This window comes from Dendrobates tinctorius, unplaced genomic scaffold (genome assembly GCF_039654945.1).
Source record: "Dendrobates tinctorius isolate UK_male_01 unplaced genomic scaffold, ASM3965494v1 ptg000065l, whole genome shotgun sequence".
Classification (NCBI taxonomy): domain Eukaryota; kingdom Metazoa; phylum Chordata; class Amphibia; order Anura; family Dendrobatidae; genus Dendrobates; species Dendrobates tinctorius.
Genome location: NW_027361733.1, coordinates 3,588,090 through 3,731,484, shown reverse-complemented (window position 1 = coordinate 3,731,484; position 143,395 = coordinate 3,588,090). Strand labels below are relative to the sequence as shown.

Below are 143,395 nucleotides of genomic sequence, written 5' to 3'. Positions count from 1 at the left end.
GCTAGGGGGCCCACACTCCGTCCGAGTGTCGCCTAGCTAGGGGGCCCGCACTCCGTCCGAGTGTCGACTAGCTAGGGTGCCCGCACTCCGTCCGAGTGTCGCCTAGCAAGGGGGCCCACACTCCGTCCGAGTGTCGCCTAGCTAGGGGGCCCACACTCTGTAAAAGTGTCGCCTAGCTAGGGGGCCCACATTCCGTCCAAGTGTCCCCTAGCCACACTCTGTCTGAGTGTCACCTAGCTAGGGGGCCCACACTCCGTCCGAGTGTCGCCTAGCTAGAGAGCCGACACTCCGTCCGAGTGTCGCCTAGCTAGGGGGCCCACACTCCGTCCGAGTGTCGCCTAGCTAGGGGGCCCACACTCCGTCCGAGTGTCGCCTAGCTAGGGGGCCCACACTACGTCCGAGTGTCGCCTAGCTAGGGGGCCCACACTCCGTCCGAGTGTCGCCTAGCTAGGGGGCCCACACTACGTCCGAGTGTCGCCTAGCTAGGGGGCCCACACTCCGTCCGAGTGTCGCCTAGCTAGGGGGCCCACACTCCGTCCGAGTGTCGCCTAGCTAGGGGGCCCACACTCCGTCCGAGTGTCGCCTAGCTAGGGGGCCCACACTCCGTCCGATCCGAGTGTCGCCTAGCCAGGAGGCCCACACTCCGTCCGACAGTCGCCTAGCTAGGGGGCCCACACTCAGTCCGAGTGTCGCCTAGCTAGGGGGCCCACACTCCGTCCGATCCGAGTGTCGCCTAACCAGGAGGCCCACACTCCGTCCGAGAGTCGCCTAGCTAGGGGGCCCACACTCCGTCCCAGAGTCGCCTAGCTAGGGGGCCCACACTCTGTCCGAGTGTCGCCTAGCTAGGGGGCCCACACTCCGTCCGAGTGTCGCCTAGCTAGGGGGCCCACACTACGTCCGAGTGTCGCCTAGCTAGGGGGCCCACACTCCGTCCGAGTGCCGCCTAGCTAGGGGGACCACACTCCGTCCGAGTGTCGCCTAGCTAGGGGGCCCACACTCCGTCCGAGTGTCGCCTAGCTAGGGGGCCCACACTCCGTCCGATCCGAGTGTCGCCTAGCCAGGAGGCCCACACTCCGTCCGAGAGTCGCCTAGCTAGGGGGCCCACACTCCGTCCGAGTGTCGCCTAGCTAGGGGGCCCACACTCCGTCCGATCCGAGTGTCGCCTAGTCAGGGGCCCCACACTCCGTCCGAGAGTCGCCTAGCTAGGTGGCCCACACTCCGTCCGAGTGTCGCCTAGCTAGAGTGCCCACACTCCGTCCGAGTGTCGCCTAGCTAGGGGGCCCACACTCCGTCCGAGTGTCGCCTAGCTAGGGGGCCTACACTCCGTCCGATCCGAGTGTCGCCTAGCCAGGGGGCCCACACTCCGTCCGAGAGACGCCTAGATAGGGGGCCCACACTCCGTCCGAGTGTCGCCTAGCTAGGGGGCCCACACTCTGTCCGAGTGTCGCCTAGCTAGGGGGCCCACACTCTGTCCTAGTGTCGTATAGCTAGGGGGCCCACACTCCGTCCGAGTGTCGCCTAGCTAGTGGGCCCACACTCCGTCCGTGTGTCGCCTAGCAAGGGGGCCCACACTCCGTCCGAGTGTCGCCTAGCAAGGGGTCCACACTCCGTCAGAGAGTCGCCTAGCTAGGGGGCCCACACTCTGTCCGAGTGTCGCCTAGCTAGGGGGCCCACACTATGTCCGAGTGTACCCTAGATAGGGGGCCCACACTCCAATTGTCGCCTAGCTAGGGGGCCCACACTCCGTCCGAGTGTTGCCTAGCTAGGGGGCCCACACTCCGAGTGTCGCCTAGCTAGGGGGCCCACACTGCGTCCTAGTGTCTCCTAGCTAGTGGGCCCACACTCTGTCCGAGTGTCGCCTAGCTAGGGTGCCCACACTTCGTCCGAGTGTCGCCTAGCTAGGGAGCCCACACTCCGCCCGAGTGTCTCCTAGCTAGGTGGCCCACACTCCGTCCGAGTGTCGCCTAGCTAGAGTTCCCACACTCCGTCCGAGTGTCGCCTAGCTAGGGGGCCCACACTACGTCCGAGTGTCGCCTAGCTAGGGGGCCCACACTCCGTCCGAGTGTCGCCTAGCTAGGGGGCCCACGCTCCGTCCGAGTGTCGCCTAGCTAGGGGGCCCACATTCCGTCTGAGTGTCACCTAGCTAGGTGGCCCACACTCCGTCCGAGTGTCGCCTAGCTAGAAGGCGCACACTTTGTCCGAGTGTCGCCTAGCTAGGGGGCCCACACTCCGTCAGTGTCGCCTAGCTAGGGGGCCCACACTCCGTCCGAGTGTCGCCTAGCTAGGGGGCCCACACTCCGTCCGAGTGTCGCCTAGATAGGGGGCCCACACTCCAAGTGTCGCCGAGCTAGGGGTCCCGCACTCCGTTCGAGTGTCGCGTAGCTAGGGGGCCCACACTCCTTCCGAGTGTCGACTAGCTAGGGTGCCCACACTCTGTCCGAGTGTCGCCTAGCTAGGGGGCCCACACTACGTCCGAGTGTCGCGTAGATAGGGGGCCCACACTCCAAGTGTCGCCTAGCTAGGGGGCCCACACTGCGTCCGAGTGTCGCCTAGCTAGGGGGCCCACACTGCGTCCGAGTGTCGCCTAGCTAGGGGGCCCACACTCCGTTCGAGTGTCGCCTAGCTAGGGGGCCCACACTCCGTCCGAGTGTCGCCTAACTAGGGGGCCCATACTCTGCCCGAATGTCGCCTAGCTAGGTGGCACACACTCCGTCCGAGTGTCGCCTAGCTAGAGTGCACACACTCCCTCCGAGTGTCGCCTAGCTAGGGGGCCCACAATCCGTCCGAGTGTCACCTAGCTAGGTGGCCCACACTCCGTCCGAGTGTCGCCTAGCTAGGTGGCACACACTCCGTCTGAGTGTCGCCTAGCTAGAGTGCACACACTCCCTCCGAGTGTCGCCTAGCTAGGGGGCCCACACTCCGTCCGAGTGTCACCTAGCTAGGTGGCCCACACTCCGTCCGAGTGTCGCCTAGCTAGAGGGCCTACACTTCGTCCGAGTGTCGCCTAGCTAGGGGGCCCACAATCCGTCCGAGTGTCGCCTTAGCTAGGGGGCCCACACTCCGTCCGAGTGTCGCCTAGCTAGGGGGCCCACACTCCGTCCGAGTGTCGCCTAGCTATTGGGCCCGCACTCCGTCCGAGTGTCGACTAGCTAGGGTGCCCGCACTCCGTCCGAGTGTCGCCTAGCAAGGGGGCCCACACTCCGTCCGAGTGTCGCCTAGCAAGTGGTCCACACTCCGTCAGAGAGTCGCCTAGCTAGGGGGCCCACACTCAGTAAAAGTGTCGCCTAGCTAGGGGGCCCACATTCCGTCCAAGTGTCCCCTAGCCACACTCTGTCCGAGTGTCACCTAGCTAGGGGGCCCACACTCCGTCCGAGTGTCGCCTAGCTAGAGAGCCGACACTCCGTCCGAGTGTCGCCTAGCTAGGGGGCCCACACTACGTCCGAGTGTCGCATAGATAGGGGGCCCACCCTCCAAGTGTCGCCTAGCTAGGGGGCCCACACTCCGTCCGAGTGTTGCCTAGCTAGGGGGCCCACACTCCGAGTGTCGCCTAGCTAGGGGGCCCACACTGCGTCCGAGTGTCGCCTAGCTAAAGGGCCCACACTCCGTCCGAGTGTCGCCTAGCTAGGGGGCCCACACTCCGTCCGATCCGAGTGTCGCCTAGTCAGGGGCCCCACACTCCGTCCGAGAGTCGCCTAGCTAGGGGGCCCACACTCCGTCCGAGTGTCGCCTAGCTAGGTGGCCCACACTCCGTCCGAGTGTCGCCTAGCTAGGTGGCCCACACTCCGTCCGAGTGTCGCCTAGCTAGGGGGCCCACACTCCGTCCGATTGTCGCCTTGCTAGGTGGCCCACACTCCGTCCGAGTGTCGACTAGCTAGAGTGCCCACACTCCGTCCGAGTGTCGCCTAGCTAGGGGGCCCACACTCCGTCCGAGTGTCGCCTAGCTAGGCGGCCCACACTCCGTCCGATCCGAGTGTCGCCTAGCCAGGGGGCCCACACTCATTCCGAGAGTCGCCTAGCTAGGGGGCCCACACTCCGTCCGAGTGTCGCCTAGCTAGGGGGCCCACACTCCGTCCGAGTATCGCCTAGCTAGGGGGCCCACACTCTGTCCGAGTGTCGCCTAGCTAGGGGGCCCACACTCCGTCCGAATGTCGTATAGCTAGGGGGCCCAAACTCCGTCCGAGTGTCGCCTAACTAGGTGGGCCTCACACCGTCTGAGTGTCGCCTAGCTAGTGGGCCCACACTCCGTCCGTGTGTCGCCTAGCAAGGGGGACCACACTCCGTCCGTGTGTCGCCTAGCAAGGGGTCCACACTCCGTCAGAGATTCGCCTAGCTAGGGGGCCCACACTCTCTCCGAGTGTCGCCTAGCTAGGGGGCCCACACTACGTCTGAGTGTCGCCTAGATAGGGGGCCCACACTCCAAGTGTCGCCTAGCTAGGGGGCCCACACTCCATCCGAGTGTTGCCTAGCTAGGGGGCCCACACACCGAGTGTCGCCTAGCTAGGGGTCCCACACTCCGTCCGAGTGTCGCCTAGCTAGGTGGCCCACACTCCGTCCGAGTGTCGCCTAGCTAGAGTGCCCACACTCCGTCCGAGTGTCGCCTAGCTAGGGGGCCCACACTCCGTCCGAGGGTCGCCTAGCTAGTGGGCCCACACTCCGTCCGAGTGTCGCCAAGCTAGGGCTCCCACACTCCGTCCGATCCAAGTTTCGCCTAGCTAGGGGGCCCACACTCCGTCCGAGTGTCGCCTAGCTAGGGGGCCCACACTACGTCCGAGTGTCGCCTAGATAGGGGGCCCACCCTCCAAGTGTCGCCTAGCTAGGGGGCCCACACTCCGTCCAAGTGTTGCCTAGCTAGGGGGCCCACACTCCGAGTGTCGCCTAGCTAGGGGGCCCACACTGCGTCCGAGTGTCGCCTAGCTAAAGAGCCCACACTCCGTCCGAGTGTCGCCTAGCTAGGGGGCCCACACTCCGTCCGATCCGAGTGTCGCCTAGTCAGGGGCCCCACACTCCGTCCGAGTGTCGCCTAGCTAGGGGGTCCACACTCTGTCCGAGTGTCACCTAGCTAGGGGGCCCACACTCTGTCCGAGTGTCACCTAGCTAGGGGGCCCACACTCTGTCCTAGTGTCGTATAGCTAGGGGGCCCACACTCCGTCCGAGTGTCGCCTAGCTAGTGGGCCCACACTCCGTCCGTGTGTCGCCTAGCAAGGGGGCCCACACTCCGTCCGAGTGTCGCCTAGCAAGGGGTCCACACTCTGTCCGAGTGTCGCCTAGCTAGGGGGCCCACACTATGTCCGAGTGTCCCCTAGATAGGGGGCCCACACTCCAATTGTCGCCTAGCTAGGGGGCCCACACTCCGTCCGAGTGTTGCCTAGCTAGGGGGCCCACACTCCGAGTGTCGCCTAGCTAGGGGGCCCACACTGCGTCCTAGTGTCGCCTAGCTAGTGGGCCCACACTCTGTCCGAGTGTCGCCTAGCTAGGGTGCCCACACTTCGTCCGAGTGTCGCCTAACTAGGTGGGCCTCACTCCGTCTGAGTGTCGCCTAGCTAGTGGGCCCACACTCCGTCCGTGTGTCGCCTAGCAAGGGGGACCACACTCCGTCCGAGTGTCGCCTAGTAAGGGGTCCACACTCCGTCAGAGAGTCGCCTAGCTAGGGGGCCCACACTCTCTCCGAGTGTCGCCTAGCTAGGGGGCCCACACTACGTCTGAGTGTCGCCTAGATAGGGGGCCCACACTCCAAGTGTCGCCTAGCTAGGGGGCCCACACTCCATCCGAGTGTTGCCTAACTAGGGGGCCCACACACCGAGTGTCGCCTAGCTAGGGGTCCCACACTCCGTCCGAGTGTCGCCTAGCTAGGTGGCCCACACTCCGTCCGAGTGTCGCCTAGCTAGAGTGCCCACACTCCGTCCGAGTGTCGCCTAGCTAGGGGGCCCACACTCCGTCCGAGGGTCGCCTAGCTAGGGGGCCCACACTCCGTCCGAGTGTCGCCAAGCTAGGGCTCCCACACTCCGTCCGATCCAAGTTTCGCCTAGCTAGGGGGCCCACACTCCGTCCGAGTGTCGCCTAGCTAGGGGGCCCACACTACGTCCGAGTGTCGCCTAGATAGGGGGCCCACCCTCCAAGTGTCGCCTAGCTAGGGGGCCCACACTCCGTCCAAGTGTTGCCTAGCTAGGGGGCCCACACTCCGAGTGTCGCCTAGCTAGGGGGCCCACACTGCGTCCGAGTGTCGCCTAGCTAAAGGGCCCACACTCCGTCCGAGTGTCGCCTAGCTAGGGGGCCCACACTCCGTCCGATCCGAGTGTCGCCTAGTCAGGGGCCCCACACTCCGTCCGAGAGTCGCCTAGCTAGGGGGCCCACACTCCGTCCGAGTGTCGCCTAGCAAGGTGGCCCACACTCCGTCCTAGTGTAGCCTAGCTAGGGGGCCCACACTGCGTCCGATTGTCGCCTTGCTAGGTGGCCCACACTCCGTCCGAGTGTCGCCTAGCTAGAGTGCCCACACTCCGTCCGAGTGTCGCCTAGCTAGGGGGCCCACACTCCGTCCGAGTCTCGCCTAGCTAGGGGGCCCACACTCCGTCCGATCCGAGTGTCGCCTAGCCAGGGGGCCCACACTCCGTCCGAGAGTCGCCTAGCTAGGGGGCCCACACTCCGTCCGAGTGTCGCCTAGCTAGGGGGCCCACACTCCGTCCGAGTATCGCCTAGCTAGGGGGCCCACACTCTGTCCGAGTGTCGCCTAGCTAGGGGGCCCACACTCCGTCCGAGTGTCGTATAGCTAGGGGGCCCACACTCCGTCCCAGTGTCGCCTAGCTAGGTGGGCCTCACTCCGTCTGAGTGTCGCCTAGCTAGTGGGCCGACACTCCGTCCGTGTGTCGCCTAGCAAGGGGGACCACACTCCGTCCGAGTGTCGCCTAGCAAGGGGTCCACACTCCGTCAGAGAGTCGCCTAGCTAGGGGACCCACACTCTCTCCGAGTGTCGCCTAGCTAGGGGGCCCACACTACGTCTGAGTGTCACCTAGATAGGGGGCCCACACTCCAAGTGTCGCCTAGCTAGGGGGCCCACACTCCGTCCGAGTGTTGCCTAGCTAGGGGGCCCACACTCCGATTGTCGCCTAGCTAGGGGTCCCACACTCCGTCCGAGTGTCGCCTAGCTAGGTGGCCCACACTCGTCCGAGTGTCGCCTAGCTAGGTGGCCCACACTCCGTCCGAGTGTCGCCTAGCTAGGGGGCCCACACTCCGTCCGAGGGTCGCCTAGCTAGGGGGCCCACACTCCGTCCGAGTGTCGCCAAGGTAGGGCGCCAACACTCCGTCCGATCCAAGTTTCGCCTAGCCAGGGGGCCCACACTCCGTCCAAGAGTCGCCTAGCTAGGGGGCCCACACTCCGTCCGAGTGTCGCCTAGATAGGTGGCCCACACTCCGTCCGAGTGTCGCCTAGCTAGGGGGCCCACACTACATCCGATCCGAGTGTCGCCTAGCCAGGAGGCCCACACTCCGTCCGATAGTCGCCTAGCTAGGGGGCCCACACTCCGTCCGAGTGTCGCCTAGCTTGGGGGCCCACATTCCGTCCGAGTGTCGCCTAGCCAGGGGGCCCCACACTCCGTCCGATCCGAGTGTCGCCTAGTCAGGGGCCCCACACACCGTCCGAGAGTCGCCTAGCTAGGGGGCCCACACTCCGTCCGAGAGTCGCCTAGCTAGGGGGCCCATACTCCGTCCGAGTGTCGGCTAGCTAGGGGGCCCACACTCCGTCCGATTGTCGCGTTGCTAGGTGGCCCACACTCCGTCCGAGTGTCGCCTAGCTAGAGTGCCCACACTCCGTCCGAGTGTCGCCTAGCTAGGGGGCCCACACTTCGTCCGAGTGTCGCCTAGCTAGGGGGCCCACACTCCTTCCGATCCGAGTGTCGCCTAGCCAGGGGGCCCACACTCCGTCCGAGAGTCGCCTAGCTAGGGGGCCCACACTCCGTCCGAGCGTCGCCTAGCTAGGGGGCCCACACTCCGTCCGAGTATCGCCTAGCTAGGGGGCCCACACTCTGTCCGAGTGTCGCCTAGCTAGGGGGCCCACACTCCGTCCGAGTGTCGTATAGCTAGGGGGCCCACACTCCGTCCGAGTGTCGCCTAGCTAGGTGGGCCTCACTCCGTCTGAGTGTCGCCTAGCTAGTGGGCCCACACTCCGTCCGTGTGTCGCCTAGCAAGGGGGACCACACTCCGTCCGAGAGTCGCCTAGCAAGGGATCCACACTCCGTCAGAGATTCGCCTAGCTAGGGGGCCCACACTCTCTCCGAGTGTCGCCTAGCTAGGGGGCCCACACTACGTCTGAGTGTAGCCTAGATAGGGGGCCCACACTCCAAGTGTCGCCTAGCTAGGGGGCCCACACTCCGTCCGAGTGTTGCCTAGCTAGGGCGCCCACACTCCGAGTGTCGCCTAGCTAGGGGTCCCACACTCCGTCCGATTGTCGCCTTGCTAGGTGGCCCACACTCCGTCCGAGTGTCGCCTAGCTAGAGTGCCCACACTCCGTCCGAGTGTCGCCTAGCTAGGGAGCCCACACTCCGTCCGAGTGTCGCCTAGCTAGGGGGCCCACACTCCGTCCGATCCGAGTGTCGCCTAGCCAGGGGGCCCACACTCCGTCCGAGAGTCGCCTAGCTAGGGGGCCCACACTCCGTCCGAGTGTCGCCTAGCTAGGGGGCCCACACTCCGTCCGAGTATCGCCTAGCTGGGGGGCCCACACTCTGTCCGAGTGTCGCCTAGCTAGAGTGCCCACACTCCGTCCGAGTGTCGCCTAGCTAGGGGGCCCACACTCCGTCCGAGTGTCGCCTAGCTAGGGGGCCCACACTCCGTCCGAGGGTCGCCTAGCTAGGGGGCCCACACTCCGTCCGAGTGTCGCCAAGCTAGGGCGCCCACACTCCGTCCGATCCAACTTTCGCCTAGCCAGGGGGCCCACACTCCGTCCAAGAGTCGCCTAGCTAAGGGGCCCACACTCCGTCCGATTGTCGCCTAGCTAGGGGGCCCACACTCCGTCCAAGTGTCGCCTAGCTAGGGGGCCCACACTCCGTCCGAGTGTCGCCTAGCTAGGGGGCCCACACTCCGTCCGATCCGAGTGTCGCCTAGTCAGGGGCCCCACACTCCGTCCGAGAGTCGTCTAGCTAGGGGGCCCACACTCCGTCCGAGTGTCGCCTAGCTAGGTGGCCCACACTCCGTCCGAGTGTCGCCTAGCTAGGGGGCCCACACTCCGTCCGAGTTTCGCTTAGCTAGGTGGCCCACACTCCGTCCGAGTGTCGCCTAGCTAGAGTGCCCACACTCCGTCCGAGTGTCGCCTAGCTAGGGGGCCCACACTCCGTCCGAGTGTCACCTAGCTAGGGGGCCCACACTCCGTCCGATCCGAGTGTCGCCTAGCCAGGGGCCCCACACTCCGTCCGAGAGACGCCTAGATTGGGGGCCCACACTCCGTCCGAGTGTCGCCTAGCTAGGGGGCCCACAATCCGTCCGAGTATCGCCTAGCTAGGGGGTCCACACTCTGTCCGAGTGTCGCCTAGCTAGGGGGCCCACACTCTGTCCTAGTGTCGTATAGCTAGGGGGCCCACACTCCGTCCGAGTGTCGCCTAGCTAGTGGGCCCACACGCCGTCCGTGTGTCGCCTAGCAAGGGGGCCCACACTCCGTCCGAGTGTCGCCTAGCAAAGGGGTCCACACTCCGTCAGAGAGTCGCCTAGCTAGGGGGCCCACACTCTGTCCGAGTGTCGCCTAGCTAGGGGGCCCACACTATGTCCGAGTGTCCCCTAGATAGGGGGCCCACTCTCCAAGTGTCGCCTAGCTAGGGGGCCCACACTGCGTCCTAGTGTCGCCTAGCTAGTGGGCCCACACTCTGTCCGAGTGTCGCCTAGCTAGGGTGCCCACACTCCGTCCGAGTGTCGCCTAGCTAGGGAGCCCACACTCCGCCCGAGTGTCGCCTAGCTAGGTGGCCCACACTCCGTCCGAGTGTCGCCTAGCTAGAGTTCCCACACTCCGTCCGAGTGTCACCTAGCTAGGGGGCCCACACTCCGTCCGAGTGTCGCCTAGCTAGGGGGCCCACACTCCGTCCGAGTGTCGCCTAGCTAGGGGGCCCACACTCCGTCCGAGTGTCGCCTAGCTAGGGGGCCCACACTCCGTCTGAGTGTCACCTAGCTAGGTGGCCCACACTCCGTCCGAGTGTCGCCTAGCTAGAGGGCCCACACTTTGTCCGAGTGTCGCCTAGCTAGGGGGCCCACACTCCGTCAGTGTCGCCTAGCTAGGGGGCCCACACTCCGTCCGAGTGTCGCCTAGCTAGGGGGCCCACACTCCGTCCGAGTGTCGCCTAGATAGGGGGCCCACACTCCAAGTGTCGCCTAGCTAGGGGTCCCGCACTCGGTTCGAGTGTCGCCTAGCTAGGGGGCCCACACTCCTTTCGAGTGTCGACTAGCTAGGGTGCCCACACTCTGTCCGAGTGTCGCCTAGCTAGGGGGCCCACACTACGTCCGAGTGTCGCCTAGATAGGGGGCCCACACTGCGTCCGAGTGTCGCCTAGCTAGGGTGCCCACACTCCGTTCGAGTGTCGCCTAGCTAGGGGGCCCACACTCCGTCCGAGTGTCGCCTAGCTAGGGGGCCCACACTCCGCCCGAGTGTCGCCTAGCTAGGTGGCACACACTCCGTCCGAGTGTCGCCTAGCTAGAGTGCACACACTTCCTCCGAGTGTCGCCTAGCTAGGGGGCCCACACTCCGTCCGAGTGTCACCTAGCTAGGTGGCCCACACTCCGTCCGAGTGTCGCCTAGCTAGGTGGCACACACTCCGTCCGAGTGTCGCCTAGCTAGAGTGCACACACTCCCTCCGAGTGTCGCCTAGCTAGGGGGCCAACACTCCGTCCGTGTGTCGCCTAGCTAGGGGGCCCACACTACGTCAGTGTCGCCTAGCTAGGGGGCCCACACTCCGTCCGAGTGTCGCCTTAGCTAGGGGGCCCACACTCCGTCCGAGTGTCGCCTAGCTAGGGGGCCCACACTCCGTCCGAGTGTCGCCTAGCTAGGGGGCCCGCACTCCGTCCGAGTGTCGACTAGCTAGGGTGCCCGCACTCCGTCCCGAGTGTCGCCTAGCAAGGGGGCCCACACTCCGTCCGAGTGTCGCCTAGCAAGGGGTCCACACTCCGTCAGAGAGTCGCCTAGCTAGGGGGCCCACACTCTGTAAAAGTGTCGCCTAGCTAGGGGGCCCACATTCCGTCCAAGTGTCCCCTAGCCACACTCTGTCCGAGTGTCACCTAGCTAGGGGGCCCACACTCCGTCCGAGTGTCGCCTAGCTAGAGAGCCGACACTCCGTCCGAGTGTCGTCTAGCTAGGGGCCCACACTCCGTCCGAGTGTCGCCTAGCTAGGGGGCCCACACTCCGTCCGAGTGTCGCCTAGCTAGGGGGCCCACACTACGTCCGAGTGTCGCCTAGATAGGGGGCCCACACTCCGTCCGAGTGTCACCTAACTAGGGGGCCCACACTCCGTCCGATCCGAGTGTCGCCTAGCCAGGGGGCCCACACTCCGTCCGAGAGACGCCTAGATTGGGGGCCCACACTCCGTCCGAGTGTCGCCTAGCTAGGGGGCCCACAATCCGTCCGAGTATCGCCTAGCTAGGGGGTCCACACTCTGTCCGAGTGTCGCCTAGCTAGGGGGCCCACACTCTGTCCTAGTGTCGTATAGCTAGGGGGCCCACACTCCGTCCGAGTGTCGCCTAGCTAGTGGGCCCACACTCCGTCCGTGTGTCGCCTAGCAAGGGGGCCCACACTCCGTCCGAGTGTCGCCTAGCAAAGGGGTCCACACTCCGTCAGAGAGTCGCCTAGCTAGGGGGCCCACACTCTGTCCGAGTGTCGCCTAGCTAGGGGGCCCACACTATGTCCGAGTGTCCCCTAGATAGGGGGCCCACACTCCAAGTGTCGCCTAGCTAGGGGGCCCACACTGCGTCCTAGTGTCGCCTAGCTAGTGGGCCCACACTCTGTCCGAGCGTCGCCTAGCTAGGGTGCCCACACTCCGTCCGAGTGTCGCCTAGCTAGGGAGCCCACACTCCGCCCGAGTGTCGCCTAGCTAGGTGGCCCACACTCCGTCCGAGTGTCGCCTAGCTAGAGTTCCCACACTCCGTCCGAGTGTCACCTAGCTAGGGGGCCCACACTCCGTCCGAGTGTCGTCTAGCTAGGGGGCCCACACTCCGTCCGAGTGTCGCCTATCTAGGGGGCCCACACTCCGTCCGAGTGTCGCCTAGCTAGGGGGCCCACACTCCGTCTGAGTGTCACCTAGCTAGTTGGCCCACACTCCGTCCGAGTGTCGCCTAGCTAGAGGGCCCACACTTTGTCCGAGTGTCGCCTAGCTAGGGGGCCCACACTCCGTCAGTGTCGCCTAGCTAGGGGGCCCACACTCCGTCCGAGTGTCGCCTAGCTAGGGGGCCCACACTCCGTCCGAGTGTCGCCTAGCTAGGGGCCCACACTCCGTCCGAGTGTCGCCTAGATAGGGGGCCCACACTCCAAGTGTCGCCTAGCTAGGGGTCCCGCACTCGGTTGGAGTGTCGCCTAGCTAGGGGGCCCACACTCCTTCCGAGTGTCGACTAGCTAGGGTGCCCACACTCTGTCCGAGTGTCGCCTAGCTAGGGGGCCCACACTACGTCCGAGTGTCGCCTAGATAGGGGGCCCACACTGCGTCCGAGTGTCGCCTAGCTAGGGTGCCCACACTCCGTTCGAGTGTCGCCTAGCTAGGTGGCCCACACTCCGTCCGAGTGTCGCCTAGCTAGAGGGCCCACACTTTGTCCGAGTGTCGCCTAGCTAGGGGGCCCACACTCCGTCAGTGTCGCCTAGCTAGGGGGCCCACACTCCGTCCGAGTGTCGCCTAGCTAGGGGGCCCACACTCCGTCCGAGTGTCGCCTAGATAGGGGGCCCACACTCCAAGTGTCGCCTAGCTAGGGGTCCCGCACTCGGTTCGAGTGTCGCCTAGCTAGGGGGCCCACACTCCTTTCGAGTGTCGACTAGCTAGGGTGCCCACACTCTCTCCGAGTGTCGCCTAGCTAGGGGGCCCACACTACGTCCGAGTGTCGCCTAGATAGGGGGCCCACACTGCGTCCGAGTGTCGCCTAGCTAGGGTGCCCACACTCCGTTCGAGTGTCGCCTAGCTAGGGGGCCCACACTCCGTCCGAGTGTCGCCTAGCTAGGGGGCCCACACTCCGCCCGAGTGTCGCCTAGCTAGGTGGCACACACTCCGTCCGAGTGTCGCCTAGCTAGAGTGCACACACTTCCTCCGAGTGTCGCCTAGCTAGGGAGCCCACACTCCGTCCGAGTGTCACCTAGCTAGGTGGCCCACACTCCGTCCGAGTGTCGCCTAGCTAGGTGGCACACACTCCGTCCGAGTGTCGCCTAGCTAGAGTGCACACACTCCCTCCGAGTGTCGCCTAGCTAGGGGGCCAACACTCCGTCCGTGTGTCGCCTAGCTAGGGGGCCCACACTACGTCAGTGTCGCCTAGCTAGGGGGCCCACACTCCGTCCGAGTGTCGCCTTAGCTAGGGGGCCCACACTCCGTCCGAGTGTCGCCTAGCTAGGGGGCCCACACTCCGTCCGAGTGTCGCCTAGCTAGGGGGCCCGCACTCCGTCCGAGTGTCGACTAGCTAGGGTGCCCGCACTCCGTCCCGAGTGTCGCCTAGCAAGGGGGCCCACACTCCTTCCGAGTGTCGCCTAGCAAGGGGTCCACACTCCGTCAGAGAGTCGCCTAGCTAGGGGGCCCACACTCTGTAAAAGTGTCGCCTAGCTAGGGGGCCCACATTCCGTCCAAGTGTCCCCTAGCCACACTCTGTCCGAGTGTCACCTAGCTAGGGGGCCCACACTCCGTCCGAGTGTCGCCTAGCTAGAGAGCCGACACTCCGTCCGAGTGTCGTCTAGCTAGGGGCCCACACTCCGTCCGAGTGTCGCCTAGCTAGGGGGTCCACACTCCGTCCGAGTGTCGCCTAGCTAGGGGGCCCACACTACGTCCGAGTGTCGCCTAGATAGGGGGCCCACACTCCGTCCGAGTGTCACCTAACTAGGGGGCCCACACTCCGTCCGATCCGAGTGTCGCCTAGCCAGGGGGCCCACACTCCGTCCGAGCGACGCCTAGATTGGGGGCCCACACTCCGTCCGAGTGTCGCCTAGCTAGGGGGCCCACAATCCGTCCGAGTATCGCCTAGCTAGGGGGTCCACACTCTGTCCGAGTGTCGCCTAGCTAGGGGGCCCACACTCTGTCCTAGTGTCGTATAGCTAGGGGGCCCACACTCCGTCCGAGTGTCGCCTAGCTAGTGGGCCCACACTCCGTCCGTGTGTCGCCTAGCAAGGGGGCCCACACTCCGTCCGAGTGTCGCCTAGCAAAGGGGTCCACACTCCGTCAGAGAGTCGCCTAGCTAGGGGGCCCACACTCTGTCCGAGTGTCGCCTAGCTAGGGGGCCCACACTATGTCCGAGTGTCCCCTAGATAGGGGGCCCACACTCCAAGTGTCGCCTAGCTAGGGGGCCCACACTGCGTCCTAGTGTCGCCTAGCTAGTGGGCCCACACTCTGTCCGAGCGTCGCCTAGCTAGGGTGCCCACACTCCGTCCGAGTGTCGCCTAGCTAGGGAGCCCACACTCCGCCCGAGTGTCGCCTAGCTAGGTGGCCCACACTCCGTCCGAGTGTCGCCTAGCTAGAGTTCCCACACTCCGTCCGAGTGTCACCTAGCTAGGGGGCCCACACTCCGTCCGAGTGTCGCCTAGCTAGGGGGCCCACACTCCGTCCGAGTGTCGCCTATCTAGGGGGCCCACACTCCGTCCGAGTGTCGCCTAGCTAGGGGGCCCACACTCCGTCTGAGTGTCACCTAGCTAGTTGGCCCACACTCCGTCCGAGTGTCGCCTAGCTAGAGGGCCCACACTTTGTCCGAGTGTCGCCTAGCTAGGGGGCCCACACTCCGTCAGTGTCGCCTAGCTAGGGGGCCCACACTCCGTCCGAGTGTCGCCTAGCTAGGGGGCCCACACTCCGTCCGAGTGTCGCCTAGCTAGGGGCCCACACTCCGTCCGAGTGTCGCCTAGATAGGGGGCCCACACTCCAAGTGTCGCCTAGCTAGGGGTCCCGCACTCGGTTGGAGTGTCGCCTAGCTAGGGGGCCCACACTCCTTCCGAGTGTCGACTAGCTAGGGTGCCCACACTCTGTCCGAGTGTCGCCTAGCTAGGGGGCCCACACTACGTCCGAGTGTCGCCTAGATAGGGGGCCCACACTGCGTCCGAGTGTCGCCTAGCTAGGGTGCCCACACTCCGTTCGAGTGTCGCCTAGCTAGGGGGCCCACACTCCGTCCGAGTGTCGCCTAGCTAGGGGGCCCACACTCCGCCCGAGTGTCGCCTAGCTAGGGGGCACACACTCCGTCCGAGTGTCGCCTAGCTAGAGTGCACACACTACCTCCGAGTGTCGCCTAGCTAGGGGGCCCACACTCCGTCCGAGTGTCACCTAGCTAGGTGGCCCACACCCCGTCCGAGTGTCGCCTAGCTAGGTGGCACACACTCCGTCCGAGTGTCGCCTAGCTAGAGTGCACACACTCCCTCCGAGTGTCGCCTAGCTAGGGGGCCCACACTCCGTCCGAGTGTCGCCTAGCTAGGGGGCCCACACTCCGTCAGTGTCGCCTAGCTAGGGGGCCCACACTCCGTCCGAGTGTCGCCTTAGCTAGGGGGCCCACACTCCGTCCGAGTGTCGCCTAGCTAGGGGGCCCAAACTCCGTCCGAGTGTCGCCTAGCTACGGGGCCCAAACTCCGTCCGAGTGTCGACTAGCTAGGGTGCCCGCACTCCGTCCCGAGTGTCGCCTAGCAAGGGGGCCCACACTCCGTCCGAGTGTCGCCTAGCAAGGGGTCCACACTCCGTCAGAGAGTCGCCTAGCTAGGGGGCCCACACTCTGTAAAAGTGTCGCCTAGCTAGGGGGCCCACATTCCGTCCAAGTGTCCCCTAGCCACACTCTGTCCGAGTGTCACCTAGCTAGGGGGCCCACACTCCGTCCGAGTGTCGCCTAGCTAGGGGCCCACACTCCGTCCGAGTGTCGCCTAGCTAGGGGGCCCACACTCCGTCCGAGTGTCGCCTAGCTAGGGGGCCCACACTACGTCCGAGTGTCGCCTAGATAGGGGGCCCACCCTCCAAGTGTCGCCTAGCTAGGGGGCCCACACTCCGTCCGAGTGTTGCCTAGCTAGAGGGCCCACACTCCGAGTGTCGCCTAGCTAGGGGGCCCACACTGCGTCCGAGTGTCGCCTAGCTAGGGGGCCCACACTCCGTCCGAGTGTCGCCTAGCAAGGGGTCCACACTCCGTCAGAGACTCGCCTAGCTAGGGGGCCCACACTCTGTAAAAGTGTTGCCTAGCTAGGGGGCCCACACTCCATCCAAGTGTCCTCTAGCCACACTCTGTCCGAGTGTCGCCTAGCTAGGGGGCCCACACTCCGTCCGAGTGTCGCCTAGCTAGAGAGCCGACACTCCGTCCGATTGTCGCCTAGCTAGGGGGCCCACACTCCGTCCGAGTGTTGCCTAGCTAGGGGGCCCACACTACGTTCGAGTGTCGCCTAGATAGGGGGCCCACCCTCCAAGTGTCGCCTAGCTAGGGGGCCCAAACTCCATCCGAGCTTCGCCTAGGTAGAGAGCCGACACTCAGTCCGAGTGTCGCCTAGCTAGGGGGCCCACACTCCTTCCGAGTTTCGCCTAGTTAGGGGGCCCACACTCCATCCCTCTGTCACCTAGCTAGGGGGCTCACACTCCGTCCGAGTGTCGCCTAGCTGGCGGGCCCACACCCCGTCCGAGTGTCGCTAGGGTGCTCACGCTCCATCCGAGTTTCGATAGGGGGCCCACACTCCATCCGAATGTCGCCTAGCCAAGGAGCCTACACTCCGTCTGAGTGTCGCCTAGCTAGAGGGCCCACACTCCGTCCGATTGTCGCCTAGCTAGGGGGCCCACACTTTGTCCGATTGTCACCTAGCCAGGTGGCCCTCACTCCGTCCGCGTGTCACCTAGCTAGGGGGCCCACACTCCCAGTGTCGCCTAGCTAGGGGGCCCACACTCCGTCCGAGTGTCGCCTAGCTAGGGGGCCCACACTCCATCTGAGTGTCGCCTAGCTGGGGGGCACACACTCCGTCCGAGTGTGACCTGGCTAGGGGGCTCACACTCCTTCTGAGTGTCGCTAGGGAGCCTACACTCCGTCCAAGTATCACCTAGCTTGGGGTCCCACACTTCGTCCGAGTGTCGCTAGTTGGCCCACACTCCGTCCAAGTATCACCTAGCTAGGGGTCCCACATTCCGTCCGAGTGTCGCCTAGCTAGGGCGGCCTCACTCCGTCTGAGTGTCGCCTAGCTAGTGGGCCCACACTCCGTCCGTGTGTCGCCTAGCAAAGGGGTCCACACTCTCCGTCCGAGTGTCGCCTAGCTAGAGAGCCGACACTCCGTCCAATTGTCGCCTATCTAGGGGGCCAACACTCCGTCCGAGTGTCGCCTAGCTAGGGGGCCCACACTCCGTCCGAGTGTCGCCTAGCTAGAGGGCCCACACTACGTCCGAGTGTCGCCTACATAGGGGGCCCACCCTCCAAGTGTCGCCTAGCTAGGGGGCCCAAACTCCGTCCGAGCGTCGCCTAGCTAGAGAGCCGAGACTCAGTCCGAGTGTCGCCTAGCTAGGGGGGCCTCACTCCGTCTGAGTGTCGCCTAGCTAGTGGGCCCACACTCCGTCCGTGTGTCGCCTAGCAAGGGGGCCCATACTCCGTCCGAGTGTCGCCTAGCAAGGGGTCCACACTCCTTCAGAGAGTCGCCTAGCTAGGGGGCCCACACTCTGTAAAAGTGTCGCCTAGCTAGGGGGCCCACACTCTGTCCGAGTGTCGCCTAGCTAGGGGGCCCACACTCCGTCCGAGTGTCGCCTAGCTAGAGAGCCGACACTCCGTCCGAGTGTCGCCTAGCTAGGGGGCCCACACTCCGTCCGAGTGGCGCCTAGCTAGGGGGCCCACACTCCGTCCGAGTGTCGCCTAGCTAGGGGGCCCACACTACGTCCGAGTGTCGCCTAGATAGGGGGCCCACCCTCCAAGTGTCGCCTAGCTAGGGGGCCCACACTCCGTCCGAGTGTTGCCTAGCTAGGGGGCCCACACTCCGTCCGAGTGTCACCTAGCTAGGTGGCCCACACTCCGTCCGAGTGTCGCCTAGCTAGAGGGCCTACACTTCGTCCGAGTGTCGCCTAGCTAGGGGGCCCACACTCCGTCAGTGTCGCCTATCTAGGGGGCCCACACTCCGTCCGAGTGTCGCCTTAGCTAGGGGGCCCACACTCCGTCCGAGTGTTGCCTAGCTAGGGGGCCCACACTCCGTCCGAGTGTCGCCTAGCTAGGGGGCCCGCACTCCGTCCGTATGTCGACTAGCTAGGGTACCCGCACTCCGTCCGAGTGTCGCCTAGCAAGGGGGCCCACACTCCGTCCGAGTGTCGCCTAGCAAGGGGTCCACACTCCGTCAGAGAGTCGCCTAGCTAGGGGGCCCACACTCTGTAAAAGTGTCGCCTAGCTAGGGGGCCCACATTCCGTCCAAGTGTCCCCTAGCCACACTCTGTCCGAGTGTCGCCTAGCTAGGGGGCCCACACTCCGTCTGAGTGTCGCCTAGCTAGAGAGCCGACACTCCGTCCGAGTGTCGCCTAGCTAGGGGGCCCACACTCCGTCCGAGTGTCGCCTAGCTAGAGGGCCCACACTCCGTCCGAGTGTCGCCTAGCTAGGGGGCCCACACTACGTCCGAGTGTCGCCTAGATAGGGGGCCCACCCTCCAAGTGTCGCCTAGCTAGGGGGCCCACACTCCGTCCGAGTGTTGCCTAGCTAGGGGGCCCACACTCCGAGTGTCGCCTAGCTAGGGGGCCCACACTGCGTCTGAGTGTCGCCTAGCTAGGGGGCCCACACTCCGTCCGAGTGTCGCCTAGCAAGGGGTCCACACTCCGTCAGAGAGTCGCCTAGCTAGGGGGCCCACACTCTGTAAAAGTGTCGCCTAGCTAGGGGGCCCACACTCCGTCCAAGTGTCCCCTAGCCACACTCTGTCCGAGTGTCGCCTAGCTAGGGGGCCCACACTCCGTCCGAGTGTCGCCTAGCTAGAGAGCCGACACTCCGTCCGATTGTCGCCTAGCTAGGGGGCCCACACTCCGTCCGAGTGTCGCCTAGCTAGGGGGCCCACACTACGTCCGAGTGTCGCCTAGATTGGGGGCCCACCCTCCAAGTGTCGCCTAGCTAGGGGGCCCAAACTCCATCCGAGCGTCGCCTAGCTAGAGAGCCGACACTCAGTCCGAGTGTCGCCTAGCTAGGGGGCCCACACTCCTTCCGAGTTTCGCCTAGTTAGGGGGCCCACACTCCATCCCTCTGTCACCTAGCTAGGGGGCTCACACTCCGTCCGAGTGTCGCCTAGATGGCGGGCCCACACCCCGTCCGAGTGTCGCTAGTGTGCTCACACTCCATCCGAGTGTCGCTAGGGGGCCCACACTCCATCCGAATGTCGCCTAGCCAAGGAGCCTACACTCCGTCTGAGTGTCGCCTAGCTAGAGGGCCCACACTCCGTCCGAGTGTCGCCTAGCTAGGGGGCCCACACTTTGTCCGAATGTCACCTAGCCAGGTGGCCCTCACTCCGTCCACGTGTCACCTAGCTAGGGGGCCCACACTCCCAGTGTCGCCTAGCTAGGGGGCCCACACTCCGTCCGAGTGTCGCCTAGCTAGGGGGCCCACACTCCATCTGAGTGTCACCTAGCTGGGGGCACACACTCCGTCCGAGTGTGACCTGGCTAGGGGGCTCACACTCCTTCTGAGTGTCGCTAGGGGGCCTACACTCCGTCCAAGTATCACCTAGCTAGGGGGCCCACACTTCGTCCGAGTGTCGCTAGGTGGCCCACACTCCGTCCAAGTATCACCTAGCTAGGGGTCCCACATTCCGTCCGAGTGTCGCCTAGCTAGGGCGGCCTCACTCCGTCTGAGTGTCGCCTAGCTAGTGGGCCCACACTCCGTCCGTGTGTCGCCTAGCAAGGGGGCCCACACTCCGTCCGAGTGTCGCCTAGCTAGAGAGCCGACACTCCGTCCGATTGTCGCCTAGCTAGGGGGCCAACACACCGTCCGAGTGTCGCCTAGCTAGGGGGCCTACACTCCGTCCGAGTGTCGCCTAGCTAGGGGGCCCACACTATGTCCGAGTGTCGCCTAGATAGGGGGCCCACCCTCCAAGTGTCGCCTAGGTAGGGGGCCCAAACTCCTTCCGAGCGTCGCCTAGCTAGAGAGCCGAGACTCAGTCCGAGTGTCGCCTAGCTAGGGGGCCCACACTCCTTCCGAGTTTCGCCTAGTTAGGGGGCCCACACTCCATCCCACTGTCACCTAGCTAGGGGGCTCACACTCCTTCCGAGTGTCGCCTAGCTGGCGGGCCCACACCCCGTCCGAGTGTCGCTAGGGTGCTCACACTCCATCTGACTGTCGCTAGGGGGCCCACACTCCATCCTAATGTCGCCTAGCCAAGGAGCCTACACTCCGTCTGAGTGTCGCCTAGCTAGAGGGCCCACACTCCGCCCGAGTGTCGCCTAGCTAGGGGGCCCACACTTTGTCCGAGTGTCACCTAGCCAGGTGGCCCTCACTCCGTCCGCGTGTCACCTAGCTAGGGGGCCCACACTCCCAGTGTCGCCTAGCTAGGGGGCCCACACTCCGTCCGAGTGTCGCCTAGCTAGGGGGCCCACTCTCCATCTGAGTGTCGCCTAGCTAGGGGACACACACTCCGTCCGAGTGTGACCTGGCTAGGGGGCTCACACTCCTTCTGAGTGTCGCTAGGGGGCCTACACTCCGTCCAAGTATCACCTAGCTAGGGGGCCCACACTTCGTCCAAGTATCACCTAGCTAGGGGTCCCACATTCCGTCCGAGTGTCGCCTAGCTAGGGGGGCCTCACTCCGTCTTAGTGTCGCCTAGCTAGTGGGCCCACACTCCGTCCGTGTGTCGCCTAGCAAGGGGGCCCACACTCCGTCCGAGTGTCGCCTAGCAAGGGGTCCACACTCCATCAGAGAGTCGCCTAGCTAGGGGGCCCACACTCTGTAAAAGTGTCGCCTAGCTAGGGGGCCCACACTCCGTCCAAGTGTCCCCTAGCCACACTCTGTCCGAGTGTCGCCTAGCTAGGGGGCCCACACTCCGTCCGAGTGTCGCCTAGCTAGAGAGCCGACACTCCGTCCGAGTGTCGCCTAGCTAGGGGGCCCACACTCCGTCCGAGTGTCGCCTAGCTAGGGGGCCCACACTCCGTCCAAGTGTCGCCTAGCAAGGGGGCCCACACTACGTCCGAGTGTCGCCTAGATAGGGGGCCCACCCTCCAAGTGTCGCCTAGCTAGGGGGCCCACACTCCGTCCGAGTGTTGCCTAGCTAGGGGGCCCACACTCCGAGTGTCGCCTAGCTAGGGGGCCCACACTGCGTCCGAGTGTCGCCTAGCTAGGGGGCCCACACTCCGTCCGAGTGTCGCCTAGCAAGGGGTCCACACGCCGTCAGAGAGTCGCCTAGCTAGGGGGCCCACACTCTGTAAAAGTGTCGCCTAGCTAGGGGGCCCACACTCCGTCCAAGTGTCCCCTAGCCACACTCTGTCCGAGTGTCGCCTAGCTAGGGGGCCCACACTCCGTCCGAGTGTCGCCTAGCTAGAGAGCCGACACTCCGTCCGATTGTCGCCTAGCTAGGGGGCCCACACTCCGTCCGAGTGTCGCCTAGCTAGGGGGCCCACACTCCGTCCGAGTGTCGCCTAGCTAGGGGGCCCACACTACGTCCGAGTGTCGCCTAGATCGGGGGCCCACCCTCCAAGTGTCGCCTAGCTAGGGGTCCCAAACTCCGTCTGAGCGTCGCCTAGCTAGAGAGCCGCCACTCAGTCCGAGTGTCGCCTAGATAAGGGGGCCCATACTCCATCTGAGTGTCGCCTAGCTAGGGGGCACACACTCCGTCCGAGTGTCGCCTAGCTAGGGGGCCCACACTCCATCTGAGTGTCGCCTAGCTAGGGGGCACACACTCCGTCCGAGTGTGACCTGGCTAGGGGGCTCACACTCCTTCTGAGTGTCGCTAGGGGGCCTACACTCCGTCCAAGTATCATCCAGCTAGGGGGCCCACACTTCGTCCGAGTGTCGCTAGGTGGCCCACACTCCGTCCAAGTATCACCTAGCTAGGGGTCCCACATTCCGTCCGAGTGTCGCTAGGTGGCCCACACTCCATCCGAATGTCGCCTAAGTAGGTGGCCCACACTCCTTTCGAGTGTCACTAGGTGGCCCACACTCCGTCCGAGTTTCGCCTAGCTAGGGGGCCCACACTCCGTACGAGTGTCGTTAGGGGGCCCACACTCCATCTGAGTGTCGCCTAGCTAGGGGGCACACACTCCGTCCGAGTGTCGCCAGGCTAGGGGGCTTACACTCCTGAGTGTCGCTAGGGGTCCTACACTCCGTTCGAGTATCGCCTAGCTAGGGGGCCCACACTCCGTCCGAGTGTCGCTAGGTGGCCCACACTCCGTCCGAATGTCGCCTAAGTAGGTGGCCCACACTCCTTTCGAGTGTCGCTAGGTGGCCCACACTCCGTCCGAGTTTCGCCTAGCTAGGGGGCCCACACTCCGTCCGAGCGTCGCCTAGCTAGAGAGCCGACACTCCGTCCGATTGTCGCCTAGCTAGGGGGCCAACACTCCGTCCGAGTGTCGCCTAGCTAGGGGGCCTACACTCCGTCCGAGTGTCGCCTAGCTAGGGGGCCCACACTACGTCCGAGTGTCGCCTAGATAGGGGGCCCACCCTCCAAGTGTCGCCCAGCTAGGGGGCCCAAACTCCGTCCGAGCGTCGCCTAGCTAGAGAGCCGAGACTCAGTCCGAGTGTCGCCTAGCTAGGGGGCCCACACTCCTTCCGAGTTTCGCCTAGTTAGGGGGCCCACACTCCATCCCACTGTCACCTAGCTAGGGGGCTCACACTCCGTCCGAGTGTCGCCTAGCTGGCGGGCCCACACCCCGTCCGAGTGTCGCTAGGGTGCTCACACTCCATCTGAGTGTCGCTAGGGGGCCCACACTCCATCCGAATGTCGCCTAGCCAAGGAGCCTACACTCCGTCTGAGTGTCTCCTAGCTAGAGGGCCCACACTCCGCCCGAGTGTCGCCTAGCTAGGGGGCCCACAATTTGTCCGAGTGTCACCTAGCCAGGTGGCCCTCACTCCGTCCGCGTGTCACCTAGCTAGGGGGCCCACACTCCCAGTGTCGCCTAGCTAGGGGGCCCACACTCCGTCCGAGTTTCGCCTAGCTAGGGGGCCCACACTCCATCTGAGTGTCGCCTAGCTAGGGGGCACACACTCCGTCCGAGTGTGACCTGGCTAGGGGGCCTACACTCCGTCCAAGTATCACCTAGCTAGGGGGCCCACACTTCGTCCGAGTGTCGCTAGGTGGCCCACACTCCGTCCAAGTATCACCTAGCTAGGGGTCCCACATTCCGTCCGAGTGTCGCCTAGCTAGGGGGGCCTCACTCCGTCTGAGTGTCGCCTAGCTAGTGGGCCCACACTCCGTCCGTGTGTCGCCTAGCAAGGGGGCCCACACTCCGTCCGAGTGTCGCCTAGCAAGGGGTCCACACTCCGTCAGAGAGTCGCCTAGCTAGGGGGCCAACACTCTGTAAAAGTGTCGCCTAGCTAGGGGGCCCACACTCCGTCCAAGTGTCCCCTAGCCACACTCTGTCCGAGTGTCGCCTAGCTAGGGGGCCCACACTCCGTCCGAGTGTCGCCTAGATAGGGGGCCCACCCTCCAAGTGTTGCCTAGCTAGGGGGCCCACACTCCGTCTGAGTGTTGCCTAGCTAGGGGGCCCACACTCCGAGTGTCGCCTAGCTAGGGGGCCCACACTCCGTCCGAGTGTCGCCTAGCTAGGGGGCCCACACTCCGTCCGAGTGTCGCCTAGCAAGGGGGCCCACACTACGTCCGAGTGTCGCCTAGATAGGGGGCCCACCCTCCAAGTGTCGCATAGCTAGGGGGCCCACACTCCGTCCGAGTGTTGCCTAGCTAGGGGGCCCACACTCCGAGTGTCGCCTAGCTAGGGGGCCCACACTGCGTCCGAGTGTCGCCTAGCTAGGGGGCCCATACTCCGTCCGAGTGTCGCCTAGCAAGGGGTCCACACTCCGTCAGAGAGTCGCCTAGCTAGGGGGCTCACACTCTGTAAAAGTGTCGCCTAGCTAGGGGGCCCACACTCCGTCCAAGTGTCCCCTAGCCACACTCTGTCCGAGTGTCGCCTAGATAGGGGGCCCACACTCCGTCCGAGTGTCGCCTAGCTAGAGAGCCGACACTCTGTCCGATTGTCGCCTAGCTAGGGGGCCCACACTCCGTCCGAGTGTCGCCTAGCTAGGGGGCCCACACTACGTCCGAGTGTCGCCTAGATAGGGGGCCCACCCTCCAAGTGTCGCCTAGCTAGGGGGCCCAAACTCCGTCCGAGCGTCGCCTAGCTAGAGAGCCGCCACTCAGTCCGAGTGTCGCCTAGCTAGGGGGCCCACACTCCATCTGAGTGTCGCCTAGCTAGGGGGCACATACTCCGTCCGAGTGTCGCCTAGCTAGGGGGCCCACACTCCATCTGAGTGTCGCCTAGCTAGGGGGCACACACTCCGTCCGAGTGTGACCTGGCTAGGGGGCTCACACTCCTTCTGAGTGTCGCTAGGGGGCCTACACTCCGTCCAAGTATCACCTAGCTAGGGGGCCCACACTTCGTCCGAGTGTCGCTAGGTGGCCCACACTCCGTCCAAGTATCACCTAGCTAGGGGTCCCACATTCCGTCCGAGTGTCGCTAGGTGGCCCACACTCCATCCGAATGTCGCCTAAGTAGGTGGCCCACAATCCTTTCGAGTGTCACTAGGTGGCCCACACTCCGTCCGAGTTTCGCCTAGCTAGGGGGCCCACACTCCGTACGAGTGTCGTTAGGGGGCCCACACTCCATCTGAGTGTCGCCTAGCTAGGGGGCACACACTCCGTCCGAGTGTCGCCAGGCTAGGGGGCTTACACTCCTGAGTGTCGCTAGGGGTCCTACACTCCGTTCGAGTATCGCCTAGCTAGGGGGCCCACACTCCGTCCGAGTGTCGCTAGGTGGCCCACACTCCATCTGAATGTCGCCTAAGTAGGTGGCCCACACTCCTTTCGAGTGTCGCTAGGTGGCCCACACTCCGTCCGAGTTTCGCCTAGCTAGGGGGCCCACACTCCGTACGAGTGTCGTTAGGGGGCCCACACTCCATCTGAGTGTCGCCTAGCTAGGGGGCACACACTCCGTCCGAGTGTCGCCAGGCTAGGGGGCTTACACTCCTGAGTGTCGCTAGGGGTCCTACACTCCGTTCGAGTATCGCCTAGCTAGGGGGCCCACATTCCGTCCGAGTGTCGCTAGGTGGCCCACACTTCGTCCGAGTGTCACCTAGCTAGGGGGCCCACACTCCGTTCAAGTGTTGCTAGGGGGCACACACTCCGTCCGAATGTCGCCTAGCTAGGGGTCCACACTCCGTCCAAATTTCGCCTAGCTAGGGTGCCGACAATCCGTCCGAGTGTCACCTAGCTGGGGGGCCCACACTCCGTCCGACTGTTGCTAGGTGGCCCACACTCTGTCCGAGTGTCGCCTAGCTAGGGGGCCTACACTCCGTCCGCGTGTCGCCTAGCTTGGGGGCCCTCCCTCTGTCCGAGTGTAGCTATGGGCGGGGCCAGAGCTAGTCACAAAGCTCCTGGACTTTGGCATGTCTGTCTCGGTTATGGTGCCAAATTCCCTGCCTTGATTTCTGCTTTGTCTTGTTCCTTCGCCCTGCCCCGAAGGCGTTATATCCGGGCCTGAATCCCTGAATCCCTGATCCTATACCTGTCCTGTACCTGACCCTGTCTAAATTCTCCCTGGCCTAGAGGCGGTGTATCCAGGCTTGAATCTTTGATCCTGTACCTATCCCGTACCTGACCATGTCTGAACTGTCTGCTATGTTGTGTTCCTGGAATACCTCTGTGTTTGGAGCCCTGCACCCAGTGACTCTGAGACTCTTGTAACCGGTGTTCCTGCTGAGCATCTACTATGCTGTGCTCTGACTACCATGCGGTGCTAGCTCCATGCAGGCCCAGCAATCCTGCGGTGTTAGCACCATCACGCTTGAGTTCCTTCCTAGGTCCGATGCCCGGAGCCTGACGACCGCAGTCTGGAACCTGATGACCGCTGCCTGGAGCCTGGAGCTGGATGACTGCAGTGGTGCCTGTAGGTCGTGTTGGATGTCCGGAACCAAATGACTCCCGTCTGATGTCTGCCGGTGACGCTGATGTCCTGCCTGCGTCTGGATGACCTTGTGTATCCTGATGACCTTGTGTGTCCTGATGACCTCGTGTGTCCTGGTTTTGTCTATGTACTGTGACTTTATTTTAAGTAAACTTTACTTTATTTATACCTGTAGTTGTGCGGTGTCATCAAGTCCTACGTCCTCTTTGTCCACATGCTCAGCTGCCACAGTATCCCGGTCGCTGCCCTTCCCTAGTTCGGGTAGGCCCGGGTCCCCCTCTGTGGTATAGAGGGTCCATATTGGAGGCGCCTGCCAGGCCGCGGCTGTGGCTGCAGTCGTGACATACCCCCTCCTGTATACCTGTGTATTATAATGTATATACTATTTAAATATATATATACTTGAAATAGGCCCGATGCTATTGTGGATGGTCTCCAGGACTATGCTTGTGCCTACCTGGACGCTCTCCCGGGGGCCTAGGTCTTCGCCCAAGTGTACCTGGTCCCATGTTTTAGACTGAGTCCTTTCCCCTAAGACATCCGGCAAGGGAAGTCCGGCTAAATCCTCTGCTTCAGGTGCACAGATGGCCACTACCTCTTTAGGGCGCTCCCGGTAGGGCTTCAGCATATTCACATGGAACATGCGGATAACCCTGGGGTCGTTACAATCGGCGACATTATAGGTTGTGTCGGCTATTTTCCCCACTACCTGGTAGGGCCCCTGCCATGCAGCTTGAAACTTATTCTGCTTAGTAGGCTCTAACACCAGGACCTTCTGTCCTATTTCCAAGGTGCGCTTTCTGGCCCTCCGATCGTACCTGGTCGAAGGGCAGAGCTCCCCCTGCTCGCTGGCTCTCCTCTCTCCGCTCTGCCATCTCCATCTTGGCCAGCTCCACTTTGGTCCGCTCTGCCATCTCCATCTTGGCTAGCTCTATCCTGGTCCGCTCGGCCATCTTTTCCTTCAGATCAGTGCGCACATCTGCCATCACCTCTCGTATGATCTCTACTGCAGAGTTTAGGCCATAGAACACCAGTCTGCTCTTTATCTCCCTCTGGAATTCGGTCTCCTCCACATTCACATTGGGGGGCGCTGCACTGTCCTGTTCCATGATGGCTGCTATCAAATCCGCTTTTGTTTTGTTGCTGGCGATCAACCCTCGGGCTTCCACCAGATCTTTTAATGTAGTCCTGTAGTGCTGAGTGGTTCTGTAACACCATATACCCATCATACATATCCTCCATCCCATAGTCCCGTGCCCATATACCCATCATATATATCTTCCATCCCATAGTCCCGTGCCCATATACCCATCACACATCCTCCATCCCATAGTCCCGTGCCCATATACCCATCATAGATATCCGCCATCCCATAGTCTCGTGCCCATATGCCCGTCATACATATCCTCCATCCCATAGTCCAGTGCCCATATACTTATCACACATCCTCCATCCCATAGTCAACCATTATGACATCATAATGAGCGGCGGGGCTTGCAACCTATGATGACATCAGCGTCACCATGGCAACCATTATGACATCATAATGAGGGGCGGGGCTTGATACACACATTTTTTCCCCATTATGTAGATAGGGGCTAAATTGTTTGGTGAATTAGAATGCGCGGGGTTAAAATTTCACCTCACAACATAGCTTAGGACACTCTCGGGGTCCAGACGTGTGACTGTGCCAAATTTTGTGGCTGTAGCTGCGAAGGTGCGGATGCCAATCCCGGACATACACACACACACACACACACACACACACACACACACACACACACACACATACATACACACATACATACACACTTGAGCTTTATATATTAGATATCACCTACTCTATACCCTATGTAATACTCCTATAATGTGTATATATATATATATATATATATATATATACTGTATATACACCCCTGCTGTATACTCTGTGTGAACTATATACATCCTGCAGTATAACCCTATAATATGTGCATATATGTGCATCCCTGCTCCCTTCAGTGAACGATGGGTGTCAGCGACCCAGTAAGAGCCGTTTGCAGTCTCATGGGGACTAAAATGGCAGTTGTCGGCGGCTGATGAAAACGAGCGCCAGAAATCCACACTGCCCATCACTAGCTGTCCTATAATTCACAAGTCCCTGTCATGAAAACCATCTGCCCCAGAGAAGCTCTTGAGGACTTACCTTGCTTTCTCTCTTGCCTCTGTTACCTTAGCTGCTGTCCTGGTCACTTGATCTCAGTGTTCTGACTTCCTGTGATGTCACGTCACCTTATCTCTGAGTTCCGGTCTCTGGAGTCTATTGTGACATCACAATCACGTGACATCATACCGTGTGGTGTGCGGGGCCCCATCCAACAGCTGATGTGCAGTATGTACACCCCCTGCTCTATACCTGTGTAATATTTATGTACAACCCTGCTCTATACCTGAGTAATATATACACACCCTGCTGTGTACCCCTATAATGTATATATACTGTACACCTCGCTATATACCTGGGTAACATATATACATTATAGGGGGTTGTAAGGTTTGCACTCACCTGCGTAGGAGGATACAGGAGGCACATTCTCTTCAACGTTCATGTGGGTTTATTTGCTTCATAAACCATGAAACCCACAACAGAAAGGTAAACAGTCCTAAACCCCTTTCTGACATCAGACGTACTATTCCGTCCACGGTACCCGGGCCCGTATGACCGGGGACGGCATAGTACGTCTAAGCGATCAGCGGCCCTCCCGAGGGGGGGACGCCGCTGATCGCTGGCGGGGTGTCAGCTGACACCCGGCACTATGTGTCAGGGGATGTCACGGACCGCCCCCGACACGTTAACCCCTGGCACACTGCGATCAAACATGATTGCAGTGTACCAGGGGATTAGGGAAGCATCGGCAGGGAGGGGCCTCCCTGCGTGCTTCCCTGGACCCTCGAAACAGCGCGATGTGATCGCGCTGTTCCGAGGGCCTTCCTCCCTGCAGGCCCTCGGATCCAATATGGCTGAGGGAGCCACGGGAGCCTGCAGGTAGGCGTCTCAGCAGGCATTGAGCAAGCCTGTGCAGCGCCTGTCAGATCGCTGATCTGACAGAGTGCTGTCCAAACTGTCAGATCAGCGATCTGACACATTACAGTAATGTCCCCCCCCCCGGGACAAAATAATTTATAAAAAATCACTAAATAAATTAAAAAAATATATATTCCCTAATAAATTCAATTTTTGTAAATAAAAAAAACAAACAATTAAAGTACACATATTTAGTATCGCCGCGTCCGTAATGACCCGCCCGAAAAAAACTGTCCCACTAGTTAACCCTTTTAGTGATCCCCTTCAAAAATAAAAAACAAAGCAAAAAACAATGCTTTATCATCATACCGCCAAACATAAAGTGCAATAACATGCAATCAAAAAGACGGATATAAATAACCATGGTATCGCTGAAAACGTCATCTTTTCCCGCAAAAAATGAGCCACCATACAGCATCATCAGCGAAAAAATAAATTATAGCTCTCAGAATAAAGCAATGCAAAAATAATTATTTTTTATATGTAATTGCTTTCATTGCATAAAAGCGCCAAAACATAAAGAAAGACATAAATGAAGTATTGCTGTAATCGTACTAACCCGAAGAATAAAACCGCCTTATCAATTTTACCACACATGGAACCCTGTAAACGCACCCCCCAAAAGAAATTCATGACATGCTGGTTTTTGTTCATTCTGCATCCCAAAAATCGGAATAAAAAGCGATCAAAAAAGTCACATGCCTGAAAATGGTACCAATAAAAACGTCAACTCGTCCCGCAAAAAATAAGACCACACATGACTATACTAGCATTGCCCAAGATGGAACAAATAACCGAGACAAACAAGTCTCATTACCATAAGAAAGTGCTACAAAAAAACACTGGTTATGCAAAAGGTGCCCATATAAGGAATCTGTATTTATACCTGTTAGCAGCAATGACCCCAACGCGCGTTTCGCACTTGGCTTTGTCTTTGTACATCTCCCCTGGACAAAGCCAAGTGCGAAACGCGCATTGGGGTCATTGCTGCTAACAGGTATAGATACAGATTCCTTATATACTTTCTTATGGTAATGAGACTTGTTTGTCTCGGTTATTTGTTCCATCTTGGGCAATGCTAGTATAGCAATTTAATTATATACTTTAAGGACCATGGACTTGTCCCTTTTGTAGATTTGTTTATCTGGAATTGGTTCTTCTGTTTGCACAGTCACTTTATTCACTTTATTATTGTTATGCTTGCATTGCTCTATCAAAAGAGACTTCTCTCTAATACTTGGTACTAGCCTTTGTATATACATACATATTTTATAAGGATTTGGTCATGTAGGCTAGTCTTTTGGACAGTTTTTGGTAAGATAACATTTTTTGTACTCTTTATTAAGCACAACTTTTTCTGGGCATACATTTTTGCAGGGAATGCATCATCCATCTATACCATAGGATATTTGTGCAGCAATTTTGTTGTATTGGTGTTACCCGCTTTTAATCGGCATTGTTGCATTTATTAAATAAAATTTGTCTTTTATTATGAAAATATGTAAAATTTGCATTGTTGCATATACTAAATAAAAATCCATTTTTTATGGTATTTGAGCTTCCATTGTTCTTTCGGTTTTCCTATTATACATACATATAACTGCACAACATATTCTGGGTGCTGAGTGGTTCTGTAACACGGCTCCCCTTTTCAGCAACGCGATCGGCATACACAGTCTGATCCTCAACGGATCGGTTTGGGGATGACCGAAGTTTATGGGGTTGGTACAAGTTCCGTTTGTCGACTTAGTCCATCGGCGTTACCGTTTTGTTTGCCGGGTCTGTGGTGGATGGTGAAGTCCAGAGGTTGTAGGGCTAAACTCCACCGCAGCAATCTGGCGTTGTCTCCGGAGACCCGATTAAGCCAGACTAGGGGATTATGGTCCGTTAGGAGGGAAAACTGTCGTCCATACAAATATGGTTGCAACTTTTTGAGTGCCCATACTACCGCCAGGCACTCCTTCTCGATGGCTGCATAGCTTACTTCACGGGGCAGTAGTTTCCGGCTCAGATAAGCTACCGGGTGTTCTTGGCCGTCCGGCCCGACTTGGCTCAGTACTGCCCCCCAATCCAAACATAGAAGCGTCTGTGTGAACCAGGAAACGTTTAGTTGGATCGGGTGCAGCCAATACAGGGGTATTGGTGAGGGCGTCCTTTAGTTGGCGGAAGGCTTCCTCACACTCTGAGGTCCAGGTTACCTGGCGGGGTTGGTTCTTACGGGTCAAATCAGTAAGGGGCTTGGCTACGCTGCTGTAATTGGGAACGAATTTCCTGTAATACCCCGCTGTCCCTAGAAACGCCATGACCTGGGTTTTAGTGCGTGGGATGGGCCATTTGGCTATGGCCTCAATCTTGGCTGGTTCTGGTCGCTGTTTCCCACGTCCCGCCCAATGCCCTAAATACTGAACCTCTGCTTTGCCCACGTGACAATTGTTTGGGTTCAGGGTGATTCCGGCCTGGTGGATCCTGTCCAATACTGTCTCTAGGTGATGTAGATGCTCTTCCCATGTCGCACTGTAGATGGCCTTCCCATGTCGCACTGTAGATGGCGATGTCTTCCAGGTAGGCACAAGCATAGTCCTGGAGACCATCCAGAAGCCAGTCAGCCAGCCTTTGGAAGGTCGACAGGGCATTCTTCATCCCGAATGGCATAACTCGAAACTGGAATAAGCCGAACGGGGTGACAAATGCCGACTTGGGAATAGCGTCAGGACTAAGGGGAATCTGCCAGTAGCCTTTGCATAGATCGATGGTGGTCAAATACTTTGCCCACGCCAGCCGGTCTAACAACTCATCCATACGCGGCATGGGGTATGCATCCGTCACTGTTTTCTCATTGAGCCTACGATAGTCTACACAAAACCGTGTAGTCCCATCCTTCTTGGGCACTAACACTACGGGGGATGCCCAGGGACTTCCTGACTCTTCAATGACCCATAAGCGCAACATCTCTTGTATCTCTTGTCGCATCCCCTCTCGTACAGACTCAGGGACGCGGAAGGGGTTTTGTCGCAGGGGGGTCTGATCCTGGGTCTCAACCTTGTGTTGTGCCAGGCGACTGTACCCCGGTCTCTCTGAAAACATCCTCTGTCGCAGCCTCAACAACGCCTCTGCCTGCTGTCTCTCCCGGGGGCCTAGGTCTTCACCCAAGTGTACCCGGTCCCATGTTTTAGACTGAGTCCTTTCCCCTAAGACATCCGGCAAGGGAAGTCCGGCTAAATCCTCTGCCTCAGGTGCACAGATGGCCACTACCTCTTCAGGGAGCTCCCGGTAGGGCTTCAGCATACTCACGTGGAACATGCGGATAACCCTGGGGGTCGTCACAATCGGCGACATTATAGGTTGTGTCGGCTATTTTCCCCACTACCTGGTAGGGCCCCTGCCATGCAGCTTGGAACTTGTTCTGCTTAGTGGGCTCTAACACCAGGACCTTCTGTCCTATTTCCAAGGTGCGCTCTCTGGCCCTCCGATCGTACCATACGCGCTGGCACCGCTGGGTCGCCTGCAGGTTCTCACGTACAACCTGGGTCAGTTCCTGTAGGCGGTCCCGGAATTCCAGCACATAGGGTACAATAGGTACCCCTTCTATGAGGCCCTCCCCTTCCCAGTGTTCCAGCACTAAGTCTAGGGGTCCCCTTACCCGTCTCCCGTATACCAGCTCGAAGGGGGAGAACCCCGTGGATTCTTGGGGCACCTCCCGATAGGCAAACAGGAGGTGTGGCAAGAATTTCTCCCAATCCCTGTAGGTCCTGGTAAAAGTCCCAATGAGCTGTTTTAATGTCCCGTTAAAGCGTTCACACAACCCATTGGTTTGCGGGTGGTATGGGGCGCTTCTAATGGACTTTACGCCGCACAGCTTCCACAGTTGGTTGGTCACCTCTGCTGTAAACTGGGTACCCTGGTCCGAGATAATCTCCCGGGGAAATCTATCCCGTGAGAAAACCTGGAGCAGGGCGGCCGCCACCGTCTCTGCCAGTATGTTAGGTAACGCATCCGCCTCTGGATACCGTGTGGCATAATCTACCACTGTCAAAATATACTTTTTCCCTGACGGACTGGGTTTGGCTAACGGCCCTATCAGATCGACCGCTACTCGGCTAAATGGTTCTTCCACAATGGGGAGGGGGCGTAATTTGGCCTTGCATCGATCCCCCCTCTTGCCAATGCGCTGACAACTGTCACAGGTCTGGCAGTACTGACGAACATCATAGGTTACCCCCGGCCAAAAGAAGTTTTGTGTCAGACGATGCCTGATGCGACTGACGCCGAAGTGCCGGGCCAAGGTTATATCATGAGAGATTCGCAGTAACTCCTGCCTATACTTCTTGGGAACTACCAGCTGTCGTTTTATAGTGGGGCTCGTCCCTGTGTGGTGCTGCTCTGTGATCCGGTAGAGGAGTCCCTGCTTCCATACAAACTGTTCCCCTTCCAGCACCCCTCTCCCCTCCTGTGCCTTCCCACGATATCCCTCTAATGAAGGATCCTCAAGTAACTCCCTCTTAAATTCATCTGGGGTGGCCCAAGAAATGTGTCTGGCTATGGGAATACGTGCAGGGCTGGGATGTCTTACCTGGGCCTCTTCTGAGTGTGATTCCGCCTCCGCAGCTCGAGCTTGTCTCCGGGTGGTCACAGGATATGTCTCAGCCAGAGGGGCCACCGAGAATGCAGACAACATGGGCCCCAATTCATTTCCCAGCAAGACGTCTGCAGGCAAATCCTCCATCAAGCCGACCTCAACAAGGCCATCCCCGACTCCCCAGTTCAGGTGAATCCTGGCAGTGGGCAGTCGATGTATGGCTCCCCCTGCTACACGGACGGCCACTGTCCGGTCCGTCTTCTCTTGGTCCCAGACGAGATGAGGCTTCACAAGGGTCAAAGTTGCCCCGGAATCTCTTAGTCCCTGCATACGTTTCCCATTAACCCACACGACCTGTCGATGCTGTTGTCGATTATCTGCCCGGGCTGCCTGCACGGGGTCTACTTCATGCAGCACTTCCTCCATCTCTTCCACCCCTTGGTTAATCGTAGCCCCCAATGCCGGGTCAGCTTCACCTAAGTAGCAGTGTACAGCAGCCCGGCTGAAGGTAGCTGTTCCCGCCTTTGGTCACTGAGTATGCTGAGTCCGGTTGGGAGATTGTCTTTGCAGGTGGCCCAGCTGACGGCAGGTGTGGCATCGCGCCCCAGGGGGACTGTGGTAGGCCGGGTTTCTAGCTGGTCCCCCTACAATCTTCGGTGGTTTAGGGCCCTCCAGGTCCATGGGTGGGCCCCTAGTGACCACCTTTGATCTGGACAACTGCGGCCTCCTGGCATCATGATGTTCATCGGCCAGACGAGCGGCTTCCTCAAGAGTCGTTCGCCGCCTGTCCCAAAGCCATTCCTGTGTCTCGGGGGTTTAGTCCATTAAAGAATCGTTCTAACAGGAAGAGCTGGAGGACGTCCTCCTTAGTGGTTGCTTGGCTCCCTTGCACCCACTGTAGCAGTGACCGCCGTAATTTACAGGCCCATTCAGCGTGGGTATCGGTTACGCGTTTTATAAGTCCGCGGAACTTTTGGTGGTAGGCCTCTGGTGTCAACGTATGCCGAGCCAAGATCACTTCTTTGATCCGCTCATAGTCCATACAGTCCTCATCAGGTACCGTGCGATAGGCATCCGCTGCCCGGCCTGTCAGCTTGCTGGCCAGAATCTGAACCCGTTCCTCCGGCTTTACTTGATGAAGGGCACACTGCCGCTCAAAGTCCTGCAGAAAGCCATCAATGTCTTCCTCTGCCTCCCCCAACTGTCGGAAGGCATTGTACTGGATCTTTTTGTGGCTTACTGTTGAAGGCACCTGGTCGAAGGCCAGAGCTCCCCCTGCTCGCTGGCTCTCCTCTCTCCGCTCTGCCATCTCCATCTTGGCCAGTTCCACTTTGGTCCGCTCTGCCATCTCCATCTTGGCTAGCTCTATCCTGGTCCGCTCGGCCATCTTTTCCTTCAGATCAGTACGCACATCCGCCATCACCTCTCGTATGATCTCTACTGCAGGGTTTAGGCCATAGAACGCCAGTCTGCTCTTTATCTCCCTCTGGAATTCGGTCTCCTCCACGTTCACATTGGGGGGCGCTGCACTGTCATGTTCCATGATGGCTGCTATCAAATCCGCTTTTGTTTTGTTGCTGGCGATCAACCCTCGGGCTTCCACCAGATCTTTTAATGTAGTCCTCTTTAACTTCTGGTAGTTATTTTCTATTCATTCCTTTCCTCCTGTAGAAGGGGTATCAAATCCCGCTGGCTGCCACCAGTGTAACGGGGTCTTCCAAGCTGGGGTACCTCTTTCAGTACCGCCATGTATTTTCGGAGGTCCGCTCTGCGTTGGCTGGAGTCTGAATGAAGGATGCTGGCTGGAATTCCTCTGAGTGCATGGGCGCATATAAAAGATCACTGCTTCTCCATGTTTTTCCAGTCTGACAACACTTTACTCACAGGACACAGAATATATCACACAGATACAGAGTGCCGGCCAATAGACAGGCGTCAGGCCAGACATGCATTATAAAAGCCGCAGGTGGCCGGAGCATGCGGATGTTTACTGTGGGAATTACAAAGGTGGGGGGAGGGCGGACACTGCTGATACATTAGGGACATGCATCTCACATGGAACCTATTATATATACATATAACTGCACAACATATTCTGGGTGCTGAGTGGTTCTGTAACAGTGATTATAGGTTGGTTTATTATTTTATGTTTATTACAGGTGATCGATAGCTTCAGGGAATTAGGTGATTGGTGGGTATGTACTCTATGTTATGTGTTGTATGTTCTGTATGTGTTTGTTTTTTTACATTCAACACATTAGCCGGATGATGGGACTACAACTGTCCCATCATTGGTTAAAGTGTCAGTCACTGACGGTGTAGCAGGCATAGCCCGATGGGACTTGTAGTCTCATCGGACGATACCTGCATACAGACCCCCGCATGGCCCGCTCACCCCTCACACATCGCCGCCGCCCCCCCGCACTCTTGATGAGTGACAGCAGTGTGCAGAGGCTGGGTCACGCCTGCTGACGTCACGTCAATTTCCAGAGTCAGGAAATTGACGTGACATCAGCGGATGTTAGCGGCAGCTGCAGCCTGGGGGTCACGTGACCCGGACTCAGCCGCCGGTATAGCGCCATTCAGAGGCAGAATTGGCAGCGCAAGGTAATGACAAAAATCATTAGGGGCACCGGGGGGGGATACAATGGGGGGTTACTATAAAGTAGTGGGCAACCCCTTTAATAAACTTTTTGAATGTGATTTTGAGCACCTTGAGGGGTGCAGTTTTTAGAACGGTGTCACTTTTGGGTATTTTCTATCATACAGACCCCTCAAAGTGACTTCAAATGTGATGTGGCCCCTAAAAATAAAATGGTGCTGTAATAATGAGAAATGGCTGGTCAACTTTTAACCCTTACAACTTCGTAACAAAAAAAAATTTTGGTTCCAAAATTGTGCTGATGTAAAGTAAACATGTGGGAAATGTTACTTATTAAGTTTTTGTGTGCCGTATCTCTGTGATTTAAGGGCATAAAAATTCAAAGTTGGAAAAATCGCAAAATTTTCACCAAATTTCCATTTTTTTAACAAGTTATATCAATGAAATTTTACCACTATCATGAAGTACAATATGTCAGGAGAAAACAATGTCAGAATCACCGGGATCCATGGAAGTGTTCCAGAGTTATTACCTCATAAAGGGACAGTGGTCAGAATTATAAAAACTGGCCTGGTCATGAACGTGCAAACCACCCTTGGGGGTAAAGGGGTTAAACAACACCAAACAGTCCTTAGCTGGGCTTCGTTCCCTCAGGCCCCGGGCACACAGAGGCCAGGGCAAGGTCCAGCCCGGAGGCTCCGTCTTGGGCCATACACACAGGAGGGCTTGTCCTTCTCTACACAAAGACCCCTCTGTAGTGTCCCACCGAGACACATGGATGCCTGAGCACACCGCGAGACTGCCAAACCCTCGCTCACATGTACAACGCACACCTTCCAGAGCCTCAGTAGTCAGTACAACGCTGGCTCCCTGCTCTCGAGTCTTCACAGGACTGAATGACGCTCCACCTTTTCCGGTGACATCATCTAATATATAAAGCTCAAAGTGTGTATGTATGTGTGTATGTATGTGTGTGTGTATGTGTGTGTGTATGTCCGGGATAGGCATCCGCACCGTCGCAGCTACAGCCACAAAATTTGGCACAGTCACACGTCTGGACCCCGAGAGCGTCCTAAGCTATGTTGTGAGGCAAAATTTTAACCCCGCGCGTTCCAATTCACCAAACAATTTTGCCCCTATCTTCATACTGGGGGAAAAAGTGTGTGCGTGTCAAGCCCCGCCCCTCATTGTGATATCATAATGCCCCTATTTGCATACTGGGGAAGCAGTGTGTGCGTATCAAGCCCCGCCCCTCATTATGATGTCACAATGGTTGCCATGGCGACACTGATGTCATCACAGGTCGCAAGCCCCGCCGCCGCTCATTATGATGTCATAATGGTTGACTATGGCAGGGTTTCCCAACTCCAGTCCTCAAGGCACACCAACAGATCATGTTTTCAGGATTTCCTTAGTATTGCTCAGGTGATAATTGCTTCACCTGTGCAATACAAAGGAAATCCTGAAAACATGATCTGTTGGTGTGCCTTGAGGACTGGAGTTGGGAAACCCTGGACTATGGGATGGAGGATGTGTGATGGGTATATGGGCACTGGACTATGGGATGGAGGATATGTATGATGGGTATATGGGCACGGGCCTATGGGATTGCGGATATGTATGATGGGTATATGGGCACTTGAATATGGGATGGCGAATATGTATGATGGGTGTATGGGCATGGGACTATGGGATGGAGGATGTGTGATGGGTATATGGGCATGGGACTATGGGATGGAGGATTTGTGATGGGTATATGGGCACGGGCATATGGGATGGAGGATGTGTGATGGGTATATGGGCACTCGACTATGGGATGGAGGATGTGTGATGGGTATATGGGCACGGGACTATGGGATGGAGGATAATTATAATTTGCTACAACTAACCACAGTTAGTTACTATGCCCGGGCAGCGCCGGGCTCTTCAGCTAGTTCCCTCTAAAAGTCAACTCCGTTCTAGTCGCTACCCTGCGCACACACCAGCACATGCGGTGACAGCTCACACGTGACCCACAGCCTGGCCCCGCCTACTGTCACTGCTCCCGTGGTGATGACATCATCACAGGTCCTGCTGTAGCCATCCCGGTGCGTGGTATGTGGAGGGCAGGCATGGCACAGGAGAACGGGAGAGCGCTCAACACAGTGAGGGAGCAGGTGCAGCGTGCGGCAGCCCGGAGGCGAGTATTTGTTTCGCAGTTTAGTTCTGTAGTGGGCGTGTCAGGGGGGTGGCAGTGTTTGTGAGCTGCAGTGCTGATTGGTTTACCACAGCAGTGAGGGCGGTGCATTTATGAGCGCGCTCACATCCAGATCCTGGGGCAAGCTGGGAAAGTCGCACATTCAAGAGCGCGCAGAAGGTAGAAGGCGGCGGCGCGCATTCATGAGCGCGCATTTTTACCGGACGCGGAGCATTTCACAGATGCAGCGTCTGCACTTTTCACTGGTGCAGCGTCTGCGCTTTTCACAGGTGTAGCGTCTGCGATTTTCACAGGTGCTGGGCGCGCTTTTCACGGTTGCAGCGTCTGCGCATTTCTCAAGTGCTGGACTCGCCTTTCACGGGTGCAGCGTCTGCGCATTTCACAGGTGCTGGGCTCGCTTTTCACCGGTGCAGCGTCTGCGCATTTCACAGGTGCTGGACTCGCCTTTCACCGGTGCAGCGTCTGCATTTCACAGGTGCTGGGCGCGCTTTTCACCGGTGCAGCATCTGCGCATTTCACAGGTTCTGGGCGCGTTTGACAAGTGCAGCGTCTGCACATTTCACAGGTGCTGGGTGCGCTTTTCACCGGTGCAGCGTCTGCGCATTTCACAGGTGATGGGCTCGCTTTTCAGCGGTGCAGCGTCTGCGCATTTCACAGGTGCTGGGCGCGCTTTTCACAGGTGCTGGGCGCGCTTTTCAGCAGTGCAGCGTCTGCGCTTTTCACAGGTGTAGCGTCTGCGATTTTCACAGGTGCTGGGCGCGCTTTTCACGGTTGCAGCATCTGCGCATTTCTCAAGTGCTGGACTCGCCTTTCACGGGTGCAGCGTCTGCGCATTTCACAGGTGCTGGGCTCGCTTTTCACCGGTGCAGCGTCTGCGCATTTCACAGGTGATGGGCTCGCTTTTCAGCGGTGCAGCGTCTGCGCATTTCACAGGTGCTGGGCGCGCTTTTCAGCGGTGCAGCGTCTGCGCATTTCACAGGTGCTGGGCTCGCTTTTCACAGGTGCTGGACTCGCCTTTCACCGGTGCAGCGTCTGCATTTCACAGGTGCTGGGCGCGCTTTTCACCGGTGCAGCATCTGCGCATTTCACAGGTTCTGGGCGCGTTTGACAAGTGCAGCGTCTGCACATTTCACAGGTGCTGGGTGCGCTTTTCACCGGTGCAGCGTCTGCGCATTTCACAGGTGATGGGCTCGCTTTTCAGCGGTGCAGCGTCTGCGCATTTCACAGGTGCTGGGCGCGCTTTTCAGCGGTGCAGCGTCTGCGCATTTCACAGGTGCTGGGCTCGCTTTTCACAGGTGCTGGGCGCGCTTTTCAGCAGTGCAGCGTCTGCGCTTTTCACAGGTGCAGCGTCTGCGCATTTCACAGGTGCTGGGCGCGCTTTTCACCGGTGCAGCGTCTGCGCATTTCACAGGTGATGGGCGCACTCTTCAGCGGTGCAGCGTCTGCACATTTCACAGGTGCTGGGCGCGTTTGACAGGTGCAGCGTCTGCACATTTCACAGGTGCTGGGCTCGCTTTTCACAGGTGCAGCGTCTGCGCTTTTCACAGGTGCAGCGTCTGCGCATTTCACAGGTGCTGGGCGCACTTTTCACTGGTGCAGCATCTGCGCATTTCACAGGTTCTGGGCACGTTTGACAGGTGCAGCGTCTGCACATTTCACAGGTGCTGGGCGCGCTTTTCACCGGTGCAGCGTCTGCGCATTTCACAGGTGATGGGAGCGCTTTTCAACGGTGCAGCGTCTGCACATTTCACAGGTGCTGGGCTCGCTTTTCAGCGGTGCAGCGTCTGCGCATTTCACAGGTGCTGGGCTCGCTTTTCACAGGTGCTGGGTGCGCTTTTCACCGGTGCAGCGTCTGCGCATTTCACAGGTGCTGGGCTCGCTTTTCACCGGTGCAGCGTCTGCGCATTTCACAGGTGATGGGCTCGCTTTTCACCGGTGCAGCGTCTGCGCATTTCACAGGTGCTGGGCGCGCTTTTCAGCGGTGCAGCGTCTGCGCATTTCACAGGTGCTGGGCTCGCTTTTCACAGGTGCTGGGCGCGCTTTTCAGCAGTGCAGCGTCTGCGCTTTTCACAGGTGCAGCGTCTGCGCATTTCACAGGTGCTGGGCGCGCTTTTCACCGGTGCAGCGTCTGCGCATTTCACAAGTGCTGGGCGCACTCTTCAGCGGTGCAGCGTCTGCACATTTCACAGGTGCTGGGCGCGTTTGACAGGTGCAGCGTCTGCACATTTCACAGGTGCTGGGCTCGCTTTTCACAGGTGCAGCGTCTGCGCTTTTCACAAGTGCAGCGTCTGCGCATTTCACAGGTGCTGGGCGCACTTTTCACCGGTGCAGCATCTGCGCATTTCACAGGTTCTGGGCACGTTTGACAGGTGCAGCGTCTGCACATTTCACAGGTGCTGGGCTCGCTTTTCAGCGGTGCAGCGTCTGCGCATTTCACAGGTGCTGGGCTCGCTTTTCACAGGTGCTGGGTGCGCTTTTCACCGGTGCAGCGTCTGCGCATTTCACATGTGCTGGGCGCGCTTTTCACAGGTGCAGCGTCTGCACATTTCACAGGTGCTGGGCGCGCTTTTCACAGGTGCAGCGTCTGCGCATTTCACAGGTGCTGGGCGCGCTTTTCACAGGTGCAGCGTCTGCATTTCACAGGTGCTGGGCACGCTTTTCACAGGTGCAGCGTCTGCGCATTTTGCAGGTGCTGGGCGCGTTTTTCACCGGTGCAGCGTCTGCGCATTTCACAGGTGCTGGGCGCGCTTTTCACAGGTGCAGCGTCTGCGCATTTCACAGGTGCTGGGCGCGCTTTTCACAGGTGCAGCGTCTGCACATTTCACAGGTGCTGGGTGCGCTTTTCACCGGTGCAGCGTCTGTGCATTTCACAGGTGCTGGGCGCGCTTTTCACAGGTGCAGCGTCTGCACATTTCACAGGTGCTGGGCGCGCTTTTCACAGGTGCAGCGTCTGCGCATTTCACAGGTGCTGGGCGCGCTTTTCACAGGTGCAGCGTCTGCGCATTTCACAGGTGCTGGGTGCGCTTTTCACTGGTGCAGCGTCTGCATTTCACAGGTGCTGGGCACGCTTTTCACAGGTGCAGCGTCTGCGCATTTTGCAGGTGCTGGGCGCGTTTTTCACCGGTGCAGCGTCTGCGCATTTCACAGGTGCTGGGCGCGCTTTTCACAGGTGCAGCGTCTGCGCATTTCACAGGTGCAGCGTCTCCGCACGTTTCTGTCTCTCCACCGTTTGCCACTCTGCCATACGATCCATAATCTACCTATAGTAAGCTGTTGCCATTATTCCCAGGTGCTGCGTGTCCACGCATTCCGGAGCACGCATTTCTGCCTCTCGCTGCACATTTAGGGTGTGTGCACACGTTGCGGATTCTGCCATGTTACCACTCAGAGTCTCCACTCAGAGACACAGAACTTAGCAAAACTAGGAGAGCTCATCATTTGCAGTCTGAGAGGAACCCTACTGCTGATGGAGGAAGCCAGGGAAGGGATTTAACAGTGTCTTAGCCAGTGTTCAGGAGCATTACGTCGAAGCTTGCTAAATGTGAAGGAAAAATGTTTTAGGCTAGCTTCAGACTAGTGTTTCCGGGCGCAGCGCAGGGCCTCTATACAGCTCCGCCCCCGGCCGCGCCCCCTCCGGTCAATTCTTCTAGGGTCGCACATCGCTGCATGCGATCTGCACACCCTATCTGTAGCATAGGGTGCGCAGACCATGCGCTAGAATGATTTGGAGTGCGCTGCGCCCTTTTGACGTTGCACCGAGCGAGCCAAAATGCAACATGTGCAGATCGCATGCAGCGATGTGCGAACCGAGGAGGAGCTGACCAGAGGGGGCACGGCCGGGGGCGGAGCTGCACGGAGGATCTGCGCTGCGCCCGGAAACGCTAGTCTGAAGCTAGCCTTACTCTTTAAAATTCCACCATTATTGTTTGTTGTTCACACAGGCACAGGATCTTTCTGATGGGTGCTTGTTGCCTAATGTATATAAAGCATGTCACGGTTGGCACATGTAATATGAAAATGTTTACAAATTTAACAATAAAAGAGTTAAAATACATTTTTTATTAAAGTCACTTTGGGAAAATAGGTGTGGTGTTGGCTGAGGGACAGGAAAAGTGATTTCTGTGTGGCCTGTCAGCATGGAAATGCGATGGCAAATTCAGTAGCCAGCAAAATGAATGTGATTGCAGGAAATCTCGTCCCCATGCTGCGATAATTTTTCCTACAAAATCAAGGCGGAAGTTGACATGCGCAGCACCACACGGGCAGGAGGGCTCTACAGAATGGAGGCTCCACAGCGTCACAGGCAGGAGCTGCCGTGTGCAGACATCTTGGCCAACATCCATGTCGCCAGGTCACTGTTTCATGTGTGACACATCAGTCAGCAGCGTCACCGGGAGCCTCCACAAGTAATTAGGGGGCAGATGACTGCCGCAGCCTCCACACACCTTGGAAACGCGTTAGAAAGGTTACAGCAGTGGGCGGTGTGGGGGTGACACTATAATACTCCGACTCCTCACTTTCCCGTTAAAGCGGTTGTCCATGACTTTAAAGGCCCTAACAAATAAGTGGGTAGCGCCCCCAACGTTAGAAACTATCCAGGGAACATGATTCCGGTCATTTTTACAGATGTATGGGCACAAAAAAAATCAAATTTGGATAATTGCAAAATTTCTAAATGTATTGGCAAATTACTGGTTTGTTTCAGAAATAACCGCAAGGCATATCAAACAAAATTTAACACTATCATTAAGTACAATATGTCACACAAAAACAATCTCAGAATCAGCGGGATCCATTGAAGCTCCAGAGCGCCTCAAAAGGGACAGTGGTTAGAAATGTAAAAATTGGCTTGGTCATTAAGCTCAAAATTTTGCGTGGTCAATAAGGGGTTAACATTAATAACCCATGTTTAGCACTGGTTACACCCGCCATCTTGGCTGCTAGGTCTTCCCTGGTGTCGGCTGGAGCTGCTCAGTCACCGACACCCACAGCACAGCGGCGTCACTGGAGCTGTGTCCACGGTCGGGTACTGCACATCTGTCGGCGGAGCTGTGCAGCTCAGGGACTGACAAGTTCCAGCCAACACCTAATAGCCACAGGTGCCGGTGTCGCACCCCCCATTGATCACACACACAGATGACCTATTCTAAGGAGAGACTGTCAATATCACAGTCCTGGACAACCCCTTTAAAAAGAGAACAGCTCAAGGGATGAAAGCTCATGCCCACCATGACAGCCCCTCCAACGCTGCAGCAGCAGCAGCTCAGCTCATCATCGACCGTACCAATGACATCTGGACACGAGATGCTTGAGGACGAGTTCCACGAGCCGCTCGTGTTTATATCGTGGCAGTTGTGTTCATGCAAGAATGATGTTTAGATTTACTGCTTGCAAACAGCTACAAGAATACATTACTTACTCTACGCCAGCTGGACCCACCGTTATCACACAGTTCTAAAAAGTGGGCAGGGCTTAGTGGGAAGGGCAGAGTCTGCTAGCGTTTTAATTACTATAACCCATAAACTTGATGTAATTTACCGTATATACTCCTGTATAAGCTGACCACCCTAATTTTGCCACAAAAAACTGGGAAAACTTATTGTCTCGTGTATAAGCCTAGGGTGGAAAATGCAGCAGCTACTCGTAAATTACAAAAATAAATATAGATACCAATAAAAGTAAAATTAATTGAGACATCATCATTAGGTTCAATGTTTTTGAATATCCATATTGAATCAGGAGCCCCATATAGTGCTCCATACAAAATACACCCCATATAATGCTGCACAAAGGTTAATAATGGGCCCATAAGATGCTCTATAGAATAATATGCCCCATATAATGCTCCATAAAGGTTATGGCCCCATAAGATGCTCCATAGATTCTGCCCCCATATGCTGCCCCATAGAATATGCCCCCATATGCTGCCACATAGAATATGCCCCATATATTATGCCCGCATATGCTGCCCCATAGAATATGCCACCATATGCTGCCCCATAGAATATGCCCCCATATGCTGCCCCATATATTATGGGGGATATGCTGCTGCTGCCAAAAAAAAAAAATGCCATACTCACCTCTCCTGCTCAGGACCCAGCACATGAGATATTCACCTGTCCCCCGGTCCATTGCTGCTCACCACCGTCTGCGCGTCCTCTGTCAGTGACTGTTCAGCCAGCAGAGGGCGCGGCGCGCACTAAGAACGTCACCACGCCCCCTGCAGCCTAAACGTCACTGACACAGGAAGCAGCAGACGGCGGTGAGCAGCGTGGGAACGAGGACAGGTGAATATCGCTATACTCACCCGTCCTGGAACGTCTCTGCAGCCTCGCTTCTCCACTGTCTCCCTTCCTGCCTTCAGCGGTCACGTGATACCGCTCATTATCACTCATGAATATGCGCATATTCATGAGATTAATGAGCGGTACCACATGACCGCTGAAGGCAGACAGTGGAAAAGCGAGGGGGCTGCAGAGAGTGCCATGAGGGGTGAGTATGATCTGTGACACCCCCGCTCCCCCTCCCCCGCCAAACCCCAGGTATATGACTCGTGTATAAGCCGAGGGGGGGGGGGGGTGCGTTTTCAGCACAAAAAAATGGGCTAAAAATCTCGCCTTATACACAAGTATATACGGTATCTAACGCTGAGGACACGACCCATTACCGAAAAACCAGTGACTCCGGATTGCAAAAACATAAAATATTAAATTTTATTATACAAAAAATGACTACACACAGGTATAAAAGGGAAAACCATGAAGCACAGAGCGGCGCTAGCTTCTCCGGCGCATGAGCAGATGTGACGTGGAGTCTCCCAAGTTCTGAAAGTAGTAGTTAAGTTTGCTATTGAGCTTCTCCCGCAGCTGTAAAGGAAATGGAGGAAGACATTAATGGCGCACACATGGTCCGAGCCTGGCTGCCATGGCTCTAATACATCACAGTTTATGTGTGGCATTATGTCACCATGCATGACATCACCATTAGTCACCACAGTCATGTGATGTGAAAGCGCGCTATTAACGGTCAGGGAGTCCAGGCGCATGCGGAGGACAAGCTTTGGCTTTTCCGGTTCTCGTCCTTACATGTCAATCATCCCAGTAGCACCAGGCAGCACAGACTTAGAATGGGGCCTATTGTGGCATCCGGTAAGTGGCGGCAGAATGTGCAGCGACTAATGGGGGACAAGTCCTATAATTGGAGCATATACCAAGCCCCCCGAATACCACACGCATGTGTGACGGTGACTGCGGCTCTTACCTCTTGGTGTAGCCGACTTTTATTCTCTTCCAGCGCTTGCAGAAGGTGATCGATGGAGGAATACGGCATCCAAACCAAAGGAGACAAGGCGGACAGAGGCCACTGTGAGAAGTATACAGGATGGAAAAGATTAAAAATCATGGTAGCTTGCCTTTAAAAACAGTGCCTCCTTAGTCTACAGGTTGTGTCAGATATTACAGATGAGCTCCAAAGAGAATGTTTTCCAAATTCTGTACGACCCCTTTTACAATTGTGCCTCATGTAGATAATGTATGTATGTGTTATAAGGGACAATGTAACACAAGCTTGTTTCTGCTGTGTGATACAAGTCAACAATCTGGAGTCTCCAAACTCCATCTGATGCCGGATTCCAGACCGCTGACCTTCATCCTATAACCCACGTGGTCCTTACCAGCTAGGGGTCTCCTGATCCAAATACGCTAGCCTCATATGTACAGTATTAGATGAGACTGTTCAGTTTGTATACAAGTGGATTTTGGGGCAGCAAAGTGGCTCAGTGGCTAGCATGCAGTGGCTCAGTGGTTACCATTGCAGACCTGAGGTCCTGGATTCAAATCGCAACAAGGACAACACCTGCAAGCAGTTTGTATGTTCTCTGTTTTCTCTCATACTCCACAGACATCCCGATAGGGAATGTAGATAGCGTGCTCATTTAGGAACAGCAATGACATCAGTAAAGCTGGGGAATTAATGGTGCTACATGGGGGGGGTGAGGAACCAACCAGACCCTAATATTCCTTCCCTCCTGACCGCAGCGTGTAACTGGGACCTACTCTGGCTAAGTGAGGGTTAAAGGGAACCTGTCACATGGTTTTGGCCCTGTAAGCTGCGGCCTACGGCTATCAGGGCTTATCTACAGTATTCTTTGATGCTGTAGATAAGCCCCAGATCAAACCTGAAGGAGAAGACAAACAAGTTTTATTATACTCACCCGGGTGCGGTTCGGTCCGATGGGCGTCGCAGGTCCAGGTCCACCGCCTCCCATCTCCATGCGATAACGTCCTCTTCCTTGCTTCGTGTCGAAGCTCCTGCGCAAGCGTACTTCTTTGCCCTGTTGAGGGCACAGCAAAGTACTGCATTGCGCAGGCGCCAGGAAATGTCAGAGATGTCCCGCTCCCGCTCCAACGTTCTCATCTCCGCCCCACACCACAAGCTGTCAGCCCTGCACCCCACACCACGCTCAGTCCTGCACCCCACACCATGAGCCATCAGACCTCCGCCCCACACCACGAGCCAGCGGACCTCAGACTCACCTGCTACGTTCGGGAATATGTGCGAGAGCGTCGTACGACTGGCTGTTCTGTCCCAAATCCAGGTGATAATTGAATGTACGAGTCCTCAAAGTCGCCTACAATCAGGAGACATCTGGTCACCCACCAAAAAATATCATAGATACATAGAGACGAGAGCTTGTACAAGGCATTACCTGACTTTTCAGGTCGTCCACAGTCTCCAAAATAGGCAATGTGGCTAATTGAATCAGCAGCTCTTTCCAACCCACAACTTCCAGGAGACGCAGCACCTGGGAATAAAGGCAACAGCTTGCTAGAGGCAGAATACGGATCATACGGCAGAGTGGCAAATGGTGGAGACACAGAAATGCGCGCTCATGAATCTGCTCCTTAGGGTTCACGTTGCAGATTGTGGTGCAGATTTTTGCACGCAGATTTGGCTAAAAATGCAGGTCAAATGACCTGCGTTTTACCTGCGGATTAGCATGCGGTTTGACACCTGTAATGGAGCAGGTGTGAAACCGCTGTGGATTCCGCACAAAGAAGTGACATGCTGCAAATTTTAAACCACAGCAAATCGACGCGGAAAAATACGTAACGTATGCAGTGCGTTTTTCATTTTCCAAAGACTTAAATGGTACTGTACAACGCAGCAGAAACTGTTGTGGATCCGCAGGGCCAAGTCCGCAGCAGAATCCGCAACGTGTGCACACACCCTAAATGTGCACCGAGAGGCAGAAATGCGTGCTCTGGAATGCGTGGACACGCATCACCTGGGAATAATGGCAACAGCTTACTATAGGTAGAATATGGATCATATGGCAAAGTGGCAAACGGTGGAGAGGCAGAAATGTGCGGAGACGCTGCACCTGTGAAATGCGCGCCCAGCACCTGTCAAACGCACCCAGCACCTGTGAAATATGCGCCCAGCACCTGTGAAATATGCGCCCAGCACCAGTGAAATGCGCAGACGCTGCATCGGTGAAAAGTGCGCCCAGCACCTGTGAAATGCGCAGACGCTGCACCTGTGAAAAGCGCGCCCAGTACCTGTGAAATGCGCAGACGCTGCACCTGTGAAAAGCGCGCCAAGCACCAGTGAAATGCGCAGATGCTGCAACTGTGAAAAACACGCCCAGCACCTGTGAAATGCAGACGCTGCACCTGTGAAAAGCGCGCCCAGCACCAGTGAAATGCGCAGACGCTGCACCTGTGAAAAGCGAGCCCAGCACCTGTGAAATGCAGACGCTGCACCTGTGAAAAGCGCGCCCAGCACCTGTGAAATGCAGACGCTGCACCGGTGAAAAGTGCGCCCAGCACCTGTGAAATGCAGACGCTGCACCGGTGAAAAGCGCGCCCAGCACCTGTGAAATGCACAGACGCTGCACCTGTGAAAAGCGAGCCCGACACCTGTGAAATGCAGACGCTGCACCGGTGAAAAGCGCGCCCAGCACCTGTGAAATGCAGACGCTGCACCGGTGAAAAGCGCGCCCAGCACCTGTGAAATGCAGACGCTGCACCGGTGAAAAGCGCGCCCAGCACCTGTGAAATGCACAGACGCTGCACCTGTGAAAAGCGAGCCCGACACCTGTGAAATGCAGACGCTGCACCTGTGAAAAGCGAGCCCAGCACCTGTGAAATGCACAGATGCTGCACCTGTGAAAAGCGAGCCCAGCACCTGTGTAATGCTCAGACGCTGCACCCGTGAAAAGCGAGCCCAGCACCTGTGAAATGCGCAGACGCTGCACCCGTGAAAAGCGAGCCCAGCACCTGTGAAATGCGCAGACGCTGCACCCGTGAAAGGCGAGCCCAGCACCTGTGAAATGCGCAGACGCTGCACCCGTGAAAGGCGAGCCCAGCACCTGTGAAATGCGCAGACGCTGCACCGGTGAAAGGCGAGCCCAGCACCTGTGAAATGCGCAGACGCTGCACCGGTGAAAGGCGAGCCCAGCACCTGTGAAATGCGCAGACGCTGCACCCGTGGAAGGCGAGCCCAGCACCTGTGAAATGCGCAGACGCTGCACCGGTGAAAGGCGAGCCCAGCACCTGTGAAATGCGCAGACGCTGCACCGGTGAAAGGTGAGCCCAGCACCTGTGAAATGCGCAGACGCTGCACCCGTGAAAGGCGAGCCCAGCACCTATGAAATGCGCAGACGCTGCACCCGTGAAAGGCGAGCCCAGCACCTGTGAAATGCAGACGCTGCACCGGTGAAAGGCGAGCCCAGCACCTGTGAAATGCAGACGCTGCACCGGTGAAAGGCGATCCCAGCACCTGTGAAATGCGCAGACGCTGCACCAGTGAAAGGTGAGCCCAGCACCTGTGAAATGCGCAGACGCTGCACCCGTGGAAGGCGAGCCCAGCACCTGTGAAATGCGCAGACGCTGCACCGGTGAAAGGCGAGCCCAGCACCTGTGAAATGCGCAGACGCTGCACCCGTGAAAGGCGAGCCCAGCACCTGTGAAATGCGCAGACGCTGCACCCGTGAAAGGCGAGCCCAGCACCTGTGAAATGCGCAGACGCTGCACCGGTGAAAGGTGAGCCCAGCACCTGTGAAATGCGCAGACGCTGCACCCGTGGAAGGCGAGCCCAGCACCTGTGAAATGCGCAGACGCTGCACCGGTGAAAGGCGAGCCCAGCACCTGTGAAATGCGCAGACGCTGCACCCGTGAAAGGCGAGCCCAGCACCTGTGAAATGCAGACGCTGCACCGGTGAAAGGCGAGCCCAGCACCTGTGAAATGCAGACGCTGCACCGGTGAAAGGCGAGCCCAGCACCTGTGAAATGCGCAGACGCTGCACCGGTGAAAGGCGAGCCCAGCACCTGTGAAATGTGCAGACGCTGCACCCGTGAAAGGCGAGCCCAGCACCTGTGAAATGCACAGACGCTGCACCCGTGAAAGGCGAGCCCAGCACCTGTGAAATGTGCAGACGCTGCACCCGTGAAAGGCGAGCCCAGCACCTGTGAAATGCACAGACGCTGCACCCGTGAAAGGCGAGCCCAGCACCTGTGAAATGCACAGACGCTGCACCCGTGGAAGGCGAGCCCAGCACCTGTGAAATGCGCAGACGCTGCACCCGTGAAAGGCGAGCCCAGCACCTGTGAAATGCAGACGCTGCACCGGTGAAAGGCGAGCCCAGCACCTGTGAAATGCAGACGCTGCACCGGTGAAAGGCGAGCCCAGCACCTGTGAAATGCGCAGACGCTGCACCGGTGAAAGGCGAGCCCAGCACCTGTGAAATGTGCAGACGCTGCACCCGTGAAAGGCGAGCCCAGCACCTGTGAAATGCACAGACGCTGCACCCGTGAAAGGCGAGCCCAGCACCTGTGAAATGTGCAGACGCTGCACCCGTGAAAGGCGAGCCCAGCACCTGTGAAATGCGCAGACGCTGCACCCGTGGAAGGCGAGCCCAGCACCTGTGAAATGCGCAGACGCTGCAACCGGTGAAAGGTGAGCCCAGCACCTGTGAAAGATGAATGTGGTGCAGACATGAAAAATAAAAACAGGTGCAAATGCATTTTGTCTGAAATGACTTTTTCACTGAGCACTTGTTACATTGCTCCCAAAGGGAATTAGAGACTATATGGACACATTTGTCACATTACACACGGAGGAGTCTCGTCACGTCACGTCACCTCCACATGAGAGGTACAAGTCACGACCTGAGGGCAGAGACACCGGCCCGCACAAACAGCAGCAGCGAGAACCCGGACATGCGCAGTGAGGGCGCATGCATGGGCATGCGCCGTGAGGAGGTGTGATCTGACACATGCGCAGTGAGGACAGCGCGCCATTTTGCCGGAGTTTGAATGTGAGGTGCTGAGGCCGCTTCGCAGGAGGCTGAGGAGCGGAGCGTGGCCGTGTGACAGGTAATGGCAGCGGGGGCAATGCGGCGACCTGGCATGGTTGGAAGGCGGATTATATGTGTGTGTGAATGCGGCCTTGTTGCTTTCATGTAAATACTGTGGAGTCATCGGGGGGCGCCCGAGCCCCTCTATGTCCCTGTGTGAAAGCTGTTACCTAGAGGGGAGGAGAGTGCAGGCGGCGCCAGAGCCCAGTGTGTCCTGCCTGTACTGTCCGCACCATCACTGTGTCCCCCCCATAGTGCTCTGTACCGACCCCTTGCTGTGCCCTAGAGACTGTGTCCTTTACGAGCATCCTGTGGTCTTCTTTTATCTCCCCCTTTGCCTGTTGCCTCCCATCTTCATTTTGTCACTAGTTTCCCACTACGCCCCATCTTGTTGCCACCCCCCACCTTCTTTCCCCTGAGCTTCTTGTTTTTCCCCACCTTCTTGTCATCCTCTTGTCTTGCCCCACCACCACCATTCCGGCACCACCTTGTCTCATCCACCTCTGTTTTCTTGTTGCCACCGCCTCATTTCGCCTACCCCCCACCTTCTTGTTGCCAGGCCCTTGTCTCGCCACCTTGTCACCACCCTTTTCTTTCGCCCCACCACCTTTGTCTCCTGCCCCTTGTATCGCCATCACCACTTTCTGCTTGTTACCACCCGTTTGCTTTGCTAACACCAAATTCTTGTCATTACTCTTTTGCTTCACCCCACCATCTTGTTGCCACCACTTTTTTCGCCCTAAAAACCTTCCTGTCGCCACCACCTTCCTGGCACCAACTTCTTGTCTCGCCCTCCACCATCTTGTCGCCAGTCCCTTGTCTCGCCACCCTTTTCTTTCATCCAACCACCTTCTTATAGCCAGCCCCTTGTCTCACCATCACCAATCTTATCTTTCACCCTACCACCTTATTGTGGCAAGTCGTTTATCTGCCCCGGCACTACCACCTTCTTGTCGCACCCCTTTCTTTCTCCCCACCATCTTTATGGTGCTTCCCCCATGTTTTGCCTCCATCATCTTCTTGTTGGCATCTTCTCCTTACCCTCCTTTTGTACCCTTCATGTCTTGCCCTCCATCTTCTTGTTTTACCCCACAGCACCGTCTTGTCGTCGTCGTCTTCATCTACCCTCCCTTTTTTGGCTCCTTCATGTCTTGCCCCCACCTTCTTATTGTTGCCCCCATCTTCTTCCTTTTAGGCCGTTCTTGTCCCTCCACCACCTTCTTGCTGCCATCTTGCATTGCCCCCAGCTTCTCTTGCCCCATCTGTACCTTGTTGCTCTTTTCTTGCTCCCCCGCCTTCCATTTCAGTCTTGCTTACCCATCCCCTTGCCATCTTGTCTTGCTTCCCCCCCTCCCTTATAGTGGTCTTCCTTGGCTCTGCTCCCCCCCCCCCCAAGCTGACCCCTCTTTTCTTGCCCCCTTTTTCTGCTCCTCTGCAGCATGAGTGTAATAGATGAAAGCAGCATCGTGAGGGGTTAACGTCTCCTGCAGACTGGGCAGGGGGTGGAACCTTTTAGTGATTGTCAACCAAACGCTGCTTAGCTCCTCCCCCTTTCCTCTGATTGGTGGAGAGGCCGCCTCCTTCACATCCCTTTGGAGCAGCTCCCTGTCAGATAGGTGGCATCTGGGCCTTGCTTGTGTGTGACTGAGGCTTGGCTTCACATGGAGGCTGGGGAGCTTTCCTGCAGGAGGAGCAGACTCATGTGTCACATCCAGGCTGTGTGGAGTGCTCGCTCTGGTCTGGTGAGTTTGGAGGGCCGGGGGATCATTGCTGCTTTGTGTCCCCACCTCTCATGCTCCTCGGTGCCCACCACAGACCAGGTCGCCCAGACCTCTCATCACAGGTATTAAGGGTTGTTCATTTTCTATATTACATTGTATGTGCCAGAGCAGACACCTGGAGCAACCCAAACTCCAGGGTCCCTCAGCCCCTCCTGCCGAGTGCAATGCTCATCAGTGACAGTCCAGTAATCTGGCAACTGATAATTCGGCTCCTTGATTCCAACACTGAACCTAGAGGAGTAATTCATCGGTTGGTCATAGTAATGTCTAGACCAGGGGTCAGCATCCTGCCACACTACAGCTCCAGGCTGGAGGCCTGAACTATCAGCACAGCCTGCGGCTATTGGGGCATGGTAGAAGTGGTAGTTTGACAGTAGCAGATTCCAGCAGCTTGAATTCAGGGTCTGCACCCTCATTTGAGTATTGGGGACCTTTTTTTCTGATTTCTGCTTAGTGTTATCATAATTTTGGTTTCTTCAGGCAATGATCGGTGTTTGCTGGGGGTGGTACTTGCTCTCTTAAGGTCTGTAACCTGTCACTTTACATGTTAAGCTTCTTACATCAGGTTTGTATTTCTTGCAGGTTGTGATTTCTACTTAGATTCCTGTAGAATAAGGAACGAAGTGCATCACGAGTAAAGGTGAGTGATAATCTCCACCACAGATCAGCACCACGTGCCGTAATATCCTGGCATGGGCAACCACCTGTGGGGCCCTGTCATACACCGGCGGTATACGATCCATCAGTATATTAGATCTTAGTAGTTGCTAATTTTCTTCAGTCGAGATTTATTGATCTAGGATCAGATGACTGACTAGTTGTCACCAGTCATCACTTCCAGGAGAGTCGAGGGCATAACTGCGGAAAATTTTGAGAACCCACACCTACTGTATCTTGACAATGGTCCATTGGGAATGGCTTGGTAGGTTTCGCTGTTCACTTTTATGGAAGTTCAACACATTTTCAACAACGTCCTAGCCTTTTCTGTTTCATGAAACATATTAAGTGATCTGCTGGGCTCTAGTAGCATAAAAAAGCTCAATCTGTATTAATCCATAGAACGTACCTTTAGAAGGGACTGCCAGGTATGGGCCATGTTGTGTACATATGAGTAGGCTGGAGCCATGCACAACTTTTCAATCATGTCCTGATTTTGGCGATGTCATTTGATTTCACCATTTCAGCATTTTTAGGTTTTGCAACCATGGAGTTGAGTGACGCCAACCTGCAGGCCCTGACTGAGTATCTGAGAAAGACACTAGACCCGGACCCTGCAGTGCGTCGGCCAGGTACATCCAATGTGTGGCGTCCATCACTAGGCTGTGACCGAATACAGATTGGAGAGATTTCCTTTTCTTCTGAAGAATCCACCTTTACTTTCTAATTTCCACAAATAAGTGGCTAGAAACGCTTATAATAATCACATTCACAGCCTATATTGTATTATTTCCCTGTAACCTCTCTTACACATCTTATCAGTGTATCTTGTAATGACTGGTCCTCTTCACATTGCGCCCACTGTATGATGCGCTAATAGACCTCTGCTGGTCGTGTGAAATGGCAGCCTCTCTGTCTCATGGAGGGGGCTGATAAGTGTACGGAGGGCTATAATTGAAGCTGGACGCATACCTCTAATAGAGGGTCCCTATTATGTCCCTTTTACTACAACATTGTCACAGGACCTGTTTTGCTTTATGCAATTCATTGTGTGTGGCAGTAGCACCTCCATCAGTATGGATATACTGCACATGTCTTGGATGCTCTCAGTTTATCTTTTCCATTTTTTTGTGTTTAGCTGAAAAATACCTGGAGTCTGTAGAAGCAAACCTGAACTACCCCCTTCTGCTGCTCACCCTGGTGGAGCGATCCCAAGATAACGTCATCAAAGTGTGCTCCTCCGTAACATTCAAGAACTACATCAAGAGGAACTGGAGGGTGGTAAGTGTATATAGTACCCCACCTATCCACTGCTCTGCTGTCATATGGTTCTCTGGCTGCTGTAATGACAGGACAGTTTGACAGCCGGTATATTTTGACTGCACATTATGACGGCTATATCCCTTGTGGTGACTGCAGTGTAAAAACTGCTTTGTCTACCCCTAGGGACGGTGCAGTGACAGAGGCTTTGACCACCATAGGGATGGTGCGGTAACAGCACCTGTCCTTACAGGGAATCTGTCACCAGGATTTCGCTATGAGATCTGAGAGCAGCATGATGTAGAGGCAGAGACCCTGATTCCTGTGATGTGTGACTTATTGGGCTGCCCATCATAGTTTTGACAATCAGTTTTCTCTGCTGTAGTTCTCTGAATGCTGAGCTCTTATATTGCACCGCCAACACCCCTGATTGTCAGCTTTCTGTGTACACTGTTCATAGGCAGAAAGCAGGCAATCAGTGGTGGGGGCCGGGTTACAAAACAGTCATGTAGTCATGATCTGCAGATTAGATAGTGTTATTACTGAAACTACAACAACAGACCAGTAAGTGACACAGGTCACTGCCCCTACATCCTCCTGCTCTTAGATTACATGGTAAAAACCTGCTGACATATTCCCATAATTATGTTTTTATTCCGGGTTCAGATTGAAGATGAGCCAAACAAGATCTGTGAAGCCGACCGTGTGGCCATTAAAGCCAACATAGTAAACCTCATGTTAAGCAGCCCTGAACAGATCCAGAAGCAGGTGTAGTACATCCGAGTCTCTCGTGTTCTTTGGGATTGCTCTGCCCCTAAGGTGAAGCTTCTGCTAAAATCCTTTGATGCCATCTTCTCTTATAGCTAAGCGATGCCATCAGTATCATAGGGCGGGAAGATTTTCCTCAGAAATGGCCAGATTTGTTGACTGAGATGGTAAACCGTTTCCAGAGTGGAGATTTCCATGTCATCAATGGTGTCCTACACACGGCTCATTCCCTGTTCAAGAGGTATGGTGATGAGCCGCCGCCTGCAGCGCTGAGGTGCCTGTGACTTCTGATGTTGTCTTCTCCTTGTGACAGGTACCGCCATGAGTTCAAGTCCAGTGAGCTGTGGACAGAGATTAAACTAGTGCTGGATACCTTTGCTTTACCTCTCACAAACCTTTTTCAGGTAATGCCCTCTATCTCTTCGCCTTCTACATCACATTAGGTGGCTAAATTTGTGTTCCCCATTCATGGCCAGCATGGTGTGGATTATCACTTATTGTCTGCTCTTTTCTCTTCCAGGCAACCATTGGTCTGTGCAATACTCATGCTAATGATGTCAGCGCTTTAAAAGTCCTCTTCTCCTCTCTTATTTTGATTGCCAAGTTGTTTTACAGCTTGAATTTTCAGGTATGGTATTGTAATTTCTGTCATTTGATGGGTCAGGATGCTTATAGGGAGGATTCACATCCTGAACACTGAGCTCTTTTACCACGTGTCCTTTCCCTTTTGTACGGACAGATGTCTGTTAGATTTTGCCTTGACTGTAGTCTTAGAAGGATATATGTGTCCTTGGTATAACATGTATGTATCTAAGAATAGAATATCGTCACACACTCTAATTAGGATTAGAAAATGGAGCATGGGAAGGCCTGTAAGAATTTAAATTGAGGGTTTGCACATTTTGGTATTAAGTAATATATATAATTATTTATTTTTTTTTTTTTTTGAATTAGTGCAAATCAATTTGCAAGACACATTCGTAATCCGTAGCCTCTGGACAGGAGCCCTGAATCCAGAGTCCTACTTGACATCTGTGACTCTTCTTTTGATTAGCCAGAATGGTGTTACATCATTGTTGTGGTAAATCATAGAATACCTTGGCACTCAAATGAATTGATGTGTAGTTTAATGGAGGCAAAGGCATCAAAAATTCTGTACAAATAGTAAGGCGTCATCGTTGTGGTGTGACATTGCGCCTGGCCATCTGATCAAAAGAAGAACACTGGATGCTGTCAAATAATTGTCGGTTCTCAGAGCTCCTGTCCAGTGAACACAAATTACTTATGTGGCCGATGGACCAGATCCTGCGGATCGATTTGTGTCAACTTTTTTTTTCATGCATTCTTACTGTTTTGCCCTTTTAGGATCTCCCCGAGTTCTTTGAAGATAACATGGAAACCTGGATGACCAACTTCCACAGTCTTCTGACCCTGGACAATAAGCTTCTCCAAACAGAAGTGAGTTGTGGATGATTCCACATCAGTCTTCAGATAACCCTCACTCTTCCCTGTGACGAGATTCTGTGCCTTTTGTATTGCAGGATGAGGAAGAGGCCGGGTTGCTGGAATTGCTGAAGTCACAGATCTGTGACAACGCTGCTCTATACGCACAGAAGTATGATGAAGAATTCCAGGCCTACTTGCCTCGCTTTGTCACTGCCATATGGAACCTGCTGGTGACCACTGGTCAGGAAGTTAAATACGACTTGGTAAGAATTCAAATTTTCCTGTCATGTATCCTTACCGAAAATATGATCCATTGAAATGTTCTTGTTTCAGCCTTTTGATGTGGACTGTTGACCTTGTGTGTTTATGTAGGTACATCCTTCCTGTGAATGATGTGGTCTCCCAGGAAAGTGCTTGTGATAACCTTGTCATATAGATGGTGATTTATACCCACTAACACTCTCTTTATCATCCTAGCTGGTGAGCAACGCCATCCAATTCCTGGCATCAGTGTGTGAGCGCCCACACTACAAAAACCTGTTTGAGGATCCGAGCACACTGACCAGTATTTGTGAGAAAGTCATTGTCCCCAACATGGAGTTCAGAGGTAAAGATTTCATCATGTCTTATAACTGAATATCTAAAATGGACTTGTAGTTTCAGAAAACTTCTAACATGTCATCAGTTTTGACTTAATGAGGGTTTGGTTACTGAGATCCCCATTGAATAAAGGGGCAAAAGCACTCTGCCAGGTACACTGCTCCCTTGGCTATTTGACTGCCTCTTGGAGACCATAGTAGTGCAGACTTGTACTCTAAGACCTTATACACCACTAACCATGCCTCTGCTAGTGCTCAGCTAGAGCACTTCAGTCCCTTCCTCTCCAGAAAGTCCTCCATTCTCCTGCACCCTCTATCCAGTTCTGTATTGATATATGCCTATTAATAACACTGAGGGACACAGCACCATATTTATAGGCCCTGGCGACTAACACTTTGCCCAGTGAGCTGTGCTTTTTTTTTTTTTTTTTCCTCCTCCTCCTCAAACCATAGGCTCAATTTTAGTATAGTTGTCATAGTTCTGCATTGTGTGGTTTTTTTTTTTTTTTTTTTTTTTTTTTCCTTTTTTAAATCTTTCCAGGAAGTACACACTTATGTACTTCACATTTGTGTAGCCCCCCCTTCCCAGTTAATTTCTTAGTCAATTTCCTGTTCTATTTCCTAGTGATGTGACCTTTTAAGGGTTCTCCTCCTTTGTATTCCCCCTGAGCTGGTCTCTCCTTCCTTCTGGTAGCTGCAGCCTAGACATTTTTGGGGTTTGCTCTTGGTGTTGTAGGGGTGCCTTGTTGGCAGAAGGCCCGACTACTTGAGTCCCCATCTTTTCTCGGTGCAACCCTTATTTCGACATAGTGAGATAACGCATCTCTGGACTTGTCCACTTTGCTCTGGATGTGTCGAGACCTGTATTTTTGTGTGTTTTCAGTGTTTTGCCTGGGAGCAATCTCTTCTCACTATCGTTACCCCTCCTGTTACTCTCAGCCATTTCAGGAGGCACATCTCCTGTCCACTCTATTGCTAATTTGGGAACACATCTCTGCTGCCCACTGTTCCCTGGAACCATAAGGGCCTGTGAACTCGTTGCATATTTGTTGCGTTTTTTCTGCAGAGATCTGTCACAAAAACTGTTAAGGTTTCATGATGCCAGTAAAGTGAGTTGAGACTTGCAAATTTGGTTCAGATTTAAATCTGCAGCATGTCAATTATTTCAGCAGTTTTGCTGCGGATTTCACCCGTACAAAAAACATGGCTGCGTTTTTCCTGCCAAGAGATGCAGAAGTTTCTGCACCAAATACTTAACATGTGCAAATATTTGCCCCATAATGGTTTGGGTTCATGAACTAGGCCTTACATATCCTAACCACACTTTCTCAATATATGGTTGAGTTTCTAGTTGAGTTTGCTATCCCAGGTTGCTAACCAGTCAGGTACCTTCCTAGCCCTTTTGGCATCCTTGAACTTCTTACAAAATAGAGCTCCTGCAGATGAGACTGCTCCCTAAATATTTGTTCGGGCCAGTAGTGTCTGCCAGACAGCGTCGGACTGGCCCACCGGAGAACCGGAGGATTCTCCGGTGGGCCCTGGCATCTGGTGGGCCCTGGCACCTGCTGGCATACAGGGCCAGCAGTTGCCTAGGGCCCCCGCTGCTCCAGGGGCCCCCAGCCAGTGGTGTGTCGCACACCATGCAGCTGCTATGGGGGCCCCTGCCAGCGGAGCAGCAGCGGGTGTCAGGAGGCAGGAGCCCCTGTCCCCGCTGCTAAAGAGAAATGAATATTCACTGCGAAGCAGTGAATATCATTTCAGGTCTCCACACCCCCAGAGGCCCCGCCCCCAGCCCAGTAAGCCGCTCTGCATCAGGGCCGGCGCCGCCCTCAGTCCTCTCTGCTCCTGGCTCACAGCCAGTGCGCGATGACGTCACTACATCGCGCACCCGCTGTGTGTCTGGCAGAGGGGGCAGCTCCTGACACTGAAGCCGGCTGCCGGAATCAGCGTGGGAGCGAGGAGGAGAGGTGAGTATTGTGTTTTGTTTTTTTTTTATATCTCTCTCGCTCTCTCTATCTGTCTCTATCTATCTATCTCTATATATCTCTCTCTATCTATCTATCTTTCTATCTCTATTATCTATATCTATCTCTATCTATTATCTCTATTATCTATATCTATCTTTCTATCTCTATCTATTATCTCTATCTATCTATTTATATATCTATCTCTATCTATCGCTCTATCTTTATATCTTTCTTTCTATCTCTACATCTATCTCTATATCTATCTATCTATCTCTATATCTTTCTATATATATCTCTATATCTAGCTATTATGTCTATCTATCTCTATATCTATCTATCTTACTCTATCTCTATATCTATTATCTCTATATTTATTATCTATCTAGCTACCATCTATATCTATCTATCTTTATCTATATATATATATCTCTATCTAATATCTATATCTATCTATCTCTATACCTATCTATCTATTTATCTATCCGTTATCTATCTCTATATCTTTTCTCTGTATCTATCTATCTCTATCTCTCGCTATCTATCGCTCTATCTCTATATCTCTATCTATCTCTATATCTATCTCTATATCTCTCTCTATAGCTATCTATGTATATATCTCTATCTCTCTGTATATCTATCGCTCTATCTCTATATCTATCTTTCTCTATCTATTTATCTCTATCTTTTCTCTGTATCTATCTCTCTCTATATATCTATCTATCTCTATATATTATCTCTATCTATCTCTATCTCTATATATATCTCTCTGTATATCTATCTATCTTTCTATCTCTATATCTATCTCTAGATCTATCTTTCTCTATCTATCTATCTCTATTATCTATATCTATCTCTATCTATCTATCGCTCTATCTCTATATCTATCTTTCTATCTCTACATCTATCTCTATATCTATCTTTCTATCTATCTCTATATCTATCTATATCTATTATGTCTATCTATCTAGCTATCTCTATTATCTATATCTACCTATCTCTATATCTTTCTATCTTACTCTATCTCTATATCTATCTGTTATCTCTATATTTATTATCTATCTCTATCTATTATCTATATCTATCTCTCTATCTATTTATAGATCTCTGTATCTATCTCTCTCTATATCTATCTCTCTCTATCTACCGCTCTCTCTATCTCTATCTATCTTTATATCTATATCTATCTATCTATCTCTATCTATTATCTCTATATCTATCTATCTCTATATCTATCTCTATATCTCTCTCTATAGCTATCTATATATTATCTCTATATCTATCTATATATTATCTCTATATCCATATCTATCTCTATATCTATCTATCTCTATATCTATCTTTCTATCTAACACTATATCTCTATAACTATCTCTATATCTCATTATCTATCTATCTCTATCTCTCTCTCTCTTTATCTATCTATTGATCTATCCATCTATCTCTATATCTATCTCTATAACTATCTATTATATCTATCTATTATCTCTATTATCTATATCTATCTATCCATCTATCTAGCTATCTCTATCTCTATATCTCTCTCTATATCTATCTTTCTAACTCTATATCTAGCTATTATCTCTATATCTATCTTTCTATATCTATCTGTCTCTATATCTATATCTATCTATCTCTATATCTATTATCTCTATATCTATCTATCTCTATATATAGCTCTATATCTATTTTTATTTATAGCCATCTATCTATATATATTTATCTCTATATCTATCTATATATGTCTATATTATTATTATATCTGTATATCTCTATCTATTATCTATCTCTATCTATATATCTATCTCTAGATCTTTCTATCTATAGCTATCTATCTATCTATCTATCCATTATCTATTTTCTATCTATCTCTATATCTATCTATCTATCTCTATCTATCTCTATGAATCTTTCTATCTCTATCCATTATCTACTTTCTATCCATTATCTACTATCTATCTCTATATCTATCTATTTCTACATCTATCTTTCTATCTATATCTATCTAACTCTATATCTATATATCTATATAGCATTATACCCTATGAGGGGGCAGCATTATACCCTATGAGGGGGGCAGTATTATACCCTATGAGGGGGCAGCATTATACCCTATGAGGGGGGCAGCATTATACCCTATGAGGGGGCAGCATTATACCCTATGAGGGGGCAGCATTATACCCTATGAGGGGGTGCATTATTCCCTATGAGGGGGTGCATTATACCCTATGAGGAGGCAGCATTATACCCTATCTGGGGGTGCATTATTCCCTATGAGGGGGTGCATTATACCCTATGAGGGGGTGCATTATACCCTATGAGGGGGCAGCATTATTCCCTATGAGGGGGTGCATTATACCCTATGAGGAGGCAGCATTATACCCTATGAGGAGGGCAGCATTATTCCCTATGAGGGGGGCAGCATTATACCCTATGAGGGGGGCAGCATTATACCCTATGAGGGGGGCAGTATTATACCCTATGAGGGGGGCAGTATTATACCCTATGAGGGGGGCAGTATTATACCCTATGAGGGGGGCAGTATTATACCCTATGAGGGGGGCAGTATTATACCCTATGAGGGGGGCAGTATTATACCCTATGAGGGGGGCAGTATTATACCCTATGAGGGGGGCAGTATTATACCCTATGAGGGGGGCAGTATTATACCCTATGAGGGGGCAGCATTATACCCTATGAGGGGGTGCATTATTCCCTATGAGGGGGTGCATTATTCCCTATGAGGGGGGCAGTAATATACCCTATGAGGGGGGCAGTATTATACCCTATGAGGGGGGCAGTATTATACCCTATGAGGGGGGCAGTATTATACCCTATGAGGGGGGCAGTATTATACCCTATGAGGGGGGCAGTATTATACCCTATGAGGGGGGCAGTATTATACCCTATGAGGGGGGCAGTATTATACCCTATGAGGGGGGCAGTATTATACCCTATGAGGGGGGCAGTATTATACCCTATGAGGGGGGCAGTATTATACCCTATGAGGGGGGCAGTATTATACCCTATGAGGGGGGCAGTATTATACCCTATGAGGGGGGCAGTATTATACCCTATGAGGGGGGCAGTATTATACCCTATGAGGGGGGCAGTATTATACCCTATGAGGGGGGCAGTATTATACCCTATGAGGGGGGCAGTATTATACCCTATGAGGGGGGCAGTATTATACCCTATGAGGGGGCAGCATTATTCCCTATGAGGGGGTGCATTATTCCCTATGAGGGGGTGCATTATTCCCTATGAGGGGGGCAGTATTATACCCTATGAGGGGGGCAGTATTATACCCTATGAGGGGGGCAGTATTATACCCTATGAGGGGGGCAGTATTATACCCTATGAGGGGGGCAGTATTATACCCTATGAGGGGGGCAGTATTATACCCTATGAGGGGGGCAGTATTATACCCTATGAGGGGGGCAGTATTATACCCTATGAGGGGGGCAGTATTATACCCTATGAGGGGGGCAGTATTATACCCTATGAGGGGGGCAGTATTATACCCTATGAGGGGGCAGCATTATTCCCTATGAGGGGGTGCATTATTCCCTATGAGGGGGTGCATTATTCCCTATGAGGGGGGCAGTATTATACCCTATGAGGGGGGCAGTATTATACCCTATGAGGGGGGCAGTATTATACCCTATGAGGGGGGCAGTATTATACCCTATGAGGGGGGCAGTATTATACCCTATGAGGGGGGCAGTATTATACCCTATGAGGGGGGCAGCATTATACCCTATGAGGGGGGCAGCATTATACCCTATGAGGGGGGCAGCATTATACCCTATGAGGGGGGTGCATTATACCCTATGAGGGGGTGCATTATTCCCTATGAGGGGGGCAGTATTATATTCTATGAGATGGCTGCATTATATTCTATGAGATGGCTGCATTTTACTATGTGAGGGGGCTGCTTTATATTCTATGAGGGGGCTACCCCAACTCCTGCTACATAATTAAGACATGTACAACCTTATATTATACCCGGATATTAGCGTGTTTTACCGCATAATTGGTGGTCTGGTATTTAACTCTATGCAGCTACATAGTGGGCCCCAAGAATGATTTTCTCTGGTGGGCCCAAGGTGTTCCAGTCCGACTCTGCTGCCAGATATTTACTGTAGCATTCTGACGTACTTCTTGTAATCCTTGATGGCTTGCTCCTCTGCGACTTTTTCAAAATGGGTTAGGTTTGAGATTGGGGAAGCCTGCAGGTCCAACAGCAATGCTAATCCCTTTCAGGTCACCACTATGGTAGGCCCTGTTGTCTCCTTGATTGACACTTGCTTCTCTCCACCAGGCTTCCCTGCTGGCAAGAGATTCTCCCTCACTCCCTCGTTAGCTTTTTTTCATGCATTGCCTGAAAGCTTAAGTTTCCTTGCGGCCAGTCTGTGTCTACCCTCTATGTATGTGCGTGGGAGGGTAGCGTGCCTCCACCTGAATGGCAATAGTTTATCATTTGCTAGCCAAGCTAAACATCGTCTCCCAGTCCTTTGTTACCCTTCATCTACCGCCTTTGGTAATCTGACCAATTATCGGGGTGAGTCAGAACCACCAGGTGAGATCTCCCAACATGGTGGATTTTGCCGGCATACCAGGCAGCTGCGGCTGGACTCTTCTTCCAGGTCTCCTTCCCTGACTGCCTCTTTTGGAGCTTGTTCCCTCCATCGTTCCCCTTTTTAGGCCTACTCCGTCAGAGAGGAAGACTACTTTTTTGATTCTGACTCTGTATCTGAACACTAACCAAGTTGCAAAAAAAAAAAATTTCTTCTCCTAACCAGGTCCAGCGTTGTCTTCTGTTGCTCCAGTCTCTGTTGTTTGGCTGCAGTGGTGACTGTGACTTCAAGTTAAAAGCACTGCAGCGAATCACAGAGTTCAGCGGCTCTTCTAATGTAAATGGCACAAGCCTCTGAGCTCAGTTTATTGGCTGCAATGCTGTTGATGTGACGTCTGAAGACGAGAAGCCCATTAGGTCATGTTGGTTCCTGGTTGCTGCTTGTTACAGAATTTTGGTCTCCTCCTTTTTTGACATAAAGCTACCTAATGTCTGAGGAGATGGCACTGCTCATGGGCAAAGCAAACACTGTTTTTCCTACCTCATACCGGGCTATGGTCTTATGTCCCTTAATGTATTTAATGAGAGAACTTTTTTACGGTGAGTAGAAAATTCCAACACTGCCGTTGAAAAGGAGGTTTGCTGGCCTCGTGTGTGAGGCTTCTTGTGTAATTGCGTCTTCTGTGTTGCAGCTGCTGATGAAGAAGCATTTGAAGATAATTCTGAAGAATATATCAGGAGGGACCTGGAGGGATCTGGTAATGTGAACACATGTTTATCAGCATCTGATGGTTTATAATCTGGTTGGTTTCGTGGGTCAGACTGTCATCTGGTATAGGAGCAAGACTGGATCCTGAGCTCAAGATAGAGGCTTTTCTATACATAGATGAGATTTGACTTGTGGTGTATCTTATGGATATTCCTTAAGTGTCTGCAATGAAAATGTAGTTCTTAAATGATTTGCCATGTTGGTAGTGCACATCTTTATTATTGATAAAAACATTAAGAATTAATAGAGACAATATATTTTAATGTTAAAACATTTTCTTAAATAATTTTTCTCGTTCGCCTTATTGGGGGACACAGAGACCATGGGTGTATGCTGCTGCCACTAGGAGGCTGACACTATGCACAAAAAAAGGTTAGCCCCTCCTCCGCCGTATACACCCCACCGACCGGCAGGAAGTTCCTCAGTTTAGCTTAGTGTCAGTAGGAGGTGGACACGGGTCTTTGATTAGACCCATATCTACCTCGATGTGCGTCGTTTCTTTTCAGGTTTTTCCGGAGGGATACAGTGTGAATAGTCACATCTGTAGTCCCACAAAGAGACTATGAGTACGGCGTGTACTGCCACCCCGTATCCTCATAAGTCTACAGCAGGACCAAAACCCCTAACATGGATGTGGCGTTCCAGATGGTCCTCGCTCCCCGTCTCCCACCCACTCGCCTACCAGAGCCGGTCGGTCGGTTGAGGCGCAGGATACTCTCCTTGAAACAGCACGCTGGATGAAACGGATCAGGAGGGTAAGTATGAGACCTGAGTCCCATTCTCCCCTGCGGATTCCACGCCAGGCCATTCCATGGATTCTTCGGCAGCGGTCGCTGTGACAGTGCTGCGACGCCTCCGCGTCGTCTCCAGGCTGCCGCTGCAGCTATTTGGGCCCTGGCTGGTTATCGGACAGCTCTTCCCCCCCCCCCCCCCCCCCCCCCTCTGCCGGGCCCTAGCTGTCCTCAGTAGCGGCCACCGCGGCGGTTCTGCGCCGCCCTGTGCTGACAGGCGGCCGCCTCTTCTATCCAGGCCCCGGCTTCATCTGGGGCCTTGTCCGGCGTCGCGGCCACGCCCCCCGCCTCCATCCTCGGGCGGGCTTCCCTCCCGCCCGCTCTAAGCCCGCCCACGGCCTTCTCCCCTCAGGTTGAGCGTTCCGGAGGCGGCGCCGTCCCTCCCACCTACCATCTTAGCGGGCGGCACCATTTTTATCATCGGCGCCTAGCCCCGCCTACCTCCCTCCTCTGCATCTGCTGGAAAGCGCGCGCTTCCTGCTCGGCTCCTCTCTGGCTGCCGCCATTTTCACAGCCTGTCAGCCGGACGCTGTTCCCTCAGCCGTGCCCCTGCAAGCCGGACGAACCATGCATCTCCATTTATTGGAAGCTGCGATAGGACACCGGACCGTGAGTAGCTCTGCATACTGCAGACTGACACCCTCCTCTGCCTCCTGTCCCCCAACCTTCCGGCAAGGCTTCAGTGACTGTCCGTCAGTATGTCTAATTCTAAGTCTGACCGCGCTCGTCCCCCTGCCTCCTCTGGCACCTTAGTCAAGTACTTTGCGTGCTCTTCTTGCAATCGCAAACTTCCCTCAGGTCAGTCCACTCCCCTCTGCCTGGACTGTAGCAATCCAATCCAGCCCGACGCCGCTCAGGAGCCATCCATAGCCCCAGTGGTGAGTGAGCCCCCCATGCCGGGCTGGGCCTCCTCTCTATCACAGTCAGTGGCAGACCTCACCAAGGTGTCTCAGTCCCTAGTAGCCGTTCTGGACAAGTTGCCCTTGGGAGCTTCGGCGGGACCCAGCACGTCTCAGGACGTCCCATATGAGCCAGCCAGCGGCAGTCGCAAGAGGCCCAGGCAGGACCTCCAGGCGGAGTCCTCCCCTCGTCCTACCTCACCCCATAGTCCCCAGCAGTCTCCCTCTCGGGCCTCCTCTCCCGAGTCAGGCGGAGCGCTTTCGGAATCGGAAGGGGTCTTAGAGCTGGATTCGGACCAGGATGCGAACATGAAGGTTACGGTGCAAAACCTCATTGCTGCGATTCACCATACCTTTGACATCGCTGACGCCCCTGCGAAATCCTCAGATCAGGAGGTTTCGTTCAGACGGGCGGAAACACCATCCAGGGTGTTTCCCTTCCATTCTGAGTTTGGAAAGATTTTTACAAGGGAGAGAGTAGATCCGACCAGACGCTTTCAAAGAGGAAAGCGTCTCGGCGTACTGTACCCGTTTGCTAAAGAGCTCACGGACAACTGGGCCGCTTCTCCCTCGGTGGACCCTCCCGTGTCCAGACTTTCTAATAATACGGTCCTTCCGCTGTCAGGTGTGGCGTCTCTAAAAGATTCTAATGATAGGATCATAGAATCTCTAGCAAAATCTGCCTTCGAAGCGGCATCGTCAGCGGTATGTCCAGTCTTTGCTTCTTCTTGGGCAGCAAAGGCCATATCCACTTGGGCAGACGACCTTCGGCAGGGCATTCTGGATAAGGCACGACCAGAGCATTTGGCCGATCTCGCCAATCAGATTTCCCATGCGGGGGATTATCTGCTTTCTGCCTCCCTGGATGCCGCATCTTGCGCAGTTCAGGCGTCAAGTAACATCGTGGCAATCCGACGTACAATTTGGCTCAAGGCCTGGCAGGCGGACTTGTCCTCTAAAAAGTCTCTGACCAATCTACCTTTTCAGGGAGTGCGTCTCTTCGGATCACAATTGGATCAGATTATTAAGGACGCTACAGGAGGTACGAGTTCTCTTCTCCCCTCCAAGCCTCGCAGACCTCCTCCAAGGCGTCAGTTTCGTTCCTTTCGGACTTTCCGCCGTTTCAATACGGCGGAAAACCCTTCCAACCAGCAAAGGCCCCAGGCACGTCAGGAAAGAAAGAAGGTTTCCTTCAGGCCCACTCCGTCCTGGCGGTCCCACTCTTCCCAGGGAAGACCGTCCAGATCTAGATCTGGACGGTCTACATCCGCATGACTACCATCGGTCTCCCGGGGGTCCCTTCCAATTGGGAGGTCGACTTCTTTTCTTCAGCGACGTCTGGCTCGCCTCAGTAGTTGACGCTTGGGTCAGAGAGGTTGTATCAACAGGATACAAAATAGAGTTCATTTCTCTTCCACGGGATCGCTTCTTCCAATCCCGTCCGCCGAGGGATCCGGCCTTGGTCCCGGGGTTCTGTTCGGCCATCGCCTCTCTTCTCAGTTCCGGGGTGATTGTGCCCGTTCCCAAATCGGAACGCTTCACAGGGTTTTATTCAAACCTGTTTGTGGTGCCGAAAAAGGACGGGGCAGTTCGGCCCATTTTGGATCTCAAGTTACTCAACAAGAGAGTTCGCCTTCGCCACTTCCGGATGGAGTCTGTACGCTCGGTAATTGCTTCCATGGAGGAGCAGGAATTCATGGGTTCCATAGACATCCAAGATGCCTATCTGCATGTGCCCATATTTCCCGGACATCAGAAGTTCCTGCGGTTTGCGATTCACCACGAACATTACCAGTTCGTCGCGCTTCCTTTCGGGCTCGCCACCGCTCCCAGAGTCTTCACGAAGATTATGGCGGTGTTGATGGCCTTGTTGAGGATCAGAGGTCTCGTTCTTTTTCCGTACCTCGACGATATCCTGATCAAGGCTCCCTCCTTTCAACAGGCCCGCCTAAGTGTGGCGATCGTTCTAGACACCCTGTCCAGTTTTGGGTGGATCGTCAACCGGAAAAAGTCCTGTCTGGTCCCTACTCAACGCCTTGTGTTTCTGGGCCTTCTGTTCGACACTCGTCGGTCAAGGGTATTTCTCCCACAAGACAAGATCCTTTCCCTGCAGCAGGGCGTGCGATCATTACAGATCACACGATTTCCATCCCTCAGGACAGCCATGAGGGTCCTGGGGAAGATGGTGGCGGCGATAGAGGCAGTTCCCTTTGCCCAATTTCACGCCAGGCCACTCCAGCAGGCCATTTTGTCCAGGTGGAACAGGTCGGCTCTATCTCTGGATCGTCCGGTTCGTCTTTCATGCCGGATCAAGCGGTCTCTCAACTGGTGGTTGACGTCTCCCCTCATTCTCTTGGGGCGGTCTTTTCTTCCCGTTCACTGGCAGATTGTCACTACGGACGCCAGCCTCATCGGCTGGGGTGCAGTGTTCCGCAATCACACTGTTCAGGGTCGATGGTCGACTCAGGAATCAGCTCTGCAGATCAATGTCCTAGAGATACGAGCGATCCATCTAGCTCTCGTCCACTGGGAAAGGCGCCTCAAGGGCCTGCCTGTCAGGATTCAGACAGACAATGCCACAGCGGTGGCGTATATCAACCGCCAAGGGGGGACACAGAGTGTCTCAGCTCTGGCGGAAGTGTCCAGAATTCTTCAATGGGCAGAGACCTTTGTTCCAACGATTTCCGCGGTTCACATTCCCGGCGTGGACAACTGGGCCGCCGATTTCCTCAGCCGCGAGGGTCTCGCGGCAGGGGAATGGTCCCTACATCCGGAGGTGTTTCATCTGCTCTGCCGTCGGTGGGGAACTCCGGATGTAGACCTCATGGCATCTCGCCTCAACAGGAAAGTCCCACAATTCGTGTCCAGGTCTCGGGACCCTCTGGCAGTGGGCGCCGACGCTCTGGCCGTCCCTTGGTCACAGTTCGAGCTCCCCTACCTGTTCCCTCCTCTGCCTCTTCTTCCCAAGTTGTTGAAGAAAATCAAAGCAGAGGGGATTCCAGTCATCCTCATCGCCCCGAATTGGCCCAGAAGGTCTTGGTTCGCGGACATTGTCAACCTTCTCGCGGACGCTCCCTGGAAGCTTCCCGACAGGGCAAATCTGTTGTCTCAAGGCCCGATTTGCCACCCCAATTCTCGGTCGCTCAATTTAACGGCGTGGCTGTTGAGACCGAGGTTTTGAGACGGGCAGGATTCTCTGATCGGGTGATTCATACCATGATCCGCGCCAGAAAGCCGCCTTCTTCGAAGATCTATTACCGTACTTGGAAAGCCTATTTCTCCTGGTGTGAGACCAATGACATCGCGCCCTTGGTTTTTTCGCTCCCTTCTATTCTGGCGTTTCTGCAGGCAGGGCTGGATGCGGGGCTTGCTCTCAGTTCCTTGAAGGGTCAAGTTTCGGCACTGTCCATTTTATTTCAGAAAATGCTGGCCTCCCGGCCCCAGGTCAAAACCTTCCTCCAGGGTGTGGCTCACACGGTTCCTCCGTACCGAGCGCCCGTGGATCCTTGGGATCTTAATTTGGTTCTTCAGGTTCTGCAGGGTCCTCCTTTTGAACCTCTCAGGGACGTTTCCCTTTCCCTCCTTTCTTGGAAAGTGGCCTTTCTGGTGGCCATTACCTCCATCCGGCACGTGTCGGAATTGGCAGCACTTTCTTGCCGCTCTCCTTTTTTGGTCCTTCATCAGGACAAGGTAGTTCTGCGGCCTCCGCCCTCTTTTCTTCCGAAGGTGGTATCTTCGTTTCACCTCAATGAGGACATTGTTCTGCCATCCTTCTGCCCGAGCCCAGCTCACCCTCGGGAGCGGTCCTTGAACAAGCTGGACCTAGTCAGGGCATTGAGAGTCTATCTAGCCCGGACGACTTCCTTGCGGAAGTCAGACTCTCTGTTCATCATTCCTGACGGGGCGAGGAAAGGTCACCCAGCCTCAAAGGCCACTATTGCGCGCTGGATCAGATCGGCAATTGTGGAGGCATACCGGGTCAAGCATCGAGTGGCCCCTCCAGGGGTCAGAGCGCACTCTACCCGGGCGGTGGGTGCCTCCTGGGCGGTGCGCCACAGAGCTTCCGCGCTGCAGCTTTGCAAGGCTGCAACGTGGTCATCGGTTCACACCTTTGTGAAATTCTACAGGGTCCACACCTACGCTTCGGCGGACGCCAGCCTAGGTAGAAGTATTCTGCAGGCTGCGGTGGCGAGTCCACTGGCCTGATGGAAGTTTGTTTCCCACCCCAGGGACTGCTTTGGGACGTCCCATGGTCTCTGTGTCCCCCAATAAGGCGAACGAGAAAACAGGATTTTTTGGGTTGCTTACCGTAAAATCTGTTTCTCGGAGCCTTCATTGGGGGACACAGCACCCTCCCATGTTCTACAACTCCTGTTCTTATGTTTGTCGGTTTGTTACAGTTGAGTTGTTTGTTCTGTTCTCAATCTATTCTGACTTCTCCTACTGCTTTCTGACTAACTGAGGAACTTCCTGCCGGTCGGTGGGGTGTATACGGCGGAGGAGGGGCTAACCTTTTTTTGTGCATAGTGTCAGCCTCCTAGTGGCAGCAGCATACACCCATGGTCTCTGTGTCCCCCAATGAAGGCTCCGAGAAACAGATTTTACGGTAAGCAACCCAAAAAATCCTGTTTTATCCCCAATTACATACATTTTGTTATTGGGTTTCATTAAAAAAAATTCAGCGTTTTATCTTCTATTGCTTCTTTGTTGATCTTTTCTTTTTTTTTTTTTAATTGCTGGATGCCAAATGAGTTAATGGAGAATCTGTTAGTCAGCTCACTACGAAGGTCTAGCGGGCGGAGTTTGTACTTCTTATAGCCTTTTATTTAACCGTGTAGAAGGCAAACAGTGCAAAATTTTTAATGAAATCCAATTGCAAAAATGATTTTAGCCCAAAATACATGCATGTAAGAAAGACATTAAAGAAGTCCCTTTTAAAATGGACAACTTTTTTTATTAATATGACTGCTAATGTGGTGCATATATAGGTAGACTCTTTGATTTACCATTGCAGATGAGTCTGGGTATTTCTCGCCAACTAATTTTCTATTTTTCACCTTGTTCCAGATATTGATACCAGACGCCGTGCTGCTTGTGATCTCGTCCGTGGTTTGTGCAAGTTTTTTGAGGGTCCAGTCACCAACATCTTCTCTTGTTACGTCAGCTCTATGCTCCAGGAATACGCCAAAAACCCATCTGTCAACTGGAAGCACAAAGACGCTGCCATCTACCTAGTGACGTCACTGGCATCAAAGGCCCAAACGCAGAAGGTCTGATGGAGACATGATCCTTTGTATATGTGTGGCACTCCTCTGCTATAGCACGCCCATGTATCTATAGTTTGTATATAGTCAGTCATATAGTGCTATGTAGGCCATAGCTGGCTACTTTTTTTCAATGCAGCACTCTGATCCAGTTCAAGCTGCATTCATGGATATTGTGGGTGACTGGTGTATATTTCTCTCCACAGCACGGTATAACACAAGCTAATGAACTCGTCAACTTAACAGAATTCTTCATCAATCACATCCTTCCGGATCTCAAGTCTGCAAATAGTGAGTAATACAGTTGGACATGTAAGCGTGACCAGTGCAGTATCTAATGTGAATTGTCATAATGGGCTGTTCTTGATCCTTGTTTTATAAGCTGTATTCTGGATTGTTGGACAGGGGACATGTCCGTTACTAATACTGTGTTAATCCCTTCGTGATGTGTGTGTGTGTGTGTGTGTAGGGGGTATATGGAGCAGTGCTGTGTTACGCAACTGGTACCTTCTTTTACAGCAGCGATAAGTGCTAGCTCCGATCACTGCTGTGTAACCATTTAAATGACACTGTCAATGGCTTACACCAAAATCTAACCAATGCAATTGTGACTTAGTAGTTGGGTGGGCCTACTAAAGGGCTCTCGTCCCATGAATCTTTAATCTCCCATGAAGCCCGGCCGCATGCTGCGTTTTATAGATTATTTCAGGACGTCCCCCTGACAGCACCATGGAGGACGTCCTCCTACAGGGACAGGAAAAGCACACGAGAGGTTAAAAAGTCCCGTTCCACTCCATTTCCCTCAGTGGTTTTCCTGTCCCTGCATGGAAGGACACGCGAGAGGAAGCGCTGCAGAGCTTACCGGAGGGCCCAGGGGGATTGGGCTGCCAGTCCAAACCTTCCCCCTGTCAAGCCCAGGACCGAAACTTCCCGGTGGGGAGTCCCTCTGCCCCAAAGGCCAGGAGCAGGACGACGCTCATGGAAAGAGCTGCTCCTCCCGGTGGGAGGCTCTCGGCTCCAGCAGGTGGCCGCCATGGCAGGCGAAGGCCGGTCCCCCGCAGGCAGCTGGCCGAGCGGGCGCCGGCATCACGAGGAGAGTGCCGTCGGAGTCGCAGGCGGGGCAAGCGGCTGGAGCGATTCCCCACCTATCGCAAGAAGACACGCGTCACTTCTGGTGACGTCACGCACCGGGTTTGATTCTCAGCGCACGCTCCAGGAGCTCAGCGTCTCTCTGGAAGCGCAGACCGCGGCAAGGGTGGATACAGAGGCTCCGGCGAATGGAGGGGTAAGTGCGCCTGGCGCAGACCACCCTCCCCGCAGCCCAGGGCCTGCCTAGCCTATCTTAAATTAATAGGATAAGGAAACCCCAGCAGCCCCCCCGACAGTGACTAAGGACCCTGCGAAGGCCGCATCCAAGTCGGTCAGATGCCCTGTATGCAGGGTAAAGCTGCCAGACACCTATAGCAAAACCCTCTGTGGACTCTGCACATCCAGGGTCATAAGAGACCAGCAGCCATCCCTCCTCTCCGAGATGAGATCCTTGATACTGTCGAGGTAGCTATTTTGGGAGGGCTAAATTAACCCTTCACGGTTGATCCAGTGATTTCCAAATTATTCCACAGTGTTGCTAGCAACTCAAATGACCACACGGAGACTGGGGTCTCTGTACGGGAGGATCGAGGCAGATCACTAAGCCCCTTTATTTTAGTCACATCTTTTATAATATTTTGCTTAATTATGCAAGGTTCTCAACTACCAATAACATCATGGTAATGCTTCACTTTGTAAGCCAATAATATTGCAAGAAAACCGGAACTGCATATATGTCCGTATCCAAATAGGAAGTAGTATAATGGCATATTCTTCAGAGTTTTACACTCCCGCCTCCCTTATCTCGCACCTGATGGGAACAGTCTGGTTTCATGACAGCCCATGCCAATTACAAAAATGTATCTCACAGCAACAAAAATGAAGAAACGAAACCTTCAGAGAAATGGAGAAGTGAAACTTCAGCTCTGATTTTAGTTTTAACCCTTCACAATACGGGAGGAAGTCCAGGCCTCCAAAGTCAGCCTCGCACAGCAGCAGTCCCCCAGTCCAGGGCCAAGCCGCAAGCGTCCGAGGCAGAGCCAGTGTCCGAAGCAAGATCTTATCGAGGGGTCAGACTTCTGGGACTTGGATCCAGAGGAGGAAGGAGAGATCCCGGCGGACAGGCAGGAAATACTTGTTCTGGCTAGAGGACACGGACGAGTTGGTCCAGGCGGTGAGGAACACCATGCAGATCGAGGAAGTTCCTAAGCCGCAGTCTAGACAGGACCTGATGTTCGGAGGACTGGTGGCTCGGACACAGACAGTGTTCCCCATAAGTAAATACATCAAAACGATGGTCCTTGAGGAGTGGAAGGAGGCGGAACGCCGACTCATACTATCCCGTGACTTTAAAAGTCGACTGCCTTTTGATCCCAAGGAAACACGATCGTGGGAGGAAGTTCCGAAGATTGATGTTCCTGTAGCCAAGGTCACCAAGAAGACCGCCATCCCGTTCGAGGATTCATCAAGTCTCTGGGACCCGGTGGACAGGAAGGCGAACGTTTTATTAAAAAGGACATGGGAGACTTCGGCAGCCCTCATCAGGGCTAACATAGCAGCCACCTCGGTGGCCAGGTCTATGTTTCTGTGGATGGGGCAGTTGGAGGAACACCTAAACAACAAGACCCCTTGATCTGAGATCCTAGCATCCCTTCCCCTCATGAAATCGGCCACGGCGTTCCTGTCGGATACGTCAGCCGAATCAGTAAGGTTTGCAGCCAGAAACAGCTCCCTTTCTAATGCAGCTAGAAGAGCGGTCTGGCTTAAATCCTGGTCAGGGGATAACGCCTCTAAGGTGAAGCTATTCTCCATCCCCTTCTCGGGCCTAAGGGTATTCGGACCAGCCCTAGATAACATTTTAGAGCTGGTGTCCAACAGAAATAAAGGTTTCCCAGAAGAAAAACCTACAGTTGTGGCCAAAAGTTTTGACACCCCTGCAATTCTGTCAGATAATACTCAGTTTCTTCCTGAAAATGATTGCAAACACAAATTCTTTGGTGTTATCTTCATTTTATTTGTCTTAAATGAAAAAAATACAAAGAATGAAGCAAAAAGCAAAACATTGATCATTTCACACAAAACTCCAAAAATGGGCCCAACAAAAGTATTGGCACCCTCATCCTAATACTTTGTTGCACAACCTTTAGCCAAAATAACTGCGACCAACCGCTTCCGGTAACCATCAATGAGTTTCTTACAATGCTTTGCTGGAATTTTAGGCCATTCTTCTTTGGCAAACTGCTCCAGGTCCCTGATATTTGAAGGGTGCCTTCTCCAAACTGCCATTTTTAGATCTCTCCACAGGTGTTCTATGGGATTCAGGTCTGGACTCATTGCTGGCCACCTTAGAAGTCTCCAGTGCTTTCTCTCAAACCATTTTCTAGTGCTTTTTGAAGTGTGTTTTGGGTCATTGCCCTGCTGGAAGACCCATGACCTCTGAGGGAGACCCAGCTTTCTCACACTGGGCCCTACATTATGCTGCAAAATTTGTTGGTAGTCTTCTGACTTCATAATGCCATGCACACGGTCAAGCAGTCCAGTGGCAGCAAAGCAACCCCAAAACATCAGGGAACCTCCGCCATGTTTGATTGTAGGGACCGTGTTCTTTTCTTTGAATGCCTCTTTTTTTCTCCTGTAAACTCTTATGTTGATGCCTTTGCCCAAAAAGCTCTACTTTTGTCTCATCTGACCAGAGAAAATTCTTCCAAAACGTTTTAGGCTTTTTCAGGTAAGTTTTGGCAAACTCCAGCCTGGCTTTTTTATGTCTCGGGGTAAGAAGTGGGGTCTTCCTGGGTCTCCTACCATACAGTCCCTTTTCATTCAGACGCCGACGGATAGTACGGGTTGACACTGTTATACCCCCGGACTGCAGGGCAGCTTGAACTTGTTTGGATGTTAGTCGAGGTTCTTTATCCAACATCCGCACAATCTTGCGTTGAAATGTCTTGTCAATTTTTCTTTTCCGTCCACATCTAAGGAGGTTAGCTACAGTGCCATGGGCTTTAAACTTCTTGATGACACTGCGCATGGTAGACACAGGAACATTCATGTCTTTGTAGATGGACTTGTAGCCTTGAGATTGCTCATGCTTCCTCACAATTTGGTTTCTCAAGTCCTCAGACAGTTCTTTGGTCTTCTTTCTTTTCTCCATGCTCAATGTGGTACACACAAGGACACAGGACAGAGGTTGTCGACTTTAATCCATGTCAACTGGCTGCAAGTGTGATTTAGTTATTGCCAACACCTGTTAGGTGCCACAGGTAAGTTACAGGTGCTGTTAATTACACAAATTAGAGAAGCATCACAAGATTTTTCGAACAGTGACAATACTTTTGTCCACCCTCTTTTTTATGTTTGGTGTGGAATTATATCCAATTTGGCTTTAGGACAATTCTTTTTGTGTTTTTTCATTTAAGACAAATTAAATGAAGATAATACCAAAGAATTTGTTTGCAATCATTTTCAGGAAGAAACTGAGTATTATCTGACAGAATTGCAGGGGTGTCAATACTTTTGGCCACAACTGTAAGTGGCCCCAGTCCTTTCGGAGAGGCCCCTCCTATAGGAGACAGGCCGACTTTAGGAGCCAAGCCAGGTGCAACAGAGGCTCCTATAGGAGCTCCCACAGCCAGGGTGCGAGAAGCAAAGGCTCCCTTTTTGCGTCAACCTCCAGATCTCGGAGGCAATGACGCCGTAAGTATCGGGGGAAGACTTCGCCACTTCGCAGTAAATTGGGCCCGAGTCACCCACAACCAGTGGGTCCTCGGAACCATTGCGGAGGGTTACAGTATAGATCTTTACTCCCCTCCCCCCGACAGATACATTGCCCCCACCGTAGTCCCGGCGGACTCCACCATGTGGGCGGACATACAGGACATGATCAGTTCAGAGGTTATAGTACCGGTTCCTCTGACAGAAAGGGGAAAGGGACACTCCTCCTCCCTGTTCTCCATTGCAAAACCATCCGGCGAGGCCCGAACTATTATGAATTTAAAGCCTCTAAATGCCTGGGTCAGGCACAAGAGGTTCCGGATTAAATTAATTCGGTCCGCAATACAGCTAATAGACAGGGATGCTGTCATGTGCACCCTCGACCTGAAGAGTGCGTACAATTAGGTCCCTATCCATCCGTCATCCCAAAGTCTGCTAAGATTCGCAGTCAAATTACCAACCCGGACCTGCCATTTCCAGTTCCAATGCCTTCCATTCGGGCTGGCGTCGGCCCCCCGAATCTTCACAAAACTGGTAGCGGAGGTAGTGGCCTTCCTGAGAGGTCAAGGTATCATGATCATACTATACATCGACGATTTCCTCCTGGTGGCAGGATCCGAAAAAGCGCTCAATCGAGACAGGAACCGAGCAATTACAGTAATGGAGTTCCTCGGCTGGGTGATCAACTGGCAGAAGTCAGAGCTCATCATACCAGAGTGCAGAAAGGTCTTCCTCTGAGTTCTCGTAGACTCACAAGACAGGATATCCCTGCTACCAAAAGGAAGGCAGAAGACTATTCAAGACAGAGCAGGAGACCTCTTGAAGCATCGCTCCTCCATAAGAGGCGCAATGGAGGTTCTGGGCTTAATGACTGCTTGCATTCTGTGTGTCAGATGGGCCCAGTTCCATTCGAGACCATTACAAAGGGAGATCCTCGCAATATGGGACAGGAGTCTGGCTTCACTCGACAGACCCATAAGGCTGCCAGGACTAGTGAAAAAGTCACTATGTTGGTGGACACAGCCAAGGTCAAAGGTCTCCAGATTCTACTTCCTGAACTCGGCGGACCACCCGGAAGGCGTATACGCCCTGAGCCAGGCCTGGGAAGAACCCCTCTTACGCGTTCCCACCACTGGCGCTCATACCGGCGGTACTCTGGAAAATCCACGAGGACCGCGAAAAGGTGATAATGGTGGTTCCATACTGGCCAAAGAGAAGCTGGTTTCCCCTACTGGGGGCCATGGCAGTGGAAAACCCAGTCGAGCTACCTCTGAAGAAAGACGTCGTCCACCAGGGCCCGATCCACCATCCGAATCCAGCAAGAATCCACCTCTCGGCTTGGATCCTGAAAGGAACATCCTGAAGGCAAAAGGCTTATCCGATCAGGTCATATCTACCCTACAGGCCAGCAGGAAACCGGCTACGTCCACAATATACCGGAAGATATGGAAGAGATTTTGTCTGGACGGTGGCAGGTCCGACCTCGTGGCGGGTACCCCTGACCTCCCTAGTATCTTAAACTTTCTACAGTCAGGGTTTAATAAAGGCCTTAAGCCCAGCACCTTAAAGGTCCAGATTTCGGCCTTAAGCTCCTTCCTTTTTTTTTTTTTTTTTTGAACCAAAGATTTTTTATTATATTCAAATGCCGTTTACATTACATGCAGGCAAAAGCCTATGCAAAATCCAGAACATATACAAAAAAAATATACGACATTCGAGTTACCCCCCCTCATAAGAAAGCCCCCCCTCCTCCCTCGCCCCCCCAGCCTAATTGCCATAAGACATTCTCAATAAGGTTGACTCTACTGCAACCACTTAGACCAAAGTTTTTCAAAATGCACCTCTTTGTGTCGTCGTCTATAAACTCTTTCTTCTAACCGAACTACATTGTTCACTCGTACAATAAATTCCCCAACCGTCGGGGGCTCGGCATCGATCCATTTTTGTGCGACCAGTTTATGGGCAACATATAAAAGTTTTGCTATAATTGGCTTATATGCATTTCCCACAGACACTTCCTCCACATACCCCAACACACACGTCATGGGGTCCCTTCCCACTCCACATTGGTATATCTTCTCAATTTGTTCAATAACCTCCCCCCAATATGAAGAGAGTCCAAAATGGGCAGGACCAGAGCATGTGTAACATTCCCGCGTGCTCAACTCTACATCTTGGACATTCCGCATTGTCCCTCAGGCCCATTTTTTCCATAAGTTCCGGGGTTTTATACGTTCTATGTATGATGTACAGCTGCGATATCCTACCCGGTTCACTCAATGAAAGTTTGGGTATATATTCTAATATAGTGTCCCATATTTCATCTTCTATCTGTCCCACTTCCCTCTCCCATTTAGCTTTTGCCTTTAGGGGAAACCTAATCATGTGGGAGTACAATAGGTCCCTGTAAATGGTGGAAATAACTCCCCTCGTACCCCCAGACGCGCACACATAATCCAACACAACATCTTTTTGTACCGTCATATGTGTCATATGTTTCTGTGCCTGGAATGCATGCCTGAGACCGAGGTATCGAAACTCCCCGCTGCTCGAGAGCCCAAACTCCTCTTTTAATACAGAAAATGGCTTGATTTCCGTCCCCTCCAGTAACTGCCACATATATTGCAATCCTTTCCTCTCCCAATCACCAAAATCCTTCAATTTACACAGTTCTGATAGGCTTGCATTATCCCAAATAGGCGTGTATGTCGTCAATTCCCCAATTCCTCTGAGACTCTTAATATTTTGCCATATTTTATGCATTAACCTAAAAGTAGGTAGTCCTTTTCCATGACTCACAAAGCATCCCGCCTCCAGACTCTGTATTAATATTTTTTTATTGGTCAGTTGGGCCAAAATTTTTCCCATAACATTTAAATTTCCCTCCTCTTGCCAACCTCTGAAGTGCTGCCCTTGCGTTGCTATAAAGTATTTCCATGGGTTTGGTGCCGCCAGCCCTCCTTCCTCCTTCCCCCTTTGGAGCACTTCCAGTTTAAGTTTTGCTTGTTTTTTCCCCCAAATTAGTTCCCTAAAAATAGTATTAATTTTATAAAATCTTCTCTTTGGGATCCACACCGGGGTATTATGGAGAATATACACCAACTGAGGCATCATTATCATTTTAAGTAGGTTCGTCCTCCCTATTATTGACAATACTAGTTTACACCATGCTGTCATCTTGGCTTTAAGTTTAACTAATAAAGGATCCAGGTTTAATTCGAGAAATCTAGATATAGGCATTGATACCCATATTCCGAGGTATTTAAATTCATTAACTACTTTCAGCTGTCCATCCACCCCACCTATATGTGGACATCCCAATTCCCGGTCAATCCCCATGATACATGATTTGTCCCAATTAATTCTCAATCCGGAAAAGGATCCAAATCTTTCTATAAGGGCCATAACCTTAGTCAACAAATCTCCCCCATCTTGCAGAAAAAGGAGTATGTCATCTGCATATAGGGCAATCTTTTCCTCCAGATTCCCATATCTGAAGCCCTGTATTTCTGTGGAGTTACGAATTTTAATCGCTAATGGCTCCATCGCCACCGCAAATAGCAACGGCGATAAGGGGCATCCCTGACGAGTTCCTCTGAACAACCCAAACGACTCCGAGGTCTCCCCGTTAATCCTAATGTACCCCTTTGGATCCACGTATAATAATTTAATCCAGGAAATAAATCTATGTCCGAATCCCATTAACTTCAATACTGCCCATAGATAATTCCACTCTACCCTATCAAATGCCTTTCGTGCATCCAGCGAGGCCACCACCCTTTCCCCTTCATTATCTGCCGGGAGTTGTATATTAAGAAAGAGTCTACGTAGGTTAATGGCGGTAGATCTATTTTGTAAAAAACCCGATTGGTCTGGATGTATCAATTTTTGAACAACCCCAGACATTCTTATCGCCAACATTTTAGCTAATATTTTAACGTCTGACGTCAATAACGAGATGGGTCTATAGGATTCAACGGATGAGGCATCTTTCCCCTCCTTAGGAATAACCACAATTACGGCCTCCCTCATAGACCTCGGCAAAGCCCCTCTCTCCGCTGCATCTTCAAATACCTCCTTAAGTTTAGGTGCTACGACCTCTATTAGTTCCTTATATGCTTCTCCCGGGATACCGTCAGAGCCAGGTGACCTATTATTTGCCAATGACAGAATAGCCTTCTCCACTTCCTCTACAGTAAATAATTCTTCCAGATTCTGTTTATCAGTATCATCTAACTTAGGTATCTCTATCTCTTGTAAGTATCTATCCATTTCTTGTTCTCTAACCCCCAATTCTGAGGTATATAATTTTACATAGTATTCCCGGAAACATTCCAATATCCCAGAGGTGGCTTTATGAGTTACCCCATCCTCCTTGACAATTTTATATATCTGTGTGGACCCTTTCTGCGCCGCAGATATCACTGACAGTAAGTGTCCCACCTTTTCCCCTTCGTCATAGAACAGTGCTCTCTGGAATGCCCTTTTCTTGTCTATCCCTTGTAAATATAACTTATTTACTTCTTCTTGTGCTTCTTTTAATGCCTTTTTAGTGGCGATACTGGGCCTACGTATCATTTCCTCCTCTGCCCTGCTCAATCTGTCTATAGTCTCTTGGTTTACCTGTCTCGTTTGTGTCTTACGTCTCGAAATATCTCGTATGAATAGTCCCCTTAAATATGCTTTCATGGTATCCCACACTATAAGTGAGTCAGCAGAACCTTCATTTAATTGGAAGAATTCAATAAGATCTTTTTTAATAATTTCCATATTAAGACATTTGAGCCATTCCGGATGTATTGTCCCCCCTACTCTCCTCCTTTTTCCCACTCCCAGTCTCAAACTAACTTCAATTGCCTTATGGTCGGAGATAACTCTCTGTAAATATTCCACCGTCCCAACTATTCCGTCCATGCCCCTGTTACCTAATGCTAAGTCTATGCGCGATAAGGCATGATACGAGGACGAATAACACGAAAAGCATTTGTTCCCCTCATTCCGCACTCTCCATAAGTCTATCATACCCATCTCACTAACATATGTCCCGAATGGAGTCATCCTATCCTTCCTGGGGTTAATTCCCCCGATTCCCACACGATCCCAATACTCGTTCATGACATTGTTAACGTCCCCTAATATTAACACCGGACATTCCCCTCCCCGTCCACTCAAAAATCTCTTGTAGTTTCTTTTTCGAATATGGGGGTGGAATATAAAGTGCCACTATGATCACACATACACCAGAAATTCGGCATCTCAGGGAAACAAACTGCCCATCCCTATCTACGTAAGATTCAATTTCCTCGTAGTGAGCATGAGAATGTATCAGTACAGAGACTCCCCTCGCGTAGGCCGAATACATAGAGTGATAGGCCCGGGTAATCCATTTTTTCTCTAGCCATTTTTCTTTTCCTTTAATCAAGTGAGTTTCTAGTAAACACGTAATAGCTGGATTGTGCTTTCTAATTTCTGCCATGACTGCCGCTCTTTTACTTGGATCTGAAACCCCCCTCACATTCCAACTTAGAATTCTTGTATCACCACTCATTATGTCCTATGAACATCAGTTGTAGTCGGTCTCTTGTAGTCCCTTTATCACATTGCAGTATGAAAACTCTCCCACAACATATCCCCCCCGCCCCCCCTCTCCCCCCCTCTCCCCTCCTTCCCCCCTCTCCCCTCCTTCCCCCCTCTCCCCTCCTTCCCCCCTCTCCCCTCCTTCCCCCCTCTCCCCTCCTTCCCCCCTCTCCCCTTCTTCCCCCCCTCTCCCCTCCTTCCCCCGTATAACACTTAAGCTCCTTCTTTAATTACCCCTTAGCATCTCACCCCTGGGTAGTAAGATTTATAAAGGCCACGCAATGTCTTCGCCCAATGATTAGGCAGCTCACCCCGCCTTGGGACCTTGGCCTGGTACTCGGGTTCCTATGTAGGGATCCCTACGTCCCCAGGGAAGAGATGACCATTGCAACTCTCACTCGCAGAACGGCCTTCCTTGTAGCCATTACCACGGCCAAGAGAATAGGGGAAATCCAGGCCCTGTCCACCAGAGACCCATATCTCCAGATCAGAGAAGATCGTATAATCTTGAGATTAGATCCGGCATTTATTCCAAAGGTAGCCTCTTGCCAAAATATAAACCAGGAGATAGTGTTACCATCCTTCTGTGACAACCCCCGTAATGAAAAGGAACGTCTTCCCTCACTGGATGTGAGACACGCGGGGTTATAGTCTATTTAGAGGCCACCAGCAGCTGGTGTATTGACCCAAATCTGTTTGTCCTTTTTGGGGGTAAAAACAAGGGGAAAAAAGCCTCTAAGGCAACCATCGCAAGATGGATTACTTCAGTAATCTCCGATGCCTTCCAAGCTTAAGGCGCCAACCCGCCAGATACTTTAAAGGCCCACTCTACAAGGGCGGTATCGGATTCGTGGGCCGAACAGGCAGGCGCCTCGGTTGATCAAATCTGTAGAGCAGCAACCTGGGCCAGACTTAATACATTCTGCAAGCACTACAAGCTTGATGTGCTAGCTGGTCAACAGACCGCATTTGGGAGAGGTTCTCCAAGCGGTAATCCCACCCTGAGGAGGTGCTTTGGTACTCTCCATGGTGCTATCAGGGGGATGTCCTGGAAAATAGGTATTAGACCTACCGGTAATGATGTTTCCAGGAGTCAATCCTGACAGCACGGGTAGTTCCCTCCCTGTTTGTTATGTCTTATGCTGTAATATGACTGTATCATTAAAGTGTTACTTGTATTATCCTCGCTGTGATACTTGTTAAATCACTGAGGGAAATGGGGTGGGACGGGACCTTTTAACCTCTTGTGTGCGTTCCTGTCCCTGTAAGGAGGAGGAGGAGGAGGACATCCTCCATGGTGCTGTCAGGATGGACTCCTGGAAACATCATTACTGGTAGGTCTAATACCTATTTTCTACTGCAATAATAATTGATCAAATGTTTACAGGTTCAAGTTCCTTAAGGTACTAAAAAATTCAGATTAAAAACTTTAAAAAAAAAAAAGTTCTGTCACCCCCCTCCTTTTACTAACTAAAAAAAAATAAAAAGTTTATTTACTTTGAAAGTCCAGTTTATGCTAATCTAATGCTGTAAAAAAACAAAATAACCAAACACCGGAATTACCCAAAAAACTAAGAAAAAGCGATCAAAACGACCTCTGCACCCAAATATGGTATTAATAGAAATGTCAGATTGCCACGCTAAATTGATAGGGAAAAAAAGTTTTCTGTTTTTTCTTCAGTGTTCTGAATTTTTTTTTTTTCTTTTTTAACTTTTAAAAGTAACGCTAACTTTACAAGTTTATAACCATACTGACCTAGAGAGTCATGTCAACTAGTTATTTTTACCTTGCATCGAATACCCTAAAAACAAAGCACAAAAAAGTGCATTTCTGGAGCCTTCTAATCTATACTCATATATTTAATTTTTCCAGTTAATGAATATCCTGTGCTGAAAGCCGATGGGATCAAGTACATAATGTTCTTCAGGAATCAGGTAACTTTGTGACGCCATCACCCCTATTACAGCTCCTGTAATCCATCTTGGAAATGCAGAAAGATTGTAAATTTGGTGTTCAGCATAATTTGAGACTTTTTTTACACCAGAGAAATGGCTTAATGCCATTTTAAACCCTCTAGGTGTCATTTGTGTTCTTGACATGTAATGAACAGTTGTCGAGTGACCTCCCAGTAGACGCACTCATGTCTTCTGTATTTTGCAGGTTCCTAAAGATCAGCTGCTGGTGGCAATTCCTTTGCTGATCTCTCACCTGCAGGCAGAGAGTATTGTTGTGCACACATATGCAGCTCATGCCCTGGAGCGATTTTTCACCATGCGAGGAGGTGCTGCCAACGCCACCCTGTAAGCTCCTGCTGTCTCAGTCCTCATGTGCCCCTCCTGTGACACAATTGTACCTCTAACTGGCACGTTCATTAGTCGCAGAGTTTTTTCATCAGTGTTCAGTGTTGGCGAAATATGGAAACGTCTGTCTGAGATCAACATGGCTGACGCTTTGTTTCTCTGAGAGATGGGCTGCTTTACAGACTGGTCTAAGGGGGAGAGGGATTTCGCACCAGCCTTTTCCAATTATTTACTGGAGGAGTCTCCTGTGTGTCAAATGCGGGGTCTTCTGTTCTATAGGTCAGATTCCTTGTAGTGAGTGTAATTTAAAGTGCAATATGGCGTCTCTATCCCCAGCATCTCTGCCGCTGACATGTTACCTTACACAGAACAACTTCTGTCAAATCTGTTCAAAGCGCTCTCATTACCCGGCTCCTGTGAGAACGAATACATCATGAAAGGTAAGCAGTGAGCGAGGACTAGGAGAAGGGCACATGGCACCTCTGTACTTGTAGCCCTTTGTGCTGTTTTGGTGCACTTCTGTAAGGCTACTTTCACATTAGCATTTTTTTGCGGAGCACATCGTGCGCAATAGAAACGCATGCAAAAAATCGAATCATGCGTTTTTGCATGCGTTTGTGTTTTTTATGCGCATTCGTTCTCTAGGGGTTAAAACCAGTGTCTACACATTTTTACGCCAAAAACGCAGACGAACGCATGTCCATGCGCACGCCTACGTTCCCATAGACTGTAATGTGTTATTTTGTTGCATTCCGTGCGCATGCGTTTTTTTATGCCTTTCGGCGGACCCAAAAATGCAACAGGTTGTGTCTGGCACACCTTGAAAAAACACATGCGCACGAAAATGCATACGAACGCGTGCAAACGCAAGACCATGCGCCCTTCATGTTAAACATAGGTACGCATGCGCTTGGAAGCGCACGATGCGCTGCGCAAAAAAAGCTAATGTGAAACCAGCCTAACAGCTGCATGCTTTACTCAGAGGTGGCCAGTGATGCCAACCTGCCGTGCTCTAATCAATGCCATACTCGCTCTTTTGTTGCTCTTTCCAGACTTTCTGATCGACCGTGGTCCAGTACTTGGTACCTCCGCCGAGCAGCTGTTATGTTTGTCGACAGCAGCCGCTGGTTGGAAGTACTCTTTGTGGAGCTGCTCTGTTTTCTAATAGTGGCTAAGGCTTGGTATTGTGTGTCTGCCTCCCATCCAAATCAATAGAAGGTTTAGCAGCTAATCAAGTGACTACTGGCGGCTGCTGACACAGATAACAGCTAATTGGGGGGGGGTCGGCCGATCAGACATAGATGACCCTTACTAATGATAGATTATCAATGTAAAAGTAGTTGACAACCTCTCTAAGGTGGCCCAAACACCAGCGCTGGGGCCACATAGTTCCAACATATTGAATAGAAGTGGCTTTTGGGTCTGTGCACATAGTTTTTTGGAGGCTGGCAAAAACTTTGAGTTTTCATGTGGAAAACGCTTTATGAAACACTTTAAGGAATTTTTCTTTTCTGAATGCGGTTTTAAAGAGGGTTTTTTTTTTTTGTTTTTTTTTTTTTTTTTTTGCTGAGGCATGGATTGCAGCATTTCTCTTGAACATTTCCTAGTTTGGAGTGCATGCATTTTTTTTTCCCACCAGGATTGTTCCGGGTCCTTTTAGAGCAGATGTACTCCAAATTAAATTCCCCATAAAACTGTGTGCATATACCATTGTGCACTGGTAAAAAATGCCTCCTAGGACAAAGTGGCAGCAGCAGAATGCATGTGGTGCCCACTTCATTACCTCTTCCATTTGCTTTTCTGCCAGCAATCATGAGAAGCTTCTCCCTGCTGCAGGAGGCCATCATCCCGTACATCCCCTCTGTCATCCCACAGCTGACGCAGAAGCTGCTGGCTGTCAGTAAGGTGAGTGGCCATGCATGGCGCTGCTCAATGACAGACCTGCTCATGCACTGGACAGACCTGCTCATGCACTGGATTTAATTATTTATTTTTTTTCATGTTTGTAGAACCCCAGCAAGCCACATTTTAACCATTATCTATTTGAGTCCATTTGCCTCTCAGTAAGGATCACATGCAGGGCCAATCCGGCTACTGTTTCCAGCTTTGAAGAGGCACTTTTTATGGTTTTTACAGAAATACTCCGAAATGATGTGCAAGGTGAGTGTTGAATGATGGCTCCTGACACTGGACGGATGAATGTACTCAAGATGTTCAGAGTGTGTTAAAGGCATTGCCTCATAAGTTAGTGAGGTTGTGTGGGCAAAACTATAAATTTATCTTTGGTTTAAATGGAAAAAAAGCACAATTGAAGCTATATTCTTCTTAGGATCCATCAACGGCCACCCTGTGGTCTGCGCTAGCACCGTCAGGAAGTCGTCGCCGTTCAAAACAGGAGCAGGATCGCTGGTAATAGTGATTGGATGCCCTGGTCAGGTGTCTAAAGCGTGTCGGGATTGCAGGCGTTGCCTATAATATGCTGCTGGAGACACATGACTTGACTACTGCAGCCAATCACAGATCCTGGCGGTCCTGCTGTTGCACTGAACGGAGACTACTATCTGCCCTTGTAAATGCAGAGCATGTGGCTGCCTTCGCCAAATCCGGTAGGTTAGCATGGCTCAATTTTTATTTGTTTTCTTTATTAACTAAGGCAGTGGTTTTCAACCAGTGTTCCGCGGCACACTAGTGTGCCGCGACACATGGTCGGGTGTGCCGCGTGTCCGCATGGCTAATTTACATGCGATGCAAATTAGCCATGTGGAGGCAAGCAGGGCGGCGGGTGGGAGAGGCAGCAGTCCCGTGTTCCTGTGTCGCTTCCTCCCTGACACAGCAGTCAGCGGCGCGGCTGGATGACATCATCATTCAGCCCCGCGGCTGCTGTGCCAGTGAGAGGAAGCTGCCGGTGAGGAGAGGTGAGGGGGGGGGTGTGTGTGTGTGTGTGTGTGTGTGTGTGTGTCTAGGTGAGAGGTGTGTGTTTGTGTGCGTGTGTAGGTGAGTTGATGGATGTGATGAGAAGCAATGATGGGAGTCATGGAGAAGGCGGTGATGGGGGTGATAAGAAGGCGGTGGTGGGGAGAGGGCAATGATGGGGTTGTCGAAAGGGCAATAATGGGGTGGTGGGGAGAAGGAAATGATGGAGGTAGTGGAATGGGCAATTTCTACATGAAGGGGATTATGATGGGGCATATTACTACAAGAAGGTGATAATGATGGGGCATATTACTTCAAGAAGGTGATAATGATGGGGCATATTACTACAAGAAGGTGATAATGATGGGGCATATTACTACAAGAAGGTGATAATGATGGGGCATATTACTAAAAGAAGGGGATAATGATGGGGCATATTACTAAAAGAAAGGGATAATTATGTGGCTCATATACTGCAATATAAAGGGGTACAATGAGAAATACTATGGCCATGAGGCTGGAGTACAAGCGCCAGCTCATATACTATATATATATATATATATATATATATATATATATATATATATATATATATATATATATATGGTATATGCTGATAATTATGTGGCTCATATACGTGGGACTGTATGTATGACTTTACATGGGACTGTATATATACATGGGACTGTATGTATGAGGTTACATGGGATTGTATATATGAGGGGGTTATCCTTTTTTATTTAACTTTTTTAAAATAAATAATTTATTGAAAGGACCTCACACTGAGTAAAAATACATTTAGAATCTATATTATTAACTATATGTATAATATGTACTGTTTTAGTGTCATTTTGTGCCATTTTGGTTGGTGGTGTGCCCCGGGATTTTTTACGTATAAAAAGTGTGCCGCGGCTCAAAAAAGGTGGAAAATCACTGAACTAAGGGAATAATAAAATGTTAATTGTGCCCAGACAACTTCTTTAACAAAACTTGCTAATCGCAGGGATGCTTGAAAACAAATAATATCGGTCATAATCAGGTAGTTTAATCCCTGTTTATTCAGTCAAGGCAACTCCGCTTCCCGTTTTTCACCTGACCATTGAGTCCTGTGATTTGTTGCAGCAGTCAGGTGAGTTGGAGTTAGCAAGTTTTGCTAAAACACACAATTTTTCATCACTGAGGTTTTCCAGATTTATTGTATTATCACCTACTGGAATTTTCTTTTGATTAAAGTGCCTTGTCCAGCCTTCTGTAAAGTTGAAGTTCTGCGACTATGTTGTAGACTGCCTTTCGCATTCAAAACATCTGCTTGCTGTAAGTGGTCTTGAGACTGGGAATGTGTTGCTCACGTGGGTGTATAGTCTCGGCCATAAGTTTGGGCACAGCTGTTCATGCAATGGTTTTTGTTGTTGTAATATGCACACTGTAGGTTCAGACAGAAGGCAGCGAAACCTCAAAGATGTTCAAATTGTAATGTGTTAAACCTTTAATTACTCACAGTACCACCTCCTTATTACTCAGACAGCTTTACACCCCCTTAGCATTCTCTACTCCAGTTTCTTCAGGTATGACCTGGAATGGCATCCAGTGAACAGTTATTTCCTGTCAACAGTTCATTTGTAGAATCACCGGCCGTCAGAATGTGTTTGCGATCATCAGTTGTGTTCTGCGGAAGCAGTGTTGGCAAACAGCTCTGTACAGTGCTGAGCCATATTCCACAACTGCTCTGCGCCAAAACATCTCAATAACAACTCAACTAAGTAAACAGGCCTTCATTACTTTCAATATAGGACGGTCAGTCAATACGGAAAATTGCTAGAACGTTGAAGGTATCCTCAAATGCAGTCATGAAAACTATCAGTCACTATGATGAAACTGGATCTCATGAGCACCGCCCCAAGAAAGAAAGATCAAGAGCAACCTCGGCTGCAGAGAGCAAGTCCATCACAGTTGCCAGCTTCAGAAACCACACTCGCATCACCTCATAATGCACAGACGTAAATTAGCAGACACATCTTAACATCAGCTGCCCAGATGAGACTGAAAAGAACGTTTTTATCGTCAAATTGCTACAAAGTAAACTATTGAAGACCACAAACAAGAAGAGACTTCTTTGGGCCAAACAACACAAGGACTGAACATTAGATCAGTGGAAACCTCTCCTGTGGTCTGATGATACAAATTTGAGAGTTTTGGAACCAACCACCATGTCTCTGTGAAATGCAGAACAAAGTGAGTGGATGGTTCCTTCATGTGTGTTCCCCACCGTGAACCACTGATGTTGACAGTGTTGGTGCTTTTTTCAAAATTGAGGGCACACTACCCAGAATGAGTACCAAAAGGACAAGGTCACAAAACTCACCTCCAGGCTATGTAAGGGCTTATGTGATCAAGGAGAGAGATGGAGGCTGTGTGAGATGTCATGGCCTCCACAATCACCCGACCTCAATCTAACTGAAATGGTTTGGAATGGGTTGGAAGCAGGAAATAAAGGCCCTGGAAAAGTATATTAAAATTGTCCCCAAGGGATTGAGAATTAATATCTGTTCCTCTCCTTGTACCACGAGTCCCCAATTACTGACAGCCTGGTACAAAGAATCCATATGAGTCCTCAGTGAGGTTTATGAATCTCCTGCTCATTGAAGAGAAGCGCTCATTTGAAAGTTCGACTAAAAACTGAATGAGCAAAATGAGAAACTGTTGAAGTATGAATTGGATCCCGACAGATGGGAAAATATTTTACAAATATCAGTGGAAAAATTCCAGTCCCTGATAAAGGAAAGTAAACATACACAATTTACGAGAGATCTGGCAGAATTTAAAGAAAATCGTGCTTTACAATTTCACAGTTCCATCATCAGCTGAAGCATTATCATGTGATGCTGATAATTGGATACGGGGGGGGGTGGGAGTGTACTACAGGGCTAACCCCCGTGGTAGGGGGAGATACTCTAAATCCAGATAGAGACTAGCGGGAGGTTCCAGCAAACAGATGGAAACATGGAGAGACACATTTATACCATCCAATAGAAACAGGTCCTCTTCTCCATCCTGAGACACAGACACTGAGCACACGGGCAAATTATTAATTTAACATCTTATAAACTAAATAGCGAGGCGTTTGGAGTACTACAGAAAGGAATGAATTTCGTTCCAAACAAGGATTACAACTGCTTTTTGTAGGTAAAGGATCTCAACATTTTTGGAATCTAAAATGAAAATTATTCTTTCAAAATCATAATAAAGACAAATGTCATCAATTTGGGCACTCGGATGAAGACATCGTGTTTCCAAGCACCTTTTGGGACTACTGCAAGAGAATAAAAAAATGCACAGATGAGGGTCCATTTACCCACTTAAAGCATAGTATCTATTGATATATTTTTGAAAGCGGTGGTGTAAAATTCCACAGAGGAATCTGAACCTTGTTTCCAACCTGTCTGAGGGGGAGTCACTTGCCCTTGATAAACTTGGAGATTTGATTATCAAACCCTCCGACAAGGGGGCAATCTTCTACTGTTGGACCATCAGAAATACCTAGGGATGTGTTATGTAATCTTAAATGACTGCAATACTTATGAGGTATTAATGTCAAGTTCCTACTCAAAACATTCACTAATGATTGCTTGGTTATCTTGGAGACTGATAGAGGAAAATCCCTTATCTCTGAGAATGAATTAAAATTTCTTAATTGCAGAGGTTCCCATTACCCCCACGTTCTATGCCTTGCCCAAAATACATAAAGGCTTGGAGCCACTGAAGGTGTGGCCTGTAGTATCGGGCACAGGATCCATCACAGAGAACGTGGGGGTATACAAAGTGTTGCACCCCTTCATCATCACCCTCCCATCATATGTTCAGGACACATTACATCTTAACCAGTTGCATCATGTTGCTGTGGAGAATCGTGTCCTCTTGGTCTGCATAGATCCGGAGGCACTCTATGGGAACATCCCCCATGACATGGGACTGGCGGCAACAAGGCACTATTTAATTACAAGAGCAATTCAATATATGGAACATAACCAGTTCCTCTGGATATTCTATCCTTTACCCTTACACATAATTATTTTTTTGTTTAACAGGAAGTACTTCCATGAGCTCATGGGCACTGCGATGGGGAGCCAGTCTGCTCCCACATTTGCAACTTTGCTCCTGGGCTGGTGGGAGGAAACTATGGTATTTGAGGACCAGGACAGATGGTGGCACCCCTATATCAACCTTTAGTCCAGATACATTGATGATATTTTCATCCTTTGGTTTGGCTTAGAGGCCGAGTTTCACTCTTTTTATTGCGCTCCTCAATGTCAACAACCTTGGTCTAGGATTTACCTGTGAGTGCAACGCAAGAGAGATTGCTTACTTGCATCTTAATATATGGTAGGAGGATGACTGCCATTTGAGCAGACTCGAATCTCAAGGGGCTCATTCCATTTACACCCAAGGTCATTTACCGTAAGGGGTTGTCTATAGAGGACCGATTAACACACAGCCTATACTCTAGGCCACAGCAAACAGGCACATGACTGGACAGAAAAGTATGTGGCTCGTTTAAATGAGATTGCTGTTGTACGTGTAAGTGAAATAACCCATGCAAGACCTTTATCAGCTCAGCATCAGGAAAAAAATATTTACCAGGGCTGTGGAGTAGGTTAGCCGAACCTCCGACTCCACCAAAATGGGCTACGACTCCACAACTGACTTCACAGCCCTGCCTTTTACAATAAAGGATTTTGGGAACTGTAAGACATCGGGTGTAGTATATAAAGTCACCTGCAGAGCTTGCCCCCACCAAAGACCTGAGGAGATGGGTAGGTGACCACCTAGGTGATCTTCGAAGTAAACAGGGTACCGCAATATACAAGACACATTAATGGTGTACATGATGGTTGTTTGAACCACATAATATTCTGCATGGATGAACTCATTAGACCAAGGCTTACAGGGGGAGATCTTGAAAAAAATCCTTCAAAAGGTGTCGGAATGGATCTTCAAGATTCAATCATTGAGCCCTAAGGATCTCAAGGATCAGATCCTATATACATGTTTTCTATAATTTGTGCTTCTACTGAACCTCCTTGTAAACTATTTGTTTGGTCCTATAGGAAGGTGACATGTATCACTGTGTATGATTTTTCTGTTGTGAATTTATTCTTTATATTTTTCCTTTGCACTAACCTGCTATGACCATTAGATACTTGTCTGATACCCTTAATTGTTGTCTCCTAAATTACCTTATATTGCTATTTGACAGTGTGTTCTATCTGAACAATTATGAGTGAACATCAATCTGCCCACTGTCTGTATTTTTTACTGCACCCATGTGGGACACTATCTTTGGCTATAAAATGTCTGGCTAATGTGACAGATCTAGCCTGGGGATAAAATCACAGGACTATCATAGGTCTCTGAAACCTTTCCCACACACATGCGTGCTCCATCTATGCACACTCTGCTGATAAGTTTATCTATGTCGCGCATGTGCAGATAGCCTGGTTGCGTTCCAACGTGGAGCGCTGTTAGCGTGGGTAGTCTGGAGCCGGAAACTCCAGGAGTGGACCCTCTGGACCGTGGCACCGAGGGGCCCTGGGCGAGCTGCCAGGTGGAACCGACCCCTATACAGGGACCGTTAGGAGCAGGCCCAGGGGTTCGAGTACCACGGTAGCCGGTACCGAGAGGGGCGGCTCAGGATGGACCGGAGTAGGACTGTGGGACAGAAGTATAGATGACAGAACAGAAACACTGGAGGCAAGACTGGAGTAGGACGGCAGGACTGGAGCAGGATGGAACAGGAACACTGGAGGCAGGACTGGAGTAGGACAGAACAGGAACACTGGAAGCAGGACTGGAGTAGGACAGCAGGACTGGAGTAGGATGGAACAGAAACACTGGAGGCAGGACTGCGGAAGAGAGCAAGGAACCCGAGTAGCAGGACTGAGGCTGCTGCGGAGAGCAGGCAAGAACGGAACTGCAGGAGCCGAGAGCACACGATGCAGCGAGGCCAGTGTGCTAGGAAACACAACAATCGGGCACCTCCCTCAGTGGGAAGCGGCCTGATATGCTCCTGTCTGGTCTGCCATTGTCAGGGAGGTGCTTACGGGTCAGGGCATAGCCAGAGCACAAGAAGCAGGAGGGAGGCGCGGCCTATGGCGCATGCGCATTGCATGCAGGGACGCCGCCGGCCGCGCACCTGCCAGAGGTGACCTCCGTGGATGTCGGGCGGCGGGAGGCTGCGGCGTGGGAGCGATGGCCGGGTGAGTACGCAGGGATGGCGTAACAAGTGCAGTCACTTCCAGTTCCTGTCCTCTTGTAGCGCTCCAGGACGGTTGGAGCAGAGGTGTCCCACTATGGAACGCAGAAGGGGAGGTACAGAATGGCACGTCTGTTGGCAGGCAAAAATGTTGTGGGGAGGGGACAAGGGGATCGTCCTATCATGAACTCTCCCAACATGACTAACCTATAAGGGAATTTCTATGAGACTTTGGCATTAACCAATGAGGTTCCACGGTGGGTGGTACCCCGGCTGTGGAACCATATTTAAAAACACAGTATGCTCTGCCCAGGTATACCACAATGGGCTTGTGAATGTCACAGCATCTGTACCTCGTTAAAACATGAATTTCTCTTTCCCCATGACGGCACCACGGAGAGAGGGGATCCGCCCCACGGGGACAGGAAACCTACAGATTAAAAGACGGTACCTCTCTCCCGCATCAGTTGGTTTCCTGTCCCCATAGGGAACCTACAGGCTTACCATCGTCGTGGGATGCCGGGGCCGACCAGCCTGGAGGACGACAGCGGGAGCCCCCTATCCCAGCTGGGGCGGTTACCCGAGGTGCCGCCGCTGGGGTCAGCGGGCCTCCAGGGCGTGCGGGGGGAGAGGCAGCAGAAGACGGAGGTGGATAAGGGGCGCCATCACCTTGTCGTACTCGTCACAAGGGGCGGACATTCCAGGCAGAATAACGGCCCATTCCACAAGAGCGGTGTCAACTTCCTGGGCAGAGAGAGCATGCGTCTCTATTGAACAGATATGTAGAGCCGCTACTTGGTCCTCTCCTTCAACTTTCTTCAACCACTATCGGCTGGACCTGACCACCTCCTCAGATCTAACCTTTGGTAGAAGGGTGCTGGAGGCAGTGGTCGCCCCCCCTAATATATAGTCTCTGCAATTCTCTCCGTGGTGCCGTCATAGGGCAAAGAGAAAATCGTAGTTACTTACCGTTAACGGTATTTCTCTGAGCCCATGACGGCACCCGTATATTCTCTCCCTACACGCGTGGGGTGCGCACTTATTGTAAATACAGTTTAATCATAAAGTCACGTGGTGTCGCCTATAAGCAGTTTGATTATAGAAATTCCTTTTCTTAAAGTGTTGTGTTAGTATTAGGCTGAAGTTCCGTTAATGCTCTGTAAAACAACTGATGTGGGACAGAGGTACCGCCTTTTTATCTGTAGGGTTCCTGTCCCCGTGGGGCGGATCCCCTCTCTCCGTGATGCCTTCATGGGCTCAGAGAAATACTGTTAACGGTAAGTAACTACGATTTTTGGCCTCCTGATGAACCATTTGAGGAAAGGTTGCAGGATTTGGGAATGTTTAGTTTGCAAAAGAGAAGACTGAGAGGAGACTTAATAGCTGTCTACAAATATCTCAAGGGCTGTCACATTGTAGAAGGATCAACTTTATTCTCATTTGCACAAGGAAAGACTAGAAGCAATGGGATGAAACTGAACGGTAGGAGGCACAGATTAGATATTAGAAAAAACTTTTTGACAGAGTGATCAATGAGTGGAACAGGCTGCCACGAGAAGTGGTGAGTTCTCCTTCAATGGAAGTCTTCAAACCGAAGCTGGACAGACATCTGACTGGGATGATTTAGCGAATCCTGCTTTGAGCAGGGGGTTGGACCAGATGGCCCAGGAGGTCCCTTCCAACGCTACGATTCTATGAGGAGAAACGCCTCGAGGCAGAGGCATGGAAGCAATTTCCATTAACAAGCATCAAAATGATAAGTGATACATGCTATATCCTATTAGCTTTCCCTCTCTCCCCTCACTAGGTAGTTGTTCTATGTCTAATATAGGTTCCCTTACAAGTATTTGTTTTATCAGGTAGAGTTAGGGTCAGCCGCCGTAGAGCAGGGCCTCTAAAACCTCGTTATTTAGGGTGCCTACCTCCGCTGCCAGGCAGGGTAGGAATACACCAAGGTTACTTACCGGTAACTGGTTTTCCCGGAGCCCATGACAGCACACATGAGAGAGGGGATCCGCCCAGTCAGGACGGGAACCCTGCTGAAGATAAAAGGGTGGTACCTCTCCCTCGCTTCAGTTGGTTTACAGAGCATGAGGCCCCCCTGGGTTAGTACACATGGTAAAACTATCACCACATTATATTTAACTAAAAAAAGTACCCAAACTATAGTGCACACCAAAGGAGTGATAAGGGGGGGGGGGATATACAGGTGCCGTCATGGGCTCTGGAAAAAATGGCTACCAGTAAGTAACCTTGGTGTTTTCCCGTCTCCCATGACGGCACACGTGAGAGACTTTTGTAGAATAAGACACCTTAGGGAGGGACCACCGCTTGTAGCACCCTTCTACCAAAGGTTAGGCCAGTAGCGGAAGATAGGTCAAGTCGGTAGTGCTTAAAAAGGTCGAAGGTGAGGATCAAGTAGCGGCTCTACATATATGCTCAATCGATACCTCAGCCTTCTCTGCCCAGGAAGTGGCCACAGCTCTGGTGGAGTGAGTCTTGATGCCTTCTGGAACCGGAGCGCCACTTGCAGAGTAGGATAACATAATGGCCTCCCTGATCCATCTGGCAATGGTACTCTTCACTACCCCGTACCCTTTTCTACTACCCTGAAAGGCTACAAACAGGGACTGATCTTTCCTCCACTGACTAGTTATTGACATATATTGTAATATGGCTCTCCTTACATCCAATGTATGGAACTTTTGCTCCCTCGGGTTTCTATGATTATTACAGAATGATGGCAAGGAGATCTCCTGAGTCTATGAAACTTTTGGACCACCTTGGGGAGGTAGGCCGGGTCTGGTCTTAGAATCACTCACTCGGTCATCCAAGATCTGCGTATATGGAGGACATATACAGTGGCATGCAAAAGTTTAGGCACACCTGGTCAAAATTACTGTTATTGTGAACAGTTAAGCAAGTTGAAGATAAAATGTTCTCTAAAAGGCCTAAAGTTAAAGATGACTCATTTGATTTGTATTTTAGGCTAAAAAGTAATACACATTGTAATTTTTTCACATTTTAAAAATTACAAAAAGAAAAATGGTCCGATGCTAAAGTTTGGGCACCTTTGGAGATTTGTGTGCTCAGATAACTTTGACCAAGGTTTCAGACCTTAATTGGCCTGTAAGGGATATGGCTTTTTCACCCTCAATGTTAGGAACGGCCAGCTGATGCAGATTCCACAGGTTTAGAGACACACAGCCTCCTCTAACCTTGTGCGAAAAAACAGCCACCATGGGTTCTTTTAAGCAGCTGCCTAGCACTCTGAAAATGAAAATGGTGGAGGCCCACAAAGCAGGAGAAGGCTATAAGAAGATAGCAAAGCGTTTTCAAGTTGTCCTTTCCTCAATTCAATATGTAATTCAGAAATAGCAGTTTACAGGAACAGTGGAGGACAAGATAAGGTCTGGAAGGCCAAGCAAAATTTCAGAGAGAGCTGCTTGTAGAATTGCTAGAAAGGCATATCAGAACCCCCACTTGACTGCAAAAGACCTTCAGAAAGATTTATCAGATTCTGGAGTTGTGGTAATTGTTCTACTGTTCAGAGACACCTTATCAAATATGGCCTTCATGGAAGAGTCATCAGAAGAAAACCTCTCCTGCACCCTCACCATTAAATTTAGCATCAGTGGTATGCAAAAGAACATCTAAACAAGCCCAATGCATTTTAGAAACAAGTCCTGTGAATCGTTGAAGTTAAAATAAAACTCTTTGGTCGCAATGATCAAAGGTATGTGCAGAGAAAAAATTGCATAGAATTTCAGGAAATGAACATCTCTCCAACCATTAAGCATGGGGATGGATCAATCATGCTTTGGAGTTGTGTTGCAGACAATGGCACAGGGAACATTTCACAGGTAGAGGGAAGAATGGAGTCAATGAAATTTCAACAAATTCTTGATGCAAACATAACACCATGTGTAAAAAAGCTGAATTTGAAAACAGGATGGCTTCTACAAATGGATAATGATCACACACATCAAAATCCACAATAGACTACCTCAAAAGGCGATAGCTAGAGGTTTTTCAATGGCCCTCACAGTTTCCCGATTCGATCATCATTAAAAATCTGTGGCTAGTCCTCAAAATAGCAGTGCATGCAAGATGACCCAGGAATCTCACAGAAATGGAAGAATTTTCCAAGGAAGAATGGATGAAAATCCATCAAACAAGAATTGAAAGACTCTTGGCTGGCTACTAAAAGCGTTTACAAGCTGTGAAATTTTAAAAGGGAGTGCTACTAGGTACTAACTATGCAGGGTGCCCAAACTTTTGCATTGGCCTATTTTCCTTATTGTAATTTTTAAAATGAAAATATATAATTTTTTTTTGGCCTAAAATAAAGAGAAAATGTGTCATCTTTAACTTTAGCCCTTCTTCAACTTGCTTAACTGGTCACAATAACAGTAATTTTGACCAGGGGTGCCCAAACTTTTAAATGCCACTGTAGATAGAGCTTGTAGGTCGCTCACTCTTCGGGCCGATGTTAAGGCTACCAGTAACACAGTTTTAAGTGTGAGTTGTTTTGGTGACAACTCTTGCAGTGGTTCAAAGGGATCTTTGGTTAAAGCCTCTAAGACTAGATTCAGGTCCCAGGGTGGTATCTTTGGGATAATGACCGGCCTTGACCTGCCACAGGACTTTATGAACCGGGACACCCACCTATTGGATGCTAGGTTGCAGTTATATAGGGCCCCCAGAGCTGAGACTTGGACTTTGTTAGTGGCTAACCCGAGTTGCAGCCCCAACTGTAGGAATTCTAAGATAGGTCCCACTGGATCTTCATCCCCTAAAGGTTCCCCCAGGAAGTCTAGCAACTTTTTTCACGTTCTACCTTAGATTTGGGATGTTATAGGTTTCCTATTCTTCAGCAGGGTGGAAACTAACCCTGGTGAGAATCCCTGGCGATTCAGTAGCGCTCTCTCAGATTCCAGGCTGCCAGATGGAAGCCCTTCACCTGAGAGTGGACCACTGGTCCCTGGGAAAGCAAGTCTGGAACCTACGGTAAGATCCATGGATCTGTCACTGACATGAGTCTCAGAAGGGAGAACCAAGGCCTCCTCGGCCAAAACGGAGCTATAAGATGTATTCTCGCTCAATCCTCCCTGATTTTCCGGACTACTACGGGGATCATTGTTAGGGGGAACGCGTAGGCCAGGGAGAACTTCCAGGGTATTTGTAGGGCATCTACTGCGAAGGGATTTTCTTTTGGATTCAGTGAGCAGAACTTCTGGACTCTCCTGTTGCGTGAGGTGGTGAACAGGTCTATTTCCGGTTTGCCCCAAGCTTGAACTATTTGTTGGAAAACTTGAGGGTTTAGGGACTATTCTCCCTGTCTTAGGTGCCTGCGACTCAGCAAGTTTGCTTGTGTATTTTTGACACCCCTTATATGCAGTGCCGTGATGGATAACAGATGTTCTGATAACTGGAAAAGTAGATTTGATATTTCCATGAGGCCCCGAGATCTCGTCCCCCCCCCCCCCCCCCCGGTGGTTGATGTAAGCAACCACTGCACGATTGTCCGTCATGACTCGAGTGTGGCAGCCACGAAGCAAGGGGAGAAAATGTTTCACGGCTTTCTCTACTGCCCTTAGTTCTTTTTTACATTTGAACTGTGATCCTTTTCTAGCGAGGACCAGGTTCCTTGTATTAAGTGGGATCTCAGGTGTGCTCCCCACCCTGTGGCACTCACATCGGTTGTAATGATGTCCTCGACTGGTTTCTGCCACGGGACACCGGCTGTTAGATGCTCTTCTACAGTCCACCAGAGTAGGGAATCTCTTACCGCCATGGAGAGACATAGTTTGCTCTCTAAACGACCTTTCAATTGTTTCTGCGCTGACAGAACTTCCCACTGCAGTTGTCTTAAGTGGTACTGTGCCCACGCTACCGCGGGTATGCATGATGTCAACGAGCCTAAAAGGGACAATTGCGTTCCTCGGTGTCATAGCTGGCCTTTGTATTGCTGTGCGAGCTAGGCCCCTTATCTTGGTCACTTTGTTCTCTGCTAGGAGGCAGCGCTGTCACTTGGAGTCCAGTATTAACCCTAGGAAGGATTGCACCTTTACTGGTGTTAATCTCGACTTGGGGATGTTTACTATCCATCCTAACCCTATTAAAGTTGATATCACTTCCTTCACTTAGTGTGTGCAATGGGTCTCCGACCTCCCTACGACAAGAAAGTTGTCCAGATATGGGATGATCACTATGTCCCGGGAACGAAGAAATGACATTACTTCGGCCATCAGCTTGGGGTAAACTCTGGGGGCTGTAGACAGGCCGAACGGAAGGGCTGCGTATTGGTAGTGTTTGACCTGACCTTGGACATAGAGTGCTACTCTCAAGTACTTTTGATACTCCCGATGGATTGGGATATGATAGTAGGCATCTTTTAAGTCTATCACTGCCTTGAGGCAGTGCTGGAACAGGATTTTTGTGGCCGCAATAATTGACTCCATTTTGAAGGAGCAATTGTCTATCCACTGAGTCTCCTCAGATTGACTATGGTCCTCCAAGAGCCATCTGGTTTTTGTATTAAAAAGAGGGGGGAGTAAAATCCCCTTCTTGAACTGGGACTTCCTGTAGGACTTGTTTTTGCACAAGTCCCAAGACTTCTGTCTCCAGGGCCAGTTGTTGCTCTTGGGCTTTCCTTCGGGGTGGTGTTATGAAGGTTTGCCTGGGCGGACGGGTGAATTTTATTTTTAAACCATCCTTGAGTATGCTTAGGACCCATGCACTGGGGGAGATATTTGCCCATGCGGAAACGAAGAGAGAAAGCCTACCTCCGACCTGATGTCATTGGGGAGATTTTTTGGAAGTAGAGGGCCCTTTAAACATATAGCCCGATCCTCTCCTTTCTTTAAAGTCTTTAAAGTCCCAATTTTTCCTATCTCCCGGGGGATGACCCCTGTTAAATCTTCTCCTCCGAAAGGGCTGCTTTTTGGGTTCTCCCGGAAATCGGGGGAAGCCTTTCTTCCTATCCCCCCGCATGCTCCAAAATTTCCTCTAGTTTTTTCCCGAAGAGGAATTGGCCGTCACATGGATTGGAGCACAGTCTATGTTTCGATGGCAAATCCCCCGTACACCCTTTAAGCCACAGGGCTCGTCTTCCCGCATTTGACAAGCTTGCCGCTCTAGCTGTTACTCGCGGAATCTGTTGAGGTATCTGCTAGGAAAGCCGCTGCTCCATGTCCCAGTGTCAGATTAGACAGTATTTCTTCCCTAGGAACTTTATCCCTGATCTGGTCCTCTATTTGTTGTAGCCAGACCATGAGGGCACGAGCGGTACAAGTACCAGCTATTGCCGGTTTTAATCCACCTGCCGATGCTTCCCAGATATGTTTCAGGAAACCATCTGCTTTTTTTATCAAGTGGGTCTTTCAGCACGCCAGAGTCCTCTAATGGTAGAGATACCTTTTTTGAGGATTTGGCTACGGCACCATCCATTTTTGGGATTTTTTCCCAGGTTTGAGTCTTTTTTTTTGTTCAAATGGGTACCTCCTTTTCGATGTAGAAGGTAAGGCACCCGACCTCTCAGGTTTTTTCCATTCCCTGTCAATTAAGGCCATTATCTTATTTACAGGGAAGGTGCGTTTTTCCTTTCCTCCAGTCCTCCAAACATAACATCCTCCAATAATTTAGGAGTCTTTTCCTCAAGGCCCATTGTGGACCTGACCGCTTTGACCAGCTTTTCCACGTCCTCTGTTGGGAAACACGGACGGCCCCCTATATCGCTGTCCGAGGAGGATTCTGAGGACTGAGTAGAGGTAGAGGAGGGGGACAGGGAATTTTCATGACCTTTCTGCACTAGCGAGGCCGCTGAATCAGAATCCCTTTTGCGGCTTTTATTCGTCCTTGTAAGGGCTGCCTTTAGGAGCCTTTCACCTCCTCTTGTATTATAGCCCTAAGGCTAGTCACCAAATCAGGGGTTTCATCCCGTATGGTTTTGTTTATACAGTCAGCGCAGAGATCTTTCTGCCACTGATCTGTCAGCGGGTCTCTGCATGGGGCGCATTCTCTATTCTTCGTTTTGCCGCAAGACTTCCTCGACCCCTAGTGATCAAACAGAAAAATGGAACCCCGTTACCATAAGGGTGACATTCACGTAGATCACTCACCACCGCTGTCAATCAAGGGTACCAATCTCGGAGGCTCCTCAGATGCACTCGTGACGTTTTTTTTCTGGACGTCTCGGAGTCATGCTGGTCGTGTTTACGACTGCCGCTCCCACCACTCGAGCGGCTACTCCTGGTATGCTGGTGGTTAGGCAAGGCATGTGGCGAGAGTTTCTTCTGCTGCCTCTGCTGCCGCTGCTGCTCTTCCTCCCCCACTTCCATTGTGAAGTTTTGGGCATGAGTGCGTCTTCTGTGGTCATCCCTCTTTTTAAGAGGGATCCACTGCAATCTCCGCCTCCTCCGGTGCCCATTGACAGCCCCCCCCCCCCCCCCCCCCCCCCCCCCCCGCCACGCTGCTGGGATGATTTTTGGCCGGCCGGCGGTTTTTTCATGGGCGCCGCCTCCGACGTCACGTGGGCACGCCCACTCCCAGTGTGCCTTGCATGTGACGCCAGAGGGGCGCGACCCGGAAGCGGCCGCCCCTCCTGGATGAACTGGATGCCGGCAGAGGGAGGAGGGTGGCCCAGCAGGCACGGAAGAGCCCCTGACCATGCTGCGCTGACGCCCGCTTGGACTCTGGGAGCCGCGGATGGCGCTTCCACCCCCGACGCCCAGCACACACTCTGCCTGATCTTCCACGCTGGTACGGGGGTGGGCAGGTACAGACATCTTGACACGCCGTCTTTAGCACACGGGTCCCTGTCAGGACAGGAAACCCAACTGAAGCGAGGGAGAGGTACCGCCCTTTTATCTTCAGTAGGGTTCCTGTCCTGACTGGGCGGATCCTCTCTCTCGTGTGCCGTCATGGGAGACGGGAAAATGGATATCTCAGGGATTCATAGGCCACAGGTGGTGTAGCCTGGGATCATTTAGTATTCCACAACCAAATTTAACACATTTGTTCCTCTGATGAAGGGTCTGTTATCTACCTGATATTTTACTAATCTCATATAAGGAAGGGGAGACAGAATAAGTGTTGGTTGTTGGATCGATTGACAGTTATAGTTTGAATTATCCCTATTTCAAGCTTTTTGGTCTGATTATTCACACTGGTATGTTCTACTATTGTGCACTATAGGGGTCCTAGGTGTTTTTAAGAGTTCTCCTCAAAATGTAATTTTTTTTTATTTTTTTTTTTAAAGGGTTATATATACGTGCTTTTTCCCTTAGCGCTATTGGTTACATTACAGATTAGTTTGGGTTTGACGCAGCAAACAAGTGCTCAGCTCCTCTGGGAACTCTTTCAAGACTGTTAGAATTCATTCCATGTGACGACCAGAAGTAGCAACTGAGAGATTGCCAATGGGGTATAAAGTAGGCCTCAGAGATAAAGCTGGGGCAGTGTGTGTTTGGGGGGGTACTGTGAGGAATCTAAGGGTTAACATACATTCTGGTTTGTTTCACACGTGTTCCTTTACGCTTTATCTTCATATATGCTCCTTTTTGTGGTTTTGCTGTTTCCAGTCCGTATCTACAATGTGCACATTCCAAGAACAAGGAAAGCCATTACATGAACTTTACAGTTACAGTGTAACCTTAGTAACATAAAGCTGTGATGTGATCATCTTTCCCTGGTTGTACTTCACATTGCTCTGTTTTATCTCTGTAGAGTTTATGCCGTATGTTTTTCAAGTAATGTCTTTGCTCCTGGAGATGCACAAAGATGACATTCCCAATTCCTACATGTCCTTGTTCCCGCATCTTCTGCAGCCGATTCTATGGGAGAGAACTGGTAATATTCCTCCCCTAGTGAGACTCTTACAAGCCTTTATGGAGAGAGGATCAAGGTTAATTGCGGCCAACGCCACTGATAAAATTGTGAGTAACTCTATAGTATTTGTGTGACTCTTGCACACCTATACACAGCTCTCGGTACAGTACTTTCTGTATCTCAGCCCAGATTGTCAGGTCAGGAGGTGCCTGCACTATGTACATACATGCTCATGTTGGTGCTTCGTTATTTCTCCTATGTCTCATTGGGGGACACAGGACCATGGGTGTTATGCTGCTTGCCACTAGGAGGACACTAAGTGAACACAGAAAAATTAACTCCTCCTCTGCATTATACACGCTCTCGCTGGCTGAGATTTCCCCAGTTCTTGCTTAGTGTCTGTAGGAGGCACTTGGGTCTGGCTTCAGACCCCACCGTTTTTATTTTCAATGTTTGATTTTTCCGTAAATTTTTATTTTTTAGTTAACGGAGTGAAGGGGGCGACGGACCTTTTTAATGGGGTCCGATCTCCCCCGAAACATCAACAGGCGAGAACGCGGAGTATACCTCCCCGCACCCTCTCCTGCGACGTAGGGGTCATGCCGAGGCTCATTTAGGGCGACGGTTCCTCCGGTCCCGGCCTCCCACGGCAGCAGAGGCAAATGGGGGTTTACCTTCATATTTCCTCCCCCGGACTTATCCTGCACAATAGGATTCTGAAGATGAGATCCCACGGATGCAAGTGGCAGCCTCTCCATCCCCCTCTGTAAAGGGGATCGATTGAGTAAGGTACCTTTAAGGACGGCGCAGCTCCAGCTCTGCTATGCCGCCCTTCCTCTGTGAGTATGACGGACTGATCTCGGATGGCTTGTCACGGCATCGTCATGCCGACGCCACGCTCAGTGGTCCTGGGGGGGGCAGGGGGAGCGCTAATCCGGCGTCCATCGGCATTTGCGCCGTGTTTGCCTTCAGCCGGAACGCATCGCCGGCAGCAGTCATAAATTGAGGCCCCGGCTTCTGGCCACGCTAGGCCGCAGTCCCAAACATCCGCCCATCGCGAGCGGGTACCGCCCACGTTACTTGCGCTTCCCGTTCTGAACGAGAGGCTCCTTCCTGATCTCGGGGGCCATACTTCCTTGCATTACTGCCCGGCGGACACGCGTGAATAACGCTAAAAGGAGCAGCAAGCACTGCAGGCAGCCCCCTGGAAAGATCGGAGGGCCCCCCCTGGGAATACCGGATAACCCCCCCGGGAATATCGGGTCAGCTGCACTGTGCCACGGCAGTGACATTAACCCCTTCTCTGCACTCTCACCACCTGCAGCCCAGGCTCTGCCTGTAACCTCTTGGGGCACTATGTCTCGATCTAAGGAGGCTAAAAGGGCTACCAAGAAGCACACTGCGTTTTTTACCTCTTGTGCCAGTTGCAAGACTGCTTTTGCCAGTGCCCAAACTAATTTATTATGCACGGAGTGTGACCCGGCCTGTGCCCAAACGCCATCCATCGACACTGCCATCGGGGCCCCTGTATTTAGTCCCCCAGAGTGGGCTGCGTCCCTGTCATGGTCTGTGGAGTCACTGACCAAGGCTATAGACTCCCTCCGGGACTCCTCCTTAAGTCAGAATGCGCCTTCGCCGACCAAGCAGGGCTCTGGCGACGGCCAGGAACCGTCCACCAGCAGGGGGCATACTCGTTCCAGGGATGGTCAGGTATCTAGAAAGTGGACCCATAACGCGTCCCCCAGTCATGCCTGCGCTTCGGCACCTGCGAGTTCTGTCTCTCTCCCTCTCCTAATGTTCCCAGCGAACACGTCTCTGAATACGAGTCTGACACGTCTGTACCCCAGAATCCTCCAAATGACCAAGAATCACTTGATTCTCTTAGAGTCAATAGGATTCTGGAGATGGATGAGGAGAATACTCCCGCTCCGGAACACGTTGTTTCTTTTAAAAAGGTTATTTGCCAGCCATCCAGAGTTTAAGGGCATTGTCCAGAGACATAGGGACCGGCCACATAAATGGTTCTCAGGACAAAAGCCTATTGAGGCTAAATACCCTTTTGCTCCTGAACTAATGAAGGATTGGTTACAATCCTCTTCTGTGGATCCTCCTATATCGCTTCTTGCTTCCAAAACGCTCCTATCCGTTTCTAAAGGTTCTTCAGTCAAAAACCCCTCTGATCGTCAAATTGACTACCTTGCTCGCTCACTCTTTTTTGAAGCTTCGGGAGCGGCACTTTTTCCATCTTTCGCGGCGACTTGGGTGGCTAAAGCTATGGCCGCTTGGGCAGAGGTGTTAGTTACTGCCATCCAAGGCAGCAATTTTCCTTCGGAGGCAGTCGGCGTCGCCAGGCAGATAGTTCACGCAGGAGACTTTGTAGTGGACGCTTCTTTAGATGCTGCCAATTGCGCTGCACAGGCAGCCGCAAATGCAGTCTCCATTAGCAGCGCCCTATGGCTCTTCGACTGGCGGGCAGACTCCACCTCCAAAAGATCGTTGACTTCTCTGTCTTATCAAACTGGTCTTCTATTTGGAGAGAAACTGGACCAGCTCATTTCTGACATTACTAGGGGGGAGAGTAAATTCCTTCCCCCAACAAAGGCCCGTCCGGCCCTTTCGGATTCAACAGCCGACTCGTTTTCAGCCCTTTCGCAACAATTCCAGCTGATCTTCTACAATCTTGTCTTCTGGATCAGGTCGGTCCCTGCGTGGTGAGAGGTTCCCAGGTCTCATACAGACCTAACCATTCTTGGAAACCCAGGCCAAGGGCATCTGGATCTAGGGGAGCCAGATCCCATAGATCCTCTAAACAATGACTTGTTGCGGTATCCAGCTGACACCAACAACGTAGGTGGTCGTCTACTTTCGTTCCTGGCTCGCGGTCGCCTACGACGAGTGGGTCAGAGAGCTGGTGTCCTCCGGATACAAAATAGTTTTCTCATCTCCGCCCTTTGCAACATGCGCTGCTGTTGACTTGGGACAAGAACCCGTTCTCCTTGGACCGTCGGTTCCTTCTCCACCTGCAGGTCAGACTAACCGTCAGGCGGTGGACAGTGAAGTCCCCCCTGAATCAAGGGAAGTCCTTTCTTTCGGTACGTTGGTTGGTGGTTAACACAGACGCAAGTCGTCTTGGCTGGGGTGCAGTTTTTCGCCACCACAGGGCTCAGGGTTGTTGTTCCATTCGAGAGTCTCGCCTCTCCATCAACATCTTGGAGATACGAGCAATCAGACTAGCCCTACTGAGTTTTCACCATCTCCTCGCAGGTCACCCCATCAGGATCCAATTCGACAACGCCACATCTCAGCCAGCGAGAGGGTGTATACTGAGGAGGAGTTAATTTTTCTGTGTTCACTTAGTGTCCTCCTAGTGGCAAGCAGCATAACACCCATGGTCCCCCAATGATTGGCTCAGAAAGAAGTATTTTACGGTGAGTACACACAAAAATCCCTATTTTTCTTTCTGTCTTGTAGCGTTTTGGGTCAAATTTGTCAATTCTGATAATAATCAGCACTACATTAATCCCTCAAGGATGCAACAACTTTTCACTTTTGCTCATTTTTTTTTTTTTTTTTTTAATCATCTCCTTTCAAGAACGATATTTTTTCTTCATTGACGTAGCCATATGAAAAGTTTGTAAAAAAAAAAAAAAAAAAATGACAACCTGATTCTCTAGGTCATTATGATTATGGCAATACCAAACTTGGTTTTCTTTATTTTACATAGTTCTGAATTTTACTAAAGCCCCATAACATTTTAAACCTTCAAGTCAATGGAGCTGTATCAGGGCTTGCTTTCCCCGTGTCGAGCTATAGAATTTATTGGAACCCCATTTCGGGTTAGATATGAGGTTTACAGCCTCTAACTTTTTATGTCACTTTTTTTGTGGAGCTGCTGCAACTGAAAATGGCTTTTAATGACATTGAGCAAAAACATCTGCAGGATCATGGTCAAGAAGAGAGGTGGGAGGTTTGTGCCCATTGAACCAGTGCCCTGAAATCCTTCCTCCTGCTGGCATCACCATTAAATTTTGGATAACTTATCGGGGATGTTGATGGGTAGGAGGTGACTTGCAGGGCTCTCCAAACTGCCATTGTGGTGTCTGAGCCAGAATCCTACAGATCTTTTTGCTCAGCTTTATTGTTGTGTTTCTTTTTTTAAGATTTTAACTAAGTTTCCAGGATGTCCACCTGACAGCACCACAGAGGATGTCATCCTCCTCCTTACAGGGACAGGAAAGCACAAGAGAGGTTAAAAGGTCCCGTCCCACCCCCTTTCCCTCAGTGTTTTTCCTATCCCTGCATGGAGGGACACACTAGAGTCCCTGCGCAGAGCTTAACGAAGGGCTCAGGGGGATTGTGCGGCCAGTCCAATCCTTCCCCCTGTCAAGAAGCCCAGGGCCGAAACTTCCTGGTGGGGAGTCCCTCTGCCCCAAAAGCCAGTGAGCAGGACGACACTCCTGGAAGGAGCCGCTCCTCCCGTTGGGAGGCTCTCTGCTCCACACATCTGACCACCGGATCCCTGACGATGGAGGCGGCGTGGAGCACGGTCCCCGCAGGCAGCTGGGCTTCCGGGTGGGTGCCGACGTCACGATCAGGCGCCGTCAAGGGCGCAAGCGGCGACTTGCGTTCCAGGGTGGAACGCGGAAGTGGCCGGCACGTGGTTTCCCGGCCTCTCGCGAGAAGACACGCATCACTTCCGGTGACGTCACGGACTCCGGGTTTGAACTTCAGCGCGCGCTGCGGGGGGAGAGTGATGCTGCAGCAGGAGAAGCGGCAGCAATGGAAGCAGAAGCACCAGACGGAGGGGTAAGTGCACCTGGCGCAGACCACCCTTCCTGCAGCCTTCTACAGGACGGACTGGCCTCACTATCCCTATCTTATGCTATTAGGATAAGGGAACCCCAGCAGCCCCCCCGACCGTGACTAAGGACTCCGGCAAGGCCTCAGCAAAATCTGTCAGATGCCCTGTATACCGCGTAAAGCTTCAAGACAACCACGGCTGTGGACCTTGTACATCAAGGGTCATAAGGGATGAGCAGCAATCCTTCCTCTCAGAGATGAGAGCCCTGATACGAGAGGAAGTCCGGGCCTCCATGTCCAGCCTCTCACGACAGCAGCCTCCGAGCCCAAGGCCTAGCTGTAAGCGCGCAAGGTGGGAGGCAGAGCCAGAGTCCGAACCAAGCTCTGACGCGGGTTCTGAGGTTCTGACCTCCAGGACTCCGATCCAGAGGAGGAAGGAGAGATCCCAGCAGACAGCCATGACTGGGGCAGAAAGTACCTGTTTCAGAGGACACCGACGAGTTGGTCCAGGCTGTAAGAAACACAATGCAGATTGAGGAAGTCCCTAAGCCACAATCCAGACAGGACTTGATGTTCGGGGGATAGACTGTGTTCCCTATAAGTGAACACATCAGAGCTATGGTCTTAGAGGGAAGGAAGGATGCCGAACGTCGACTGGTATTGTCCCATTACTTTAAAGGTCTATTACCTTTTGACCCAGAGGAAACAAGGCTATGGGAAGAGATTCCTAAGATCAATGTCCCGGTAGCCAAGGTCACCAATAAGACCGCCATCCCGTTCGAAGACTCATTAAGCCTCCGTGACCCAATGGACAGAAAGGCGAACATTCTCTTAAAAAGGACATGGGAGACTTCTGCAGCTCTTATTAGAGCTAGTGAAAGTGTTTGGGCCAGCCCAAGACAGCATCTTAGAGCTGGCTTCCGACAAAAAGGATTTCCCGAGGGAAAAACCAAAACTGCCCCAGTCTTTTCGGAGAGGATTCTTCTCTAGGAGACAGCCAGACTTTAGGAGCCAGGGCAGATCCAACAGAGGCTCATACAGGATCTCCCACAGCCAGGGTGGGTGAAGCAAGGGCTCCCTCTTTGCGTCAACCTCCAGATCTAAGAGGCAATGATGCCATTGGCATCGGGGGAAGACTCCGCCACTTCGCGGAAAATTGGGCCCAGATTACCCACAACCAATGGGTCCTCAGAACCATTGCGGAGTGCTACAGCATACAGCTTTGCTCCAGTCCCCCCGAAAGATATATTTCCCCCACCGTAGTCCCGACAGACTCCACCACGTGGACAGACCTACAAGATATGGTCAGTTCGGCGGTTATAACGCCAGTTCCCCTGACAGATTGGCAAGGGGCGCTACTTCTCGCTATTCTCCATTGGAAAAAAAAAAACATCCGGCGAGGCCTGAACTGTTAAAAATTAAGAGTGCTTACTATCAGGTCCCGATCCATCCCTCATCCCAGAAACTGCTAAGGTTTGCAGTCAAACTACCGACCCGGACCTGCCACTTCCAGTTCCAATGCCTCCCATTCGGGCTGGCTTCGGCCCCCCGAATCTTCACAAAACTGGTCGCGGAGGTAGTGGCCTACCTGAGAAGCCAAGGAATTGTGTTTATACCATACTTAGACGATTTCCTCCTGGTGGCAGGATCAGAAGAAGCGCTCATCAGAGACAGAAACCTGACGATCACAGTAATGGAGTTCCTGGGCTGGATTATCAACTGACAGAAGTCAGATCTGATACCAGAGAACCGGAAGGTCTTCCTCGGAGTACTCCTAGACTCAGGACGCAGGATATTCCTTCTTCCAGAAAAAAAGCAGGAGGCAATACAAAATAAAGTTGAAGACCTCCTGAAGCACCACGCCTCCATAAGAGCGGCCATGAAGGTTGTGGGCCTTATGACGGCATGCATTTCGTGCGTCAGATAAGCTCAGTTGCATTCGAGACCCTTACAAAAGGAGATTCTCTCGATATGGGACCGGCATCAGTCTTCACTCGACAGACCCATGAATCTACCAGGGCCTCTAAAGAGATCGCTTCAGTGGTGGACAAAGCCCAAAAACATGCAGGTGGGCGTACTATGAATCACCTCTCCATATGTAGTGACAAGGTAGCTATTGAGGGAGGGCTAAATTAACCCTTCACAGTTGACCAGGTGATTTCCAAATTAATCCACAAGGCGTTGCTAGCAACTGAAATGACCAGACGGAGATGTCTCTGTATGGGAGGATCAAAGGAGATCGCTAACCTCGTTTATTATGTCACCTCTTTTTATAGTATTTTGCTTAATTATGCAAAGTACATAGCTACCAATAACATCGGCGTAATACATTTACTTTATAAGCCAATAGTATTGCAAGAAGATCGGAATATGTCCCTAGCTGCATGATGTAGAAAATAGAGCAATAGCACATTCTTCAGGGTCTCATCTCATATCTTGTACAAGCTGGAACAGTCTGGTTTCATAACAACCGTGAACTTTCCCCTAGTTAAGTTACAAAATTTAACTCGTAAACAGCAAAATGGCGTCGCAAGCACAAAAATGGAGTCTTTGAGAACAAGATGTCCTGTACATCTGAATACTGTACATCACAATCCCCCCTAGATAAATTTTGTTAACTAATATGCAGCATCAGAGGTGCTATCCCAAGCCATTAGCTCAAGGGGTACTGGTCTTCACATGGCTGATGCCGTGTTATCAGTCATGGCTGTTGCGGCGCACCCATCCCCCTGTATGCTGCAATTTACGAATAACAATTTTTGATGACGGTGGTGGAGATCTTTTGAAGGTAGCCATGCGCTTGGCTTCAACATCTTCATCAAGTAACCTTTTGAGATCAGTGCAGAGAAGAGCAGGGGCGACGCCGCCTTTGGGATCATCATTAGCTGCCCTAGTGCAGAATTTCCTAATACATACTAAAACTTGTTCTTTGGTGTATTTCTGTATCACTTACACAACAAGGATACAGGCAGCAATGTGTAACAAGCTTTGTAAGATCCCAGCTATCCAGCCACCAATTCCCTTAAACCAATTGGCTGCATTGAGAAAGGAGAAGGTGTCTGACAACCTACTATCCTTATTACGATCATTGTCTTTATCATATTGATCTGAGTCTTTGAATGTCTTCTAACTTCAACTTCAAAAACCAGGGGAAGAGTCTTGAGGAGATCATTTGCATATTCCCAGTGCCTTCTGGGATAAGTGAAGAGTCTCCGCGAGCTCAACGATCACTGGGTTTTGGCCGTTGCAGCTGAAAAGAGGAAATCGGAAAACCAGGGGAAGAGTCTTGAGGAGATCATTTGCATATTCCCAGTGCCTTCTGGGATAAGTGAAGAGTCTCCGCGAGCTCAACGATCACTGGGTTTTGGCCGTTGCAGCTGAAAAGAGGAAATCGGAAAACCAGGGGAAGAGTCTTGAGGAGATCATTTGCATATTCCCAGTGCCTTCTGGGATAAGTGAAGAGTCTCCGCGAGCTCAACGATCACTGGGTTTTGGCCGTTGCAGCTGAAAAGAGGAAATCGGAAAAACCGATCGGCGCGCGAATTTTGGCTCATCTTTCATCGTTTTTAAGAAATCTCAATATGGAAGAGGCCAGGAGCCATTCGGTGAGCTGCACTTCTTGCTACATGTTCACAGATTTACCAGTGGAAAAGCCAAACTTCACATGCCACAAATGCAAGCTTGTGTCCCTGTTGGAGGAAAAGTTGCAAAATCTCGAAGAGAGGTTGGCTACGTTGAAGATCATTAAGGAAGGTGAAGAGTTCTTGGACAGAGCAGAATTATCTCTTCATGTTACAGAAAGAGAAGAAATTCGAAGTGCACCTGAAGAAACAGAGGAATGGAGACATGTGACCCAGAGAAGCAGGAGGATCAGGAGGCAGTCAGCACCCATACTGCTCAGAAACCAGTACCAGGCTCTCACGCAGGAAAATGATGAAGAAATACATCAGGATAAGACTTTGCCAACAAACAGCAACCTTGTACGCCTTCAGAGTCCTCCTGGATGGAGAAAGAAAAATGTTGTGAAGAAGAAACGGAGAGTGGTGGTCATGGGGGATTCCCTGTTGAGAGGAACAGAGGCCGCTATCTGCAGACTGGATATAACTTCAAGAGAAATGTGCTGTCTTCCAGGTGCAAAAATTAAAGAGGTGTCTGACAGGATATCAGGACTCTTCAGACCTACAGATGACTACCCATTCCTGCTACTACATGTGGGGACAAATGACACGGCAAGAAACGACCTGGAAACCATCTGCAGAGACTTTGAAGACTTAGGCAAGAAAGTGAAAGAACTGGGAGCGCAGGTGGTCTTCTCTTCCATCCTCCCAGTGGATGGCCATGGAACAAGGAGGTGGAATAAGATTCTGCAGGTGAACAACTGGCTACGTCGATGGTGCCGTCAGCAACGATTTGGATTTCTGGATCACGGAGTGAACTACTTATACGATGGACTACTTGCTAGAGATGGGGTGCACCTTACGAAGACTGGAAAGCATGTATTTGGAAGTCGCCTTGCTACACTTGTAAGGAGAGCTTTAAACTAGAACAACATGGGAAGGGAAGCAAAAGACCAGAAAAAGCCATACACCTGACAAATGCTATTGAGAACTCTGCTAATAGAAGTGGAAAGGAAGAACAAAGACGAAAGAATCTAATTAATAAAAATATTGGAGAAAGAGAAACCAATCACAAACTAAAATGTTTCTATACTAATGCGCAAAGCATGGGCAACAAACAAGGAGAATTGGAACTACTAACACAGGAAAAGAAATATGATGTCATTGGAATCACTGAAACTTGGTGGGACGATACACATGATTGGAATACAAGACTAGAAGGATACAACTTATTTGCAAGAAACAGACTTGATAAACGAGGAGGGGGTGTTGCATTGTATGTTAGAAACCCATATATCTGCACAGAGATTGAAGCTTCAGAGACTGGGAGTTCTGTGGAAACTGTTTGGGTAAGAATACAAGGACAGAACAATGGAAAGGACACCATTGTAGGCATTTACTACAGGCCGCCTGTGCAAGCTGAAGATATGGATGAACTCTTTATGCATCAAATGGCCAGGTTCTCCAAAAAATATGACACAGTTGTCATGGGAGATTTCAACTATCCAGACATTTGTTGGGAATCTCTCTCAGGCAAAACTAACAGGTCAAGGAAATTCTTATCCTCTCTTGCTGACAACTTTATCTTCCAAAAGGTAGGGGAGAAAACAAGGGGAACTGCTACCTTGGATCTAATCCTTATAAACAGGGAGGAAATGGGTGAGGAGGTAAAAGTGGCTGGAACCCTAGGAGGTAGCGACCATGCTATTTTAGAATTTTGGATAACTAGAGGAGGAAGACCTGTGAAGACACAGACGTCAAGGTTAGATTTCAGAAAGGCAGATTTTAAGGGATTCAGAAAGATAATTGGAGGGATCCAATGGCTGGATATCCTTAAAGACAAAAATGTCCAGGAAGGATGGGAAATCTTGAAAAATGAAATTCTCAAAGCACAGTTGTTAACAATTCCGAAAAGAGGGAAGAATAGGAAGCATTTAAGGAAACCAGGATGGGTGAACACAGAACTTAAGCACATGCTAAAAAGGAAGAAAAAAATGTTTATAAAATGGAAAGAGGGAGGCATATCTAAAGAAGAATATAATGCTGTCTGCAGAATCTGCAGGGCACAAATCAGATTAGCTAAAGCTGAAAATGAATTGAGGCTTGCAAGAGATGTCAAAAGCAATAATAAAGGATTTTGGGGATATGTCAAAAGTAAAAGAAAAGTCAAAGATGCTATAGGATTTTTACAGGATGAAAATGATGAAATGGTAAGACAGGATGTTGAGAAGGCTGAACTTTTAAATTCCTATTTTGCATCTGTTTTCTCTCAGAAAGGAAATGTAACACCAACTGTTATTCACTGTCCTATTAAGGGAATAGAAGAATCCAGGATATCTATAAACAGAAAGATAGTGAGGAAACACTTAGCTAACCTAAATGAATTCAAGTCTCCAGGTCCAGATGAATTACACCCCAGAGTACTGAAGGAGATAGCAGAAGAAATTTCTGAACCACTCTCCATAATCTTTGAAAATTCTTGGAGAACAGGAGAAGTGCCAGAAGACTGGAGAAGAGCAAATGTTGTTCCTATCTTCAAAAAGGGGAAGAAGGTGGACCCAGGCAACTATAGGCCGGTGAGTCTGACTTCTATACCAGGAAAGATCTTTGAACAAATTATTAAACAACATGTAAGTCAATACCTGGATAAGAATGAAGTGATTAAACAGAGTCAGCATGGGTTTGTAACTAATAAGTCATGTCAGACTAACTTAATTTCCTTCTATGACGGTATCACTGATTGGGTGGATCAAGGAAATGCTGTAGATATAGTATATCTTGACTTCAGCAAAGCATTTGACAGTCTCTCATACAATCCTTATTGAAAAAATGACTAAGTATGGAATGGACAAGGCAACTGTTAGGTGGATTCATAGCTGGCTTAGTGATCGGACCCAAAGAGTGGTCGTAAATGGCTGCACATCCAGTTGGAAGAATGTCTCAAGTGGGGTACCACAGGGCTCTGTCCTGGGCCCTGTATTGTTCAACATCTTTATCAACGATTTAGATGAAGGATTTGAGGGTAAACTGATTAAATTTGCTGATGACACAAAGCTAGGAGGGATAGCTAATACTAGAGAAGAGAGAGAGAGGATTCAAAAAGATTTAAATAAACTGGAGAAGTGGGCAGTAACTAACAGAATGGTTTTTAACAGGGAGAAATGCAAAGTACTACATCTGGGCAATAAAAATGAAAAAAGCATATATAGAATGGGAGGAATAGGGCTAAGTGACAGCACATGTGAAAAAGACTTGGGTATACTAATAGATCACAGACTGAATATGAGTCAACAGTGTGATGCAGCAGCAAAAAAGGCAAATGCAATTCTAGGATGTATTAACAGAAGCATACAGTCTAGATCACGTGAAGTCATTATTTCCCTCTACTCCTCTTTGGTCAGACCTCATCTGGAATATTGTGTCCAGTTTTGGGCACCACATTTTAAAAAAGACATCAACAAACTGGAGCAAGTTCAGAAAAGAGCGACCAGAAAGGTGACCGGTCTGCAAACCCTGTCTTATGAGGAAAGGTTGCAGGATTTGGGAATGTTTAGTTTGCAAAAGAGAAGACTGAGAGGAGACTTAATTGCTGTCTACAAATATCTCAAGGGCTGTCACATTGTAGAAGGATCAACTTTATTCTCATTTGCACAAGGAAAGACTAGAAGCAATGGGATGAAACTGAATGGGAGGAGACACAGATTAGATATTAGAAAAAACTTTTTGACAGAGTGATCAATGAGTGGAACAGGCTGCCACGAGAAGTGGTGAGTTCTCCTTCAATGGAAGTCTTCAAACAGAGGCTGGACAGACATCTGACTGGGATGATTTAGCGAATCCTGCTTTGAGCAGGGGGTTGGACCAGATGGCCCAGGAGGTCCCTTCCAACTCTACGATTCTATGATTTAACTTCATAGTACTGTTAGGATCTATATAATGACAGCAAGCGGGTCCAATAACCTGACACATACCACCTTGTGCTGCTGTTAAGTAGTCCAGCACTATAGTATGTTGATTAGTAACTATGATAAGTTGATTTTGGACAGCAACAGTAGTATTAAGTATGTCCAATATATCCCAAATTTGATAATCTACATGGTCTGTGGCCCTAACCAATTTATCCCACATTTGTGTAATCCTAGTGTAAATAAAAATAGAACTGACAACTTTATTGGCCACACATCTGTACTATATGTGGTCTCCCTGAAGGGCGGGGTGAATTGTCCGCAGCTCTTTTGTATAATGTATGTTTGGGTATAGCCTGTGTATCCAACTGTTTGTAATAACAAAGGTGACCGGGGTCAAGCGACCCAGAGTACAAGTACCTCTTACCCCTACTGGCAACCATTTATAAGCATTGTCTCCACATTCCCAGAACATATCATCAGGTAAATCCCATAGGGCTGAATGTTGCAGTACCAATCTATGAACTAAGTCTATGAATGCAGATGCATTCTGAAGCATGCACCAAGTTGGAGATTGCCCTAAAAGGACTACAATAACCTACATCAGGATTTCCACAAGTGGGGGTTCCTGGCACATATTCAGAGGACTCATTACAAGATATATTGCCAGGAATACTGGCACAGGTTTTGTTAGAACCCTGTGGAAACAAATTAGCATTATCTGTGGCATTATTAGCGAATGTGTCAGAAAAGTTAGTCCAAGCAAATAACTCCTCAGGTGGAACAGGGATAGCCAAAAAGGGGATGCTCGTGGCTGACACTGGTGAATGCGTGCAGATCCAACAGTCTGCCAGAGACTGGGAATTGTCTTAACAAATCTCTCAGTAATTTTTCATGATGTTGTATAAACTTATTATTCTAGGACATTGGGGAATTTAGGCTGTCCCATGCGGTTACCAATAATAAAATGGAAAATGCGAAAGACCAAAACATTATGCCCCCTTTATTTGCTAATGGCTTGTTTAACCAGCTTGCAGTGCGATGCGTGGATCCAAGTCTGTCTTCCTTCTAGTTTCACTGATGTAGGGGTGATGAGCAGGACTTGATAGGGACCGTCATACAAGGGTTCTAGTCCGTGCTTTCTGACATGCCTTTTCACGACTACCAAATCATCAGGCTTCAGGTTATGACAGGTATCGGTTTCTGCTGAATCTGGAAGAGAAGAAACTAGAGCATGGGTGTTAGCAAGATTTTTACTAAGCTGAATAACGTATTGAACAGCACGATCAGTTTCTTCTGATAACTGCTGAGGCTGGAAATTTGCAACCGGGGGCCTAGCACCAAACAATATCTCATATGGGGACAGGCCATGTTTTGCAATAGGGGTAGTACGAATGTGGTATAGTACAATGGGTCGGAGCTCTGGCCATGGAGCCGTAGTCTCCTGCATCATTTTGGTCAATTGTCCCTTCAGTGTGCCATTCAGCCTCTCAACTTTCCCACTGGATTGTGGGTGGTACGGAGTATGGCGGGCTACAGTGGATCCAAGCATTGTCAGAACTTCTTGGTACACATGAGAAGAAAAGGCCGGACCTTGATCAATTTCAACAACTTCTGGAACCCCGTACCTGCATATGACTTCCATCACCAGTTTCTTTGCTGTGGTTTTTGCAGTCATGTTGGTAACAGGGAATGCTTCCGGCCAACTGGAGAACATGTCAACAACAACCAAACAGTATTCATACCTTCCAGACTTGGGTAGTGTGATATGGTCCACCTGGAGCCTTTGGAAAGGATAGTTGGGCCTAGCAAGATGCTTCGGGGGTACACGTTGAAGTTGACCGGTATTGCAATCTGACAGATATTACAGGCACGGTTGAGCACTGTCAAAACTGGAAATTCCTGGGGCCCAGTAGAATTTTTGCACCAATGCTAGGGCCTTATTCTTTCCTCGATATGTAGGCCCATGTGCCCATGTCGCAACAGCAGGGTACATCCGCTTAGGGAGTCACACAAGTTGGTGCTTTTTCCAGAGACCATTATCCATACGTGCCCCATCAGTCTTCCATTGCTTCACCTCTTCCTTTGGAGACATTCTCTGCATCGTCATTAAGCGGTCTCACGGGGTCCGACAGAAAACTTCAGTCTGTTGTAGATCATCATGTTCTTGTAGGGTCGATGCTTCTTGTAACTGTTTACGCTGAGAGCGTGTGGTCACCATAGTTGGTATGGTTGCTTCAACGGGTAAAAGAGCGGCGGCTTTTGCTTGCATATCCGCAAATGCGTTGCCAACAATCTGTGGACTGTTCCTAGGACCGTGCTCCTTAACTTTGATAATAGCCACCTGAGAAGGTAATTTTATCTAGTCCATGAGGGTTTTAACAGCTTTAGCATTTTTCACTGGGGTTCCGGCAGTAGTAATAAACCCTCGATTGGCCCATAGAGCCCCCAAATCGTGAGCAATACCAAATGCATACCGTGAGTCCGTGTATATATTAGCCCGTCTGTTCTTTGCCAAAGTACTTGCAGTAGACAGAGCCTGGAGTTCTGCTTCTTACGCTGACTGTGAGGGCGGGAGAGCAGCTGCGTGCACTACAGTGTCCTCTGTGGTAACAGCATATCCCGTGTGGAATCTACCAAACTCGTCAGTATATCTTGAACCATCCGTGTATAACACCAGACCAGGATTTGGAAGTGGATTCTCACTGACATTTGGTGGAGTAGCTGTTTGTTCAGTCAGAAGTTGGGAGCAATCATGTTGGAGATAATCCTCATCACTGCCATCTTTTTTTGGGACCGGCAGTAAAGTAGCAGGGTTGATTGTAGTACAGCAATGCAACTTGACATAGTCAGGCAAAAGGAGTGAATACTGCAGCCGTAAGTGTCGTTGCACAGTCAAATCTCTTGGTTGCTGAAGTGTCAGTATTGCTGCAATGTCATGTGGGGCAAAAATATGCGTTTCATGCTCAAGAATTATGTCTGCAGTCTTGCCAAGCAACGAATGAGTGGCGTGAACTGCCCTCATGCAACTTGGTGATGCTTGGGCCACTGGGTCGAGGCAGGCCCACTGTTCATTGCCTATTGCCATGTGATTGTGTAAGTACCCCTGCTGCGTTTCCTTCATTCTCAGACACATACAAATGGAACGGTCGAGTATAGTCCGGGATGCCCAAGGCAGGGGCGGAAGCAATAAGCCATTTTAACTCAGAGAAAGCGCGATGGAGGCTTTACATACAAACCGGTGATCTTTCCTTATAGTTCATTATGCCGTCGTTCAAGGCGTTATAAAGGGGTTGCATTACGCGGGATGCATCCGGTATCCATTGACGACAATAAGTGCATAATCCAAGAAAACGCTGGAGTTCAGTTTCATCTTTTGGGAAAGGAAGGGAGCTGACAGCTTTTTTTTCTTCTGTGAGGTGTCTGACACCCTGAAGGAGACAGTGACCCAAGAATATCACTTAACCAAGGCAGAACTGAAGTTTCGAGGCCGAAACCCGACAGTTCAGTGCTGCCAGATGCTTGAGGCTAACAGCGGCAGCAATGGCTTCCTGCTCCGTTCGTGCACACAACAAAAGATCACATACTGAAGCAGTGTAACCTGGGGGTGATTTAACTGTCCATGTTAACTGTCGCCCCTGATAAGTGAATGCAAACAGATACTGGCAATCTGGGTGTAACGGAATGCTAAAGAAGGCATTGGTAAGGTCGATGACTGTAAACCAAGCAGCATCCTGGGGTATTTGGGACAAAAGAGTATGTGGATTAGGCACCACTGGAGTTTCCCGAACAGTAGCTGCATTAACTGCCCGTAGATCTTGTACCAGCTGGTACACAGGGGGCTGGCCAGGCGGGGTCTTTTTCTTAAAGAGAAACACAGGGTACCAGAGCACCGTTATCAAGTAACGTTTGTATTTGTTCCTGGAGGCCCCGCTCCTGATCATGTTTCAAAGGATATTGATGGACTTTGGGAAAAGGGGCACCAGGTTTGAGAAACACTTTTACTGGTTCTACAGGCATTTTCTCTATATCATTTGGCCCTTTTGACCAAAGTTTAGATGGTATCTCTGAGAGGTATGGGGTGAGTCGTTGATCCTCAGGCAATATTGGGGGTGGATCTGGGCCTATCATGGCCATTATAACTGTGGGAAGGGCATGCAAAATACAAATTTCCTCACTGTCTTCATCTGCATAGGTGTTATGTAACGTAAGAACCATCTGACCATCATCTTGGAATTGTATTCTGGAGCGGAACTGGGATAATAAATCTGCCCCTAGTAAATTTATTGGACATGTGGGAGAGATTACGAACTGAGCAGTAACCTCGGGGAAGGGTCCCACAGGGATGGGCTTTGTAAGAGTATGTTTATTGGGTCTGCCATCTACTCAGATTAAAACAAGCTCTTGATCTGAGAATTGAATAGGGATATCTGTAGGTACATCTGATGATTTGATTATAGAATTGGCCGCCCCAGTGTCTACCATGAACTTAACAAGGGTGTCCCCTACAGGGAGCGTGACAGATGAGCATGCCCCAGGTTTGGTGGAGGACATTGTCATAGCAGACTATCGTTGGCCAGCCCTTCAGTATGGACAATTATCAGGATTTTGGGGCTGTCCGTAACTGAGGTACCCTCTAGAATTCACAGTATTTAGGTTACGATTGGAAGAGGAAAATTGAGGGTAGCATCTATCAACGGGCGTATGACAATCTCTCTGAAAGTGACCGAGTCGGCCACAGCGCCAGCATTGCAGACGAGAATTGGCACGGTGGATCTGGGGAGTAAGGTTCCCAGCCATAGGATTAGGAGAGGGAGCTGAAGTTTGAGGGGGAGCTGGGGTTTGCTGTGTGCTCCACTGATAAGGAACCAGCTGTGTGCTCACAGTTGCGGTGGGGGATATGGTGGGGGCTGAGACAGCTGCGGCTGCTGGCTTGTTTTTCGGTTTCCTTGCTGATGCAGAGCGAGCTAGATTCTTCTGAAAACTTTTTACTACTTTTAATGCATCATCCGGAGTGGAATTCTCGATGTCAGGTCTAATAGACATTCTAGCCTCTTGCAATTCGGGTTTAAGGCTGGACATCAAAGCTGCCACAAAAAGGTGTGTGTGTGGGCTTTATTATTCAGTGAGAATCCCAGATCTGTAAATACTACCATAAGATGCCCATAGAACTTCTCGGCAGTCTCCCCCTGTCCTGTGTGACATCTGTGAGAGAGGTAGCTTGGTCCGCTAGTCTATCTTGTGCCCATACCCCCTTTAAAGCATTGCCGAAATAGACACCACTCTCATAGGTTCCCCCATCCAGGTTCACATTATACATTATGCCACCCTCAATAATTGGAAAATACCCTTCCCCATCTTTTACTCGAAGTATGTGGAATAAATCTCTCGATTTGCTGCCATTTGCATGGGGGAAGGCCATGGGGGAAGTCTCTGGATCGGGTAATTGATTGCAAAGGGTGTCTAGTTGGGATGGGGTGAAGGGAGTATACTTTGGCCTGTCAGGAGTGATTTCCACATTATCCTCTTCAAATTCGGATATTACTGACTCGGGGGCAGGTGGAGAGGTGGCAGTAGTACGGGCACAAGAGGCATCTGCTGCGGAAGCGGGGCAGGAGGCTCTGTTACAGTTAGAGATTTTATTGCCTGATGGGTCGTTAGGCGACTGTCGAGGACAAATCGGACCGCCTCCAATTTTATGGGGTTTTCCTTTATACACCGCTCTATTGCTGATACTATGACCATGGCGGCATCCTTCCTGGAATATTGAAAGTTACCGGCAGAGATTAAATGGTATGGCCACTGTACGTTGAGGCATCGTACCGGGGGGGACAGAGGAGGCATACAGGATTGCGTTCTGAACAGCCTCAGTAAGCAATTGTTGGGACCTAGGAATGTTGGTAGGGTCATATCGTGGTCCCACTGCATGTATTACATATTGACACGGCAGCTGTCCTGCTCTGGTTGCTGCGACCTGTCCTGTTTCTACCTGGCCATGCATTTTTATATACGAATCAGATTCTTCCTGTATCATGGGTCCGCCTTTCTGTAAAATTTTTGCGGCCAGTCCTCCAGCATGGCGGAATTGATTATTCGCTGCATTTACTATGGCCCCAACATGCTGCTTCGTGAGATCCCCTGTCCCTATCCTAAAGAGCACATCATGACGGTGGGGTCCAGGAATAACGTCGGAATATATTTCCTGGAAATCTTCTATCTCCTCTGTGTATCCTGTCTCTGACCGAGTGACTAAAATGGGGGAGGTGGATACTCATAACCACTAGCAATATTAGGCATAGCAGGGACTGAGGCTGGCGGCGGTGGCTGATAATGGGTACCGTCGGCGTTTAACAAGGGAAAGGTGGCGGCTGCGACTCCGGATCTCCTTGCTCCACAATTGTAACAGAACTCTCTCCACTGAGGATTAGTAACTCCACACACGGCACAAATCCACCCGAATCATAGGGTGGGGGCGCACTGAGTTTTGGCAGTCTAGGATATATTGGTGCCCTGGGGTTAAGCACAGAGCTTACAGTTGGGAGGAGAGGCTTGATTTCCTGGGGAGGGACCTTATCATCTAGCAGGGAGACCTCTTGTTTCAGATCATCATTTTTAACTTTTTCTGCCTGACACAGTCTCAATCTCAGTTCCTTCTTCTTCAATCACTTTCTCAATTCTTTCCTGCACCACAAAACATTCAGTCTTTGTCACAGCGGTAGACAATTTTCCTTTTTCAACATAGCAATAACAGAAACAATCAGAATTCACTTTCTCTTCAACTTCCACATAATTTTCATCACACAATTCATGTGCCAAGCCACGGAATTCTTCAGCGTCTTTAAGCAAACCATCATCAATCAACCTCCCTTTGTTCTTCTTAACACCTTCGTCCCATAGCGTAGGCTGTAGCCTCCCGCCCTTAGGAAATCCCAGAATCGAAAATATTTTTCCTGCATTCCTTCACACAATTCCAAACTTTTCTTTTTCTTCCCCAGAAACATAATGCTCTCCTTTAGAGCTAAATATCCTTACTTCAGTTGTGCACCGTACTGGAGCGGCCGTTTCAGTCTGTTCCACAGGGTCTATCCCCCTCTGGGATGCCCAAAATTCAACGCGGTACTTAGTGAAAGGAGGAGAGCATCTCAGACTATCCGGACACCTCTGGAGATAGATAGATATATATCTATCTATAATATATACCTGAATTACGTATCCTACCCAATATTCGATCACCTCACAACGCCTGACTCTCATTGATCAGGATTTCAGGATATTTTTACTATAAAGAGTCACAATCACTGGTCATTCCGGGGTGTAAGGTTGAGGTAAGGTTCGAACACTGGGCCCCCCAATGGGACTGCACCTCTATATGATTCCACCCAAGAATCACCCCACCATCAAGGACAAACCTCAGATCCTCTTTGCAGTAACAAGCACAGGAAAAACCCACACCAAACGTTCAGTCGGAATAGTATAACTGCCAACTTACCGTGGTTGTCGTGGGGGATGATCAGTCCCAATTTTCCAGCGCCTGTGTCCGGTCCGAGGGTCCTTTGTCTTGTTGTCCTCCGGAGGCAGAGGCGACCCTATTCGGGGGGGCCCCCACGTTGGGCAGCCAGCTGACAAGGTAGCTATTAATGGAGGGCTAAATTAACCCTTCACGGTTGACCAGGTGATTTCCAAATTAATCCACAAAGCGTTGCTAGCAACTGAAATGACCAGACGGAGATGTGTCTCTGTATGGGAAGACCAAAGGAGATCGCTAACCCCGTTTATGTCACCTCTTTTTATAGTATTTTGCTTAATTATGCAAAGTACATAGTTACAAATAACATCGTCGTAATACATTTACTTTATAAGCCAATAGTATTGCAGGAAAATCGCAATATGTCCCTAGCTGCGTGACGTAGAAAATAGAACAATAGCACATTCTTCAGGGTCTCATATCTTGTACAAGCTGGAAGAGTCTGGTTTCATAACAACCGTGAACTTTCCCCTAGTTAAGTTACAAAATTTAACTCGTAAACAAAATGGCGTCGCAAGCACAAAAATGGAGTCTTTGAGAACAAGATGTCCCGTACATCTGAATACTGTACTTCACAGTAGTAGTCACCACAGACGCCAGCACGTGGGGCTGTGGAGCCCATGTAGAAGGGAAGATCTTTCAGGGCAAATGGCCAGAAGACATCAGAGACAGATCCTCCCACTTCAGGGAACTTTATGCTGTTTGGGAAACCCTATGACAAAACCAGAATAAACTAAGGAATCAACACATCCGAATACTGTCTGACGATGTGACAGCAGTTTTGATCCTGAGGACCCAGGCACTTCAGTCCCTCGTGGGCCTGGAGCAGTTTGCCAAAGAAGAATGGTCTAAAATTCCAGCAGAGCATTGTAAGAAACTCATTGATGGTTACCAGAAGCGGTTGGTCGCAGTTATTTTGGCTAAAGGTTGTGCAACCAAGTATTAGGCTGAGGGTGCCAATACTTTTGTCTGGCCCATTTTTGGAGTTTTGTGTGAAATGATCAATGTTTTGCTTTTTGAGTCATTCTCTTTTGTGTTTTTTCATTTAAGACAAATTAAATGAAGATAATAATACCAAAGAATTTGTGTTTGCAATCATTTTCAGGAAGAAACTGAGTATTATCTGACAGAATTGCAGGGGTGTCAATACTTTTGGCCACAACTGTAGCTGGTTTCCCCTACTGGGGGCCATGGCAGTAGAAAGCCCAATCGAGCTCCCTCTGAAGAAAGATATAATCCACCAAGGCCCGATCCGCCACCCGAATCCAGCAAGACATCACCTCTCGGCCTGAATCCTGAAAGGGACATCCTGAAAGCAAAAGACTTATCAGATCAGGTCATATCTACTCTACAGGCCAGCAGAAAGCCGGTCACATCTGCAAAATACCTAAAGATATGGAAGAGGTTCTGTCTGGAGGGTGGCAGGTCCGACTTCGTGGCGGGTACCCATGACTTCCCTAGCGTCCTAAACTTCCTGCTGTCTGGGTTTAATAAAGGCCTTAAACCCAACACTTTAAAGGTCCAGATTTCTACCTTGAGCTCCTCCTTTGATTACCCTCTGGCCTCTCACCCTTGGGTAGTAAGGTTCATAAGGGCCACACAACGGCTACGCCCTACAATCAGGCAACTCACCCCGCCTTGGGACCTTAACTTGGTCCTCAGATCGCTATGCAAAAATCCTTATGTCCCCAGTGAGGAGATGTCCTTCTTGACTCACTCGGAAGACGGCATTTCTTGTAGCCATCGCCACGGATAAAAGAATTGGTGAGATACAGGCCCTGTCCACCAGAGACCCATATCTCCAAATCAGAGAAGACCGTATAATCCTGAGATTAGACCCGGCATTTATTCCGAAGGTAGCCACCAGCCAAAATTTAAACCATGAGATAGTGTTATCATCCCTCTGTGACAACCCTCGCAATGAAGAGGAACAGAGTCACCACTCTCTGGATGTGTGATGTGCCGTTATAGATTATCTAGAGGCCACTAACAGTTGGCGTATTGACCCAAACCTATTTATCCTTTTTGGAGGAAAAGATAAGGGGGAAAAAAAAACCTAAAGGCATCCATCACAAGATGGATTACTTCGGTAATCTCAAACGCCTACCAATCTGAAGGCGCTAACCCACCATATAGCCTAAAGGCCAACACTACCAGGGCAGTATCAGCCTCTTGGGCCAAGCGAGCAGGCACCTCGATGGAGCAAATCTGTAGGGCAGCAACCTGGCCCAGACTTGACACATTCTGCAAGCACTACAAGCTTGATGTGCTATCTGGTCAACAGACCGCATTTGGGAGAAAGGTTCTCCAGGCGGTAATCCCACCCTGAGGAGGTGCTTTGATACTCTCCATGGTGCTGTCAGGTGGACGTCCTGGAAAATAGGTATTAGACCTACCGGTAATGATGTTTCCAGGAGTCCATCCTGACAGCACGGGTAGTTCCCTCCCTGTTCATGTTATGTCATATGCTGTAATATGATTTGTCATTAAAGTGTTATTTGCATTATCCATTCTGTGGTACTCGTTAAATCACCGAGGCAAAGGGGGTGGGACGGGACCTTTTAACCTCTCGTGTGCTTTCCTGTCCCTGTAAGGAGGAGGAAGACGTCCTCCGTGGTGCTGTCAGGATGGACTCCTGGAAACATCATTACCGGTAGGTCTAATACCTATTTTTACATATTTCTTTTTGGTACTCCCAGGTGACTTGAACCTGTGATTGATTTATTTATTTATTTTTTTTTTTCTTTGATCACTAGCACTATATACTGCAATATTTTAGCATTGCAACATACAGCAAACATAAGTCTCATAGGATCCTCAAGATGGCGATGTCTGGAAAGCATCCTGTTGCAGAGTGACCCATTACCACCATTCAATTGCATCATGGTGACAGGAAAGGCGATGGGCACCCAAACAGGGTCTTACATTGTTTCAATCACTTAAATGCTGCTTAAGGAAGCGTCTAAATGGTTAAGCAGCAGCGATCAGAGCTTGTTCCGCTTACTGCTGTTAGCAGCAGGTGCAGGCTCCTGAACCTGCTCCATACAAGCGTACTGATCCAAGTCTGTAAGACCTGAATGCAGCTCATACTAGTTAGATAGGATAGATGGAGCCTGCACTGGTAAACAGTAATTTTTTGTGTTGCCATCTGAATAGCCACTGGGAATTACCTTCCCAGTGAGTTGGACTATCTTGTAAGAATTGTGGAGCACTTATACTGATTGCACTGACCATGCTCCCACGAGTAAGGACAAAGCTGTCCTGAGGTGTCAGATGCTTTTATTTTATTTTTTTCCTCATTTCTTGTTTTTTTTTTCTTTTAGCCTGGACTCCTTGGCGTCTTCCAGAAACTCATTGCTTCCAAAGCCAATGACCACCAAGGGTTTTATTTGCTGAACAGCATTATTGAGCATTTACCTTCGTAAGTAACCAACCAGGATTTGTTTAAGGGAATGTTATCAAAAGATGACCTTTAATTTAAAAGATTCTAGAATCTGTTCCCAAATTATCTCCCTGTTGGGCCCAAAGACTCTCACCTATATTTAAATCAGAGTATACAAAACTCCAAGCTTATTACACAAGATGGGGCTTTTTTCATCATGGTGATATCCTAAGTGTGGGATTGATGAGGCGCATCTGATGCATGTGATGTGAGAATGGTAGACAGGACCATTTTGGAATGAGGTCATCTTGATAGGGTGTGAATTTTTTAGCACATCCCTATGTATGTGTGTGTATTTAGAAGAAGATGGCAATAGGTGAGTTTATTAACACACTGACATTGAACTAACATTTATACAGGTTTGGCAGAAAAATGCTAACAAGAATGCAACTTTAAGGAAAGTTTCATGCCACGTTTCTGTAGACGTAATAATAATCTTTATTTTTATAAAGCGCTAACATATTCCGCAGCGCTTTACAGTTTGCACACATTATCATCACTGTCCGCGATGGGGGTCACAATCTAGATTCCCTATCAGTATGTCTTTGGAATGTGGGAGGAAATCGGAGTACCCGGAGGAAACCCATACAAACACGGGGAGAATATACAAACTCCTTGCAGATGTTGTCCTTGGTGAGATTCGAACCCAGGACTCCAGCGCTGCAAGGCTGCAGTGCTATCCACTGAGCCACCGTGCTGCCCTGTACATAATGGAAACGTTCTTCACGTAGAATGTAATTGATGAAACGTGTATCACATAGGTGTCCATTTGTGCAAATCTCCATTAGAATCCGTTTTTTTTTTAATCAAAATAGAGTAGCCTGCTGTTTGTTTTTATTTTTTTTAATTCTTAAAAATTTTATGGATGCAACACACTAGAAAAAAGGATCTATTTGCATCAGTATCAAAATGTATCTGTCCTGTTTCTTTATCGCTTCATTGGGGGACACAGGTAACCATGGGTGTATGCTGCTGTTGCTAGGAGGCTGACATTATGCAAAAAAGGAAAAAATAGCTCCTCCCTGGCAGTACCCACCGACAGCCATCCAGTACCTCAGTTTGTGCTTAGTGTCTGTAGGAGGCGGACCTGGATCTGTTCCCAGATCTGCATCTAATCCTTCTTTTACTTTCAGGTCTTGTTTTGTGTTACTAATGTTTTCCCTTTGTTTTTCAGATACAGCTTCAGGGAGGCAGGGTGTAAATTCTCACCCTGCTTTCCCATATCTATGCTGCTGAGCAAGCAGTGTGGTGTCACCCACATCGCAACTCTCAGGCCCGCAGGCAGAACCCTATCCCCTGTCACCCTCACGGGTGCTCCTGGGTGAATTCCGGTGGCTGGTCCTTGCCACTTCCCCTCCTCAACCCTCTCTTCGGAGAGGGCTGAGAGGAAGACGGTGGTCACCATCAGTGACCTCTCCCCCCTTCTCATAAGGGGGTTGATGCCGTCTTCTGCACTGTCCGGAGGGCTCCTGTGGTGATCCTTGTCTCATCTCTGAAGTGGAGCCGGACTATTTTTCTCAGGTAGGTAATCCTTCCCTGTCCGCCCGTCCAGCGGACACTCCTCATCACGGCTGAACCTTTCCTGAGCCCATAGATACCATAGGCGTCCGTGTAGTTTAAATTTCGCACCTCCCCAGCACTGTCAGTTCCCGGGTCCCCCTAGGACCTACCGGTACCCGCGCCACAATTTGAATTTCGCGCCCTCATAGGAGCTCATCTCTCGGCCTCTGCCAGTCCCCGGGACCCGCAGTGTCCGCACCACATTTTAAATGTGTCTCATTTGCCGGTGTACCGGCTTTTGTCTTCCCTATACACATGCTCAGCGTGTCAGCACTGTTGGGTTTTTACTTTCGCTTTCTTCATAGGAGCTTCCTCCTGTCCCGCTCCCTGCTCGGCGCGCGCTCACTTGGCGACGGTTTTTTCATACAATCAGAGGCTACATATTTACATAGCACACAGGTGTACTTGCACTTTTGAAGCATGCGATTCTCCTGTCTGACCATGCCCCCTTCAGCGAACAGCCTATCACGCTGCTTGGCAACTAAACCCCGCCCACTGTTCCCATCACGAAGGTCCTTGCGTTCCTCCATCTTGGACGCTGCACAGCACCTCATGCAACGCTCATCACTACTATTATATCTGACGGACGGCCCCCAGGGACTTGAAGAAGGCAGCCATCATGGCCATCCTTCGCTCCAGGCGAATTCTCATAATCCCTTACTTGGACGATCTGTTGATGAAAGGCACGTCCTGCCGAGACTGCGTTCAGAGTCTTCAATTCACCGTAGACACTCTGACCTGTCTCAGCTGGATAATCAACAGGGAAAAATCCACGCTGATCCCGACTCAGCGACTAGTATTCATGGGCATGGAGTTTGACACAAACCTGGCTCGGGTTTTCCTTCCCAAGGACAAGTTTTCAGCTCTCTGCAAGGGAATCAGATCCCTAAAGTGCCCAGTCCCCCTCTCTCTTCGCTCCTGCATGAGAGTCCTGGGGAAGATGATTGCCTGCGTGGAAGCCGCGCCCTTCGCCCAGTTCCACACCCGTCCTCTTCAGCTGTCCCTCCTGTCTGCCTGGGACAAGAGAACGGTCTCGCTAGACAGCCCTGTTTTCCTGCCTCTCAAAGTAAGGCAATCTCTGACCTGGTGGACGATATCTGCCTCAGTCCTGCGAGAGAGGTCCTTTCTTCCTCTTTGGTGGCAAGTCATCACCACCGATGCCAGTCTCCTCAGGTGGGGAGCGGTTTTCCTTCGGCACACAGCGCAAGGTCGCTGGAACGCCCAGGAAGCACTTCTCCCCATCAATTTTCTGGAAATCAGGGCAATCTTCCTTGCCGTTCTCCGCTGGCAGTCTCTCCTAACAGGCAAACCAGTCCGCATTCTATCGGATAACGCCACGGCTGTGGCGTACATAAACCACCAAGGCGGGACTCGTGGCAAAAATCCTGTGTTGGGGGGAGCTTCACATTTCAGCCATATCAGCCATTCACATCCTGGGGGTAGAAAATTGGGCAGCCGACTTCCTAAGCCGCCAAGGACTCGCATCAGGCGAGTGATCTCTCCATCCCACGGTCTTCAATCAGATATGTCAGCGTTGGGGCACTCTGGACGTCGACCTCATTGGCGTCTCGATTGAACCACAAGCTTCCCTTGTTCGTGGCCAGGACCCACGGACCATTGGTTGCGACGCTCTGGTAATTCCGTGGTCCCATTTTCTTCAGCTACTTTACCTGTTTCAGCCCCTTCCCTTAATTCCGAGGGTCATAAGAAAGATAGAAAGGATTCCAGTCATCCTGATAGCTCCAGACTGGCCAAGACGACCTTGGTGTGCCGAGCTGGTAAACATGCTCTCTGATGTTCCCTGGAGGTTTCCAGACCGTCCAGACCTTGTCTCGCAAGGCCCCCCTCTTCCACCAGAGTTCTCAATCTCTGAGTTTAACAGCATGGCAGTTGAGGCCGCGGTCCTGAAGGAGTCGGGGTTTTCCCATCAAGTTATTCAGACCATGATCAGAGCTGGAAAACTAGCTTCCTTGCGCATTTACCATAGGTACTGGAAAGCCTTTTTCTGATATTGCGAAGAAAACAACCTGTTTCAAATGTCATTTTCCCTTTCTTCTATCCTGGGTTTCCTTCAAGTAGGCCTCGACTCAGGCCTATCCCTCAGTACCCTAAAGGGCCAGGTCTCCGCTCTGTCTACCCTTTTCCAGAAGGATCTGGCCTCCATTCCGCAGGTGAAAACTTTCCTCCAGGGATTCGCCCACGTGGCTCGTCCTTACCATCCCCCCGATAAATCCATGGGATCTTAACCTCGTCATCCGCATTCACCAATGTGCGCCCGTCGAACCCATTCAGGACATTTTGCTTTCCTTCCTCTCTTGGAAGGTGGCCTTCCTAATTGCAATTACATCCGAGTTAGCAGCATTATTCTGTCGTTCCCTGCACCTTATACTTCATCAGGGCAAGGTAGTTCTCAGACCAGTTCCTTCTAGTCTTCCCAAAGTGGTATCTTCTTTCCACAACAATGAGGACATCGTCCTTCCCTCCTTTTGTCCTGTCCCGGTTCATCCTCTGGAGAAGTCTCTACACAAACTGGATGTCGTCAGAGCCATTCGAGTCTCTCTCTCTCTCTAGAACTGCTCCCTTTCGTCAATCTGACTCCCTATTTGTCATTTCTGAAGGTTGTCGGACAGGGCTCCCAGCTTCCAAATCGACCATCGCTCGTTGGATTCGTTCGGCAATACTGGAGGTTTGCCGCGTACAGGAAAAACTGCCTCCTCTGGGAGTGAGAGCCCACTCCACCCGGGCTGTGGGGTCTTCTTGGGCCGTTCGTCTCCAGGTTTTGGCATTACTAATCTGCAAGGCCTCAACTTGATCCTCCTTGCACACATTTGCGAGGTTCTACAGGGTTCATAACCACGCCTCATCCGATGCAGGCTTGAGTAGGAAGGTACTGCAGGCAGCGGTTGTACACCGACCGACCTAAGTCCTTTCTCTCTTGAGGCTCCTTTCATGATCCCACCCTTGGGACTGCTTTTGGACGTCCCATGGTTACCTGTGTCCCCCAATGAAGCGATCAAGAAAGAGGGATTTTTGGTACTTACAGTAAAATCTTTCTTTGAGCCTTCATTGGGGGACACAGCACCCTCCGTTTGTTTATTGTACCATTGTTGGGGCCTACGCGCCTTTTGTTTGATTGGTACATATGGTTGAGTTCTTGTTGCTTCTCCTACTTCTTTTTTCACCAACTGAGGTACTTGATGCCTGTCGGTGGGTGTACACTGCCGGGGAGGAGCTATTTTTTCCTATTTTGCATAGTGTTAACCTCTTAGGAAAAGAAGCATACACCTATGTATCCCCCAATGAAGGCTCCAAGAAAGAGATTTTACGGTAAGTACCAAAAATCTCTTTTTGTTGCACTATTAAACCGTGAAGCAGCTTATAAAAATTTGGTGTGAACTAGTCTAACATGAAGTGTTTTAAACAATAAAAGGATTTTTGGTACTCCGGATACAATCCTTTTCTCCAAGCCTTCATTGTGGGACACAGGAAACCACTCTCACCTCTCCCAAGGTTAGGTTTTCTTGACTTAGAAAGTCTGTGGCCCAGTTTTCCCACTCTGGGAGATTGCGGAGCTGTTCGTTCTACCAAGGCAAGAATCTGTGAGATCTCTGCCTTGTCTAGAGTCCCACCTAGATGGTTGATGTAGACTACAGCAGTGGCGTTGTTGGAATTAATGCGAACAGGGAGACCAAATGGCTGTTCCTGCCAATGTACAAGGGTCAGACGAATGGCTCTGAGCTCTAGGATGTTGATGACAAGTAGAACCTTGTGGTTCTTTCATCATCCTTGCACATAAACGTCCAGAAAACTGTTCCCCAACCCATAAGGCTGGTGTCAATTATCTCAATTTGCCAATCAATCAAAAGAAAGGAATGACTAAACGATGAGCGAGTACCGCCACCAAATCAGGGATTGTCTGACGCTCGTAGGTAGAAGAACCTGGTGATTTTGGTAGAAGACTATCATCCCACCATGAGAAAAGAGCAAGCTGCAGGTTCCTGGTATGGAACTGAGTAAAGTGAATCGCCTCGATGACAGATGTTATCTTGCATAAAATACTTGTGAGGGACACCTCAAGGAATGGATTTTGGCTTGAAGAGCAGACATCTTGTTCTCTGGAAACCAGAACATTTGCCTGGACTATGGTGAGAAGAATTTGCTGAAAAACTAGCCATTGAGCCAGAATCGGAGAGGATTTTGATTCGTTGGCAATCAAGCTGAAGAGGGAAAGTGTTTCTAGGTTGATCTGCAGACTCCCAAGGTTCTCAGAATAAGAGGGAGCCTTGATAAGAATGTTGTCCAGTTAGGGAATTGCCACAATTCCCCTGATCTACTTGAGTGCCATGACTTCCATAAACATCTTGGGACCCATGGTCAGTCTGAATGGGAGAGCAAACGAACTGGAGACAGTTCGACTACAAAACAAAGGAATCTTGTGAGCTGGAAATATGGGAAAGTGGAGATGAGCATCTTGGATGTCAGTTGAGCATAGGAACTCTCCGGGTTCCGTGGATGATGCAACAGAGTGAAGTGACTCCATCTTGAAGCAGCATAGTCAGACTCGGTTGTTCAGCAGTTTCATGTCCAGAATTTCAAAGCATTTGTGTATGGGAACTGGAACAGTGATGGCTGATTGGAGCAGGGAGGGGATGGTGTGGGGAAAATATTCAACCAAGGAGGAGTTCCATGGAGGACAAGATAGGAAAAAAGGATTGCTCGAAAGGGTGGTGCATTACATCTTGTATCTTGAGGAGACTGTTTTGCTGACTCCAATGTCAGTAACTGTAGAAAGCCAAGACGTCCACCCAAAGAAGGTTCAAGGGTGACAGAACCCTGTCAGCCTGAGGAAAACTCGTTTCCCCTGGTTCTGGATGGCTTATTTGACTGTTTCTGTGGCTGCCAAGCTGTAGGTTGTTAGAAGGATGGTCTGTCTTTACTTATGTTGCAGTGCGGAGAACCTCATCAATATCCCTCAATTTTGCTGCCTGATTGGAATCCAGATCTGAGTCTGTGTTTACATTGTGGTCCAATTCCTGTAGAGATTGAATCTTGAGTAAGGGAGATCAAGATGGTATCGCTGCATGTGATACTTACCTCCGACCGGCTCCCCCGCTGGTTATCGCTGATCGCACGAGAAGCTCCTGGATCATTCCTTGTCGGTCACTTCCTGCGGCGCTTCCTGCTGTGACGATGAGCGACGCGTGGAGCCGGGCGGGAGGACGCAGGATCGCCGCGTCTGACAGGTAAGTAGCGATCCCCGTCCCCAGCGATGTCGCTGGTGAGATCTGCCTGAGTAGCAGCTCACTAGCGACCACCTAGCGATGCACCAGCGATCCTGACCGCGTCATATCGCTGGTCGGGATCACTGGTGAGTCGCTAGGTGTAACTGTACCCTTAGACGAAGAACTCCTTCGAGAACGCTTCAATCATTGCTGTGATCTTCCATGTTAGTGCGGAGCAACTGGTGGGTCTGACATACGGGGTAGTGATCAGAGAACCAGGTACAGTGGTCAACATGGATGGGTGCTCCTTCACTGTGACCAGGGTCTGGGACTCCTTGACCAGCTCAGATACAGAATGGAAAAAAGTAAGGGTGGGGACGACTCTTTTCACTGCCGTGGGGGTAGGGAGAGGGGTGGGCTCCTGAGCCAGAGGAAGTGGGGGAAGTCGGGCGAGAGCAGTAGGCGCAGGTTGTGATAAGTAGGCCGGAGGGGAATTTGCATTTGCATAACACGCAGGCAGAATGGGTGAGGAATGGAGGCTAGGCTGACTGTTGTGTGATCCTCTTTTGGAGGGGACATGACAGGGGACCAAGAGAGAGAAAACATTGCCAGGAGGAGGGGAGTGCTGGAGAGATACCAAGATGTCACTCCCCTGAGCCAGACAGTTTACCCAGAGAAGAGTGTGGAGGCCGTCACAGAAGAAGCTAGGAACGCGGGCCAAGGGGGAGCCAGCACAAAGCAGCGGGAAAGGGCTATACTTACCTGTCCTGAAGAGGCTTTGTTCTGTGATCCACGCTCGGTGGGGTGGGCAGGAGACAAAAGGCAATTGATTTTCCGTACCAGTACCTGAATGCTGACTGCATTAGTAAAACCCTGCCCTTCAGATGGAAGAGTATAACTCATGTGTAATTACAGACTGCTCTCTTTCTTTTATGAGGATTACAGAAAGGTCCATTCCAATCATTTTCCCTAAGTTGAAGGGAAAAAGAGAAGATAGGTAAAAATAATAAGGCACTATAGGCAGAAGCCAGTCTGGGACTGCTACATGGCATTAAGCTAAACGTAGTTTTATTTATTTATTTTGCTTTGCTTATATACAGTAGCTCCCATCATATTCTGCAGTGCTTTAAAGACATCCATCATTGATGTCCCCAAAGTGGCTCACAATCTAAATTCCCTATCAGAATGTCTTTGGAATGTGGGAGGAAACTGGAGAAAACCCACCCAGTCACGGGGAGAACATACAAACTCTTTGCAGTTGTATTCTTTGGTGGGATTTAAACCCAGGACCGCAGCTAACCACTGAGCCACCGTGCTGTCCAGCTTTGTGCCAGTAGGTGGCTGTAGCCTGAAGAGGAGATTACTTTTTTTTTTGTGTATTTCGGAGTCAGCCTCCTGGTGGCAGCAGTATACACCTATGGTTTCTTGTGTTCCTCAATGAAGTGCCTGAGAAAGAGAGGATTTTTCTAACTACACAAAAAAGTTGACATTAACGGCCTAGCTTTGGACTTCTTGGACAACTTCATTTGTTATGGAAAAGCTAATATAAAAAAGGGTAGAAAGGGGGGTATGAAGATGCAGCTCTCCATAGATGAGAAGTTATTCCATTATTCAATGATGCCTCTCTTTTTCTTGTAGAGAATGTGTGGATCAGTATAAGAGGCAGATCTTCATTGTGCTTTTCCAGAGGTTACAAAACTCCAAAACCACAAAGTTTGTAAAGAGTAAGTTCCATTTCCATACTGTAGATGAGAGATTTCAATGTCATGATAATACTGTGAATGCCTGTCATACTGCATTGCTACATAATATCTACATATTAGAATAGCTGAAGCATTTCAATGTATTGTACAAGTGATCAAGGTTTGCAAGTTCAAGTCCCCAAGTGGGACTAAAAGAAAAGTTAAAAAGGCATTTATATTGTAAATGTATTAAAAAAATATATATTAAAGCTTAATCACCTCTCCTTATTTGCCTGTCCAAATAGTCCAAACTATTAACATTTATATCATCCTACGTGGAAAAAAAAGGAAAAGTATAGAACTTTAGCTGTAATTATACTGACCCACAGTATTGCGTTGCAAGTAGTGATGAGCGAGCATGCTTAGGTTGTCTCCGAGTATTTGGAAGTGCTCAGAGATTGTTTCTGTTGTTGCATCTGCATGATTTGCGGCTACTTGACAACCTGAATACGTGTGTGGAATGCCTGTTTGTTAGGGAATTCCCACATGTATTTAGCCTGTCAAGTAGCCGCAAATCATGCAGCTGAGGCGAGGAAAACTAAATCTCCGAGCACGCCAAAATACTCGGAGATCACCCGAGCATGCTTGGGAAAACCCCCGCTACAAGCATACTCGCTCATCACTAGTTGCCAGGTCATATTTATCGCACAGTGAAGGCAGTTGACCACAAAATCCAGACCTGATTGCCATAATGCCAGTAAAAAATAAATACTTGTCCAACAACAAAACAATCCATCATTTGTATATGCTGTCAGGAAAAAAATAAGTAATCCTTTTGGAAAGTGGAAATCTAATATATAAAGATCAAGTGTGTGTGTGTGTGTCTGGGATTGGCATCCACACCGTCACAGCTACAGCCACAAAATTTGGCACAGTCACACGTCTGGACCCCGAGAGCGTTATAGGCTATGTTGTGAGGCGAAATTTTAACCCTGCGCGTTCCAATTCACCAAACAATTTTGCCCCTATCTACATAATGGGGAAAAAGTGTGTATCAAGCCCCGCCCCTCATTATGATGTCATAATGGTTGCCATGGCGACGCTGATGTCATAGGTTGCAAGCCCCACCGCTCATTATGATGTCATAATGGTTGACTATGGGATGGAGGATGTGTGATGGGTATATGGGCACTGGACTATGGGATGGAGGATATGTATGACGGGTATATGGGCACGGGACTATGGGATGGAGGATGGGTATATGGGCACTGGACTATGGGATGGAGGATATGTATGACGGGTATATGGGCACGGGACTATGGGATGGCGGATATGTATGATGGGTATATGGGCACGGGACTATGGGATGGAGGATATGTATGATGGGTATATGGGCATGGAACTATGAGATGAAGGATGGGTATATGGGCACTCGACTATGGGATGGCGAATATGTATGATTGGTATATGGGCATGGGACTATGGGATGGAGGATGTGTGATGGGTATATGGGCACTAGATTATGGGATCGTGGATATGTATGATGGGTATATGGGCACGGGACTATGGGATGGAGGATGTGTGATGGGTATATGGGCACTAGATTATGGGATCGTGGATATGTATGATGGGTATATGGGCATGGGACTATGGAATGGAGATTGTGTGATGGGTATATGGGCATGGGACTATGGGATGGAGGATATGTGATGGGTATATGGGCACTCGACTATGGGATGGAGGATATGTATGATGGGTATATGGGCACGGGACTATGGGATGGAGGATGTGTGATGGGTATATGGGCACTAGATTATGGGATCGTGGATATGTATGATGGGTATATGGACACGGGACTATGGGATGGAGGATAATTATAATTTGCTATAACTAACCACAGTTAGTTACTATGCCCGGGCAGCGCCGGGCTCTTCAGCTAGTAAAAAATAAAAAAGCAATAACCATAAAACTGAGTGTGTATTGCCAAGGGGTTAAATAATAGCCCTGACTCCTGCTAATAAGTAGCAGAAAAGGTGTCAATAATTCCAAATATATGGCAATGCAGGGCCGGACTGGGACTAAAATTCAGTCCTGGCATTTGAAGTTACACAGGCCCACTAGTCACATGGTGACTATATAATATCTTTGTACACTTGTAGTTTACAAGAAGTGAGAGGAGATTAACACGACTATATAACATGTAGTCAGAGCTGTGTCCAGTATTTCAGCTCAGTCCTATTTATTGCTTTTAGGTACAGTACTCCTCCCAAAGCTCTGTCCCCTTTTGTATGCATGATTACAGAATTCCTGGCAGAACTGCTCTCTATTGGGCAACCACACCCCCTGGTCATAGCCGCCCCTATCATACCTCCCAAGTTTTGAAGAAGGGAAAGAGGGACAAAGACTGCGGCGCGCGCAGCGCGCCGCTGCAAATTTTGGCCACGCCCAGCCACACCCATTTCACAACTAGTCACACCCATATCCACACCTAATCGCACCCATTTAGCACTGCTGATCACACTGACTGGTACTGAGGGCACAGTGGCTGGCATTATGGGCACACTGACTGGCACTAAGGAAGAGAGAAAACAGAGAGAGAGAGAAAAAAGAAAACAGAGAGCGAGAAAGAAAGGGGAAAGAAAGAAAGAACAGTGAGAGACAAAGAAAGAACAGTGAGAGAAAGAAAGAGGGGAAAGAAAGAAAGAACAGAGAGAGACAGAGAAAGAACAGAGAGAGAAAGAAAAAGAGAGAAAGAAATAAAGAAAGATTCTACAAAGATACTATAGCAGCCCGGCTCCCATTGTAGTGCCCACCTGAGCCTCCCGGTGCAGGACCTATCATGATCCGCTCACATGGCCAGCATCCCCGATTCCAAGGCGATCCTGCTGTCTGCGCTGTCGGAGGAGGACACGGTGATGGATCTGAAGCATTCCTGGTTCCATCACAATCTCCTCAAGAAATTATCTCATTTCCGGTCAGCTTCCAGCACATCACTTCAGGTGGAACGTCATGTGTGTGTTTTAAAATGCTCCTCGGGGCTCCGCCGTGTACTCCTGTGTCCGTGGGAAAAGCCCGCTTTGTATGCTTTGTACACACTTGGCTCCGCTCCGTACACACACGGCTCCACTCTGTCCACCTCGTACACGCGTGGCTCCGCTCCGTACACCTCGTACACACGCGGCTCCGCTGCTCCGTACACCTCGTACACACGCGGCTCCGCTCCGTACACCTCGTACACACGGCTCCGCTCCGTACACCTCGTACACACACGGCTCCGCTCCGTACACCTCGTACACACGGCTCCGCTCCGTACACCTCGTACACACACGGCTCCGCTCCGTACACCTCGTACACACGGCTCTGCTCCGTACACCTCGTACACACACGGCTCCGCTCCGTACACCTCGTACACACGCGGCTCCGCTCCGTACACCTCGTACACACGCGGCTCCGCTCCGTACACCTCGTACACACGCGGCTCCGCTCCGTACACCTCGTACACACGCGGCTCCGCTCCGTACACCTCGTACTCACGCGGCTCCGCTCCGTACACCTCGTACACACGCGGCTCCGCTCCGTACACCTCGTACACACGCGGCTCCTCTCCGTACACCTCGTACACACACACGGCTCCGCTCCGTACACCTCGTACACACACGGCTCCGCTCCGTACACCTCGTACACACAGGGCTCCGCTCCGTACACCTCGTACACACACGGCTCCGCTCCGTACACCTCGTACACACACGGCTCCGCTCCGTACACCTCGTACACACACGGCTCCGCTCCGTACACCTCGTACACACACGGCTCCGCTCCGTACACCTCGTACACACACGGCTCCGCTCCGTACACCTCGCACACACACGGCTCTGCTACATCCACACTGTAAATCCTGACCCCACACATACATACCTCAACCAGCACCATGACAACAGCAAAGCAGAGTCTTGCAGACGGTAGAGGCAAGGCTGAGCGCACAGGACCTGTGATGAGGTCACAGGAGGGGCGGAGTCAGGGGTGACATGATCGGGGGTCTGGACAAAGGCTCCTGATCATGTGACCCCCCCTGACTCCTCCCCTCCTGAGACCTCATCACAGGTCCTGCGAACAGAGCGAGCAGGCAAGCGAGTGCGACGCTGTGAGTGGCTGCGGGGGGGAGGGGGTCTCATCTCATGCGGGGGCGAGGTTGGGGGGCGTGGCGGCTTATCTCCCTGCAGTGCGGGAGGAACTTGAATCTATCACCGCCGTGCCCGCAGAGGGCCGGCGGCAGGAGCAACAGTGGCCGCAGCAGCTGGCAAGCGGCCAGATGATCGGCGCTGCCCGCGGCCCACGTGACAGCGGCCCAGCGGGAAAATGCCCGGTTGGTTATATTGCCAATCCGGGCCTGTGGCAATGTGAGAATCTCCAGTCCCATTCTCATTATTGTTACCTATTTTAATATTTTTTGTGATTACTCCCTCTCGTGGTTGTACAGAAATAGTGCAGTCAATGCTAAGAACCTCCTTCCCTATACAGATGATGGGAGTAGTCTCTTTCCGATAAACCTGTAGCTTCGTATGAAGTTTAAACAGAGTTATCAGCTCTAGACAGACATTGTGTGCAGACTACTAGAAACCTAAGGGGCCAAACCGACCTTGCGTAACTGCAGCTATTTTCGTTTTCCTTTTTTTTTTTTTTTTTTTTGTTTGATGTACAGGTTTCTTGGTCTTCCTAAACCTTTATTGTGTCAAATATGGAGCAACTGCTTTACAGGAAATGGTTGACAGCATCCAACCCAAGTAAGTGTGATTTCCATGTTCACAGGTTAAAGTAAATGTATGCGATCCTAGGAATGTTCATTTCATGCGATCACCTAATAGTTCAGCAAAACTCTGTTTCTTTAGGTGAAATGATCTTTTATGTGGCACAAAAAAACAGTTTTTGATAGCACATCATCCTTTATTTTGGAGGTGGTGATTGTGCAGCTTTGTCCTCCAGCCTATGATAGAAGCCAGCAGTGTGATGGTAGTTTTTCTACTTTTTTACAGGATGTTTGGGATGGTTGTAGAAAAAATAATTATCCCTGAAATCCAGAAAGTATCAGGACCAATAGAGAAGAAAATCTGCGCTGTTGGCATAACCAAACTGCTGACTGAGTGCCCGCACATGATGGACACAGAGTACACCAAGCTGTGGTAAGGGCCAATCACATGTACCAACACACAACTCAAAGCCCCAAGAGGTCTATGTGGTCGTGTGGCTCTGAGGCCAGTATCTGGCTGAAGTTCTTAGGTCAGCTGAGAGCCTTTGTGAGCTCATGTGGTTGCATTATGTTTTGTCTCCAGTGTAGTTTGTTGTATCCCATTTCCATACTTGTATCCTTCCCATTGAGTCATATCTGTTTTTGTGTTACATTGTTCCTCTGTCCTTGCCCCTTTTTCCAGGACCCCATTATTGCAGGCTCTGATTGGCCTTTTTGAGCTGCCTGAAGACGACACCATTCCAGATGATGAACACTTCATCGACATTGAAGATACCCCTGGGTACCAGACTGCCTTTTCTCAGTTGGCTTTCGCTGGCAAGAAAGAGCATGATCCTATAGGTGACATGGTCAACAATCCGAAAATCCTTTTGGCACAGTCTCTTCAAAAGTTGTCTGCATCTTGTCCTGGGAGGGTAAGCTTCCATCAGTGTACCCTGATATGCATATTGATGGTGATGATTTTATGCTGTGCTACACTAATCATGTGTCCTTTCTCCTAGGTCCCTTCCATGATCAGCAGCAGTCTGAATGCAGATGCGCTCCAGTTCCTCCAGGGATATTTGCAGGGTGCCAGCGTGACCCTAGTGTGAAGCACAGCTGCAGAGCGGGGTCATTGTGGAGTCATGTGAAGGTTGCTGCATGGTCAGTGTATTGGTTTTGGACTTTACAACGCAGCTGTTCTTCTTCGGTTAGTGCCACCGTGCCCAGCGCCTGTACTGAGGGCATTGCACGGCGGTCCTGAGGGCGTGATTGTTCCCATCTGTGCCCATCTTATAGCAGTTAAATTATTGTACAGGTGGATTTGACTCTTGTTGGCTGCAACTTTATAGGAAGCACTTATCATCAGTGTCGCCATTTATCCAGTCTTTGCCTCTTTTTTTGTTTTTTCTTTTCTGTGTTTTTCTTTTCCTCCTGAACTGTGAATAAATGAAAGCGTTTGCTTAATATGTTTATTTTTTTGCCATTTATGGTGAAGCTGCTGCGTCTTATGAGGAGTGTCGGATTGAGGAGCTGTTGATCTGCTGATTGACTGGTTGCAAGTATCAAACCTGCATTCTGGTTGACCTGAGCTTAGTGGCCACCTGTATCCTCATATTATAACAAAACATGTCCTCCAAGGTCTTGATACTATTAACCCCTTTATGGCTGTCACCCTTTGTACATCACATTAAGAGAGGGAGATTCATGCTACTAGAAAGACAAGTGGAATAACAGTGGAACTCAGCTGCAATAAAGCAATTTCTGTGTACAGACCAATCCTCATAAGAATTCAGTCAATAATTAGAATTATTCCAGCAGCATGTGACATGATCATTCTGCTCTGTACGGATTGTGATCTGGAATATGCTCCTTTAACATGAGGACCCTATGATGTTTAGTAGAGGATACAAGATCTGTGACGTTAATGTATCAAGAAGTCCCTGGCATCTTAAACTGTCTGAAATGAGCAGATCATTTTCAGACATTACTTTAGGAACTTCCTGTCTGTTGCATGGAAGACAAGATAACCTAAGAACTATGTCTCTGGGACATCCTCATTTTATGGCCTATTGGGCATACACAGAACAGGAGAAGTAGTACTGCGGTGTGTCTGTATGTATCTATAGTTATAAAAAGTGTGTGTATATATTTAGGAGGGTTTGGAAACTTGCTGTTAAATCTTTCTCGTAGCCTTACTTGGGGAATCTGTAGACCATGTATGTACCCTGGTGCTGCCAGGAGGCTGAGACTAAGAATTACAAGGAAGAAAAATTCAGCTCCTCCCCAACAGGCTACACCCACCTACTGTCAACCAAGCTATTCAGTTAGTGCGAAAAGGAGTAGGAAAAGCAGGAAAAAACTATTGTCTACTGACACACACACACACACACACCAAAAAAGCAGTGGTTGGTGCTGTGTCCTCCAATGAAGGCTAAACTAAAGAGATCTTGGGGTAAATACAAAAATTATCTTTTCTTGGTGGCTTCATTGGGGGTTCATGAGACTATGGAACATCCAAAACCAATTTCTAGGGTGGAAAATAAGTATAAATGTGTAAAGGCAATTCCCTTAGGATGTAACTAGTGTGACTTCTGAATAGACTCACTCACCAAGAAAAGGTGTGACCAGAGAACCACGTAGCAGCTTTACAAAGCTGCAAGGTTGAAGCTTGATAGTGAAGAGCCCAGGAAGCCCCCACTGCTTGAGTGGAATGAACCCTCACTTCCAGTGAGATCATTTTGTTCTTGGCTTTATAAACTTCCAAGATGGCAGAATGAATCCAGCTGGCTATGGTCACCTTATAGGCAGAGAGACCTCGGCGAGGTACTCCTGGAATGACAACAAATCTGAATGTCTGAAGTACGCTTTAACCTTCTGGCCAGGTCCCAACATTGTATGGATTTCTCCACATGATTAGAAGGACAGAGTAGGAAGAATTATCTTTGCATTAACCCCTTCCTGACATCCGACGTACTATCCCGTCCATGGGACCCGGGCCCCTATGCCCATGGACGGGATAGTACGTCTACCGCGATCAACGTGGTGAGCGCCGCTGATCGCGACCGGGTGTCAGCTGATTATCACAGCTGACACCCGGCACAATGTGTCAGGGGCGGTCACGGACCGCCCCGACACGTTAACCCCTTGCACACCGCGATCAAACATGATCGCGGTGTACCGGGGGTTAAAGGGAAGCATCGGCAGGGAGGGGGCTCCCTCCATGCTTCCCTGAGCCCCCCACGGCAGCGCAATGTGCAGCGCTGCTGCGGGGGGCTCCTTTCCTGCAGGCCCCCGAATCCAAGATGGCGACGGGGGCCTGCAGGAAGCTGGCTTCCTCAGTGCCTGCAAAGCGCAGGCATGATCTGTGGTGTGACAGATCAGCGATCTGTCACAGGACAGTGATGTCCCACCTGGGACTATTTAATAAAGTTAAAAAAAAAATAAAGTGTTAAAATTTAAAAAAAATCGCCGAATAAATTAG

At 50.9% G+C, this 143,395-nt stretch overlaps 2 protein-coding genes across 8 annotated transcripts; one reads left to right on the top strand and one right to left on the bottom strand.

Moving 5' to 3' along the window:
- Positions 1-45,316: 45,316 nt before the first annotated feature.
- Positions 45,317-51,354, bottom strand: LOC141094673 (uncharacterized). 2 transcript variants are annotated; one of them, XM_073580527.1, is made up of 6 exons: positions 50,772-51,354; positions 47,336-47,431; positions 47,163-47,257; positions 46,841-46,960; positions 45,889-45,990; positions 45,317-45,494 (listed from the first exon to the last, which is right to left on the bottom strand). In XM_073580527.1, the coding sequence occupies exons 1-6, from the start codon at positions 51,108-51,110 to the stop codon at positions 45,335-45,337; spliced, it is 912 nt and encodes a 303-aa protein (XP_073436628.1). In that variant the 5' UTR covers positions 51,111-51,354; the 3' UTR covers positions 45,317-45,334. The 2 variants fall into 2 exon arrangements, with proteins under 2 accessions (XP_073436628.1, XP_073436629.1); XM_073580528.1 differs by lacking the exon at positions 46,841-46,960 and having other exon boundaries at positions 50,772-51,353.
- CSE1L (chromosome segregation 1 like) lies at positions 50,869-141,378 on the top strand. 6 transcript variants are annotated; one of them, XM_073580524.1, is made up of 26 exons: positions 50,869-51,005; positions 53,350-53,407; positions 53,961-54,056; positions 54,563-54,705; positions 55,351-55,452; positions 55,548-55,693; positions 55,766-55,856; positions 55,973-56,080; positions 56,818-56,910; positions 56,994-57,161; positions 57,376-57,505; positions 64,733-64,798; positions 71,567-71,769; positions 71,970-72,054; positions 84,014-84,075; positions 84,302-84,441; positions 84,778-84,881; positions 86,249-86,346; positions 86,451-86,601; positions 103,334-103,542; positions 126,606-126,703; positions 135,145-135,230; positions 139,888-139,969; positions 140,219-140,365; positions 140,615-140,846; positions 140,934-141,378. In XM_073580524.1, the coding sequence occupies exons 3-26, from the start codon at positions 53,972-53,974 to the stop codon at positions 141,021-141,023; spliced, it is 2,919 nt and encodes a 972-aa protein (XP_073436625.1). In that variant the 5' UTR covers positions 50,869-51,005; positions 53,350-53,407; positions 53,961-53,971; the 3' UTR covers positions 141,024-141,378. The 6 variants fall into 6 exon arrangements, with proteins under 6 accessions (XP_073436625.1, XP_073436622.1, XP_073436626.1 ...); XM_073580521.1 differs by having other exon boundaries at positions 53,952-54,056; XM_073580525.1 differs by lacking the exon at positions 50,869-51,005 and adding an exon at positions 52,580-52,728.
- Positions 141,379-143,395: the final 2,017 nt, after the last annotated feature.

Bases quoted from the DNA above. Each gene is read 5' to 3' on its own strand.
- LOC141094673 (XM_073580527.1), bottom strand. From the start codon at position 51,110: ATGACTCCACAGTATTTACATGAAAGCAACAAGGCCGCATTCACACAC. The intron at 47,432-50,771 runs GTGACGTGACGT...CTTTATTCCCAG, and splicing joins CTTGTACCTCTCATGTGGAG to GTGCTGCGTCTCCTGGAAGT. The intron at 47,258-47,335 runs GTAATGCCTTGT...TCCTGATTGTAG, and splicing joins TGGACGACCTGAAAAGTCAG to GCGACTTTGAGGACTCGTAC.
- CSE1L (XM_073580524.1), top strand. From the start codon at position 53,972: ATGGAGTTGAGTGACGCCAACCTGCAGGCCCTGACTGAGTATCTGAGA. The intron at 55,453-55,547 runs GTGTAGTACATC...CTTCTCTTATAG, and splicing joins CTGAACAGATCCAGAAGCAG to CTAAGCGATGCCATCAGTAT. The intron at 84,442-84,777 runs GTAAGCTCCTGC...CTCTATCCCCAG, and splicing joins GGTGCTGCCAACGCCACCCT to CATCTCTGCCGCTGACATGT.